This window comes from Gouania willdenowi, chromosome 6, assembly GCF_900634775.1.
Source record: "Gouania willdenowi chromosome 6, fGouWil2.1, whole genome shotgun sequence".
Lineage (NCBI taxonomy): Eukaryota > Metazoa > Chordata > Actinopteri > Blenniiformes > Gobiesocidae > Gouania > Gouania willdenowi.
In genome coordinates this window covers 9,507,117-9,651,295 of record NC_041049.1, presented here as the reverse complement: position 1 = coordinate 9,651,295, position 144,179 = coordinate 9,507,117, and the positions used below count along the sequence as shown (strand labels likewise).

At 38.2% G+C, this 144,179-nt stretch overlaps 1 protein-coding gene and 1 pseudogene across 1 annotated transcript in view; both read left to right on the top strand.

Annotated features, from left to right (window-relative positions):
* The first annotated feature begins 32,362 nt into the window (after positions 1–32,362).
* Positions 32,363–92,459, top strand: LOC114464875 (semaphorin-3ab-like; annotated as a pseudogene).
* A 23,160-nt stretch (positions 92,460–115,619) lies between these two features.
* Positions 115,620–144,179, top strand: part of LOC114465432 (protein piccolo-like) — a 48,252-nt gene continuing 19,692 nt past the window's right edge. Inside the window, 6 exon segments of the mRNA XM_028450438.1 lie at positions 115,620–115,768; positions 115,770–115,793; positions 115,795–115,937; positions 122,530–123,718; positions 125,099–126,085; positions 143,321–143,509. Of these exon segments, the coding sequence (XP_028306239.1) occupies positions 115,736–115,768; positions 115,770–115,793; positions 115,795–115,937; positions 122,530–123,718; positions 125,099–126,085; positions 143,321–143,509 (2,565 nt within the window). The 5' untranslated portion in view covers positions 115,620–115,735.

Here is a 144,179-nt window from a genome sequence, read left to right as displayed (position 1 = left end):
TCTCAGTAAACATTAAAAATAACCAGATAAACGCTCAAAGCTGGTTAATATACCAGTGAGTCTGGATTTTACAGCTTTTTACCAGAGACTCACAAAAGGCTTCCATTGAGGTTACCCAAGCACAATTGTTTAGATTTCTGCTTTATTTCTTTGAATATAATACGCTCTGTATATAAAAAAAGTCTCTAAAAACAACAGCTTATCTAAAACAAGGATTCTCAATCTGGGTCCCACATTTTGCCACGGTCATTAAATCGCGACCCACTTGTTTTTCAGAATTCAACCAACCAAATTTAGTTTTTCAAAAATAGCTGTTGAAAACACATATATAATATTTTTAAAAAACATAAATCAATATATTTTCCTGTGCATGCCTGTCAAAAGAGAAGTTTCTTTCAAAATAAGACAACTCCAACATAAGACAGATTAAGTGTTTATTTATTTTTGACCAGCTGTCCGCGACCTACCAGGTACTGGTCCGCGGCCCACTTTTGGGTCCCGACCCACCAGTTGAGAATTGCTGATTTAAAGCTGTGGTTTTCAAACTTTTTTGGCTTATTTCTGAATCCAAGTACTCCCCTTTGTCCGACTACAACATTTTGCTCAGAATTCGATGAAAAAACAACTATAGAGCGTAAAGATGGAATGAATGAGTGATAATACACATTTTAAAGAATCTCATTTTGTAAATACGTGGAATGAAACAATATTTAGTGCCTCCTGAAGAGATTTATTGTGATAGTTTTTATCATTTCCTGTCACTCTCTCCTGACCCTTGTATTTTTAGTTCATGTTTAATCAAGATCATTTCTAACGTCATCTAGTGTGTTTTTGTGTTAAATTGTGTTTTTGGTTTTCATATTGTGTATTTTGTTGCTGTTTGTTCTTTTCATTATTCAGTATATTTTTCTCTTATTTTGTATGTCTTTGTTGTGGTTTTGTGTGTTGCACTTAATAGTATTTTTCTCTCTTAGTGCGTGTGTTTTTGTTGGCATTTTGTTACTGTTTCTCTGTTCTTTTTACTATTCAGTATATTTTTCTCTTATTTTGTGTTTTTGTTGTCATTTTGTGAGTTGCTGATAATAGTAATATTATCATTTTTAACAAAAATAAACATCACAGAACCCCATATTTTTAATGCTTTCATGTGTTAATTTTCCTCTCTTTCTCTCTTCAGTACCACCTGTTGTGCCATTGCGTACCCCTAGGGGTACACCTACCCCTGTTTGAGAAACACTGATCAGTCAGTTTAGCATTGATAAAGTGTTTTCAACTATCCTTTGTAAGAGCATTTTAAGAAGCTGTTAAGCTTCATGGATGGCCACAAGACAAAAACTCATGTTGACATGGTGATCAAATAGCGTCTTCCTCCCTGTCGTTCCTCACTGATAACATTCAGCTTCTTTATCTTTCCATCCATCTAATCATCCGTCTACCTGCCGGCCGCTGTCTGTCGCCACCCGGCTCTATTGTTATTCACTCCAGGCAGGGCAAACATGACACGATGACCTCTGGCCGACAGAAACCTTCCAAGCAAAACCCGTTTCTGTCTTTAGTGTTCAGGGTCAACGGCCGCCACTGTTACAATGCAACATGCCATTATATCACTGAAAAAGAGGATAATGACGATTTGTTGCTGCCAAGTTATATCGCCTCAGCCAAACTTGAACGGTTTAAGAAGACAAAAGCAAGATAACAAACTGAAACCCTTTCAGAGAGCTTTTCCTGCACTTGAAGGTTAATAATCACGTGTTCCAGAGTTTCTACCGAGATCTCAACGAGTTAGAGGAAGGCTTGACCTGGATTTTTTAAAAGCTTTAACTCTGGGCGCCAACTGAGGGATATCAGGTCTTATCATATATTTTTTTAAGTAGGATCACTTACTTTTTTACTTTCCAAAAAGCTTTGGCTTCGAACAATAGGCCTTATTCTTCTGCTGATTGAGGTGCGGCTTCGTGTTATAGCCCTGGATGCATAGAAGGGTAATTTCATGGCTTTTTTTCTGGAGACACAAATCAGACACAGCTTTTTATTATCAAGCTCTGGGTATTAGAGGTAGAGGATGGAGGTAGGGAGGGGGACGCTTTAAGCCGGAAAGTGTGTATATACAGTACGTACTGTATGTGACAGTCGGTGGTCAAGCCGAGGAGAATGTGAGTATATTAGGGTTCTTGCCAGCGCTGTTGAGCGTAGGGGCCCCCGATGTTGTAATTTTGAACTCCTAGGGCAGGGATGGGCAATTCTATCAAAGCAGGGGCCACAAAAATGTGACTGTATCTGCTCCGAGTGCCACATTATGATGTCAGCATTAGAATAATGATTGACCTGAGTATTTATAAAGGGGGGGGAAATAGTTTTGTCTTTGTTTGTGGTTTTGTTGTTTTGTCAGTTTTTAGTCATTTTGTGTGTTTTTGTTATTTTTTTGTGTTCTTGTTGTAATTCTGTGTATTTTTCTGTAATTTTCTACATTTATGTTGTGGATTTGTGCGTTTTTGGGGTCACTTTGTTATTTTTCTTGTTTCTGTATTTTCCTATCCTTTTGTGTAATCAAAAGCTCAGTTTGTGTGTCTTTGGAGCTATGCTGTAATGTGTTGTTGTTTTTTGTGTTTTCGTAGTAATTTTACTGTTTAAGTGTTGTTGTTTTATGAGTCATTTTGTGTATTTTTAGTAAATTGTTTGTGTGTTTTTGTGTACTTTGTGCAATTTGCTGTTGATTTGTGTGTTTTGGGAGTTATTTTGTGTATTATGTTGGGCTTTATATTCCTTCCAACTTCTTGAAATAAAATTTTTGGGTATTTGTTTTGGGGGCCGCACAAATATAGATGTAGCCCCCGGGCTGCCGGTTGCCTATGTCTGCCCTATGGGAGTGATGTTGCTGTTTTGAGCAGCGTGGGGGGGGTCTCTGTTGTTGTTTTTTTTTCTTTTTTTAATTGGTACCGTCTTCATAATTGTTGCACACTTGGATAAAAACTCTTAACTCTCTTTTTAATCTGCATAACCGAGAAACACATGCATCAGACGCACCATCTATTTGATACAGGCGCTTTGCTCGGATGCTCCCGTCTTCACCTGAGGACCCCGAGGACCCCTGCAGCCACTTAGCTGCCCCCGATGCTGCCTGTGTGCGTCCTTCACTTGGTAACCGTAATCATTATCCAATATAAACAGTGCTTCAACCAGACGTAGCGTTTAACATCACGTGAAGCTGCTCGTCGTGTTTATAGTAACACGTAACGGATCATTCTACATGCGCGCGCACAGATGTGAATACCGTCATGTTGAAACATGTCTTTTTTCAGTTTGATCAAAGCTCTACTGTGTGCATCTTCCACTTTGTAACCCATAATCACCATCCAGTATAAACAGTGTGTGTGTGTGTGTGTATGTGTCTCCTTAACAGTCCCAATATTACTGCGGGTTCCACAAAATACCTCATTTTTGTTTGAAAAGCACATATTGGATGAAATAAAATGTTATTTCTTGTCTATACAGTGTCTGTGAGTATTTATTAGTGGAGGACCTATATTAAGCATGAGTAACTAACATTCATCATGACCTTTCACCAATTCAACAAATAACTTTTGGTTTGGCTGTAAAGTAATGTAGTAACAAAGATTAAAACAAAAAAAAACCAACAACTTTAGCTTTACTTTACTGAATTTGGCCCTTAGCGAGTTATACATTTCAAAATTTTCCGCGCCACACAATCCCCCGTTGCTGTGAAAAATGCCTGGTGAGAACCCTGTATATGATCTTTTTGGGGTGGGATGTGCGGCTGCTCCTGAGAAGTGTACATTTCACACTGGCCACGGTTACATGATGTTTTTTTTGTATTTTGGAATTAGTTATTCCGAATTAAATTATTTGGAATGAAAGTGTTCTGCTACGTGTTCACATGGAAATAGTCATTCTGAACTGAGGTTTACATGGAAAACAGGTTTATTCGGTTTTATTTAATTCTGCTTTTGGTCTGGGTGTTGGGAAGGCTTCTGATTGGACGGGGCGGACGTAACATATCACATCCTTTGGGGAAAAACACACAACAAACCTTTTTTTTTTGGCTATAGACATAGACCACATGAGAACTGTTTTTGATTTTATTTTGATTGTATTTTTGGAGCAGCAGCTTGACGATAGCATACAGTTTCGCTTGATTTGCGGAGCAGAGGAGAGATTGAAGTTTGTACTTTGTTCAATCAAGGCCAGTAGTTAATGCAACGACTGTTCTACCTCCACTATGCAGGAGGTTGAGTGAAAAATGAACTTTATAATGATCCGCGCATCATTAGTGAAGCTCTGGTGTTTGATGCCCTGATGAAGCCTCTCCGTTTGCCGACATCCGTGTGAATGTCTGCATGTTTATGCTTCTGTCCATCCACTCTTTTCATTATATTCATATCTTTTAAGGCTCTTATTTAAAACATAGTCTCAGCTTTAGTTCGGGCGATTTTGGACTATGTCATCACCATGGTGTCATCGCGGCAAGTCGCGCATGCATCATAACGACCGGAATTAACTGTAACGAAAATAAGTGTTTTACAAGAAATTGTAGCAAACCAGCCACCTAATTTGTATTTAAGTTTAATTCAGAATTAAATTTGCATTAGGAATTAAGTGTTTGCAATGTCAGTTTAAAGAGGATTTTACTTTTATTCTGAATTATTTAAAGCTTCCATGTAAACGTGGCCACTGTGTAGCTACTGCTGTCTCCTCCCAGAACAAAGGGGTGTTTATGTCAAGCCTGACTGATTTGGTTTTTATTAATGTTCTACCTCTCTCTCCCCCATTACCATCAGCTTTCCCCCCTTCCCCTATTATATTAACTCCAAACAGGGCTGTGCACACCACACTGATTTCTTTCACATTCGTCTCCCGCCCCTCAACACCAATAAAAACACACACACGGGCTGGGTTCTTGTCTCAGCTGGGGCCTCCCTGAAATGTGCCATGGAGTGGATGAAGCGCGCAGGCAGACATTCAGTCCCACTTGACTTCCTCTTTGTCCCCCCGAGCCATTTACACAGTAGAGAAGGTTAATTGCTTGAAATACCAGCGGTGTTATTCCAGCTGATTCCAGAAAGGATTGTGTTTGATATTAAACAGACCAGATCAGTGCGATAACAAACCGTGCACCTGCAGATTATTTACACGTGCAAATGGGGGTGTGGTTTAATTCATAGGATGTTGCTGAAATAACACAAATAATGAAGCCAATCCCTTTGTTTGTAGTTGCAATACAGTAAGCGTGCCTGTAGGGAGAGATGAGTCAAAACCTTATTTAAAACCCTTCAGTGGTTTTCAGTTGAAACCACTGGTTCTCTCAGCTGTCCTCATCCATGAGTGATGGTCCAGGGGCGGCACGCCACTCTAATCCCCTGTGACTGCTGCATGAGCAGCATCGTCACCCCATGAAGACCATTAGCATCATAGCTGAGGATGATTGCTTTCTTTGCCCTGTGGTAGCAGGAGGAGAAGAATTATTAAGTATAGATAATATTTAGTTGGTATGCTTTCATACATTTTTTTTCCCCACATTTTCCATTCCCGTGATAACGGTATAATTATCTTGAGATCTTGAGATAACGAAACAATAGTGTAGTGTAATAAATCATTGCAGGAAACATCATTCAGTGTAACAGTGTCAGAGGAGCAGGAGCATATAGATGACCACATCAGGACTTCAGTAAAGTTAGAAAGACCCAAATAAGGTCTCATTCTAACCGTTATGAGATAGCCAATGAGCTACAAGCTGTAACAAGCTGATCTTCAATACAATTATTGGTCATTTCAGCAGAAAATATCCCATTGTTTCCTATGAGCAGCTGATGCTGAGACGTTGCGCAGGGACCGTCAACAAAGTGCAACCACCGACACAATAAATATTGAATAATAATAAGTCTCTGATCATGCATAGCAACGTGACCAAATTTACTGTGAACGTTGGTGGTCTTTATTTGGTCATACTACAACTCTTATTTAGCTAAAATACCCTTTTCTACATTTTTGATTATATGTATATTATATTTAATCGTTAAATATATATTTAATTAAAAATCATTAGTGTTTTTCCTCTCATTTTGTAAATGTATTTTTGAAAAAGTTGTTGAAAATTAAAAAAAGATTAAAAAAAAATAATCAATACAAGTCGTGATCACGGGAAAACAGAGAGGGAAAAAATGTATGAAAGCATGGCCCTTTAGGGCCCCCGTAAGATACAGCAGTACTTCTGTCATTTTTAAGCTAGCAGTAATTTTTATTGTCATTATACACAAGGTACAACAAAAATGTCTTGAAAGTTTATTTTTATCGGGCAGTATGTTTGTCCGGTAAGGATGTCTTCTTACCTTGTTGCCTAGCAATACCTCGCACTAATGTTGTGTTTACATCAGTGGTTCTCAAAGCGTTTGTGGCTCAAGTACCCTCTTTGTCCGACTACAACATTTTACTTAGAGAACTATAGTAATAATAATTTTAAAGAATCTCATTTTGGAAACAAGTGGACTGAAACAGTATTTAGTGGTTACCAACCTTTTTTGGATTATGACCATATTTTAATATCAAGAATTTCTCACGACCCCAAAGACATTTTTTTTTTTTTTTAATCATATTTCAGACATGTATTTATTTTTACTACATTTTATTTAAACTAGAGTCACAAAGTGAAATACAGTTGTTTAAGATTTTGTGTTTTCATTTTAAAAAAAGAATGATAATTAAAAAATTTAAAAAATCTATTTGAATTTTTCAGACATTTCAGGTGACCCCACATGGGGTCCAAACCTCATGGTTGAAAACACTGATTTAGTAGCTCCTGAATATTTGTTTCTATAGTTTTTATAATTTTTGGTCATCTCACGCCAGTTGTTAATTCCCCACTGTCTCTCTCTCCAGTACCCCCTATAGTTACATTGCGTACCCCCATTTGAGAAACACTGCTTTAAATTATCCATTATTCTACATGATTTGTAGTCAAAATCTCAGCTATTGAAAACGTTACTTACTAAATGTTAGCATTGCTGAAGTCAATGCCTTAAGATCATTTTCACCTAACCAGACCATCTTACAGTGTAAAAACCATCTGAAGCTTGTTTTTTAGTTATTAATTTTCGTAAATGCGTCTGCTGGTACAAAAATGGCGCTAGTTGATGGTACAGTCCGCACAGGGCGCAAGTCCATCGCTGGTTGAACAAAAACAGACAACTCACACTTCCAATCTGGAGACTCCACTAAACCCAGCACATGTTTTTGGACTGTTGATGGAGTACCTGGAGAAAACTCTCACAGGCAAAAGGAGAAAACATAAACTCCACAGAGAAAGAACCAAACAAACCCAGTAACATCTTGTTGTGAGGCAGACCTGCCAGCTTTAGACCTTTAGCTGCTAGTGGTGTGATGATACACTCAGCTCAGGAGACGAGAAAACCACAATGACAAAATATATGACTGGACCAACAGACTTTCATTTAACTGAGTTGCACATGCATTTTGAAATGTCTTTAATGTAATTAAAAGTCTTTACATGTATGATGTAAGCATGAGCTTCTTCCACAAATTGAAACTAGAACTTAAATGTACTCCTCTTTTTCTTTTCTTCTCATGCTTTAGGTCCTGGCAGGCTAGAGGTAGCGAAGGCGCATTACTGCCCCCACAGGTCACAAATAGAAGTTTAGACATAAAAAACATTAAAAAAATAATAAAAAATCTTGCGAGATATTTTTCTTTTAATCTTGCGGAATCTCATGGCACGAGATCTCGTCACAGCCCTACTAGCTGCCCTTCTGTAACTTGAAATGACTCAATTCACAAATGTATTGTGCCAAAACATCTGGTTTCAAACGGGCTTAGGCTAGCACAAAAACATTAGCTTGCTAAATTTACTTTATTTCATTAAAATGCATTATTTTCCTATGAAACTTTACACTGTAGGATGTGATGCCAAAGAGCTCACCGTTTCTGCCTCTCTACCAATAACAGTGTAGCTCAATACTTTTCTGTACTAATGTAATGCTTTTCTTGCCTAGTTAGCCCCTTTTTGAAGGGGCTAACTAGGCAAAATTGATGAGTTGTGCCACATTTGGACGGTTGGAGGTTTATGCTTCACTTTCCTTGTTTGGAAAGGGGTTTCTTTGGTTTCCTTCCATAGTTCACATTATGGGATATCTTAGATATATGAATAGACTGTTGATAACACTTGTGGTGACTTGTTTAAGGTGCAACCTGTATAATACACTGCACATAATAAGTCCTCTGCACCCTATAACTAGTAATAGAGACATAAACAGATGGAGTATAGTTATCTGTTATTCTACTTTACTTTACTGCCAAAGGCTTTCGTGTTGAAATCTGAGACAAATCTTTGCCTTTGCTATTTACAGTTGCATTAACTGTGTGTGTCCTGGAACACAAGCTGCATCCATTAACATTGGAGGATCATAAAATGGAAATTAGGAAACTGGCTTGGCTGGAGGTTATTTTTATATGCCAAATTGTTTTGTTTTTTTATTATTTTGAATATGCTTATCCTTAGAAGACTCTTGTTTTGAAATGACATTGTTAAATTTAAATTTTAATGACTCCCTGCAGAAACCGCTTGCAGCTTGCACTATTATCAATGTTGGTATTTATTTGCACTATTATCTATGTTGGTATTTATTTGCACTATTATCAATGTTGGTATTTATTTGCACTATTATCTATATTGGTATTTATTTGCACTATTATCTATATTGGTATTTATTTGCACTATTATCTATATTGGTATTTATTTGCACTATTATCTATATTGATATTTATTTGCGCTATTATCTATGTTGGTATTCATTTTAGTTTGTTACTTGTCTACTATTTTTTTATCGTGTTGCTGCAACCACTGAATTTCCCCACTGGGGAGCAATAAGGGTATATTCTATTCTTCTTATCTTCCCATTATCTTTACTAATTTTTTTGCTTTGTGATTTGAAATAAATAAAATCACTAAAGTGTGTGTGCAGATGTGTGAGCACTGAGACACATTAGGTGTAAGTGGGGTCAAAGAGGCCAGCCCTGTCAAACAAATTACAAAGATAGAGGTAGCCGGCTCTCTCAAACAAGTTACAGTGATTGAACTTGAGAGTCAGAGTGTGGCTTTCTTTAAACAGCCTGTGTTTGGGGAGCGATGGCGTATTCAAACACATTATGGATAAGAGAGATGGGGGTCATGTAGCAGAAAGCGTTACAGAGTCGCAGAGGCTGAGTGAGTGCAACATTTCTAAACACATTATAGTGAAGCAGTCGTGGCGTGCTTAAACAGAGCGTTTATGGAGAGTAGAAAGAGAGAGAGGAGGTCAAGAGAGTGTCTGTTTTATTTTGGCGAGGTGTGCGCTTTGTCTGCCCGTGAGTGCTGACTGAGTTTTGACATCGGCTGAGCCTGGGTACACAAACCGACCAGAGCAATTCATTTCCCCTCCGTGCAGACCTCCAAGCTCTTTGGCAGGCACGTACAGTCATGAACTGAACAAGACAAACATACAAGCACATGAGAAAGAATGCAAATGTGAAGAGAACTAGAAAAAAAGGATGAGCACACCTAGTTATCCTGGTTTTTTCTAAAACGTGAAATGAAGAGTCTGTGTACCCTTAATTTATTGGTTATTCCGTTTTAAAATCAAATCAAAATAACAAATAAACAATGTGGTTATTTTTGTTTGTGTGATATTTGGATATTTACGGGAAAACTATGAACGAGAGCTTTATGTTTTAAGCTCACCTCACAGAGGGGACCCACAGACGGGGGCAAACTTTTACTCTGCTGCGTTTGATAAAAATGATCTTGTAGCATGTTGTCCACCTCACACTGATGGCAAAGAGGCATAATTTGTGTTAATGACATTTTGTTAAAAATTTATTGTTGCTGGAAGTCCGAATTTGTGAATATTTGCCAACTTTACCAAACAATGTTACAGTCCAAATAGTATCCAGATAAACTGGTGACTGACTATTGACTCTGAGGCTGGTGTAAGGAATAGATGTTACCCCCAATTTCCACTGGATGCGAGTCCGCTGCGTTTACTTATCTCTGTGTTCATTTCCATCGGGTCCAGTGCGCTGCATATCTGCTCCGTCCCAGCTCCGACAGTCCGGAGCCCTCCAGCACGACGCATCGACTCAGCACAGAGCAAATACAGTGAAACAAGAAGTTAAGCACATGCTAAACATTAAAACATCCGGTTACTTTTCAAAATGAAACACTGCCGATCATATTTTGATTAACTATATCACCAAAACATCATAATTCTTTTTGTACTCTTTTGCTAGGAACACTGACCTGTTTATCTGTTTCTTGTTGGTTTTATAACACTTCCTTTAACTGCGTTCTTGCGCGATTATGTAAATATTGTGAGAACTCCTCTGTCTTGTGACCTCAATCGGACTGCAGCGTGGTGCTCTCAAAACGCAACCGGTGGGGATTGCTGGACAGCGGAGCAAAAGCGTATTTGAGCCTTAACACAGCGAAGACGTATCCAGTAGAAATCCCGGGTTGGAAGTGTTTTGACACATTTGACACTTTTGCAAAAACATTTTTTTATTGACGGCAGTAAAAAAATATATTTTTTGCATGTTATAATACTGTGAGTCACTGACGGCAGCCGTCAACACAGACGGAAGTTGATCACAAGAAACGAGAAGCACAGTAAATTCATTACACCAGCTCTGGTTCCTTTAATCACCTATGTGCGTTTTATGTAACATTTTTTTTTTTTTTTTTTTTTTTTTAATTTAGTTATGTATGAATAACGTTTCAATTCACCAGTTCATCAGTTGTGTGACTTATGCGTTCCTCCTGTGTGGTGAGCTTAAAACATGAAGTTCTCGTCCATTGATTCCCCGTGAATATCTTTAAATATCCAACAAATATCCAAAAACTCTGTTTGTATTGTTTTTGCCTTTTCTGTATTTCTGTTTTGGTTTTAAGTCAGTAAAACAAAATAACCACACTGTTTATTTGTTATTTTGATTTGGTTGTAAAACAGACTAACCACACAACGAAGGGTACACGGATTTTGAAGGCAGTTTGTGAAGTCAGTGCCTGAACTCTACCTTTTACCTCGCAATATTGAGTTGATCACAAAAGATCAGAATCAAATCCAGTCAAACACTTCATGACATGTCCCAACATACTTCATCTTGGCACTGTGTGCAGCCCAATTAACCTTACAAGTAGTCGTTTTATGTAGCCAACTGTACAGCAGTACGGGTACTTCATCCTTGGCATGCTCTGCACCTGGCAATGAAACAACTTCAACAACACGGAAATCAGAAAAACACCATTTTGCTTGTTTTGTAGCGCCACTTTGGTCAAAATCTTTTCAATTAGCCAGGTTGACTTTGCATGGTTAATTAAGTCCTCATCCTTGACGAGCTGTCTGACTTCTCCTCCAAGCCTCTTACTGAAGGCTTAGAGCCCTACAGGGGCCACCGGCCAGACGGATTGTTGTCCAGCTGGAATGGGATTAGCAGCGCGCCAGGGGCCTGAGGCCCTTAAATTCTGAGCCTTTGTTTGAGTCTGAAGTGTCGAGTTGGAAGGGGTGAAGTTGGGAGAGAAGATTGAGGTAATCCCCTGTTCATCAGGACTGCTCCCCAGAGGGCCAAAGCCTCAGAAAACCGTTCAACGCTCGAGACCACCAACTACTATCAGAGCCACCATTGACTCATCACACCCCAGCAGGTAGAGGGCCAAATAAACCTGCCCCCACCTCTTTTCCAAATTAGAATTATGTTCTGGGTTTAATGCTCAATGGCTGTTATGAAAACATGTTGTTACTCAGCCAAGCATAAAATATAGGAGTTGTCGGGCAGGATTAAAGGCTTTAGTTGCTAGCAGCAGGTTGGAAATCCTCCAGCTACACGTTTTACATACTTTATGTTTGTTGCGTTCATAAAAATACTTTCATATCGTAAATGCTTAAGTAATCCATCTATTGCTACTGCTAAATATGCAATGATTATTCTTTGTTTCCTGTCCCACATTGTTGGTTTTTCCACCTGTCTAAAGTTAATGCAGTGTTTTAGCACAGGAACATTCTATGCATTATAAGATATCAAATAATTGTGCTGCCTACTCTCACCTAGTTAAAGGGACGAATGCTCTATTAAACTCTCCCCCTTTAAATGTTGAAGATACTGATGTCAATTTAAACTTGCAATGTCCCTGCTATAACAAATAGGGGGTCCCATTTTCCGTTTTAAAATTTCCCTAATTCCGTTTCTTGTTTTCACACTTTTCCATTATGTTTTTGTTTCGTCTTTCGCTGTTTAGATGACTTTACTGGCTATTGAACTTCCCAAATTTGTACCAAACATATTACATTGGGTTATTAGAGTCAAGGGGTGGTATTGATTTTATATTGATATGCTTTAATTGACATACAAAAACTGGAGGGTTATGCTGAAATCACACAAGATTACATCGTGAGAGCTTAAAATGTCTGTTAACCACACTGATAGACTCTGAGTTACATAGAAGAAATACCATTGAAATGTGCTATATGGTCCCAAAACATTATTTGTGAGATCTTTAATTACGACCAACCAGCAAATCGCTTAGTTATTTTGCCTCAAAATCCCTCACAGCTGTGATTGACGGTGCAACGCTTTGAGATTTTGAACAGGGTTCTGGAAGGAATTAGACATTTGTCCATTTTTCAAACTTTGTAGACATTCAGTGACCCATTTTCTTGTGAAAAATAGTATATACATGCATGATATTAAAACATGGCATGTGAGGCATCTCCAAGTCACACTGGGGCCTTTTTTTAAATTGTGGGGGGGGTCAAATAGCTTCTATCATTCCAAAACTTGAATTCTGTGTTTTCCGTCCATTTTCCGCGATCACGACAAAGGCCCTAAACACATCTTTGTGTACATACTTGATGTAAAGGCATGTGTATTGACAAAGGGCATGTCTCGCTCCGTGTTGTGGGTTCGGTCTACATATTTGCTCCTACAGCTGTTTTTTTAAAGTAATCCTGCACATAGAAGATGAGGTTGTGATGATCACATATGGCTCCACAGCAGAGGCTAAGCTTGTCAAGTTCAAAAAAGCCAACAACAAAGAAGTCGTTGACAGGTTTGTTTTACAGAACCTCCTTCCTTTTAAAGGATTACAGGGTGGGAACTACTAAATTTCGATAAGATGACGAGTCGGTTCCTGCCAAATCAGGCTGTTTGTTGGTTTAGAATGTTGCCTGATATAGAATGGAAATCAAATGTTTTTGTATGACTTGCGCTCAGCAAATATTAATGCATTTGCACTGTAAGGCTCCAAATCCTGTGGTGAGAATTCTCTTCTGTCGTGGTGCACCTGTGCCTGTGACTCAGCCTCAGTGTTGAGCCAATACCAACAGACTGTCTTTCATCCCACAGTGACAGAAGCACATGAGATTAGAGCAGAATCCACCCAAAACAACCACACTGAGCTCGGGGATAATCCATAGTCCAAACATCAGTGGGAATCAGGAGGACACTGCTTCGTTTAGAATCCGCCCTGGAGAGAAAAATGCATGGATGCAATGCAATGCTATTGTCCAACCTTTAGCAGCCTCAAAACAACAAGAGGTGATCAGTTTTCTCGCCTATGGGTGACGACCAGCCTAGAAACCTGGAATAATATAGAACAAACTGTTTTGTATGGTTGGAGACAAGAGAGTAGGAACAAGTTGGACATATGTGTGCATCTTCAATGGATCTATCATCAGTATGAAGCTCTGAGTAGATATTTGGCTTGGAGGCATCTTTATAAAGCAGACTGCAGCTGGAGTAGAAAGCTGTGCTAATTTGAACAGTGCACCATTATGGTCCTTTCACTGCTCAGGTGACAGATGTGGTTTTTATGCTGTCAGTAGTACATCTTATTTTACAGTCATGACAAAAGCATTCAGTTCAAAGGCGAGGCTCAATGCCAGAACATATGCCATACAGCTGTTTGTGATATTTAATACATCAGTATCATCTCCAGAACTTCTTTTTAACATCAAGCAACACCTCACCACACACACAAAGCCCCTTTACTGCACATGTACAGTATCATGTTGGCCATCTTTATTGAAACACAAGTTGAGCACAATACTGTTAGCTTGTATATAGTGTGTATGACCTTACGTGCTATTGTCATGTTTGGTTTGAAGATGCGTCTAACAAGCTTTGACGGAACCTTCAATTAAAGGAGAACGGGACCAATCCCTTGCCCCAGCTTAAATCTTTGGACATTCACCCACTGTCCAAACAAATTCCACTGCCTTTGCTTCATGTTTTATATAGACTTTGACTGAGTTTAGTTAAGTATTGACTGCCTCTGTATTGTCAGCACTTTAACAAGGAAAAAAAAAGTTCCTATTTGTGAACATGAATAGTGGAACAAACCACAGCTCAATAGTGGTGTATATCAATATCATTCCCATCGCACCCCTTTGTTTACACAGTACAAAGCTGTTGATGATGCAAAGACAACTTTGTGAAAGTTGTATGTCAACTACTTCCACCTTCCCTCAACCAAAGCTTATTTTCCCATTATCTTTATTCGACTTTTCTGATTTTGCAACAATTTTTGGGTTTGCCTTTGTATCTCACGTGAACTGTGTTGCAAAACACAACAAGAGCACTCAGAAAGTGCAAACCTCCACCAAGCGCCAAATATCCACTTTGCCAGATAGTTATCTGGATCAGTGATCCTGATCTTTTATTCTTCAAAAACTTGTAAGAAATCTCATAAATCACGATACAGTAAGTCAAAGTGTATGGCCAATCAAATGTTTTGAAAAATCGCAATGAAATGCGCAATCTATATCCGATCAAAATAGAACTTGGGGGTATAATTGAGGAACCAACCTTACACAACTGGGTCAAATTTCATAACGATTGGTCAATTACAAACCGAGATATGGATTTTGGAAATTTTGCCAGTGATGAGAAACAAGGATTTTCAATTTTTGGGACTGATCCAGAATCAATACATTGATCCTTCCGTGGTATAAGGTATATCTTAGATCAAGTAATTTTAATGTAATCCTGTTAACAGACAAATAAACAAATAAATAAACACAGACACTCGCTGCTGTTCGTCGTCTTGCAGAACTGAAGAATTCTCAGATGTTTTCTTGGAACCGTTAATTAGAGAAGCTGTAAGGGGAGGGTGGAAAGTCATCAAACAGCCTGATAGTGTAGCACACTGTTACTCAGGATTAGGTTAAATGGATATTTGGAAAAATCACATAGATGTTAAATGTAAAAGAAGAAGATAGGACATTTGTTTGGCGATATATTGCAGTTTGACATCAGTGCAAGTACGTACGATGCATTTCCTAGATGTATATCCATGAAAGGTGCTCACGACCAGCAAGTGATTGGCAGACTTGTGGCACTAATTTTCCATTTATTTTCCATTTTTGTTTCATACTGGAAGCAAACAACTTTCACAAGCTCTGTTTCTGATTGTGTCCTAAATGTCCCTAATTTGCCAAAAAGACTGAGATTAAACCAGGCTGTGCAAATTCAAACTTTCATCTTTTAAAGGCAATTTGCGGACTTGAAAAATGATTTGATTTGCAGAAATAAGATTTAAAAGGCAGTGAAACTGAACAATGTCTCTTCAATTTACAATTGAGGTTTCCCCAACTCACAAAAGAAACCTGAAAGAAGAGGACTTTTTTTAATGAATCCCAAACTGCTGACCTCTTTTTCCTCTGATCTCTAATAAAGCTTGCATCACAGTCCCTACTCCAATTTTATTTATTCTTTTCCATTCCAGAGACATTACTTTGGGAGACAGTAAATATTAATGGGGTGTTTCATTGGCAATAATGAAATCTAAATAGCTTGTGGACAGCGCTTTTAATTAGTCAGACCATTGGTTTAATATTGCAAGACAGAGTTGCCACAAAATCTGAATTTATATGTTCTTAAAGGATGTAATGTGTAAATGTAGTCTGGCCTAAAACTGTAAAATAATTTCATTGGATTGATCCAATGAAAAGAAGAGAGAAGAGATGTACCTAGAATAATAGCATTTCCTGAAGAAAATGCAAGTGGGGATGCAGGTGCTAGCCTGCGTCGCTTAGCATTAGCATTAGCTAGCATCAACATTAGCATTGGCTAGCCTTAGCCTAGCATTAACATTAACCTAGCAATAACATTAACCTAACATTAGCACTAACCTAGCATTAGGATTAACCTAGCATGAGCATAAGTATAATAATAGCATTAGCACGAACCTAGCATTAGCCCAGCAATAACAGTAACCTAGCAAGAGCATAAGAATAATAATAGCATTAGCACTAACCTAGCATTAGCCCAGCAATAACAGTAACCTAGCAAGAGCATAAGAATAATAATAGCATTAGCATTAGCACTAACCAAGCATTAGCCTACCAATAGCATTAACCTAGCATTATTAAAGCAGACGGAAGAAAAAAACAGATAACAATAGTGAAGATGTCTTCTGCATCCTCACAAATGAAAGATGTATCTTAGGATAGTCTTTTCGCACCAATGGTTCAAACTAAAATGTTTACTGTTTAACGTGTGATGCTTTCAAGGGCGACAACACTTTTAAGAGAAAATGACGAGTATTACAACGCAGTGAATTGGCTGGATCTCAAAACCTCCCTTTCCATTGTTGCTGCTCAATTATCTCCTTTTTAAACCTTTTTTTATCCGTGTATAAAACTTGCCGGTCATAAAACTCTGCAGCTAAGAGTTTCCTGTTTAGACTCCATCAGTGTTTTATTTGCCTGCAAAGTGTGAGGGGTAATTGGTCACCTAGGAGGGTTTTTAACGGCGCCGCTTTGATGGAGTCATTTAGTTGCACCACTTTGCATTTCATCACTTCTGTCCGTCAATTATACTTGATTTACAAGCTGTCTAAAGGACAGCGAAAGTGAAGCATCAATTTGTAAGGGGGTGATTGTGCAGGAGAGAGAAGGGAAGGCAAAGCTATATCCTTCATTACCGCCGCAGCTCGTCCTTCAATCATTCACTTCAGTCATTACTCCTGTGAGCGATGGCCGCCCCCAGGTATAAAGCCAGTCTGCAAGTGCGCATGTGTGACTTTAAAAAAAACGTGCATGACCACTTTAGAAGACTTTTCCAGTGGTATTGTGCTATTGTACAGGTGAAAGTCATCGCTCAGAATAAACAGGCCTGACAGAAGTCTGTGTTTGCATAGATGATTTATCTTCACCCTGGGCCAGATATGAAAGCTAGAGCTACAGTATAATAATAGTAATGATTGGTGAGTATATGACAGGTTTGTTCTCTGGTTTACAAGACACACAGAGTAGAGTAAAGAAAGCTAAAGGTGACATGGACATAGCCCACTTCCAGATATACTGCTGTGTATTATATGGTTTAAGCGAGAGCCGTCGAGGAGGAAAAAGAAAAGCTAAGTGCATTTTAAGTTCGATCGGGGAACACAAAGATAATTGGGCTGTTGTCTTAATTTTCTTCCTTACCCAACCCTAAAGATTGACACCAGCAGACCCCCACGACCCAAACAGGAACAAGTGGGTCAGGTGATATATGAACAAATGATGATATATGACAAAATCAGGGGTGTCAAACTCATTTTAGTTCAGGAGCCAAATACGGACCACTTAACAATAACAATTTTAACATCATTGTGCCGTAGTTTTCAATATCGGTTCAATTCACTTAAAAATTATTGATTTTGTTACCAATTTTTTGTGTAATTTAGAGGAGTTTTGTGGAATTGTTTGTGAGATGTGTGGAACAAATGATTTCTTTCAACAATTTGCAATTAAAAATCACAATCATGTGATATAAACAAAGGGAAAATGCAAGCACCAAAAAATATTGTAGAGTTTCAATAAATTGGTGAATTTGAGATATCTACAACAGATTTGGTAATTTACACAATAATTCCTGTTTTCTCTGTCATTTTTACTTTCTCCTGCGGACCAAATTGGATGCTCTTAAGGACCAGATTTAGCCCCCGGGCCATACATGAACCGATTCAATTTATTATTCAGTTCAATTCAACATTATTTATATAGCGCAAATTACAACAAAGTATTCTCAAAGCGCTATCAAAATATAAAATTCATAATAAGAAGGAAAAAACCCAACTAGATCCACATGAACAAGGTTTTTCTACTATATAATCTTAGTTTTTAGTTCCTATTTTTAGGTTCAGGACTTTTTTCCTAGTGGTTTGCTTAACGCTATTATACAGTATACACTTTAGCAAATAAGTAGGTTTTGAGTAAATTTTTATAAGTTTAAGAGAGTAGCAGCCTCCAGTACTAAGACTGGGAGCTGGTTCCAAAGGCGAGGAGCCTGGTAGCGGAATGCTCTGCCTCCTGTTCTACTTATAAACACTTTAAGAACCAGCAAACTGAGAGAGCAGAGTGTTCTGCCTGGACGATGTAGAGTTTTGTAGGCTAACAGGAGGATTTCAAACTCTATTCTAGATTTTACAGGAAGCCAACATAGGTTTGTTCCAGTTAGCATTCTGGCTGCAGCAAAATTAACTGGAGACTTTTTAGTGAGTTATTGGGACATCCTGAAAGTAAGGAGTTACAATAATCTAGTCTAGATGTAACAAATGCATGGATTAGTTTTTCAGCATCACTCTGGGCCAAGATATTCCTGCTTATAGATATATTACGAAGGTGGAAGAAATCTGTCCTTGAGATTTGTTTAATATGAGAGTTAAAGGATAAGTCAGTATCAAAGATAACACCTAAGTTTATTACTGTTGTGCTGGGTGACAGAGTAATGCCATCCAGAGATACTATTTGCTATGATAATTTCTCTCTGTGGTGTTTTAGACCAATTAAAATCACTTCAGTTTTTTCCTGGTTAAAAAGGAGAAAATTACAGCTCATCCAGGATGTGATGTCTTTAAGACAAACCTGGAGTTTTAATAACTGATGAGTTTCATCTGTTTTCATTGACAAATAGAGCTGTGTGTCATCTGCATAACAATGGAAATGTATAGCATGTTCTCTGTTAATGTTACCTAGTAGAAGCATATACTGTATAATGTAAAGAGTATTGGTCCTAAAACTGAACCTTGTGGAACTCCATGATTAACTCAAGCGTGTGCTGAGATTATTAACATGAACAAAGTGGGTTCTGTCTGATAGGTAGGATTTAAACCAACCTAGTGCAGTTTCTTTAATTCCAAAAACACTTTCCAGTCTCTGCAGCAATAAATGATGATTCACTGTATCAAAGGCTGCACTGAGATCTAAGAGCCCTAAAACTGAAACCAACCCTCTGTCTGAGGCTAAAAGGAGATGATTGGTTACTTTTACTAAAGCAGTCTCTGTGCTGTGATGGGCTCTAAAGCCAGACTGAAAGCTCTGGTATAAATTGTCCCTATGTAGGTGATCACATAGTTGACCTGCAATGACTTTTTTCAAGAATTTTGGAAGAAGTCACTTGGATCAAGGGTAGTTTTTTTAAGGAGATGTTAATATACATGTGTTTATGAGAAAAAAAATAAAAATAAAATATCGTACACAAATCCTTCATTATCGCAATATCAAATGACACAAGATAAATATCGTCAAGGGTATGAGTGATATTGCAAGTGCATATATGCTCATATTCATCCTTTATATGTATATATATTATTTTTATAATTATACTGTTTCTGTCAAATCACTTTGTATTGTTTAAACTCTACTTGGTAAGTGAACTTTTCTGATTCTGACGAGGAGTGGGTGGGTGGTTGAATTAAAAATCAATTCAAATAAAAGCACAGTTTTTTTTTTACAACTGAATTTATTTGTCTTCTTCAAAACATAGAAGATATAGTATCATTACTGCAAGCCCTTCTATCGTATCGTATTGAGTGTATCGTCCCGCCTCTAGTATTCATTTGTTTTGTTTATTTAGCTTAGCATTAGCTTCCAAAAATTGTCATTTTCAATAGTTTGATAAAATGCACCACCTAACACTTGTATTATGAACAAAAGTAAAAGTATAAATTATAAAATAAGTTTAATGGTATTACATTTAAATTTAAAGCTTAGAATTGCCTAGCCCTAACTCCCAGTGAACAGAATTGTTTCTCATCTGTGTGTTGTGCGAGGCTGGGCTGCTAATGATTATCTTGCACATGTAGAAACATGTTGCATAATTCATTTTACAGTACTTTCATATATCTGAAGGGGGTTGGGCGGCAATTTATGCTTTCTTTGTGGCTGCGGTGGAAAGGAAGTATTAAATAATCTGCTCCAGACTGAAAGGTATTGAAATGAATGACAGCCACCAACAGACAAATTGATCTAATCTGGATTGAACCAAAGGACAATCCTGGCATGTTGAATTATTGGTGCAGTCATTGTCTTCAGTTAAAAGCTCTGTTTGTGTTGTTCAGACAGATGCTTTAATTATGTAAAGCTACCTGAATTCTTACCCGTCAGTGTGACTTAAAGAAAAATGAGCTCCCAATGGACCTGTTTGGTGTTTTTATCTGTCAGTCATTCTGTGTCTGTCTCTCTGCACAGTTCCTCATTTGGAAGTGAATATGAGCCACATTCAATGTGACTCCTCAGCTTCACAGTAATGTGAGTGGTGGTGGTTAGTTTTATGTGTTTCACAAGCATGTAAATATTTCATTGACGAGTGGGATGGAATGCTGTGTCACTGTTCTCTTCCTGTCAGACTCTTGCCGAGAGAGAAAAATCCTTTGGAGAATAACGTCTTGACAAGGGAAATGCATTTTGTAGCTTCAGGAGTTAGACGACTTATTCTTGGCTGTTGTTATTCTTTGGTCGTTTGTCACTGACAAACTAAAGGAGTCGGCGGCTGGTACACATTTCCAGTTCCATACGTAACAAACTGGATGAAGGATCAACAGCCTTCCCCATTATGGCAGCTATTGTTTAGGTTTGTATTTGCTTTTGTTTTTGTTTTAAAATCCAAGGCTTACACTGCAATTTCTGCATTTTTTTAAGGTCTACTGCATTTTTCAAGTCACACACTGATGTTGACAATATTCCATCATTCTATTCAGGTCTAATACAATTAAATTAAATAATGTGTAAATGCTTCAACTACGCAATTTAATTATGCCATAGACCAGTAGTAAGTACCCCCTTTCTCTTATTTCTGAATCTAATTACCCCCTTTTTATGACTATATTTTGCTCAAAATACTGTGGGGGAAAAAAAATCCAAGAGCATGATGATGTAATTAGTGATAACACACATTTTAAAGAATGTCTTTTTGTAAATAAGTGGAATTTCCGGTCATCTGCCGCCTGGTATTTTTCGTTCTAATCAAGATAATTTCCATCATCATTATGATTATCATTTTTAACTAAAAAATAAACCTCACAAACCCTCATATTTTTAATGCTTTTATTTGTGAATTTTTCACTCTCTTCCTTTGTCAAGTACGCCCTGTAGTGCCATCGCGTTCCCCCCATTTCAGAAACACTGCTATTGTACAACAACTCTGGGACGTGTTCATGCTGTTTGTTTGTTGATTTCAGTAAAATCAGGTTATTGTGTTGTGTTGTTTCTTTCAGCAGTTAGGTTTATTCCTGACATCTGCTCTTCCAAATGTTTGAAACGAAGTAAATCAGATGTTGAAGAACAATAGTAGCCTTAAGTGTTTTGAATATCAACGGTGGACAAGGTGAATAAACTATTTTAAAGAGTAACTCAACCCCAAGGTTTTGGCTGACCTGTTTCTTGGCTAGAAATTCAAAATATGCCTTGATTATGGGCGGGACTCCTGGTGCAGTTAAGACACGCCCAGTCTAGACTAAAATTTTCTAAAGAACAATTTATGCTATGCTAACTAGCAACTCAATAGCCACTATAGCTCTCTTTTCACAATTCTCACAATCAAGAGCACAATCGAGAGTGTGAAGAGCGTTGGCCGTGTGAGTGCGCTCCAGATTTTTCTTAATATTCGCACATTCGCAAGAGTTGAAAATATTGAACTCCTGCGACTGTTTAGTATGACGAAAGCCAATCAGAGTCTTTGTCGACGATAACATCAGGCGGTCAACAAGGACACCGGTCTGTTCACCCATTCAACCATGGAGTAGAAGCTGTGTGTGACCGCCTGGAGCTGTATGACACGACCTTTATAACCGAGACCGGACTAGGAAGGATTTGGCGTGGAGGAGAATCAGCGAGGAGGTGGTAGTAGCAGGTAAAAGTTCTCTCTGTAGTTTTCATCTTTGAAAGTCGGCGCTGAGCTAGGATAGCATTAGCGGCTAATCACACCAGCTTTTTTCACTGGTGGTTTATGTTTATGCAGGCTGTGAAACTCATCGAATTGGATGTGTTGCTGGTGGGCGGTGCTTCGCTTCAAACGCGCTGCGGAACGTTTCGTGTGGTAGATGCGTCAGGTGTCGCAGAAGATGCATTCAGTGTGAATGCAGCATTACATTTTCACAACAAAAATATGTCAAATTGAAATACTTTGACTAAGATGTCAAAATATAGACTAGGATCAATGAAAAACAATTCTTCATACCCAAATACATTCGTTTTCAGCAGAAATATGTGGTTTTGGGGTTTAGTTACTCTTTAAGTAGTCTTAAATTATGAGCTTCTTTCCTGACATAAAAGCCATCATAAATGCAGAGCCTATTGTGTTGCTGTGTCTCTCCATTGCTCCTGTCTGTCTTACAATCACCACAAGATGATAGATTACACTGCACTTTTATGCATGTGATAGTTCAGTAATGTCATAAACGTCAGTCTCGGAGTCGGGTACATAGGGATGTTTTTACTTCTTTCTGATATCACGGGGAATATCTGGAAGAAACCAGAACAAAATTGGTGTCAAACAAATTACTCTCCTCCTTGTCTGACAAAAAACCCCAAACAAACAATAAATCACAATGGGAATGAAGTAAGAACACTTCTCTGCATCTGATTATTGATTCCTCATCCCATAATGCAATGCAAAAAAATCTCAATAAATGGAAGGTTTACAGTGGAAATGAAAACAAACTTCCAAGCCCCAATTTCGACTTTTTTCCTTTGTTTTTGGAGTAAATGATGTTCAAGTCATTGATCCATGATGCATACACTATGATTTTATCTAATTTTTAAAAAAATATTGGGTGTAGCAGCTTTAAATATTCTGTCTTTAATTAGGCGACACTTTAATTTCAGCCATCGAGCAGAGCAGATAATGCTCTTAGAGGCCTGTTAAAGTTCCTATTCATTTAGCCTGTGGGTGTGGATGTGAGGAAGAGGTGAGCAGATTTCTGAGAGCCATATAAGCTCCTTGGTTTAGCTACGTGGAGAATAATGAGCTTTTTTCCTGTTGTTTCTCCCCAACTCTGGACTTAAATCCTCCCCCAACAAGTCCTTCTTCTTCACAAATAGTGTTTTGAAATTTACATACATACAATTTAAGGTCTTGGATTAGTCCAATCCCCTGTTCTCTTAACGACGTCTATTGGTCCTTTCCGCATCAGTGATGCTGTGTGATGAGCTTCTTTTTGGACTTTAACAAGTTGGAAGACTTTCATCTCAAAGCTGAAAGTTCACCATTCATTTGTGGAATTGTTCACTGCTCTCATTATTAAAAAGCCAGTGGTTTCCGCTTTGTGTGGAAGATGTTTATCCCCCATGTGGACATTCTTCAACTGTTGCACAACCAGCACGTGTTGGCCAACATCACCTCCTCCATCCTCCTCCTCCTCCACTTCAGCGTCAGCGAGTGAGTAAATGAGATTTGATGAATCAGTGTAACATTTCAGTCAGATTTCCTGGCTTCCTGTAACTGGTTTCCTGATCCGCCTCCTTCCAACGTCATGGTGAATAGAGAGGACACATCTGTGAGAGGCACAGCTCCACAGGAGGCTTTCGTCACCCGATGATGAATGAAAAGCGTATTAGAAACAAATAAATACATCCCAACAACTTCCTTTTATTCATGCTCGGCTCTGTGAAACAGATGTTAAAGCTCGGTGGTGCGTTCTTTCCCATGATGCAGTGTGGTCCCCCCCCCTTTTGTTTGTTTATGCCCCGATGTCCGTACTTGTCCTGAGTGGATGCGGAAACTGGATGTGTGCAGTGTATATGTATGTGTGTGTAGGTGGAAAGCCTCACTCAAAGAGATTACCCAAGCTCCATCATGCACACGATGGGGTTGCATGACCCCATTGTAAACCCGGAGGTCGACCTCTGACCTTTTGAGGAGTGATGAAATGGAGGGAAACCTCCCATTTCCCCGCACTGTGGTTGGAGGTCCTTCTCATGTGGAGGAAGCTTTGTTAATGAGCTCTAGAGTGGATTTTTTTTATTTTTTTTGTGAAACCTCCTCTTCGTTTGAAGGCAGCGTGAAAAGAGCATGCGAGACCAGAAACAGGTGTCGTCACTTGACTGGACGGACGATAAGATGATTTCAAGGGTTTATTTTTTATTTTTTTATGAGGGACTGAGAATGAGGTCAATGTATATCACATAACTGTCAGACCACGTTTCCGACACACTCCAGATGTCTTCTTAGTTAAAATGGTGTTATTTGTCTGGACTGTTAATAGATCGCTAATCCAGCAGTGACACTTTACAAAGATACTCTTTTATTGTGTAACTCAGTCCTTCAGGACGCTTTTCTTTCACTCCGATTGTTTCTTTCGTTCTTGTGATATTTTTCTGTAGTTTTTTGGGGGGGCAGGCCTCTATAGTGTGCACTTGATTAATCAAATCAGACCTTTTAACTAAGAATCGTGGGATTAAACCATTGATCTGGGACACAGAAAGGCTCCAGACAGATAGTAGGTAAATATATAATCTATAAACTACTTTACATGTCAAGGGTCATGTATTTTAACCAAACAAAATCTGAATCATATTTTCCAGACTATAAATCGCACTGGTATAGCTGTGCTACTACTACTTTTCTAAGGAAATCACTGATAAGTCACTACGGCCAACTAAGTACATGTCCAGATGTTTGCTAAGTGCAATGCTGATTAGCATCTTTGCTAGCTAATAGCGTCTCTTTTGTTAAGAGGTACGTTAAATATCTGTCGTCTCCTGTTTTACCCCTCTTTCCCTCCATCCTCCAGTATTAGTATTATCCCATAAATGTCCCGTATTATAATGTAATAATAATTCAAATATAAATGAATAAAAACATTCCTCTACCTCTCTAAACTGAACGCTGTCACTACCCTCGCGAGAACTGCCACTTGAAGTGGCCTGGGTGGCAGTGCCCGCAATATTAGTGGTGACAACGGGAACAAACCCGAAAACCACTAAGAGGAGAGATGGTTGGATGTTAGAAGGCATTTCTGTGACAAAATTAAGAAGTTGTGTAAATACCTTGAAAAACGGAACACACAGTTACTCATTCGGTAAGATTTGTTATTGCGATTTCGGCGATTTTACCAGGCAAAGGACGACGTAAGTCCGCATAAAAAATCCATGAAGCAAAAGCGCTACAAATACACTGCTTTTAAGTGTTAAAGGATGTAAAGTCTGCAACAAATGTCTAATAAGTCATTAGTGAGAGAACCACATTAGTGAGCATGAGAAATTAAAAGAAAATATGTAATAAAATTAAATGTAAATGTCTAACTTACAGACAAGCAACGTGAAATGAACAGTAAATATGCAAAGTGTTGACTTGTAAATGAACTGTAATTATATTAAATGAAATAATGTGCTTCATATACTCTTTTTTTTTTATAACATAGGAGTGTTCACAGCATTTCAATGTCAACAAAGGTAGGCCTACCACATTCTAAACACCTATGTATTTAGTAAGTTGCTATTTTAGATTTCTTACACACCTGTCTTAAAATATAAGGGATTCTAGAGCTTTGTTGGGGTGGTGGGACGGCTTGTACCGGAGCGCCAGAAAATTTTCCATTATTTCCCAAAACTTAACAGGTATGCAGAAAAATATACCAATCATCATCAACTCAGCCAATCAGAGCATGCTTGCTAGCCTGCTATGCTAAATGCTAACTTTGTGTCAGCTCTGCTTTACACATACAGCAAGTAACATTGCCCATATCTAGTTTTAAATACATAAAATACTCATCTATACAAATATACTGGACTAAAGTTAGGTAAATAGTACATGTTGGCAAAGATTAAATTGTTATAATAACCCATGCTTGGGTCAAATTACTAATTAATAATACTACAGTAGATAAACACATTGCTTTAATGTTCTTTTTTTTTTTGTAAAGTAGTAAAAATATTTTACAAATGAAGGATCTCACCTGGAACCCTCAAAAGTGTAACATTTGTATTTCTCCTAAAACCAACTGACAAACTCATGCAAAGCTTTCTTAACATCCTGAAATACATTTTCTCCTATTTCCTGTAATTACATTTTGCTGAGTAAGTTGCTGCTGTTTGACCTCTGTTGACCTTTGTTGGGTGGGTTCGGAAACAGGAAGTGTGTCATACGTTAACGTCCTGCATCATCGAGGAAACTATGGCTGCATTTGCCTTGAACTCGCTTTGTGATTCATTAAAGCAGGAGCTCATTACCTCGCCGTAGCTTCAGCGACAATGACCTCAGGAAGCCCGGGTGGGGGGTGGGTGGGGGTGTGTCTCTGGGACGTTAGTGGGCTGGTGCTGATGAAGGAATAGGGTCAAAGTACAGGGTGGGACATTTCCCATGTTCTCTGTAGAGTTGAACTAAGGGTTCACGTTACTGTAATGATTTTCTCTAACGCACATGTGGGACATTAACAACACCTCCCAAACCACCAGATGAAGACACACTGTCATGACACATTGACACGCGGCACACACACACACACCTTTCTGACGCCTGTCGGACATTCCCTCTGTCCTCATAAGCGAGGTGTCTCGTGTCCTTCTCTATTTTTACCAACAGGCGCTGAAAGCCTCTGGAAGCTCCTTGTCAATGGGCATCTCATTCCACCGCCAACGGCGTGTCACCATTTATTAAGTCGTCATTACTCAGGGACGCTCCAGCTGCCGAGCTGCCAGGGGATGTCGCAAATAGATGGCAGACGATAGGTTGAACTGTTGCTGCACTCCCTAAAGGGCAACGCATCCAGGCGTGTTCCAGCACATCCCGCTCCACCAGTGGAGGGTGGATGCAGGTAGCTGGGCCGCTATTAGCTTTTGAAATGGAAACAAATGGACCAATGTGCAGCAGGAGAGAAAAACAAAGGTCAACGGAGACAGACTGAGATTGGGAGGGAACTTTCTGTGTCCATAAACAACTAAAAAAAGCTGTTAAAACAAAGGCGGTGATGAGAAATGAGGCAGGGTACGCCATGGCTGTGCAAGTGAATAAACAATGGAATCAAAACTCAATAAATGATACTTAACCAAGGTTATGTTTTTAAAAGAAATGGGCGAATTAACATTTTCTTTTTCACATTCTTCACCTGATCTTTTTCAGTTATAAAATGACTCAATGGATTATGGTAAAGTGACATTTTTATTAGTGGTGGGACTCAATGGAAAGAAAATATCAAATTAATTAGAGACTTTGTAATTAATTCATCTTGAGTAATCTAAATGAATCGCTAAACAATGTTTGACACGAGAAGCGTTTTTTTTCCAGATTAAATGGATTTTGGCATATGACTGAATCAATGAAAACTAGATGAAAATTAGCTTAAACGACAAAATTGTGTTCATTATTTTTCTCACTAACAATGTGCAATATGATTATATGAACACAGAATAAATTGCATTGTTCACAAAGTCCAAACTCAAATTTAAGTAAGCTATATTCATGCTTTTATGGATTTTTGTAAACTTTCTAAAACAAATTTTGTTTTTGTGTATTAAAAAATAAATAGCAACTTCAGAAAAAACAGCTATTAACTGCGTTTAGTACGTTATTTTTCTGTAATTAATTCATTGTAATTAACGCTTTAAAGTCCCAGCCCTAATTTTCATTAATAATAATATAGTATTTCATATAAATGATGATCATTGAAATTATTATTACTTAAAAACGTAACTACCTAAATTTTGAGTAGGAGTAGTCATAGTAATATGTATTTATGCATTAATGACAAACAGGAGGCTAGATATTCTTTATTTATTTTTTTTTAGAATAAAATGATAGATTCAAGGTGTTTGTATTGTGCACAAAAAAAAAAAAAAAAATCTAGAATGATAAAGACAAGATAAAGCCGAGAAACACATGCAAGTAATTTTCTTACAATGGTAAGACTTTAGTGACTCCATAAAGTCCTCCAGAATTTAATTAGTAATGTGGTAGAGGTGGGATGATACACTGAGTTCATGATACGATAGACGATAATGGACTTGCGATAATTACACAATATTTTTGGGCAGGAAAACAGACAAAATTAATTTACATTTGGAAAATTAACCATGCTTTTGTTTGACTTTACCTTGACATACATACTTTGGGCGTGACCTTTTCAACTCAATAGGAATAATAAATAACTATACACAAATATATTTTAACATCATGATATGTTGTCACATGACTTTGATATTTAGTTTACAAAGCCATTTAGATTTGACTCAAAAACAACCTTTTGTTTGTTTAACCCTGTTTTTCCACCAAGGGTTAAGATAATAAAAGTCTAATCTCTGATGTGTGAATTTATCTGCTTATTCAGCAATGGTTCATTTCACTACTGGCTAAAAAAAAAAAGTCCATAGATGATCATCATCACCAACTACTGTACTTTATTTATTCTTCACAGAAAAATGTAACATCCGATTTGCTTCATGATGTGGGTACAAAGCTTTCCAGATGCTGGTGGAAGTGCAGCAATGTAAAGGCGACCCTCATATCTCAGACAAACACTCCTCACTTTAACCACACAGCCCCACAACGCAGTGTTTTCCTCCTGAGTCCTGAGGTGTGTGAGTTGACACATCAGCACTCCTGTTTATCAAAGCTTTTATCACCTCAACACCGCCTGCTCCGTCACGCCCAGAGGAAGCAGGGGGTGCCCTCACACACACACACACACACACACACACACACACACACACACACCAGCACCTGCAGAGGCCTGGCGGGGGTTAAGATGAGGGGAGTTGAGGTTTGTTGATGACCTGCCGTTCCCTGATGTGAACGACTTTAGCAGAGACAGGATCCAGCTCAGACTATGCAGGTTAACTACCAGCATGTGTTCATCTGGAGAAGTCACAAACACATGGAGGAGCTCTGCTCCCCGTGGGAAAACCAGGAGTCATCATTTCTACGGAAAATTTAAACTGTTATTTACTATTAAAGCGATACGCAACCCTATGGTTGATCACCTTCAAGCTGAATAAAAAAACTTTGTTACTAATTAGTGTAAGAAATCTCTTTGGAGTCATTTATAAACTTTTAACCTTCAAACTCACGTAATATCCCTTTATTTGTGGGCGTCGCCATTTTGGAGATTTCAGCCAATCTGCAATCGTATATCATGTTGTTGTCACATCAGGATTATTTCTTTATTGTTTGCTTGTGTATTTGACAGGGACAAAATGCATGTTACATTGATTCATTGGACGTACAAAGTATAAATGTCATACATACAGGTTTTTATCTTTGGCTAATTTGCAACGTTTGTCCCTGTTTAGGCTTTCAGATGAAAACAGAAGTATTTCTATGGTGAAAGAGCATTTTAATGTAACTTTTTAGTGCTTAGTTACATGTTATCCAGTTCCTTTGCCCTGACCAGGAAAGTAGAAATGGGACTTTGGAAATGCATGTGGGCTCAACTTTTGTTTGCCACTATCAGCCATCTTATTACAGATTCACACATATCTTTTCGGTAAGGGAAAAGTCTACACTATCATGCGAACCGTCGGATGCTTTGACCTCATCAAACCAGTACGTGAATGAAGCACTTCTTGAGTAATCACTACGTTGCAATTTGTCAAACATATCAACCTCCACAAGTATGAGTTTAAAGGGCTTTTTTAGGCCGGGCTACTCTTCTTCTTCTTGTTCTTCTTCTTGTTCTTGTTCTTGTTCTTGTTCTTGTTCTTGTTCTTGTTCTTGTTCTTCTTGTTCTTGTTCTTCTTGTTCTTGTTCTTGTTCTTCTTGTTCTTGTTCTTGTTCTTCTTGTTCTTCTTGTTCTTCTTGTTCTTCTTGTTCTTCTTGTTCTTGTTCTTCTTCTTCTTCTTGTTCTTCTTCTTGTTCTTCTTGTTCTTGTTCTTCTTGTTCTTGTTCATGTTGTTGTGTACACTAGTTAAAATCACTACTCCTCTGTTATTCGGATCGAATCGGGTTGAAATTTGGTAAATGTAATCTGTGGATGTGTACGCATCGAAGCTAGGAGCTTCGATTTCTCATTTATTTGCGAATCAAATATTAAGACGGTTAGTGGTACCGAATCATTGGCACATACCAATATATACGTGCATGTCACGGGGCGCCAGGCGGCCTCCGGGGGCCCCATTTTTCAAATGACTACTCCTCCGTTAGTTCTCGTTAGATCAGAATGCAGTTTGGTATGAATACTCTATGAATGAATATGATGAGACGCTCTGAGCCCTTTTTTGAAATGGGAATCATGCAAAGGCAGCTCTCTACGCTGCCTTTGCATGTAAATGGTTGTCATCATGGGGACCTGACTGCGCATGTGCAAACACGTACAACCACGCAATGGGAACGGAGGCAGAGGAGCAACGTGCCTTTGGGAGGGGGCGTGGCCTCCCTCTGCTTTACAGTGGAGTGAAACAAAAAAAAAAGACTGCAGCTGTTCCAGGAGATAGCGCTGTTTAGTAATTTGGGCTATGAAAAGCACAAAATGCGGACACTTTCAAACTTATAGGCACTGTAGGCTATTGGAAATGGAAAAATAAATAATTTATAATTATATTATAATTAAAACTAATAATCAACATATCAATTCACTCTTGGGTAGGAACTGCCTACCTTGCCTACCCTGACGGCATGTCACTGCTTTGAAGACAAACCATAAAAAATTTGCTTTATTGTCATCTGCTTTAGTTAATTCATCTTAACTACTACATAATAAAACTCTTTTTAAAAAGGACACTTCATTAGTGACACCTATTGAACTACTTTTAAACGCAAACTTGATGAAATGTGTAGTGAAGAAGAGCTTCTAAAGTTCAAACTGTTCATGTACTTAAAGTCCAGAAGTAAAAGGTGAAACTGTTCCGAAAATGTATATTTCTATTTTCTATTTGTACAATTCTAGTTTACCTCCACATTATGACTGTGGTGTGAATGTTGTTTCTCAGGATGCATTCACACCAACAGACCCACGAGCGATTAAAACACGCTAAGATTCATTTGCTTGGATAGTCCACCTTGTTTAGGTAGTGTGAACACGCAAACAATGTCTAAAGCGGATCAAACTGGCAAATTCTCTTGAAATTGTTTCTGTCGGTCTCGGAGTGTTTCTAATCGAAGTTTAGAGCGATTAGATGCACCGTGGACACAACTGCTCTTGGAGCGGATCAAATACACAATGATGTAGAGGGTGCAGTATTGTGGGTAATCAGGAGGGCCTTCGACGGCGCAAAACAGGGCTTTAAATCCACCAACAGAGCAGCTACTTGTTGCTGCTCCGTTGTTAAATGCTATGAAAAAACAAACGGAGGCAGAAGTTCCTGCACACTTTTAAGCGCTCGCTTTGACCCATGGATGAGAGCTTCTTCTTCAGGTTTTTGTTTTTCTGCCTAGAGAAGTCTCTACTCCAGTAACAGCCCCCTCAAGCTGTTAACTCATGTAACTGCACCTGAAGCTGTTTGGTGTGGATCAGAAGTTGCTCTCTGAATGCAAACCAAGCCAAACCAAGGTGATAAAATGATCACATGTCCTCCGCGCCTTCGGATTGAATACACCCTAAATGAGAGCTTTGGATGTCTAGGACAGCTGTCGGAAAATCTTTTTTATTTATTTATTTTTTTGCAAAGTTTTCCTTTTTAATTACAAATAATTAAAAGTTTCCATGTATGTTTATTTTGACAACAAAATCAAGTTACACTTCACTTTGGTAGAGTTCTTGAAAGGTTAGAATAGAAATCACCTTCCTCCTGAAAACGTTCCCAATAATCTTTAACAGGGAAATAATGGGAGGAAACTCCAGTAACAGCGCAGGAGTCTTCTAGTAAAAAAATAGTGCAGACTCAGTTTCAGTTAGACCTTTAAAGTGTGTTAAGTTTATTGAGAGCTATCACTTGAAGAAGGGGATTTGAACTTCTGACTGTCTGGATTCACTCTCCCACTCTTTACTTTGATAAGTGACCAGATAGGACTGGGTTTGGTGGTGAAAAGAAGAATTAAGGAAACAGGTGTGTAATAAGGGAAGTGAAGGAAGGGATGAGTAACAATGAAGGAAATTAATGAGAAATAGAGTAAACTTGATTAAAGTCTTCACTGGGCTTCATCACAGCTCTCGCTCTCTTTCTCTCCTGCTCTCTGTCACACTCGCTCTCCCAGCTGCTCTCCCTCCCTCTCCTCCTCCTCCTCCTCCTCCTCTGATGGTGAAGCTCTCCCTCACTTCCTCTCTCACCCTCACAGTCTGTTGAAGCTGCACACAAGGATTAGAGGGTTGCCGAGAGTGTCTGCTCAAAGGGAGGAAGACATAGAGATAGAGATGAACCTGGTTCTCTGTTAAAGAACATATCTACAGCTGTGGATAAGTGCTTTTTATTTATAATTTCCTCTCTACTGAAGAACCTTTATTTACCTGTGGAGAGGGGCTGTCTATGCTGGACCTCACCACCCAGAGCCATGTGAGCAGCACCTCAAAAAGGCCCCCTACGAAGTGCACTCAGACCTGGGGAGCCAGGATTTCCTCCACCTTGGAACCTCTTCTTCTTCTTCTTCTTCCAGGACTCAAGTGGAGGGACCCTCAGGCTGTAAGGAAGCCCCTGATCTTGGGGGTAGTGGTCCGGCTGTAAGTGGCCCTTGGTCTGGAGGCCGGCCAGCAGCAACACTCCAGCACCATGGATTACCTGTTTGGGATTGTAGTGCTGTTGTGTGGGACGGTGCAGCCGGGACGAGGAGCGGAACCCAAACACAACGTACCCAGGCTAAGGCTGTCATACAAGGGTAAGCCCACCAACCAGCGTATATATCTGCTGCATGGGGGGTTTTAACTGGGCGTCCAGCTTGGGCAGTTTATTTTCCCTTGCCCTCGGTTGCTCTTTTTCTCCTTTTCTTTCCATCTGATGCCTAGGCGTTTTTTCTTCTCCTTCTCTTTCTGTGACTATTTCTGACAGTCTCTTTCACTCTTTCTCCCTCATGGTCAGCACACAGGATCTATCTCTCTAGTTTAACCTTCCCTCTCATTAACTCACTCCTCCTCCCTCCCCCCCACACTCACATCGTGTGTCTATTCTCTTTACAAATAAGGCCGATTGCTTCCATATGCTTGCCTGAAGTTAAATGTATATATTGGCCCCAATGCTGATTTTCCCCCCCTCTTGCTGTCCCCTTCTTCTTCTTGTAATGTAAAGCTTTGTTAAGTGCAATGAACAGCCTGTATAGTAGATCCTCTGGTTTAATGGCTTGTGTCCCAAAAACTGCTTTAAAAAATATGGCTCTGCAGGTTTTTTAGCTTCTCATTACTCTTGTTCCACAGTTGGAATTCTTTCTTGAAAAACCAATATTGAATAACTCAAACATATTAAGCAGGATAATCTCTTGGCTGAGAGTAAAAAAAAAGAGCCTCATCTGACTTGATGTTGCACACGTCCGGTCTTTTTTCTCATACACAGCAAACATGTTATTCTCTCTCCTTCTGTGTTATTTTGAGGGGAGACTGCGGAGCGCCGGTTCTTCCTCTCCTCCTCCTCGCTCACCCGCTCTTGCTCCCCGTGTCTGGTCTCCTCTCGCACACCCCACACTAAATCAAGCTCTTTGTAATCGCAGACTTTTCATCTCAGCTATGTTTATTTTAGGAAAGATTTCTTGATTTTTTTTTTTTTTTTTTTTTCTTGGATTTGCCTTATTTTTAGTGTTTGCTTTTCTTGTAAAACGTCTCCTGTGAGGTTTTAGGATTTGGCTGCTCTGTGATCAATTTTGGAGCTGACAGAATGTAAAAGTAGACGTCCCGGCGAGTAGATGTGATGACGGTCACTAATTCATTTTTAATACCAGAAACAATTGTGTCTCGGGGTCTGCTTCATGATATGTTCTTTACATTAGTGTTTGTCATTTGGAATGTGTTTGGAAAGCGGTTGGGAGGTGTGTTAAATGTGAATCAACTCACTACGACGTTGAGGTATAGTTACGCTGGTATAGTCCCGGACTTGGGCCGAAGAACAGCTGATGGTTTATTCACCTTGATTTGGCTCAGTTTGTGTTGACAGCGCACTTATTGATCTGCTCCAAACAGCCTGTGTTGCAGTTGAATGAGCTAGTCTCTTGGGGGCGCAGTTACTGGAGTAGAGACTTCTGTCGGTAGACGAACAGAAATGAGAAGAAGAGGCTCTCATTGGTCAAAACACGGAAGAATGTGCTAGTGTTTCCGCCTTCTTCGCTTGTTCTTTCCCGACATTCAACAATGCAGCAGCAACAAATTGCCATGTTCTTGGTGGTTTTGATGTTTGTTTCATGCCGTAGCCAGTTCTCCTTCAACGCCATGTGCTCTACGTCATTTCCGATACTTCCTGTGTTTGGTCCTGAATCTTTCTAGACTTCAATTGGAAATGCTCCAAATCTGACAAAGTAATCACTCTAGAATCCACCTGCCTGATCCGCTCTGGACGTTTGTGTGTTCTAGTATTCTTCTGTGTGGACATACCCTGAAACAACCATAATCAAGTCCCACAGACTCGTATTTCTAGTCACAGGGAGAATGGGAAGATGAGGAAAGCATCCAATCTCAACACAAAATGGTGCGTCAGTTCGTAATCAGTTTGTAATCATGTGACGTTTATGTGGGCTCTAGCCGCACTAGAATTTTGACTAGATTTGCACCACCAAGAGGTGCAAGTTATCCTTCTCCGGGAGTCCAACACTAAGGCTGATGCTGCATTCAATATGACTCGGAAACCGGCATTTCCATATCAAAAACTGTGATTTCCATGTTGCGTTTGAAATACTTCCAAAACATGGCTAACCAGATGGAAACTAGCTGTTTAGCTATACTCTGGTGTAGAACATCTTTGTTTTTTATGATCTTAATGTCTCTATGCATTTGTCCCTTAAAATAAAGACTAAACTAAACTAGAGTATTTACAATAAAAACATTCATTTTTGTGTGATTCGAGGTTTTCTAATGCGCTTTTTCAAGTAGAAGGTCGAAAAATCTAGCTAGAGTTCCAAGTTGTCTAGAACGCAGGATACAGTGCCTCTTTAATACTGCAGTTGATTTGCTATTCATGGGTAAATTACCCTTTAGTATTTAAAATCAGATGCTCTTCCATGCCAGTAGGTGGCAGTATGGAGCTCAATTAGGCTGCAATATGGTATGAGTGTTTTTCTTCATTTTTTTTCTTTGTTTGCTGTAGGACTTCTCTGAAGTTATACTGTACCGTGACTTAATATTAACACATTAACCTCAGGTTATAATGAAGAAGCAGCGTTTATTTCCTCAACTTCATGTTTAAAATGAAAATCTGCAAATCAACAGTTTCAGTTTCTGTACAAAATTTTCCAAAGTGTGATGAACATAGATATATCCTACTGGAATTTTTTATTTAGTTTGCCCCTTCATCTGATTTACTTTATTGTATGTTGGAGCATTTTTGTCATGTTTGTTATATGTTCATAAAAAAAATCTAATACTAATATATTTTATCCTTGTTGAAGTAATTCTGCCTTATTTTGAATTCAGCTATAAGCTCCTTTAACATTTACATTTCTGTTTAAATGTACCTGCTACAGTACATATAGTAGAACATCTACTGAGCTCTATCATGTCAGCTCACATCCTAACCAAGCCTTTAGGCCTGATGAGAAGATGTCATCTCCTCTTTGCTCAGCTATCTGTTTAAAGAATGTGAACATGGTTTCCCTCCCATCTGCTCCCCTTATGTGATCCTCTTCACTGGCGTTCAGTCTGACAAGTGAACACGTTACTGACAACAGCACTAGACACTGGAGGATGTGTCATCGGGCGTCGATTGGGTGAACGAGTGATAGATGCGTGTTGTCAAACTGTCTGTCATGACGTACTTTGGTGGATCTTTGTTGTGTTGCCTGTGTGTGAATGTTCCTACCACATCTCAGTGTGAGAACTCAACACCTTCTCTTGTAATTTCCTCCTGTTCGACTTGCAAGCGATGTCTCTGTGTGCGTGTTTGTGTCAGGTGTTGAATGTCCTTGTGCACCGTAATTAGACACCTGGTTTTTGGTGCCGGTGCACACACTCACAATTCAGTGTTTCCATAATCATGGCCGACTGCAGTGTTTGTCTGCATGAGGCTGCGTCGTGTGCTCTTTTCTTTGTGTGTCAACGTTGGCCAGCATCTCAGGATCACAGGTGTGATCACTTTGTGGAGGATGGATGGATGGATGGTTGAAAGAGGAGGAGGAGGATGGTGGAAAGGATGGTGGCGCATGTATGGGATTTGCTTTTAATGAAGGAAGAGCTGGCAGATGTACAGTAGGTGACGCAAAAGGGAGGGAGGCTGTTTGTGAAGTGAAGCGTCACTCCTCTATGTCTACTGTTGTAATTAGAAGGAACAACATGGAGGAATCCTCCTGGGATTGTCGGTCAAACAGGCACAGAGTCAAGGGCTGTGTTTGAAAAGGCATACTCCGTACTATGCACTACAAACTCAGAGTGTATACTGTCTACTATATAGTATAAGTATGGTTAGGAGGATTAGGATGAGGACCACTCCCACTGAAGTTTACTTCCAAATTTCAACGTCAAAAACCTGAAGCACACTGAGGCTAAATATCTCTGTTGATTCTCCACCGTTGAAAGTTCTGAAAACATTTTATGCGAGAAAGTGAGGAAGTAGAATATCAACATGTGGTCATTTCAACCATAAAACCTGCATGTACACATTTCATGCCAACATTTCAGAGATTTTCAGAGACCTGCCATTGTGGTACTGACAAATCTTCCATTTAACTTCAAAGCAAGAACCCTATGCAAGGCACCCAATGCATTATGGGGCGGTTGAGTATGACGATATAGTATACAACAGCGTATTTCTCGCATACTCAAATTTTTCATACTATCTAATGTAAACGCACGACATACTCAATTTGACATCAGACTTAGTATGAGTAGCACAGTAGTATGAGTAGTATGTTAGTATGCATTTTCAAACACAGTCAAGGTGCAACTCCGACTCATAAAAGGACTGGGTAACATCATGAACAGACACTGTAGCAAACAGGCTTTGAGTGAAAGTCCTCAGTGCCCACAGACTATGTGATCATGTAATCGTTCCCAAATGAGCGCTGATGACGTGCCGCCCGCGACCAATCAGCACAAAATATGTCTGTGATTTTTGTGAAAGGACGAACGAACAACTGCAGAGTGAGCAGGTTTTGAGGACTGAGTGAGTAATGGAGACAGGTAGATAAAATGACCTCTCCAGGGACGGCTGGTGGTGCGAGTGCAGAGTAAATGATTTCCCAGTGTGATCAGTTAGACATTCAGCAAAAAGGATCGGGCTTCATGGGAACATGAGCGTGATCACAAGCGTTAATGATTTTCTCTTCTCCTTCAGACCAAAATAGCTCTTACCTTTTTTTTTTTTGTTGTTGCTTGGATCGGCCAGGAGTGCAGTCTCACTAAATACATCCTCATCAGCCAGTTTGTGCTAAACTTAGATAAATATAGGAGAATTTACGTCCTCATTTGAGTAATCTTCTTGTAAAGTGTCAAACCTCATACACGTCTTCATTTTGTTAACTAAGAATCTTTGTTATAGTTTTTGTCAACACAAATACCTGAACCAGAATGAAGAATGAAAACCTCTCAGCCCACCCCATCACGTTGTTGAGAAACATAAAAATGGAGGCTATTCTTCAAATAACACACAATTTACAATCACATATTTTAGAATATTAATAAAGCACAAAGGAAAATAAATGCTTTTGCAGGGGGCGTGCCCCCAAACTGGGGGCACCGAACTGGACTATGACTAATTAAAAAAAAAAAAAACACTGGTGACGAAAACTATGAAGATAATTTCAGCAAGTTCATTTTGGTTTAATTTATTCAGACAATTTTTTAAGTAAATTTCCTAAAAAAAAAAGTTGTCTGAATAAATAAAACCTTAATATATCATATCAAAATGTATTGATATTGTTGTTAACTAATAAAAATGTTTCTATAATTTGGCCACATGGGACAAAATCATACTAGAATTCATGTGATCATGTGGTTTTATGCATTGATCGCATCAAATATGTGTATTAACAAACCTTAATACCTTCCATATCAGGTTTATAAGTGGTAATTGAATCTTAAAAATACAAAAAAAAACTCTTACGGTGTAGTCGACTATATCTATAACAGATTTAGACTAAAATCCTAATGTCATTCAGTTGTGACTAAATTTTGACTAAAACTAAGATGCATTTTAGTAAAAAGACTATGACTAAAACTAAATAAAGATGAACTCTGCTGACACAGTTAAAGTCAGACTAAATCCATGGCTGCACTTCTGGTTTGGATCAATAACAGTTTACCATTAGAGGGAACACTGACCCCTAAAGTTCAATCAGCAGACAGCGTCCCACAGGTGTGAGGTCGGCAGTTTGATCAAAACGACCCTTTCATTTTGCCTTTAAATGAACTTTTATGACTTAAAAGCTGTCGTTAAACAGCTCGATAATTACTTTCAGAGTTGGTAAACATGGCGTCTTCTGGCTTGTGACCTCCGGATGCCACGGTCGCCGCCCCACGTGGGCTCCACGGGTGGAGCTGCGGAGGGAAGATGATGGGTGACTGAGAAAAAGAGATGAGGAATCTGGAATTTTGGCAAGCGAGCCTTTAAAATAGACTCCTGGTGTGGAACCGCACTCATGCAGTCTGGACTGGGCACCATAATAAGCCTGTGTGTGTCCATGTCAGTGTTACTGGTTTCTGACTCTAGTGGAAAATAAAGAAAAATGAAGTATATTTGTATGTTTTCTAGGAGTTCTTCAAGTTCTTTTTTTTTTTTTTTGAGTTCAGCTTTGATATGTGATGGGACACTAGTGTTTCCTAGCAGCCGTATGTGACCACGTTGTGGACTGAGCGGATGCTGATAATTATAAGGTGTTCTCACAAAGTGTCAACTTTAGAGATCTCGCACTCGCTCTTATTCTTTCTCATTTGTCATCTGTTCTTGCCCCTCCTCCCTCTCCTGTTTCTTCTCAGAGAACCACACCACTAACCCCAACTACAATCTGTATGCATTTTCTATGTATGTGTGTCTTTCCATTTCTTTTTTTCCCTCTCCTTATCCGCTTTTTCCTGTCATCTTTGAATACAGCTCAGTTGATGCATATCTTTTGCTCGCCTCCCTTTGGAAACACACCCACAGCGAGTTGCCCTCATCCAGCAATCCCACGGCTACATTCCAACAGTGTAAAACCCATGTTTTAGACTAGAGCACTGGCTCTTTTTAACTAAACCCCTCTCTATTAAATCTGAATACATTTCCTTTGTGATCTTAGCCCACAGTGTTGAATATGATCCCACAGCAGAGATGCTCTAATGCTCTAATACGGCCCTTTAGAGCAGGGGTGCCAAACTCATTTTAGTTCAGGGGCCAAATACAGACCAGCTCAAGTGGGCCACAGATTTTAGGTCAAGGAAAAAGAACAATTTTAACATCACCCTAGTTTTCAATATCAGTTCAATTAAAATAATTATTGATTTTGTTACAATTGTTTGTGTAATTTAGACCAAATTTGTGGAATTATTTGTGAGAAATTGCAAGATTGGTGTAAATATTGAGAATTCTTTCCACAATTTGCAGTCATGTGATATAAACACGTCTCTAAAAATATTGTGGAGTTCCATTAAATTGGTGAATTTGAGATATCTACAACTGGATTATTTGGTAATTTACTCAATATTTCATGTTTTCTTTGTTATTTTTACTTTCTCCTGTTGGCTGAATTGGATGCTCGGTCTAAAGGGCCGGATTTGGCCCTCGAGCCTTGAGTTTGACACGTGCTTTAGAGCAGTGGGTCCCAAACGTTGTGCCGTGAGGCATGTCCGGGTGTGCCGTGGGATTTTGTGACAACCATACATATTGCAATATACAACTACACAAAAATAATTATTTTCTAATATACTACTTTGTATGCACTCATTTCATAATAATAATATTTTGTTAATAAATATTTCACGAGTAATATAGTTGTCTTTGTCACATTTAATTTGGCATTAGTAAATAATGAAGCACATTTACCGATATTGTACATGCTATGAGTGATAACACGTGTTATAAAGACTATTTTGCACAATAGGTGTGCCTCACGATTTTGACTTGTCCTTTGGTGTACCATGGGTACAAAAAGTTTGGGAACCACTGCTTTAGAGTATCCAATTTGGCCCGCAGGAGAAAAAAATGACAGAAAGACATGAATAAATTAACAAATAATCCAGTTGTAGATATCTGAAATTCACCAATTTAATGAAACTCTGCAATATTTGTATTAGCTTGCAGTTTTCCTTTGTTTATATCACATGAATGCGCTCATTTTTTATCCACAAATCTTGACATTTTGTACAAACAATCCACAATGTTCCTCAAAAATACACAAAAATCGCTTACAAAATCAAGAATTTTTTAAAGTGAAGATCCGACAGGGAGTGATGTTAAAAACTAGGACACAATTGATGTCAAAATGGTCATTTTTCTCACCTAAAATCTAATCTGCAGCACATTTGAGATCAAACTGGCCCCTGAAATAAAAGAGTTTGAGACCCCTGCTGTAATGAATCTTGATTACAGACACAAGTGAAACTTTGAAAACAAGAAAGCATTCGTGAAATAATTGAAAAATCCCAGACTTCATGTCGTCACACTTGTTTATAATTTAAAGCGAGTGCAGGAGAAACATTGAGAGTATTTTCTCATTACTCAGTGACGCTGACTGACCCTCTGTCTGTGCTTTTTGGCTCACATTTTATTTTTCTGTATGTGTTGGGGGGGTTTTTTGTTCACTTCACTGATATTATTTGTTGTTGAAACAATGACGAACAATCTGACGGTCAGTGCGGGGAAGAGTTTGCTCAGAGATATAAACCCATTGTGCACAGGGTGATTGTAGATGTTCAGCGTGCGTTTCTTTGTGTACACAGGCAGTGTTTGGGGCATGCTGCATGGGAAAATAAATATCCCTGTGTCTTTGCATCTGCGTTGGGGATGTGGGCTTGGGTTACAGCGCGGTGCAGATTGCTGGAGCATGCATGGGTATGAATGGAGAGCCGCCACCTGCTAAGTCTTGTCAGTCAGATGGAGGAAAAAAGGGTGCACCATTCAATCTGAGCAGAGTCGTGTTACAAATGAGAGGGACATCTTTGCAGAAAGACGGAGTGAAAGACTGATGGACAACAGACGTGGAATGAAGGTGGAGCCACTTGTGGATCCAGAAGACGTCCAGTGCAGGGAAAACATTTTCCACCATATGAAAGGCACAATATGAATATTTTTAAAAGCCAAACCACCAAAGGTTTTTTTTTTTATATATGTTTCAGCTTTTTATGTCCAGGGGGGGAAAAAAGGTGCATTACAAAGGTACAATGAAAGAAAGGGAAAGATGTAAAACATTTTCTCCACCCACCCCACCCCACCCCACCCAAACCCAGTCAGTCCTCTTCTTTTCATAGAGACAATAACAGCAAAAGACAAAAAACAAACCCTGTACAAACATGTGTACACAAGTGTACAGTTATATAATATACCAGCAAAAATAGTGAACATAGTATTGAGAAAATAAAAAATGATAAATATAGAACAAAACCCCCCAAAAAAACTACTAGAGTACATTGTACATACATTTTTTTTACAGAATTGTTGCACAAGAATACATTTAATTCATATAACTACAGTCATCTTTGTGTTTATTAGTGGAAACGATATAATACGAGTGAAAAAGAAAAGACAATAAGGAAAAGAAAACTCCACCAGGACTTGTTATGAAAAGTTATGAAATTACAAGTTATTAATATCATTAAAAACATCACAACATCAGTTGAACTATGAGCTTTAATCTGAATTATTTCCTAATATGTTATGGTTTCATTTGAAATTGACTTTGATCAGCTGACACGTTTCAACTGTCAACTGCCAGTCTTAATCAGAGGCGTCTGCTGATTGCTTTGACGTGCTCCTTGACTTCCACGTAAAACAATATATTAAGGTTTCATTTATTCAGACAACTTTTTTTATCAGGTATTATTCAGAAAGAAGACAAAATGAATTTTGCCGGAATTATTACCTGGAAGTCAAGGAAACAACAAACGGATCAGCAGACGCCTCTGAAGAAGACTGGCAGTTGAAAGTCGAAACATGTCGATTTCCGGGGAAAAAAAGTTGTCTGAATAAATGAAACCTTAATATATTATTCAAAAAGAAGACAAAATGAACTTGTTGGAATTATGAAATATGTCCACACTTTTTTAATAAGCGCTACAGAGAAAACTGTACAACTATAGCTGCCCTTGCCAACAATAAATAAACTTACAGATAATTAATATACATGTAACAGCGAGAGGCGTACGCATACATATACTAAAGACACATGCAATAAAGGATTAAAATACAATTTAACAATAAATAAACAAATAAATACATAAATAAATAAATGAATAACTAATAAAGTAAGCTAAGCTAGGATAAAACCAGACAAATAGAAGCCAAATTATTGCACGCTACCCAGAATACACCGCTCAATACCTATTTATTATGTTTAAATACACGATACACACTACAATAATATTAATTTCAACTTCAAATGCATGTATTATGTCTATTCAAAACACAAAGCTCTTATAATTGAAGGTGTAAAAAGTGGTGAATAATTCAGCATCAGGCTGAGTTCCACGTTTCGATGGCATAATTGTGTTTTTCTATCACAGTTTTTCCTGGGAAACATTCGGAATAGTCGGTCCTGCCTCATTAATTTGTAATAAAACCGGGGAGCAGACATTGAGCTCCGTGCAGCGTTGGGCTGACAGGCTGCACTAACAGGCAGCGGCTCCAGACATGACCACCATAACCACAGCCTGGGTCCATTCATCAAAACCGCCTCAGGATACGTAGCACTGATTTCCTCTATCCACACAGCACACAAACACTCATATACTACACATTTACCCAAATAATGGATTTACGAGTATAAATAAGTGTATTGTTCTGTCTGTGTGTGTTTTTCCTTGTGAGGAGCCAGAGAATAAGCAGTTAGTGGTGTGTGAGTGGGCTTAGTGTGGTCACCATGGCTGGGCCTCCGGTCCGTCTGTGGTCTCAGTCGGTCTGTGTCGCCAATGACAGGAGGAGGCGCACGCTAATGAAACGGTTCCATATTCAACGTGGGAGCTTTCTGCCCATGTTTGGACCTCAGCTCGCCGTCATTATTTCTGATTGAGAGTTATTTTTTGGTCCGTCCAAGCTTTTCCCCTCCTGTCAAATCTTGTAGTTTACAGTGCTTGTCTTCTTTCTTGTTCTTTCGCTTTCTTTCCTTTTCTCTCCTTCTCTCGGGTGAAGCGGAATGTCGTGGTGACGAGGAAGTCAAGCATTTGGGTTAAAAGATGAATGGTGCTGTATGGTGAAATCCAACACCCACTTAGTGGACTTATATAGATCTAGTGTGGGTTAAATGTGGTTTTCTGTATCAGGCCTCGTGATCCACGTTCTTTATTCAACCCGTTTAACCTTTTCGGAGCCCCAGCAGTTTTATTTTCCGACTTTTAAACGTCTGTTAGAGTTGTTACGTCTACATATGAAACAATAATCCTGTACCATAGGTTTTCTTCAACTTTCGTAGAAAGAAAAACAAACCCTTGTTTCCTCCTGTAACCAAGGTCACCTTTTTATGAACATTTTGGACTTTATATTTTCACGTTGTGGAACAACTTTACAGATGCTGATTTTTTACTAGGACTTCCTGTCGTTTACAATGACACACCATGAGACGGCACGATATGGGAACTTTTCTTGTGATTTTTTTTACTTTAGTAGTAATTATTTATACATTGAATTAGTAGCATTCAAGTATTATCAATTTGTTTCAGAATGATGTTAAACATTTTAATATTAGAGAAATAATAGCCTTTTTTAATGAATATCATTTGTAATGAACTGGAGGACGTCAGAAATGGGTCAACAAATGAAAAACTGCCTATTTGTTTGACCAAATTCTTCCCCCAAAATTATTTTTTGTTGATTATTAAAGATATTTAATGTATTTCTTTTAAAATCAAAGTTCATTTATTGAACAAATACATTATTCTTCATTATTGCAGGAGGCAGAAGCAAAAGCAGGGAAGACCAAAAGTGAAATGGTGAAAAGTTCTCATTTCATTCAATTCAACTTTATTTATATAGGAATAATTACAACAATAATAATCTCATAATCTCAGGAAAACTGGAGATGTTGTTTTTAATCGCTAAATAAGACAAGACTCACCCAAATAAACCCTAAGGCTAGTTTTTAATATACATGTTATACATTAATGTGAACAAGAGTTTTTGGTTTTTTTTAATGCTTGTCATAGTAGGAGTTATTCAGCTGTTTATGTTTAAATAATACACTCTACACCCCAATGTGAATAATTCTGTACGTTTCTTATCATATCTTTCATTTTTCTAAATTAATACATACTATATTTGACTTGTTACCTGTTGCACGGTGCAATGTGTCTGTGTTGGGCAGTCTGAATGTGACACACTAAGAAATGAAGTAGCTTTATTTTTATCAAATAACTGATATCTGCAGGATAGAATTTCTCAAATGAAAAGAGTAAATAACTCGACAAACTTATTTTACAGAGTACAGTATTACAATAAAATGTAACTAAATTAAATCATTATAATTATTAAAAAATAATATAACAAAATTTTATTAAATACATTAAGGTTGAATGTAACAAAATGCATTAATATTAAAATAAATGTAACAAAATGCATTCATATTAAAATAAATGTAACAAAATGCATTAATATTAAAATAAATGTAACAAAATGCATTCATATTAAAATAAATGTAACAAAATGCATTCATATTAAAAATAAATGTAACAAAATGCATTCATATTAAAATAAATGTAACAAAATGCATTCATATTAAAATAAATGTAACAAAATCAAATAAATCCAAATAAAATCAAATAAAGTATTTTTAAAAATGCATGAGCCCACTTCCTAATCCAGGGCTGAAAATATGTGTCAAAAATCAAAAATAATCAATAAGAAAATGTTAATAGAATAAATAACGGTGTGACGTGTGTGCATGTGTTAGCAGCCAGAGGGGATCAGAGAGGAGGTGATTCAGGGAAAGACTGTGATTTAATGCATTGTTCACGTGAAAAATCTTACCTGTTTCACATTTACAGGAAGCAGCTGTAATGGGAGCGATACCTGTATGGATATATTATTATTATACATCAGACCATACATGTTTACTAGGTCTGTTTTTCCTAAAAATCGGTCCATTTCTGACCAAATTGGTTTGAATATTTTCAAACTGTTTGGTTTGTCAGTGAGATTAAACTTTTTAAAAAATGTGTCAAACACCTGGGTAAAAAACAAATATGGACGCTATTCAGCATTTTCAGACAAATCAAACTCTTAATATCAAACTAACGTCACCACGGGTCAGTTTCTGCGTCTGTGCATTTCTTTCAGTTAAAAACTCTTCAAAGTTGATATACATATATAGACTGTATATACTGTATATACAGGGGCCACAAACAGACTCGTCACTTTCTCCCTCCCATCCGTCAAGAAGATTAAGGCTGTTATAAAACATTTTAAAATGTATTTATATTTAACAGCTGACATCTCATCAGATTGCCTCAGCTGCAAAAACAAGCTAATGGTCCTAAAGGTCGCACTGTAGTTTTTTATGAAATCTTTCTTCTCCCATAATTTTTTGCTTAATTGACACCAAACTTGCTACAGCACATTTTCAGACAGTCCTATACAAACAAGCCACACCAAATTTAAAAAAAAAAATTGAATCTAAAGTCCATCAAAATGTTTGACTGTAAACAATAATATAAATAAATATGTGCAAACTCTTGCTAAAAAAGGTAGATAATGTTTGGGAAAATGTCAGAATTATATCTCAAAAATTGAATTTTTTTTATACAGGATATAGAATTTCACCCTTGTGGAAAATGGGACTTTCACTAATGGAGCCAATAAATCATTACTGTCTAGATGCAATATGTGCATTCTGACAGCGTTACACGCTAACAGCTGCTGTCTTATTTAGCCTAAAAATGTCTTGCTCGGACCATCGCTGTGCATCATCTACTGTAATTATCTTTTTAATTCATGCACTTTCTAGTGCTTGAATTCACCATTAGTTCATATTTCTATCATCACGTCTTCTTATTACTATAGACTTATTTTGGTTCTTTTTTCAGACATTAAATTTAAGAGTAGATGTTGCTACTGTTTACCTTTTTTAGATAAAGAGAAACAACTACACTTAAATTTAATGTTTGAAAAAAGAACCAAAAAAGTCTATAGTTCATATTTCTCCGGTCTTTGCCTTTTACCATACTTGTATTTTGGTTATCGTGACCTTTGACCTAATCCCACAATGCAACGCACTGATGGGATTTCAAATCCTTCCATTGTCAGAACGTTTTACAGTTTTAATGAATTATAGGTATTCTTCCAAGTTTGTAACCAGATAAATTATTATGAACTAAAATGTAAAATTTGTAAAAGAAATAATGTCCTGCATAGTCATTTTTGTTGGAAAATTTGTCAAAAAGTAGTGATATACGAATAAATTGGCCGGCTGATATTATCGGCCCAATTTTTGCGTTTTTCGGCATCGGCCGATGCGGGCTGCTGCGTTTGCCGATCCGCATTATTTACAGAGAGCAGAAATAATTATTACTTGTTCTTGTTCTACATCACCTGTTTTTAATATTTGTTAAATATTTTTTTACTTGTTGTCGTTCTACCTCACCTTTGTTAATTTCAATAAATGTTCCTTTTAAAAATTCAGTCTCGTACCATTTGTTATCATCATTGTGTCATTTTTAAAATGTAAATTGAGCAAAAGTAGTATCGGCTCCAAATATTGGCTCAAGAAAGTCAGCAGTCCGTATCGGTCATCGGCTATGGATGATGGAAAAAATATTGGTATTGGCATCTGCCCTAAAAAATCCATATCGGTCAATCCCTTGTAAAACGTGTATATATTATTATTATTAGTGACAGGTTTCTAATGAAGTGCTGGAAAATAGTCCATGACCTCACACTGCATTCATTGTGCAGGGGGAACATCATCAGAGTGTGATTTAATTGCAGAGTCGAAGGTGCACCGCGTGTTGAGGCCACACATTTCTTGTCAGGAATGTCACTCTGAAAACGCATTCGGCCCCTGGGTTGTGCCACGCAGACAGTCGTCATGGCAACCAGCCCACAACCGCCACTGTGGAGGTAGAGAAGAAAGAAGGCGAGGACGGTGAACTTTGGAGGCATGTGTGTGGATATCCTTGAGCTTGGGATAACATTTGAGCACTTTGTTAAGTAAAGCTCTCAGCACATTTCCATGGGGCGCCCGTCTCTCTCTCTCTCTCTCTCTTTTGCTTTTTTTTATTCTTTTTTTTCCTTTTCTTTAACCGACACCTGTGTTTTGTGGCCGAGGTCGTCCTGAGAGCGGCGAAAAGTGCCACACACGTAGAAGAAAAAAGGACGCCTTCGTAGGCAGATGTTGACATGCATGATGCCTAAACCACTGCACATATTACAGTGCTGGGATTTTTTTTGGCTTTGTAGTTGAAAATCAAACATGCAATTTACCACTTTTCTCTGCAACCCAGTAAAGAAACATCCCTACCTTTGATTAAAAACAAAACAGAAACACAGACGACTACACACCAAGAGTCTTTATAGAAATTGTAGCAAACAGAGAATGAAAGCGTGAAAAACCTTCCTCTTGTTTTTGCTCAGCTTGGCTGAATACGTGTAAAGGAAAAACCACTTGAAAAAAGAGCCACATTATGTTAATGGAATATCATCTGTCCTTTTCAATCCCAAACAAGTGTTTTTTTTCCTTTTTTTCTGCAATGCCATTCAAACACACACTCCAGCTACCGCGTAAACATAATTTAATGCCCTCTCGCCTTTTCTTTCATACGGTTTCATTATTCCGCAATCGCGTGGCATGCATGTAGGCGTCCAAAAAATAAAGAATACTGCCGCCCGCCTGCTCGCGGAATGGAGGAGTGAAGAGGGCTTCACACACAATTGCACTTGTGTGTGTTTTTTTTTAAATCAAGCTTCTTTTGTGGAAGAGATGAGCCAGGTTGTTGATTTTTTTTTTTTTTTTCCATTTCAGACAATGACAGAGAATCTAATCGGGATTTATTTGAATGAACAGCCTTTGTTGGACTGAAAATGTGCAAAGAAAATACAAGCATTGGTAAATCTATGGAACAATGGCATGTGTTCATGAGTCAAGAGTAAAAACCTCTCGTGCTCTTGGAATAATAAACACAAATACCAGTGGTAATTTCATCAAATATTAATTAAATGGAGAAAAAGTGTTGGTCTTTTATTTTGTGACATAAATTTAAGAAGTACTGATGACAAAAAATGATTCAAACCTAATCTGTGTTGAATATCAACTGACGAGTAAAAATGTGACGTAGAAGATGATGCTGGATTATAAGCCTTAATGCTTTGATTTTTTAAAACAATTAAATATCTGAATTTAAATTTTAACTTGGAGCTTTATTCTTCCATGTTACACGTAATTTGTTCAATTATAGAGAAAATTAACAAGAACTTATGAAGAACATCTGAATCAGAATGTTTTATTGCCATTGTTGATTAACAGAATTCACAACTCGGAATTTGCTTTGACTTAAAAAAAAAAGGTGCAATAGCAAATAATAGAATAGATTAAAATAAAATAAGATAAAATAAAAAATAAGAAAAAATAATAAGAAAATATAAAATAAAAAATAAATGCAATTAAAAATATAAAAAAAATTAAAATATAAAAATTAAGTTAAATTTAAAATAAATAAATAAATAAATTACAAAAAATAAAAATAAATAAATAAAAAGGCATGCAATAATACGTTCTCGATAACAATATAATATATACACTAAATAAATATGATATGATAATATATACAATAAACATGTCATCAGTGCAGGTTATTAAGGACATGATTTATAAAGTGACCCAAATTATAGCAGACTATAAAGTGTTTGAAGCAGCGAGTTATATGGTTGCATAGTGTTCATAAGTCAGAGGGGAAGAAACTGTTCTTATGGCGAGAGGTTCTGGTCCAGAATGACTGTAATCTCCTGCCTGAGGGGAGAGATTTGAATAGTCCATGTGCAGAGTGAGAAGGTTCCACTGTGATCCGACCTGCACGCATGATTACGTAGCACTTTTAGGCACTTAGACATTTTTCATTATACAAGAGTAATAGGGTACATTCTCACTTTAAATGACTAAAAATGTAGTTTTAGAACACGAATGCCTTTATTGTCATTATACAATTATACAGTTGTAGATTATTTGTCTTCACCTTAAAGTGCACACAGCTAAAAAGAAAAACAACAGAAGAAAAATATAATAAAGTAACTCTAGGTTTGATAGGTTAAGTATTTAGAGGTAGCAGCGTAGTAAATTCTGAATAAATATTGCAGAAAATAAAAATAAACCAAACATAGTTAAATGTATGCCTGGCCAATATTATCTATTTTTTTTCCCCTATTTTTTTTTTGTTTTCTTGGTGACTCTTTGTGTCTTTGGCTCCTGTAATGTGTGAATTTTCCCACTGTGGGATTAAATAAAGTATAATCTGATCTAATCTAATGCTTACGATGGAGTTTTTACGAGCACGAGAAACATCATTTTTCAACAAAACTGTGAAATTACTTGAAAAAACAAAAAATGAGACTAGTCCACGGAAATCAGTTTTAGTTTTAAAGTCTAACTAAAACATTTAAAAAATATGTGACTGTATATGTATCCATAATCTCTGTCAATTTCTATGTGCTGCTTGCCCTCTTTTTTTTTAATTTATGATTGTGGTTTTTTATGGTTTTCACTGTGTGCTTTAAATTTTCACCATTCTTGCATCTTTCATGTGAAAATTAAATAGAATACCATGAAATGAATAAAACAAAACTCAACATTTAAGTTAAAGTCACATTTCACCAGGGTTGTGAACAGGTTTTTGTACGTGGTGGATGTTTTTCACCTTGTAAAAGCACTTTCAGCTGCTTTTTATGTATGAAAAGTGCCTTTTTATTACAAAAATGAACATTTAAATTCCTGTCAAAATAAACACTGATGAATACAAACATCTTTATAATTTTGTATGCATAATGGCAGACTGACTATACACTCATACGTGGATGTGTGTTTGCGTTGGGGGCTGAGTTTGGGGGTCCAGGACATGGGAGTGTGTTGGACGTATAGAAGGTGCTGAGTGCGCTCCACTTCACCGCTGGTTAACGCTGGCTAAGCACAAATTCTGATTGCATTCCAACTTTGAGTGGAAGGGCGTGTGCATGTGCGTGTGTGTGTGTGTGTGTGTGTGTGTGTGTAAGTGTGTTCAGGGAAGCTTATGTGGACATAGACGAAGCCGATTGGTGAATGCTTACAAGTGTAAAATACGACTGTTATTAATTCAGTTGGTCGTCGAAGCTTCAAATCTGTTTGGAATAAATGTGATTCAAGTTTAATTAAGTTCACAAATATATTTGTTTTAGCTTCTACTTTCTCCATCTAAAGCACATGTGTCAAACTCAAGGCCTGGGGGCCAAATCCGGACCTTTTAAACATCCAATCTGGCCCGCAGGGTAAAGTACAAATGAAAAAAACATGAATTATTGTGTAAATTACCAAATAATTTAGCTGTGTATGTCTCAGTAGGGTTGCAAAAGGGTGTAAAATATTGATATAATAATGTGTAATATATTTGAAAGAAACAATGCACATTGATGAACATGTGTAAATGCGCCAGAGTTACCAAAAATGCTAATTTGGGCGGGTCACAAAACAAACATTATTCCCAAGGCTTAAAATACATAAATACAATACAATCTGTCAATCATCAATACAAAATGCATAAATAAGTTATTTGGAAAGTGCACAAAAGTCAAAAAACACTCACCATTTACATTTACAAAATCAACAAATGCTCTGGAATTTTGAAAATATTACAAAATAGAAACTTTTCATGGGAATTTTTTACTGAAATTAAGCAGAAATTGGGAGTAATTTTACAGCACTGTATCATATCCAAACATAAATATTAGCATTAATGCAAAATAAAACAACATTTTAATAGATTTATTTGGAAGTAGAACTTAATAATAATTAGATTATTTAAATGTGTGTTATTCATTCCATCATTATGCTCTATAGTTGTTTTTAAATAGTTTTTTAAGGGGGTGCTCAGATTCCGAAATAAGAGAAAGGGGTACTTGAGCCAAAAAACTTTTAGAACCACTGCTCTAAAGCATGTATTATATGTGTTTGCAGAGTGTGTGTCCATACCCTTTCCTTGGTCCCTGCGCTGCGTGCCCTCAGTCATCATACGCTCCCCTTTCCAAATGAGCGTGTCTGTGTTTAACTTGTAGATCCTGGGGTGCTCACGCCCCAGTTCCTCTGATTTTCCAAACCGCAGTAGATCCTGGCCTGGATAAAGGCCGCTCTGTGTGTGTTTTTGTGTACACAGGCCACCTTGTCTTTGTCAGGGATCACTACGTGTTGAAATATGTGTGTCTGTTATTTTTTCTCTGGGCCCATCTGTGGGAAACTGTTCCTGACTTGGACCACAGTCGTCGCTTCTGCTTTCAGATCTTTTAGCAGACGTAGAATGGATCAGTAGTAGCTGAAGGAGCAGTGGATGGAAGTTAGGAAATGTGGACACGTTTTTTAGGGCCGGTATACGAAGTATCTGCTGATAACCATCGGTCAATAGCCCATAGATGAAATAAGAACGTTGATATACACAGAAAATACGCTAATAATAACCAAAATATGATTCAAGACAAAGAGCAGAAGACTATATTAAAATAAGGAGCTTTAACTGTAGATCCACTGATAAATAAAACACAAACCTCCACCAAGAACCAAATATTATCTTATCCAGATATTGGCAGTTATCTGGATCATTGATCCTGATCATGGTACTATGATCATTCACATTTCAAAGGCTTGGAAGAATTGTATATCCTCAATAATAACAATACAGTAAGGTCTAAATGTATGGGCGCCGCCCTTTTTTCAAAAAGATGTGATGAAATGCACTAAACCCATGTCACGGTCTGAGTTTACCTCCGTACTGAGATTGTAAAATAATCTCAGAATGGTGACTGCTACGTACTGAGATGTACCCGTGCTGGATTAGCCATGCACAGAGATTGTTGTGCGGATTTTTAAAAAAATGCTTAAAACATCACATCAGTCGACCATCGATAAAAAATCGTCCATTGATAAAAAAAAAAAAATATGATTGTCATGATCAGATTTATATGAATACAACAGCTTATTATTGTAAAGTTACATTAGGTTAACTACAATGTATATTATAATCATGTTTTTTTTCTGTGTTTTCTTTGTGGCGTTGGAACCTCTCCAGCCTCGTATATTGAGCAGTTGTACATTTTTCACCAAGAAAAGGAGCCGTTCAGCACTCGTCAAATAACATTAGCTTTGAAATTGAATTTTCAATCTCAGCACGGCGGAAGTAGCAAAACTCACAGCGGAACTAGCAAATAATCATTTTCCGGTAGTGCGCATGCTCATAATCGACCTCAGTACGAGGTAAACTCAGACCGTGACACCAGAACCAATCTGGATGAAACTCGATTGAGTAATTTAAAACCAACCTGATCAAACTGAGTGCAATTTCATAAAGATCCATCAATTACGAACTAAGATAGGAATTTTTGAAACAATGAGAGATTTTTTTTAATTTAAATTTATCCGGATTCATTATATTGATCTGGATGTCTTCCAAAAGTGAATGGAATCGTCTATGGCATAAGGCTGGGTTGTCAAACTCATTTTAGTTCCAGGGGCCAAATATGGACCAGTTTGATCTTAAGTGGGCCACAGATTTTATTTGGGGGAAAAACAACAAAATTGTGCCCCAGTTTTCAATATCAGTCCCTGCACGATCTTCACTTCACAACTTCTTGATTTTGTTACCAAATTTTGTGTAATTTAGAGGAAATGTTCAGAATTCTTTGAGAGAAATAGCAAGATTTAGGGAGAAAAAAAAAGTCAGTTCTTTCCACAATTTGTAATTAAAAAGTTAGTAAGCATGAGAAAACTGCAAGTCCCTAAAATATTGTGGAGTTTCACTAAAATTGTGCATTTTGAGATATTATTTGGTAACTTACGCAATTATTAATGCTTTCTCATTTCTACCGTCACCTGCAGGCCAAATTGGATGCTCTTAAGGGCCAGATTTGGCCCTCGAGCCTCGAGTTTGACACAAGTGGCATAAGGTCTATCTTTGATTAAAATGGGATCAATCTCCGTCAAGTACTTTTGATGTAATCCTGACAATCAAACAACCAAGTAATCAATAGATGCAGCTAAAATATTGGTGGAAAGAATGGGACAAGGCATACTGGTGTAAACTGTATTTTTGGAATACAATGTAAAAAAAAATATTAAATAAACAAAAAGGCAAAATGTAGCTGTAAATAATAACTAGTGCACTCCTCCCATTTTAATCATTACTGCTAATTCAAAAGTGTCCATTCAAAATACAGAAAACAGAGCAACAGAATTCATATATCTTAGCTACACCGATTAATCGACCGGGGTATTGACAAGTGTCGATTAATCGGCTAAAAACGGATCAATGAATTGATCAGGCTCTGTTTTTACATTTAATCTGTAAATCTTTGCATCTTTTCTTGTGGTTTTTACACATTCTTTTTTAGATTTTCCATCATTTTCACCTCACTGTCTGACTTGGCTCACTGTGCCGTCCTTTGGTTGTTCACCAAACTGAAACATAAGATCTAGTGTTGACTGGAAATCACATTTCCTTTCTTTTCTTCTCGCACACATTCCCTTACGCTGCTGTGTCATATATTATTGGTGAATGTTGAATAGGAAGGTTATCCGCTGTGCCGCTCAGTGAACACCTCTTACTGTACGTCTAGCTGTGAGTGTTGTGAGAAAGGGGGGGGTTTTGTTAGGGTTGCGTTGTGCACAAATGTGTAGAACAGAGGTGGGCAACTTCTAACACAGCAAGGGCCACAAAATGTGTTTGCTTGATCAAAGGGCCACATTATCAACAATCATTTCAGCATTTAGAATAATGACCAATCTGAGCATGAACACAATAATTAACAGAGTTTTTATAGCATTTTTTGTCATTCTGTGTATGATAGCATTTTGTACATTTCTGTTGTCCTTTTGTATATTTTTCCTGTAGTGTAGCTTTATAGAGTTATATTGTGTATTTATGTTGTCTTTTTGCATTTTTTGTAATAATAGTGTATTTATGTTGTGGTTTTGCTTGTACTGCGGGTTTGCAGAGTAATTTTTTGTGTTTTTTGTCTTCTTGTGAACTTTTTTTTTTAATTTTCTGTAATTTTGTATATTTTTCTTGTTTTGTGTTATTTGAAGTAATTTTGTGTATTTCTGTTGTTTTTTTTGCTTGTTTGTCAGTACTGCGGGTTTGCAGAGAAAATGTTTGTGTTTTTCTTGTCTTTTTACATACTTTTGTTGCAGTTTTGTATATTTTTTGAGTAAATTTGTATATTTTTGTTGTTGTTTTGTGTTATGTGGAGTAATTCTGTGTGTTGCTGTTGTCAGTTTGTTAATTTTGCAGTAGTTTTGTGTGTTTTTGGAATGTTTTCTGTTTTTCTTGACTTTTACTGAATTTTTCTGCAATGTTGTAGATTTTTTTAATGTATTTTTGCTTTATTTTCTGTCATTTTTTGTCTTACTTGTTATGGTTGCATTTTGTGTATTTTTCCTGTAAAGTGTATGCTTTTTGGAGTCATATTGTATTCCTGTTGTGGTTTGGCTTGTTTGTTTGTACTGCGGGTTTGCAGAGTAATTTATTTTTTTGGTGTTTTTTTTACTTTTTGCGGACTTTTATTGTTATTTTGTGTATTTTTTGAGTGAATTTGTGTATTTTTGTTGTCGTTTTGTGTTATGTGGAGTAATTCTGTGTTCATTTTGTAGTAGTTTTGTGTGTTTTTGGAGTATTTTCTGTGTTTTTCTTGTGTTTTACTGTATTTGCCTGTAATGTTGTAATTCTTTGTATTTTTGTTTTTGTTTGTGTGTATTCTTGCTTTTGTTTTGTGTCTTTTTCTGTCATTTTGTCATTTTCTTCTCTTGTTTGTTATGATTGCATTTTGTACATTTCTGTTGTCCTTTTGTGTATTTTTCCTGTAGTGTATGCTTTTTGGAGTCATATTGTGTGTTTATGTCATCATTTTGCCTTTTTTGTAGTAATTTTTGTGTATTTATGTTGTGGTTTTGCTTGTTTGTTAGTGCTGTAATTTTTGTATTTTTCTTGTCTTCTTGTGAACTTTTGTTTTAATTTTCGGAAAATTTGTATATTTTTTTGTCATGTTGTGTATTTTTCTTGTCATTTTTTGTTATTTGGAGGAATTTTGTGTATTTATGTTGTCATTTTGTATTTTTGTGTCCTAGTCTTTGTGTATTTATGGTGTAGTTTTGCTTGCTTGTCAGTACTGCGCGTTTGCGGACTCATTTTCTTTTGTGTTTTTCTTGTCTTTTTGTGTACTTTAGCTGTAACTTTGTATATTTTGTGAGTGAATTTGTGTATTTTTGTTGTCGTTTTGTAATATTTGGAGTCATTTTGTGTGTTGCTGTTTGTTCATTTTGTAGCAGTTTACGGCACTGTGATTGATGGGTCTGTTTTATGCATTTTATATTATCTGAAGGAGAGTTCGTGTTCATTAATTGTGTTGCTCAGAAAACTGTTCTTACTGTTTATGATGTGTTAACTTACAGCTCTTATATTGGTCGGGATTCAACGGAAACTGAATTTCCCCTCGTGGGATTAATAAAGTAGAATCAATCAATCAATCAAACTACATATGAACCTGATGTTTTATTTCACTTCTATTTTCTATTAATTGGAGATTGACGGAAGTCTAAACTAAAGGTGTCATTAGCCCTTTATAGTCTCTCATACAGAGGAATTGAAATGTTTCAAGCCTGTTAAAAACAATAAATAATATTATTAAAGCCACTTTGTTATACATCATTCTTATGATCTGCCACAATAATGTAATTTAAAGAAAAATACCTCAAGTTGAGGGTATTTTTCAGCATTTTTTAGGTGAGATTAAAAAAGAGATTAATTAGAATAATTAATCACAAAGCATAATGAATTAATCACACAATATTTTTAATCTGTTGACAGCACTAATTTGTCTTGTCTTTTACTGTATTTTTCTGCAATGTTATATTTCTTTGTATTTTCTTTTTAATGTATTCTTGCTTTTGTGTGATTCTGTTTTCCTTTTGTGTGTTTTTCCTGTAAAGTGCTAAAAAGATTTTTGGAGTCATATGGTGTATTTTTGTTGTAATTTTGCATTTTTTTCTTGTCATATTTGTTGTGTTTTTATGTTGTGGTTTTGCTTGTTTGTTAGTACTGTGGGTTTGTAGTCAATTTTTTTTTGTTTTTCCTGTCTTTTTGCCTACTTTTTGAGTGAATTTGTGTGTTTATGTTGTTGTTTGTGTTACGTGGAGTAATTTTGTGTGTTGTTGCTGTCAGTTTGTTCATTTTGTAGTCGTTTTGTGTGTTTTTGGAGTATTTTCTGTGTTTTTCTTGTCTTTTACTGTATTTTTCTGCATTGCTGTAATTCTTTGTATTTTTTTTTTAATGTGTAATTGCTTTTGTTTTGTGTCTTTTTCTGTCATTTTGTACATTTACTTCGGGGGCCACATAAAATTGTGACCCCCGGGCCGCCGGTTTCCCACGTCTTGGTGCAGAATAAAGACCCACACACGCTGAAACCCACACACATGCTCAATCCATCTGTGATACGCTACAAACACTCATCCACAGGCCTCCATTCATACCCACCCACGACCCGTTTCTGGAGCCTCAAACCGACGCAGATGAGCTGCAAGCGTCTTTATTAGGTGACAACCCCTCCCTCATCCACGACACCGGTACACGCCACTTCCTACGTCTCCCCTTCCATCAGTTCCTTTCTTTTATGTAGACACAGATGTCCAAGATCTTAGGCAGTGTGAGTGGGCACAGATGGCTCCTATAGCAGTCCGTCAATCAGAGCTCCGTGGGGGGAGATCACAAAGCCACTGGACGCCATGCTTGTAGATACATTTAACGTATACACATGCTTTTGCTTGGACCGGGTCGATATTATGTACCCGTGTGTGTGTCCACGTTACGAAGTGACGATGATGATGATGGATGACGTCTGATCCCAGGCTGACGTATCACAGGACTTTTCCTCTGGATGATTGAACAACACGGCATATGTTTTTAGAAAGACAAACCAGAAGCAGATTGAAGCAAACTGGATTTTATTTTACTTTTTGTAGCAAAAATATTGATTTTTTTTCACCTTTTTATTTCATAAAGTCAACTATAATTTGGTAATGACATTCTGCCAACTGTGGAATAAACCAGCATTGGTTTGTAGACTTCATTATTATTATTTGTATTATTTAACTTCCTACACGAAATTGCATTTTTTAATTTAAAAGATCTAAAAAAGCATTTACTTTTGAAAAAAAAATAAAAAATATGTTTGATTAAACACAATTATGTTATTGACGATTATGAGTTGATTATTCATTCTTGAAAAATAGTAATTATAATTTGGAAATGTGTATTAAAATATACAATATTCAAGGTGCTCTTAGGTGTTACTCAAAAGAGAAGTAATAATAATAATAATAATAATAATAATAATAATGCAATTTATTTGTAGTACAACATTTGATGCCAAACCTCAAAATGCTACAGGATTAAAACAATACAATACAACATATATTAAAAGACAGGACTAAAAAGAGGCATTAGTTTCTGTAAAAAGGTGATATTTAAGTTTTTTCTTAAAAAAATAATAATTCAGCAGCTATCTGATATTAAATATAAGATCAATAATAATCAGTAATCGAAAATCAAATTCATAATTGTTAATCAAAAATTGCGACTTCAATAATCCAATTTGAATTGGAAATTGGGCTGGTTAACCACTTTTAACATTTATAGTTTTTTATATTAACATATTTAGCCACACTTTATTGCATGTAAACTACATTATTGAGGTATATTTACGTTTAATCTACTTTTACAATGTAATATGCATTCAAATGACAATTAATCCCCCAGTTAATGTTATATACAATATAAAATTACCATATATCATATGTATTATATCATAAACACTAGTAAGGATCTACAAATGTACATTACTTTGCAATTGGATCCACTGGACTGAATGTAGGCCTTGAAAGGGCCACTTTTGGCACTCGGCCCACATGTTTGACACTAGGTCTAGAAGCGTATAATGAATATAAAAAGAAATGTCTTGTAAACAGTTTAAGGAATGTTGTTTAGCACAGGAAAAAAGATCTAGAAGACATCAAATATTTACAAAATGTAAAACTATATAAATGTGTACCCCCGCCTAACGTCCAATGAGAGGTGGAGAAAAAGGATGGATCGAATATTATGTAACTGTAATTTATATTTCTGCAGATGATTTCCTGATGATTTTTTTTTTTTTTTTTTTACCTTCGCCAGGTAATTTCACCGTCATTTATTACTTTTTTGTCTGTTAGCAGAATTACTTACAAAGTACTTTGGACAACATTTTAACCTAAGAAAGATCTTACACCATGGAAGAGATCTGGACCAATAATCTAATTATTGATCAGTCAAAAAAAAAAAAAATCCACAAATCTCCATCAATCATCATTTGCATAATTCGATAATTCAATATCTCGGGTCATATTTGGCCAATCTTTATGAAATCTGACTCCGTTTTGTCGGATTGCTTTCTGAATAACTCCACCAAATTTCATCCAGATCAGATCTAGATTGCACATTTTGTTGCAATTTTTTGAGAAAATGGGGGTGCTCATACATTTGGACCTATTGTTTCTTTATTAATGGGAATAGAAATTTCTTCCAATTAAACTCAACTCAACTTTATATATATATATATATATATATATATAGATAGCGCCAATTACAACAAAAGTCATATCACTGATCTCGATTAGGGCTGACTGATTAATTGCATTTGCGATATTATCACGATATCATAAAACAAGATTTTCTAATCGCAAAGGCTGCAATTTTTATTTATTTTTTCTTGTCCTGTAAAGTTCAGAGTGTTTAAGAAGTGCAGTCCATTCATGAAACATGAAGTTAGTCAGATATGTTGAAGAGGTAAAGCCACAGATTTGTTTGCTTTATTGTTGTAATCTGTGCTTTAAAATGTATATTTTATGTTTATTTAAACTTGCAATAAATCTGAAATTGTTTATTATTAAACAGACTGATTTATTGCTCGTGTTGAAAAATACATGACAAGAGGCCCTTGAAAAAATAATCGCATATTAAATTGCAATATTGAGGAAAAAAAAATCATTATTAGATTATTTTCCAAAATGGTTCAGAACTAATCCACATAACTGCCAATATGTGGCAGAGAGGAGCTTTGGAGCTCTTCTTCCTGAACCCAAACATCTTTGTGTCCAACGTCTCCATCAAACACGTTGCTGTAATAGAAGTTTTAACCACTGTGAATTTATGCATTGCTTGGCCTGTGTTATAATACCTCCTGTGTGTTGTTTTTATAATATTTATGAGGAAAAACAGTTCAAACCACATTTAGGCACTGATCCGTTCTCTGTTGGCTCACAATGAAGCAGCTCCAAGTCCTGAAGAAGCCTTTGAATACTGAACAAATTGTGCAACAGCCTCGATGCAATGTGAGCGTGCTGTGCACAAAAGCATTGTGCATGAAAATAATGCTGTTCAGCTGTTTTGTCTCGCATCTGTTTTAGTTTCATACGTAACATGTTTCAATCTGTGTGATTTACAGCTGTCCCTGTTTTTGTTTTTGTACTACAGTCACTCAGATACACACAGCTAACCCAACACTGGTACACAAACTCCTTTTAGGGGATTACATTTTAACCGTCTGCTATTTCTAAGGTTCGACTTTACCCTTTTCTCTTTATACGACATGCTGTTAGTTTTTCTCTTCAGCTGAGTGGAGCACGGAGCATGAAGTGTATGTGCGGTCAAAAACTCATTAAGGTTAATCTGCATAATAATCCATTCCCAGGTACAGGCCTGCACCCACACATGCTCACTGACACAAAGTGGCTCCCCTGGCCTCGGAGCCGTATGAATTATTTAACCAATCACACGGCTGAACAGTCTGAACTGTGTCCCCTGATTGGGACACGCTGCGTTCGCTTCCACGCTGCACTTGACTGGCATGTGTCTGTCGTGAGTGTGTGCAAATGTGAAGTGATTTTTTTTTTTTATATTACAGTTTATTATAATCAGCAACCAAAAGGATAGGAATCATTTATTCATTCTGTTTAGAAAAAAAATAGAAAAATAAGCAAGCAGGAAATGACTAGTCCTTGTCTATTCTATATATACTGTAAATGTGATTAGCATTTTTATGCTAGTACTGTTTTTCCCCACTTTTTAAAAGGAAATTAGTAGAGATGGGCGATATTATTATGATGGCACATCGATATTATCGGGTGGTTTTAGCAATAAAATGTGATATTATTTGGTGACATCTGTAACCTTTTTTTTTTTTTTTTTTTTTTTTTTAACAAATATTGAAAAACGAATATGTGCTCTTACTGAGACAACATATTAAATATTAACAAAAATGACACTTTTTTATTTATGTTTTTTTAAATGTATTTAATCATGCTGTTTAAAAAAAAATAATAATAATGATAATAATAAGCATGCAGGAAATGACTAGTCCTTGTCTGTATATAGTAAATGTGATTAACATTTTTATGCCAGTACCATTATAGTTTTCAATTTTTAAAAAAGTATTTAGTAGAGATGGATGGGTATTATTGGCACACCAATATTATTGGCCGATTTTAGCAATAAAAACATCATATTGGCTGACGTTTGTATCATTTTTTTCCACCTATATTGGAAAAACTAATACCTGCTTTTACTTGAAACAACATATCAAAAACCATTTTTTCCATAAATAAAGTAGAATTAGTTGTCCTTTTCTGCATCAATAATGTTTGTTTGTAGAATACGTTAGTGAGGCATCACATTAAAATAGGCTGAACCTGTTATTTCTATAATATAATAGCCCCGCCTCGTGGGTCAGAAAATGGATGGATAGACCATTGTAATACACAAACTAGTCAAATGAAAGACTTGTTTGTGTATTATGATGTCCATCCAATAATTATTAGTATTAAAGCTTACATATTACATATTTCTGTGCTATGTGTTTTGTCCCATGTAGCTTTCGTGTTTGCCGGTTTTGTCTCTGCCCTATAACTGACTGTATTTAACTTTAAATATTGCTTTTTTCTTTTTGTTGTGTTATTGTTTTGTGCAGTGCATTTTTTTTTCTTCTTTACTTTCTTTTACACCCTTTGATTTTTTGTAAACATTGTGACGCATTTTGTTGGGCGGGGCTTAGCCTGGAGGCAAACCACCATAGATGACTTACCCGCTCTGTTAGACAATGGGGTGCGACGTAGCAAAGTGGTGGCCATCTTACCGCGGGCAGCTGGCCCCGCTCATTACATTGATGTCAGTGGTGCCTGTACTATTTAAGTAACACTCACTTGGTCAATTATCAACCAGTTTTCAAAAGGCAAGCGGCAATTTCAACATGTATAAGCATCCTATGTCTTAGCTATGTATAATAAGGCAAATTGTTTGTAAATCTGTCAAGATTTCATTGAGTTAAGGGTATTTTTGGTTAAGCTGATCACTCACCTTCCAACATCTACCGTAGAGCGCGTCAGAATATCAGTTGTCTGAGGTAAGATGGCCATCGTTGAGCTACGCTTGTGAATCCAGCATCATCTAGGGTTTATACATATCTATGCTTTAGCCAGCGGCGTTTCCTGTTTTTGCCTCAAGCGTCATCACTCGTGACATGGGCCATTGAGGGGTCTATTATTTATTTTCCTATAAACCCTTTAAATGCCTCCAGAGGAGATGTAAATTAGCACATGTGCTAACACATTGAAGACAATACATCTGGGTAACTAATACAATTGTGATCAAATAAACAAATACAAAATAAAATAAATACATGAATAGATAAATAAAATAGCTTTTTTTTCTGTCAACTCACGAGTACCCCTTAGTTCATGTTATGCATCGTTTATTTGTGTAAGCGTATGAACCCATTCTTGCATCTGGTCCAACAATAACCTCAGATTTAAGCCTTTTATTTGTCTGTTTTGTCTATGTTTTTATTTTTTAAATGCACTAGTTTTAGTTATCCTGACTGATTGAAACAATATTTATTCCTTTTAGATCTTCCTATAATTTGAGACATACCTCTCAAACATTCTTTATTGTTCCTCGGACCAGATCAGCAAACTTTCATTTGATTATAAAGCCCCCTCTGATTGGATGGATCTTCCTACCTCTATCTCCTCTCTAACCTCCCTTAATATAATTAAAATGCTCTTGTGCAATACCATCAAAATGTATGTAACTGTTTTTGAGTCTTCTTGCTCATACTTTACATTTGTTAGTTTATTTCTTAATTTACATGTACAGCTGCTTCTGTCTTGTTCATTTTTTTTTGTTTGAACACTACCGAGGACCCCCTTGAAAACGAGATGGTTAATTTCTAGGGGTTTATCCTGTACATAAATAAATGTAATGTAAAGCGCTTTGAGACACCAAAATAAGGCGCTCTTTAAATCCAATGCATTATTATTATTTTAGATTTTGAACTTCACCTTTTAATGGATTTCAAGAAATGCCACAATTTATTATTAATGGATGAAGAAATTTCAATTCAATTGAATTCAACTTTATTTATATAGCACAAAGTCATCTCAAAGCACTTAGTCCATAGTAAGAAAGAAAGAACCCAACAAGATCCACATTAACAAGCATTTACTGTTCCAGACTAGTTGAGCCGCTAACCGATGATCAGTCCATCCCTAGTGTTCCAGACTAGTTGAGCCGCGAACCATTGATCAGTCCATCCGAGTGTTCCAGACTAGTTGAGCCGCGAACCATTGATCAGTCCATCTGAGTGTTCCAGACTAGTTGAGCCGTGAACCATTGATCAGTCCATCCCTAGTGTTCCAGACTAGTTGAGCCGCGAACCATTGATCAGTCCATCCGAGTGTTCCAGACTAGTTGAGCCGTGAACCATTGATCAGTCCATCCAAGTGTTCCAGACTAGTTGAGCCGCGAACCATTGATCAGTCCATCCGAGTGTTCCAGACTAGTTGAGCCGCGAACCATTGATCAGTCCATCCGAGTGTTCCAGACTAGTTGAGCCGTGAACCATTGATCAGTCCATCCAAGTGTTCCAGACTAGTTGAGCCACGAACCATTGATCAGGAACCGTGAGCTCCAGCATCAAGATACGAGAAACAGAAAAGAGAGCCCTCGGAGGGCGAGGAGAAGGCACAGACTGCAGGGAAAAACATGATACACTATGATACACTCGTTCCTCGTGGTTCGGTTTATATTGAACGTCTTGCGGCATCCTCCATGCTCTGAAATGCTACCACTACAGACGAGGTTTTGTCTTGTACTGGTCGCATGTAATTATATATTGGGTAGACATCAGTGTAAATGTGTCCTATTTTGTTGGAAATTAAATTGAGTCATACCCCTGGTTGTGAACCACTGCATTAAAAAAAAACCAACCCATGTTTTTTCCTCTTGTGTTACAGAGAGGTTAGAGTCAAGTAACCTCCTCACCTTTAACGGCTTGGCAAAACAGTTCCAGCTATGACACATTTCTAATGGATGAGGAGCGAGGGAGACTACTGGTGGGAGCAGAGGACCACATCTTCTCATTTGACCTCGTCAACATCAACAGAGACCACAGACAGGTAAAAAACAAAAAACTCAACATTTTCAGTGCAAAACAACAGAAAAATCCCTCTGGTGTTCATTATTCAGTACATTCTCCACCTCCCTCTGTCTGCCTCCTTCCAGACGAGGCCCTCCATAAGTCCATTACTCCACCTGGACTAGGTTAAAAGTCTTTTTATCTGATTCTGGCTGCTATCATAGAAACAGAAGACTGACACACACTTGCCTTCAGGCTGCGAGTCGCTGAGCAGGGGAATGAAAAGTGCTGAAAAATACATAGTCAGTGCAGAGAGTTCTTTTTGCCCTTGGCACGGATGTGTGTGTTTTCTCCTTCCCTTTGTTCTCAACTTTGCATCATTATCAGACGGAGGCTAAAAAGCAGTGATTAAGCAAATCGAATGTAATTACCCCCCGAAATGTGCTATGCTACGATTCCTTTGAGCGGAGAACTCAGCTGTTATGGAGAGGCGATAAAATGTAGTAACTGACAGAGGACTCACATTCTAAAGAAATAATGCACGGGACATGCATCTGCATACATTTATATTGACATTTAACATCTGCGTAGCTCGCAGCAAAAATCCAGAGCCTCCATCACGCCCAATTTATGAGGATACAATGGTTCCCTGACTTATTGCAGCTCACACATGCACGCTCCTACGCTCCATGTGCACTTATAATTCATGCGACACTAGGGGCAACAGATGGATCCCCATGTAACCCATCCTTTTCTCCAAAATAGCAAAAGAAGCCTTAGTTTTTTTCCTTCATATTTGAAGTGCAAAGTGCAACCTTATGTTGAGGATTTGAACCGTACCGAGGACTCTGACACTGTAATGTGAACCAGAACCCCTGGTAGGACGCTCAATAAGCTCTGCAGAAACAACAAGTGCAGCACTTGCTCATAAACAAATGTGATCTTGTTTTATTCAACCTTGCATTATCAACAAAGGAAAGCTTTAACACAGTGGTTCCCATTCGCATTTTTGTCAAATCATATTGACCCCCTCTTCACATCATTAGTACCCTCTCCATAATTAGTGAGGATGCAGGAGGCATCCTTCTTTTTTCTTTCGTCTGTCGTTAACTCCTCCTACAGCGTTTGTCCGATTTTGACAAATAAGCTCTCAAAAAAGTTCCCAAGTTTTATGTTTGTACTTTTATAATTTGTAACTTTTTGAGTTATTAATTTTTTTGTGAAACTGCATTGACTTTTCAGCTCTGATCCCATTTGTATAGTGAACAGCTGGTTAAACTAGTGGAGCTGCTCCAGTTTTACCTTAAAATCTTTGCAAACCAATTATAAACCATTCAACCTTCAACATGTTCAGCTAATACGTTCAACCCATTTCAACCTTATTGCTAATGTTAAGCTATTGCTGGGTTAATGTTTAGCTAATGCTAGGTTGATGTTATTGCTTGAATAATGCTAAAGCTAGGCTAATGCTAGGTTAGTGCTAATGTTAGATTGATGCTATTGCTAGATTAATGCTAATGCTAGGCTAGTGCTAATGTTAGATTACTGTTAATGCTAGGCTAATGCTATTGCAAGGCTAATCTTAATGCTAGGTTAATGTTGTTCCTAGAATGATCTTAATGTTAGGTTAATGCTAATGCTAGGTTAGTGCTAATATTAAGATAATGCTATTGCTAGGCTAATGTTAATGTTAGATTAATGCTAATGCTAGGCTAATGCTACTGCGAGGCTAATCTTAATGCTAGGTTAATGCTATAGCTAGGTAAATGCTAATGCTAGGTTAGTGCTAACGCTATAAAAATGATAATACTAGGTTAGTGTTATTGCTAGGCTACTGATGATGCTAGGTTAGTGTTAATGATACGCTAATGTTAATGATAGGTTACTGCTAATGTTAGGCTAATGTTAGGTTAATGCTAATGCTAGCTAATGCTAGGTTAATGCTAATGCTAGGCTAATGTTAATGCTAGCTAATGTTAATAATAGATAACGTTAACGCTAGCTAGTACTATGTTAATGCTGGGCTTATTGCTTCCTTATTGTTAAAAGTGTGATAAATTGGCCTCTACAGCACAAAATAATCCTGTTTCAATAAATTACAGGAAAATATAGTATTTTATTGAGCAATATTACTGTTACTACTCCAGATTATTTTTCAATTAACTGTTAAATCTTTCCAAGTACCGCCTGCAATTTGCTCCTGTACCCTTAGGGATACACGTACCCCTATTTGGGAACCACTGATTTAGCATACAAATTGTCCAATCCAGTCCTTTTCTAGTTGTATAAATTATGCATTAATCGGCCGCTGCTTTCACATGTTTCAGTGTAATGACCCTGCATTAACATATTTCTATAGCCACTGTTCTTCATCTACAGGATAATGTGACTAATGTGTCTTTTTTCATATTCGCACAGATTGCATGGCCCGCCACCCCCTCTAAGAGGGATGAATGCAAATGGGCAGGCAAGGACCTCGGGGTAAGTCTATATATCTTTAAATGAGCTTTTCCATTTATTGGCTTCTCTTTAGTGGGAGTTAAAACATCTTTTATGGACTGTCTTTGTTTCGGTCACCCACGCCTTATAAATGTCCATTAAACAGGGTCGTGTGAATGCAGCTACAGTGGTTCGAAAACTAGAAGAAATATTGTCTGTCAAAAGAGAATCATCTCTACCGTCCAACACAAACAGAAACCTGTGTGTGAAAAGCATACGTTTCATTTTATCGGTTTATTCAAAAGAGACAGTGTACATTAAAATGAATACTGAAAATATACCAGAAATTAGCCAAAAGACTATTTTTCATCTGCAGTCCCTGGACAGACGGTTCAATTGTCACCTTAAAAGAATACAAATTACACTAAATTTCAGGAAATATATGATAAAATATATTGTGATAACATGCAACTACATAATAACTTTCATTTAAATATAAAAAAAACAACAGTGTTTGAGAGGAGCCAATCATCAGATATTAAAACATACAAGTTAATCTATACAAATACACATTATACTGTACGTCTACTTTTGACAACAAGTTTTGATTTAGTTTTGATCAAATTATAGTCATCAGGACGTTTTCGTGAATTCCAGTTTTAGTCAACAAAATGAATTTTGATCAGATTTTGATTTGTTTATTTATTCAAGGGACAATGAAAATTAAAAACAATAATATTCAAAGAAACATGTACCTACTGTGAATATGCACAACTGTTACCCAGGCTAAGATTAATATTTTAGTCTAATTAATCTGTTACAGATATAGTCGACTAAATATAAAGTGAAAGAGGTTTAACCATTTGTTTTTTTTTAAAGATTCCATTAAAATTGATCAACCTGATATGGGATAGTATTAACGTTTGTAAATAAACACAGACTTGATTTGATCAATGCACAAGAACACATGATCACTGAACAATTCTGATTAGATTTCATCACGTGTGAGAAATTTCATTTTCATTTTTTCATTTATATGTTTAGCACACATAAAAACAAACATTTAAGGTGCAAGGAGGGAGTGAAACCCAATGGGCTTGTTACAGGAGCTCCTCCCCCTTTCAATAAACACAAACAATAAAGGCTAATAGACACTTAGAACAGGGGTTCACAACTGGTTGAACTTTGGGACCCACATTTTTCCAAGGCCATTAAATCGTGACGCACCATTTTTCAACCAACTAAAGTTAGTATTTAAAAAATAGCTCATATATAAAGTTTTTTTAAAAAACATAAATCCATATATTTTTCTGTGCAACATGTGCCTGTCAAAAGAAAAGTGTCTTTCAAATAAAAGACAAGACCATTATGAGAGGCATTAAGTATTTATTTAATTTTGACCAGCTGTTTCCGACCCACCCAGTACAGGTCCGAGACCCACTTTTGAGTCCCAACTTCACACACATTTATATCAAAAGACAAATGAAATTATTGAACACATTATTAATCATAGTTTAGTTTTTATTAGTTGTTGAAAATATCAACATATTTTGATACAGGTTTTTTTCAAATGTGTGTTTTTTTGTTTTTTTTGTTTTTTTTTAATATAGTTATAGTTGGAGTTATTGTCACTTTAAAAACAATGTTGTTTTTGTCAACCAAAATAACACGCCTGCTAGGCCTGATGCACGGTTTTATTTTGACGGTGCATTTACAGTATGTGTGGCCCTCAGTGTGTATGGTGTTAGTTCTGTTATCTCTGACTGTGTATTATCTCACATGTTCAATTCTGTCCCAGTCTGCCTGAACGCCTCTCGCTCTCTGACTGTGGTCGTGTATTCCATCCCTGCTTGGTGTTATATCTGATATCAATTTCATGGCTGGATGATTCTACAGTGCAGGGCTGCAGGGATTTAGGATTATCTAGAATTACATAGTTTTTCTAAATCCCAGTGAGTCCCTTGGTGGCGTTTGAGACCAACAGACAGGAAGTTACTGGCACAAAAGTGACACTGCAGCTCTGATGCGTCACATATAGAGATAAACAGTCAAATGTAACATAATAATACAAGGACGTGTACTTAAGAACTGAGGAAATGTTCAGGGTTGGGGTCAATTATAATTGTATTTGTGTAATTGATAATAATTAAAATTATGACGTATTTATATGTGAAATTGTAATTGAAAAAATGTGTTTCTGTTGTAATCATAATTTCAATGTAATTGGGTTTAGATCATTGTAATTGCAATTCTATGGAAACTTCTTTTGACAAAAACATCACGTGGTTCAATTACAATTTGATTAAAACGCAAACCTGGCGTACACATACGTAGTTAATAATAACTGCTCAAAAACATTCATCATGTCTTCTTATTACTACAGAATTTAATGTAAAAAAATGTACATAGTTAATAATCATCATTAAAATATGTTTCATATCAACTTTTCCGACTCAGGATAATTTTACCATTAAAAAATTAAAAATTAAAAATTAAATCTAGGGTTATACTGACAGAATAAAAAGGCTAAAACGCCGCCACACCAAAAATATGAATACCAATATTTTCATTGATAAGGAAGCCTAACAATGTAACCAAGAGATAACAAAAAAAACAAATTAAATGGTATTTTACAATTGATTTAAGACATGGGTCCAAATTGACCCGTTATCATAAGGTATATAGGTAGATAGGTTTCATTTTATGGACTTATTTATTAAAACCTCAGTAATTGTGATTAATTGGTAATTGAACTTTAGTAATTGAAAAGGTAATGTACTTTACTTTCAGGGGGAAAATAATATATTCTTTTAATTGTAATTGGAAAACATGCCAGTCACCGTAACAAGGTCGGGGTCAATACTTTCTTCATTACAATTACGTAATTACGCATGTTCAATTACGCTTACAGTGACCACCCATTTTTTCCAATTACACTTAAATTACTATTATTTTTTTTTTTATCATATTACAATTACATTCTCAATTACTAAAGTACAATTACAATTGATCACAATTACTGAGCCTGAAAATAAATAACTAATACAAGTTAACCTTCCTCTTGTGTTAGCTTTCTGTTAGCATCTCTCATGATAACTGGTCCTAAATCAGCTCTAAAGACACTAAAAACAAATATCTATCGTCTAATTCCATCCTATTTATTGGTTATCTTATTAGGCTTCCTAATCAATAAAAATATAGGTTTTAATGTTTTTGGTTTGGGCATCTGAGCCGTTTCTGTGTCAGTATAGCCTTTGATTTATATTTTTTTAAATGCTAAAATGTGGGAAAGCTTGATATGAAACATATTTTTTTAAATAATTCTTAACTACATATGTGTAGAACTGTACATAGAACTGTATCATGGTTCCCCAGTTTTGCGTTAAATTATAATTGACAATTTTTATACGATTTTCATGGCAATTAAAATTGCAAAGTCAATTATCTGAGCTCAATTACAATTTAATTACAATTACGGCAGCTACTGATTTTTTATAATTATGCCCTGATTGTAATTAATTATCAATTACGCAATTACAATTATAATTGACCCAACACTGCATTGTAATCATAACTGAGTTGTAATTAAACATGGATAATTAAAGACGTAAGCGTAATTGAAAATTGTAATTGACCCCAACCCTGAGTTGAGTAAGGCACTGCAGCAGATACACATAGCCGTGTGGAACAAATGTAACAGCTGTGCCCCTTAAAAACGCCAGAATGTGGCCTCACTGTCCATTGTAAAAAAGATAATCTCTGTGTAACATTACACATTTTGTTGGATTTGATTTATTATTTGTCCCGTGTGGGTTCAAATTGAAGCGTCATTAAAGAGTGCATGGATGTACATTTTGGCGTGCTGTGATTTGGCTTTTAAAAAGGTCATTTGCATTGATTTAAAAACAAGTGTTTTAACTTTAGTTAACCCAATATAAACAAATCAAACTGTAGGTTTTTATTTGTATATTCTATGGACTGTCTTTGCCAAAACCCAGTCCAGTGAGAGTCATTTATTTCATTCACAAATTCTTAGTGGATTTTGTGGTTTTTCACATAATCACACAGTTTATGATCAGAATAGCCATTTGTCAAAGAGCGGCAAATTAGAATGACCATAACTAACGCCTGTGTGTGTGATTACTTCACTCTACCTACCGCACGGGCTAATGAGTCTAACAAAGACAGCCGTGTATAAGCCCTAAACGGAGCCGACCCTGGAGGGGCCGTAATAGGGCTTGATGAAATGCTTATAATAAGGCTAAGGGAATGATGTGTGTGGGGACATGCGCTCCCGCTGTTGGACAGAAGGAAACACAGAGGGTAAAGTCATTAAGTTACACAGTCACATACAAGCACGGGCTGAGGTCAGCTGTGAGACATCACTCACGCTGGTTGTTCTGTGTCGGCTCAACAGGAGCTCACGCACTAATCAGTTAATGGTGGAAATTTAAAAAACACCCAAACCTGTTAGAAGCGTTTTTATGCCTCTATGGTGAATTCAGGCAGTGAACCAACCGCATTGGAAGGTAAAGTTTACTGTCACCATGGAAAATGTACTCGCTAGCATCATCAGGTAACTAACACTGTTATTGGTAAAGTGGCTCATGAACACACTTTAAAACCTCATTTTTAGATTATTTGTACGGTTGCCGTACGGACAACCCCCGGTGCTATTGGTACGGTTACCGAAGTACAAGTACGTAGCGTCTTAGGTTTAAGGTTAGGATTAGGTTTAGGTTCTAACCCAATATCGTAACAATTTTTAGGGTTAGGGTTAGAGTTGGGTTTAGGGTAAGGTTTAGTTTCTAATCTCTATTCGCACAGGATTAGTTTTACCGAGGGACCACATGTAATAATAAATGACCCCCAAAGTCTGCTTTTATGTGGCGCATGTTTATTTTTGTTGTCAAAGTAAACGGACACATTTTTTATTAGTTTACTGGATTAGATTAGGGTTAAGGTTAGGGTTGCATTCGCACATATACAATATGCTCATAATTGATCTCCGTACGAGGTAAACTCAGACTGTGACACCGGAAACAAAACAACGCGTAGTCACGTATCAGATCCCGCCCATTTCTGTCTAAATCACAGAGATGCCTATTTGCTTTGGATTATTATCATCACAGGACCTTGGAGTTCAGCACAATATAGTAGGTCATTTGCGGGGGAAACTAACTACATATATGTCAAAATCATTGAGTATTTATTTAGAGTTCTTTAAAGTAGTTATTTTAATTACAAATAGTTTATATTAATCCAAATAAAAGGGTAGTGCATTCAAATTGCTCAACATTGCACAAACAATACTGTATTTACAGAAACAAACAGTAAATACAGTATATGTACAGATTGCCATATCGGTAAAAAGCTTATGTCTATAGTGCAGCCAGATAATAAAGTGCAGCTCTATAACAACAAAATGGCCTGTTCTTCCTACGCGGTACCATCTTTAACAAGCGTGAGGTGTACGGGAGTGATCCCTAGAGGAGAAGCAGCCTCCGGATCTCCGCTGTGTACCCCCAGCCACGGTGGGGAGACGAAACGGGAAAGGTTTTAACAAGTTCTTAAAACTGTGAATTCATTCATCCCTAATATATTAACTCAAGGTCTGAAAATGCCATCCGTCAGTTGTCTTTCCTCTCCCCTGCCTCGTCTCCTCACAAATATCACTGCTGCCATCACTGCGTTAAAAGCTTTGACAGTTACCACCTGGTTGTGGGCCGTGTGGAAGGGTTCCGGTTAAGGTTACACGGAAAAACAGAGGCAGCAATAAAGTCCAGCTTTGATGAATTGCATTGCTTCCTCTGCATTAATTTATTTGCATTTCCTCCTCCCATTTTTGCTCCCCTTGTGAGCTCCGCCTCCTATACATATTCATTAGAGGGAAACGATTGCAACGGGCGACAGGCAGCAGCCGCACACTCCTGATTACCTGGGGTTTGTACAGCTTATTAGCGCATGGAATGACGTTTGCACACCTTTTAACACCCCTAAACCTTTAATGAATCCGCCCCTCAATTCTCTAGGGTTCAATGGTGCTTTGAAAAAGTTAATGTAGCATAAATTGGAAAAAATAGACTTGTCTGACGTTCGATGGACTGGAACTCAGTACCACTGCAGTATAGCAAGATCAAGTTTTTCCATTGAAGGATCTGGGAACATGAACATTCCGATGTCTTTTTTTATAAACCAAATAAAGCAGTGTTATTGTCTGTATTTGTGATACTAATTAAATACTCCCTAGGTATGAGCTCTTCAGATTAGATCTTCAATAAAGTTGTTTGTTCTGGGTGTACGACAAGATCAAGTATATAGTCATTTGATTCTTGTAGTTAAGTAGTTGGACCTCTGATTTTCCGTGATCGCGGAAATCCGTTACATCACGCATTTACATGCTAATTTTGACTGGAAAATTGATGACTTCATGTTTAGAAAGTTTGACATAAATGGACCAGTATGTCCAATTCCACCCATAATTCCATCTGTCTCATTCCCTTTGTGTTAAACCTGTGATTGAAAACACATGCAGAGCTTCATCTGAAATGTTTTTTTAATGGGTGTGATGAACAAGTAGACCAGATTAATATGACCGCACTGAAATCTGAAAAAGCTCTGGTATAAAGACTGGTTTAGTTGATGGTGTAATGACTGAACTGGTGATCATTTTACATGGTGACAATTCACGGCAGAAGCATCTACAATTACATGGCTGCGTGGGGTTTTGTGCAAAACGTGAGGGTGATTTGCCAGTTGGCGGTACTTAAAGCTTTAAAAAACAATGTTTTGGAACCATATCACACATTTTCCTAATATTATTCTTGTTAAACAGGTGTCTGAGGGTTTAGCATTGTGGCTAACGTAATCCCACGTGATTTCAGCCTAACCGTACCAATTTTGTAGATCATATGAAGCATATAAAATGCGTTTGGTACGATTTGGGGAAGTTTAATAGTCAGTAAAGTAATTTAAACATAGAAAGATGATGAAACAGAAACAAAACAGAAAAGTGTAACGTGACATTGGCGTGTCACAGCATTGGGTCAACCCTGAAATGGAATTTAGGTAATTTTGACACAATTAGACGCCCTAGTTAAGCTGTTAGCTTGGTTCTGTTAGCTGATATTCTGTTAGCTTAGCTAAACTGGTAGCTTAATTAACTGGGTGAGTTTAGTGTAATTAGCTCAGATTTTAGCTAGCCAAACTAGAATCTTAGCTTGTCTAGATTCTAGCTTGGTTGGCTCCATCTTAAGAGACAACTGTGGTTTGAACAAAACATAAAAATCCTAAAAGATGTGCATCAGTGCTTTGAGCATTCACTATTGTGAATAACACTAACTTCAAGTGTGTGGTATTGGTTAACTTAAGAATGTTACACTTGAGTATCTTGAGATTTGTTTTCTGTGCAACTTTTCTTTGTCCCAGCACATAAAGTGTGTCATGGCTCACCAGATTAGAATCATTCTGTTCCAGTACAACCAGCTGTTACCATTGCCAATAAACAGTAATAGATATTGAGTTTAATACCCAAATCTCTACCGAGAAATTTAAAAAGGCTACTTTCAGTGCATCAGGGATTTATGAAAAGTTGTAAAAAGTTGATAGTGTAATGACAAAAGGCTGTTTTCTGCTTGTAAATTTATTTCAATGTTGCCCTGGAAAATGTCACTGCCCCCAAATCTATTTATTTCTTGCAGGAGGGCCAATATCAAACCAAGATGTCTGTAAACAGATACATGTGTTAAAAAAGAGGGCTGCTAATTCCTGCATTTTAGTGTTCTGTGGCTCCAAATCCCCGAGCAAATGTTCTTTTATTTGTTAGGTGCAAATACAACATGCACACCATTTATAATCAGGCAACTCCCTGGCTAATTTCTTTAGCACATGTACCCAAATCAAGTTCTAACGGCTGGTACGCTCTTATATGAAGTGATCCTGCTGATTAGCATTTCTAATTAACAGTTTCTCACTGTTGGGATTTACTCTGAAGGCAAACCAAATACCTTTGCTAAACTCTAACATATGTGTCATGAAGGATCCATGGTAGATTTTGCTTATAGGTGGGATTTAGAAGAAGCAGACCAGCTTTTAAGGTGCTGTATCATTACCAAATGGAAAGTCCCTACTTTTAAAATGTTTCTTCGGCCCCTGCCTTCTCCAAGTCACTATTTCTCAAAACTTGTATCATTATTTTAAAATGTCACCTCTGCTCCAAAGGGTACGACTTAATTTATGAAGTGTCGGCGGCAATTGGCTTCATGAGAATTCTGCTCTTGCCAGCTCTTTCATTAAATCCTCATAACTTTCTCATGCTTAAAAAAACATCAAAAAATAAATAAAAAACATGCTCAAGTCTTTATCGATCGTTCAGTGATTGATGATGCTTCTTTTGGTTTTTTGTTTTTTTTTTTTTTAGAAAGAATGTTCGAACTTCATCCGAGTCCTCCAACCATACAACCAGACACATCTGTACATCTGTGGCACAGGAGCGTTTCACCCAATCTGCGCCTATCTGGAAATGGGCAAGAGGGCAGAGGTAATGTACAAAGTATTTTAAAGCAAGTCTTTGTTGAATTTGATTAGCAACACTTGGTAACAAATGGTAAAATATCCTCCTTAGATAGATTCAGGGGTGGACTAGGACAAAAATTCAGCCCTGTCCAGACCAGCCACTACATTATTAGCGGACACCATGTAGAAGCCGTTATTAAGTCAGTGATGCTCAATGTGGCTCTTTATGTCTTCATTTTAATTATTATTCCCTCAGAAAACCTTAAAAGGGGAAAACTTTTAAACCCCTTTTGCTAATAAGTATTCCTTTTTTTCCTATTTTTTAGTTCTTTTTGACACTTTTCTCCAATTCTTAACAAAAAAGTTTCCACTTTTCATCCAAATAAGCTACCTTTTGCCCAATAAATACCACTTGTTTCTCTTTTCTTCTACAATTTGCCTCTTTTTGTTCCACATTTTTGCCCTTTTTTTTACTATTTTCTCCATTTAAGCTACACTTTGCCATTACATACCACCTGTTTCTTCTTTATTTGTCCATTTTGGTCACTTTTAACTCTTTCTTGCCACATTTGGACAATTTTTGCCACCTGTTACCATATCTGCCACCACTTCGTCCACCTCGTCAAAAAAGGGACCAGACCGGCCCACTTCGGGTCGACGGCCCACCGGGACGATCCATGGTTTGCCAGATGGCCAGTCCACCCCTGGATAGATTTGAGCTTTAAAAGAAGTGAAGAATCCTTTGTAATCTGAAACACAGGCTATAAATGTCTCTATATCATTGGCCTCGGCCTGAACTTTGACCTTCTCCCCGCAGGACAACATCTTTCGACTGGCTCTGCATTTTGAGAACGGCCGCGGGAAAAGTCCCTATGACCCCAAAATGCTCTCTGCCTCGCTTCTGCTTGGTGAGTGTAATCCCTTTATTTATATGCTTGTGTGGAAAATATACAGTGTTTGCTTTCTTTTTTTGCTTCTAACTGTAGTTTCTCGCTGGCAGATGGAGAGCTGTACTCTGGTACATCTGCTGACTTCATGGGAAGAGACTTTGCTATCTTTCGTACTCTCGGGGATCAACATCCAATAAGAACAGAGCAGCATGATTCAAGATGGCTAAATGGTAAATAATAATTCAAAGGTAGTTTAATTTAAACTCATAATCAATGGCACTGAGTGCTTAAAGTGTTTAAAGTTTAGCAGTTTTGGGTGCTCTTGGTAAAACGGGGAAGGAATGTGTCAAAAAATGGGGAAACCAGGCACTCCAAAATTGAAAAAATCAGAATGAAGAAAGAGACACTAAAAAGCCTTTATTACAATGGCCAGATCATTAAAAATCCAACATGTTTTGACCACGCATGGTCTTCGTCTAGATAATCATAATCAATGAGTTTGAGCATCGTAGAACTTTGTTGTCAATCCAACAAACTCTGGGTTTTTTTTTTGTTTTTTTTATAAATTGCTATGTCTGAATTGTTCAATTGGATAATTTTAAATTGATTTATTGTGTTCTAGTATTTATTAGTTCAACTTCAAAAACTGTAAAGCCTACCTTTTAAAGACAAAATGACCTCTGAGCTTTTCAGCAGATTTGAATTCTCCAAAGACATCCATTGACATAGAGACATCAGATATCAGAGCTCATTTACAAACTCACAGAATCTTCTTTTAACTGGAAAGATTACTGCACTGCTGCGAGGGTTACATTCTCTTTCGTCCGTCCAGCTATCTTTCACCACCACTGTGGACTAAAAAGGCACGAAAGGTCGTATCAGACCTTTCCCTCAAGCTGAGCCATCCCTCTTCTGTCTCCCTTTTTCTCTCAGAACTAATCCACTCTCAGCTGTTTTCCTGTGGTGGAGTCAAATTCCTACCAGTCCCCCCCTAAACCACAAACCTCCTCCACCCAGTTCGGGATTACAAAACACGGTTTTCTATAGCGCTGATTACCATGACGTATTAATAAAGAACGATGTAAGAAGGAGAAGTCATTGTGGCGTTAATCCCCATCGATCTTTCACCTTGTTCAAACAAACACGCTGAGGATCGTTTCCCTTCGGCTTGGTGAAATCCATTTGCTTTTCCACAAAGAGGGGATTGTAATTGCATGGATTACTGCAATGGGGATATTCTATTGAGCCTTTATCAACAATGCAACATGGTACTCGGATGTGTCAAGAGGGAAACCTGGGAAATGTATCTTTAATAGAGGGGGATTGTTAAAGGCTTTTGGTTTTCAAGGACCTGAATCATCACCTCCGTTACCTGTAAAGGCCATTTTATAATAAAGCTTCCTTTTGTTGGGAATATTTAGACTGAGATCCATTTTATTACCCCAGTGTTCGACAGCAGCTTGTTTTGGCATGTGATCACGCATGGATACATTTTACAAAGGTGTAGATTTAATTGCATTTTTATCACAACAAGATCATGAAGCCTGTGTGGGGTATATGTGATCCGTAGCAAAGGCCTTGCCCCACACACACACACAGCTCATATAAATCTGCTTCCCACTTTGGCCGCACTCTCTTTTTTCACAGCCACTCTATATCCTAAACAGCCATGAAGGTGTAACATGGCACTGCTTGTTTCTTTCCATTTAATTCTGAAGCTTTCAGACCCCAGGCTCGTTTTACGCGTGACGACGCCTCAACAACTGTGGCCACATTTCCTCAGCCTTTATGCCTCCAACACATCAAGAAATATCTCGGCCCCCTGACCAAGCCTGTCTGCCTGCCTTTGATTTTACCCAATGGTTTAGGCTGTGATGAATTTATTCAAGTGTTACCCAGTACAATCAGAGCCATGTGTGTTTGTAAGGATGTGGTTGGGGAAAAGGGGTTATGTTGTTGGATTTGGATTTATGGCACTCACTCGAGGTAAAGTCAGATACTGTAATATCATAGTGAATGACTTCTATTACAAAGCTGTGACTGGAGAATCGTACAGGGGGATTGGTTCCAGTGGTGCGAGATATAAGTTAGAGGATAGTCATGATATGAGTGGTGTTAAAAAAAAAAATTCTCTTTGTTTCTTGTAGATCCCAGGTTCATCGGTGTCAACTTAATCCCTGAAAGTGATAACCCAGAAGACGACAAGATCTTCCTGTTTTTTAAGGAGAACGCAATGGATGGAGAGCACACTGGAAAGGCAACCATTGCCAGAATAGGACAACTGTGTAAGGTAACAACACGCCCAAAAAACACACAATGTGAAGTCAAAGTCAAATTAAAAGTATTCAGTGTTTAGATTTTGTTTTGTTGAGCCCACAGTGATGTGTCGTCTTGTTTCAGAATGACATGGGAGGGCACCGGAGCCTTGTAAACAAGTGGACCACTTTCCTCAAGGCTCGGCTCATGTGTTCAGTCCCAGGGCTCAACGGCATTGACACACACTTTGACGAATTACGTACGTTTCTACTCTTTGGTTTTTTTGCTCGTTTTTTGCAGATAACGCCCCCGTTTCTCTTTAAGTTCCAGCTTCAGACTCTAACCTTGAGCTCCTCTTGTGCTTGATTTTCAGAGGATGTTTTTCTCATGAGCTCAAAGGATCCAAAGAATCCAGTGATATACGGGGTATTCACCACATCCAGGTACGTTTCTTACTGATGACCTCGAAAATATGCCATGCGTGTCTTCTGGGTACTTTGGTGTCTTCCACCTTTAAAAGATGCATGCTAGGTACAGTGGTGGACAATAACAGAGTATATTTACTCATCTTACTTTGTGCATTCGGTGGTTTATAACGGTTTTGTAACATAAACACTAAATGCTATGGTTGTTAATGGAAGGTCACATAGTGTTATTCAGTTGTGCTACTATTGGGTAATCGTTGCATTGTTGATAATATATATATATATATATATATATATATATATATATATATATATATATTCTATGTAAACATATTTCTATATTTCTATCCAATAAACTTGTTTCTTTTTTATTAATTATGATGATGAACAGTATGTTCAAGATTTTTAATTACTTTGAATACATTAGGGTTTTTTTTCAATTACTTCAGCACTTTCACTTAAGTAATATTTGATTAGACTTCTTTGACTTTTATTTGAGTAGTTTTAGACAAGAAGTATTTGTACTTTCACTCAAGTAATGAAATTGAGTGCTTTGACCTTGTCTGGCTAGGGTCGAGTTTAACTATATGGCTAACCTTGACCGATATGTGTTTTCCGATCTTTGTTGATTAAAAGTACCTTTACCTTTAAGTTTACTGTTATATTTTATGTGGCTAAATTACTTTTCCCCAATATCTTTTATATCCCTGCCCTACCTTAAGCCCTCATCCATTTACAATGACGTGCCATTATACAGGCGGCAGATTGTGCAGCCATCAAATTCCCAGACGGAGCTCCCATAATCCACTTACGAGTGTCTTACGGTTGCTTTCCCTTGCAATGCCAACCTTCCACACGTTTCACATTGGAAATTGCTTTTATCTGAACCCTTCATTCTTCAATACCTGCCCCCCTTTTCATTGAAACTCTGGCAGGCTTGTAGTTAAATGAGATTATGGAGCATGGGGGAGCAAGAGAAACATGATAGTCGCTTACTAGGAACATAGGCTTCTCCTCTGGCCAGCGCCCCAGTCATGAATGGGGTTTTCAGAAGCCGGGTGTGGCTCTATTGAAGCATGTGAAGAGGTAAAGGCATGGGGGCAAAGCGTATTAGTGAGCGGAAATGGCACAGATGGTGGCACTTATCATGATGATGGCGATTCATTTGCATTTATAAAGAAGGAGTTATTTTGTGTCCAGTGACGTCTCCGAAGCGTTTTCAAAGGAGGACAAACACTTCACCATCAATCACAGCTAATGATAAGACAAGCTGAATAGAACAGCAGTACAAGCTATCGCATGCTGACAGCCGCTTTGCTTCACCGGTTGGCATTTTTTCCTTTTCTGCACACTCACACATACACACTTGTACTCTTTAAAATTCAATTAAGGAGCATTGAGGAATTAGAGTGCTTTAATTGGTTTTCTAAGTGGCCGGTTCTCCGAGATAAATAGAGCAAATGTTCTGAGGGACATGCTTTTAATACCAATGCTTAATGAAGCACGACGACGCTTCCACTGCGTTTGCGCATTTTTCAGATGCTGACTTTTCCCCTCCATGTTTGCGTGTTCTTTTCTTTAACAACAAATATCTGAGTGTCTTTTTTGGACTCCCCAGAGTTAATTAAATTTCCCTGCTATTAACATTTTCAAATGCTAATCCATTCATCTTCCATGCTTTAGTGAGTACTGTTGACTGTGTGCGTTCCAGCCACGTCGCTAATTAGCCCGATACAGCTTCCCCTTTGCAGTCAGCCAAACAAAGGATGCCTTGAATCTTTTGAGGCATTTAGTTCCTGTGGTAGCGGGAGATTTTTGGTCAAAAAAAAATAATCAGTGCTAAAAAAATAGAATTAGGAATGTCAGTGGATAAACTTTTGGGCTTATTTTGAACTACTCCACTTAGCAAAGCCAATTTGTAAGCAGATCTTTACAAAGTGTGTGGTTAATGGTTTTGAGGTGTTTATGTACAGCAAGTAGCCAGTGTGCTTACTCACAGTCTCTAACGGGATTGTATGTCTTAGGATATTTATATGGAACTCCTTGATTGAAATGAGTCACGGTGGAATATTCTGGATGACCCCCCGATTGAGTATCAGTTGTCACTAAAGCCCCATCAATGTGCTTTATAAACCACATTGCTCGACCTTCCATGGGACCTTCCCAAAGCCAAATCCACCCATTGTGATTCAAGTATAAAGGTGCTCAAAAGCAGGGTGTGTGTTGTTTTCCATTTGTTGGTGATGAGCCCAAATTCCTGTCTGTTCTCAAGAGGCTGGAAGCAATCAAAGAGAAGTTTCAATCTGTCATTCCTATGCTTAGCTAATGACAGCCTTGCCCTCCTTGGTTTTTGCAGGATGAACGGTCATTTAGTTGTCTGTCTTCAGTATCATACAAACTCTAATCCTGTCCAGTGACTGTTCATTCATCAATCCTGTTTATCTTCTGACATCCATGTTCGTTTCACCACTACACCCTTATTTTTTTATCCTTTGACTCATTTTCTCCATCAAGGAGGTAATATTTTCATCAACACGTGTTTTTTTGTTTGTTTGTTTTTTGCTAGTATAACGTCAAAAGTGCTTAATAGATTTTGACAAAATTTTAACCAAAGATAGACCTTATGCCATGGAAGATTCCATTACATTTTGGAGGGTATCTGGATTAATAATCAGAATCGGAAACCAGTTTCAAAAATGGAAAAATACTATTTCTCATATGCAGAAATTTCCAAAATTCCTATCTTGGTGGAGGAGGTAATGTTTTCACGGGCGTTTGTCCATCCGTCTGTTTAATGTGGATGTTTGCTAGCAGGATATTTCAAAAAGTTCTGAACGGATTTAAAACAAATTTGGTAAGCTGATAGGACAACTTCAAAGGAAAAACTACTTTGATTTTGGAGATGATCCGGAAGGTAGTGTAGATACAGTACCTCTAAATGTTTGCGCTCTCTGAGTGACTCAGTTATGTCAGGTTGGCTCCTTAAATACCCCAGCGGGTTTCATCCAGATCCGATGCAGGATGCGGCATTTTATCACAATTTTTTGAAGAAATGGCGGTTGTCCATACATTTTAACTTACTGCATCGTTAATATTGAGGTAGTAACTTCTTCCAAGCCCTCCTCAAGTGTGAATGATCATGGATCCATGATTCAGGATCACTGATCCAGATAACTATCGATATCGGGCAGAGATTACATTTTGGTGCTTGGCGGAGGTTTGACTTAGTTACGTCAGGTTGGTTCCTTAAATACCCCAGTGGGTTTTATCTGGATTGGACTTGGGTTGCCCATTTAATCACAAATTTTTGAGAAACTGGGGGTGCCCATAGATTTGGACTTAGTGTATCGTTATTAATGGGGATAGAAATGTATTCCAAGCAGATCAGGATCACTGATAACTGCCAATATCTGGAAATAAGGATGTTTTGCGCTTGGCTAAGGTTTGTGCATTCATGCTCTTGTTTCTCTTGTTTTCTCCACAGTAACATATTCAAAGGATCAGCAGTGTGCATGTATAACATGGCAGACATTCGAAGAGTTTTTTCTTGGCCCATACGCCCACAGAGATGGGCCCACCTACCAGTGGGTGCCCTTCCAAGGGAGAGTTCCTTACCTCGTCCCGGCACCGTAAGTGCTAATATTGGAGTTCCGCAACAACTGACTGAAATTACATATGTTGTACTTTAACAACTGAGCTTGTGCTGTTTCTCAATCTTAGTGTCCCAGTAAAACATTTGGAGGCTTTGACTCTACCAAGGACCTTCCAGACGATGTGATCACCTTTGCCAGGGGCCACCCTGCCATGTACAACCCAGTGTTACCGATTAGGAGGCCGTCCCATTATGGTGCGAACCGATGTAGACTACCAGTTCTCTCAGCTAGTGGTGGGACAGAGTGGAGGCGGAGGACGGCCAGTACGATGTTTATGTTCATTGGCACAGGTAAGCGACTCCATGCAGATGTTAGATGTTGTCATCGGTTTGCTTTTGCTGTTAATTGTTTTTTCATGTTTGTCTTTTCCACTAAAAGCTTTTTGGTATTTTGTGAAGAAATAGCTCTGACGTAAGAACACGGTGCTTGGCAAGTTAAAAAAAAAAAAAAAAAGAATTCCTGGAAGCTGCTTTCAGAGTTTCACAAAATATTTTACAGCCTTGAATTTGTGTAAACCGTGAAAAGATCCAGCGATAAAATGTGGAGGGAAACTGTGTTTTATCTTCTCTGGTTGGATAAACTTTAATGTTTTTTTTCTAGATATGGGAACCGTGCTGAAGGTAGTGACAATCCCCAGAGAAAGCTGGCACGACCTGGAGGAGGTGGTGCTTGAGGAGATGACTGTCTTTAGGGTACGATGTTGAAAATGGAGTGTTAAAATCCAATCTGTGAAAACCCACCTCTTGAAAACTAAACAAAGTCGTCTGCAGATGTGGTGGACGATCGGTTTATTTGTTGTTTTTTAAGGAGCCTACGACCATTACTGCCATGGAGCTGTCCACCAAACAGGTAAAATCCTGTTCTCACACCTCATGATTAATCCTCAAGTTATAGACGCAGCTTTGAGTCCAGTATAAATAACATTGCAGCAGGACAATCAGGGTTTTAATCAAGCCCAGATTGAACGATGAATGAATGTTTTTAATGTTCCTGCTGAGAGAAAAACCCACAGCCACCCATGTCATCCACACAGAAACATTTAACCTATTTTATTTAACGTTCTTGTTGTTTTGGTTCCTACAGCAACAGCTGTACCTTGGCTCAGCCCTGGGTGTATCACAGATGTCTTTGCACCGTTGCGAGGTGTACGGGAAAGCGTGCGCAGAGTGTTGCCTGGCCCGAGACCCGTACTGTGCCTGGGACGGCGCAGAGTGCTCCAGATACTTTCCTACAGCCAAGAGGTAGGAGCATGATAGTCTTCTCTTTAACCTTTAGATTTCCTCAGCATTCGCGATACTTTTTAGCAGCATTGTATTAAAGTTATTTCATGTCATGAAGCCAGGCAGTCTACTACGGAACTGATTGTTATCCTGCATATTCTGCACAAAGGTTCAGTCCCATGCCTGCAAAAACAAGCCAAAAGTGTTAAAGATGGTGCCACAGTAAGCCTCTAAGGTTTAGAATTTTGAATATTCACAAAAAAGCAACAATATGTGCCACAAAAGTGCAACTTTCAAAAATGTTTTATCATCTTATTTTACAATTTTTGCTGAGTTGACACCAAAGTTGCTACAGCAAATCTTCAGACTGTCCTACACAAACCATCTACACAGATTTTTTGAATTTATCAAAAATTGAGCCTACAGTGAATACAATTTCTGACTGTAAACAGTATTGTAAACATATACTTGCAAACTCTGCTAAATATATTTTCAATGTTCATTTGAAAAAAGTACAAAATTTTAGAGTCACTGGGTGTCAAACTCATTTTAGTTCAATACAGATCAGTTTGATCAAAAAAGGAAAAACAAACATTGTCAACATTAATGCCCAAGTTTGCACTTCCAGTTATAGATTAGACCTGAAGCATGGAAGGCATCAACAATATCTTAGCAGTAAGTGCCAATTTTTTGGGGAGATTTTGTAGAATCATTTGAGAAAAAAATGCATGATCCAAAACGGATGCTCTAAAGGGCCGGATTTGGCCCCCAGTCCTTGAGTTTGGCACATATGTTGTAGAGGATTTGGAAAACTTCCACATTTTATGTCATACCAACACATCCATGCTGCCTAGATGCAATATGTATAGTTTCTGATTTTATTCATGATGAGTCAGACTTCTTCCTATTCCTTTTTTGAACGTGTAAATGTTTTATTAAATCTCATTACTTTTGACTTGTTTTGGAAACTAACTGGTTTTGTGACATTCCTTTTAAGTTATATGTATTGTTTTTGTTTTTACTAAATTAAAGTACATTTTTGACAGCCGTTTAAAATTTGCATGTACACGTTAACAGCTGCTGTCTTGTTTTGCCTACAATTGCCTGGCCCCGACCCTTGCTGCGCAGCAGCTATAAATACACCTCAGTATTTGGTAGAGCACCTGCTACATACCGTTGCAGTTTAAAAAGCATATGCTTCAAGGTATTATGATACACAGCCTTGTTTATTTTAACTGAGAACTCCACTAGAGTGCAAAATTTAACACAGAAGCAGAACTTGCTCCAAAACTTCTAAACAAGGAAGCAATTTAAATGTGACACACGTCCAAAACAGTCATTAGATTTAGAAAACTTTCAAAGTTTGCATTCCGAAGAGTGTGATTCACCACCACTGGTTGAGTCCTGAGCCAGCGACAGTTGTTCTGGGCTGTGGTTCCATCACCCTGCAGCCCAGATTCTTACACACACAGACAAAAAAAACCAAAAAACACTAGTGACTATATACGTAAAAGCACACACCCCAACACACACACACACACATACGGCAAGCACGCACGCTAAATTATAGCCAACAGGAGCTGTCTGACCGCTTCACCCTAAAGCCAAGTGGTATGAACATACACACCCTCAAATTACCCTCTGCTGTATCCAGGGATTAGGCTGACCACTGCGCATACACACACACTCATACACACACACAGGACAGTTCTGACTCTCATTCATCCCAAACTTCTCACACTGGCAGAAGTAGGCTAGTGGGTATCCTCCAGTTTGGCAGCGTTGCGTACGAGGTGGCACAGTCCATGTTTTAAGGCCAGGACTGACTGCAAATATTTTCCTCTTCCAGAATGAAAAGCAGACGCCCGTCCGTGCACGTGCTCAGACGGCCAGAAAGAAAGACAGGAATGTTAGCTCAGGAAATGTACTGAAGGATGTGTGTGAGAAAGAAAGAGGGAGAAAACTATAGGACCTAAATGCAGAGGTACTGAGTATATCAGAAATACTTTATGTATCCCAGGGGAAATGACTTGCATTACAGACTCAAGAAAGAAACAAATAAGATTGATAAAAAAAACACTAAACAAAGAAAGAGAGAAAAACGTACATAATTAAGTAAAAGAATAAGGAATAAATACAAGTGCACACATTACAGTAGAAAATAATAAAATAAGATAAATAATAATAATACAAATGTACAAATATGATACAGATATACACAACAATCAAAGCTGTCAGGTTACAGTGATGAATTGATATTTATACATATCAGTAATTTTACTTGTACTTAAGTATGTTTCAAAAGAAGTAAAGTAATTATTTACATTTCTACAAACATTACAGACTAAATGATTATTTTCTGTTTCAAAATGATCAACGGACATATTTGTTTAGGAAAGCTTTTAAGTGTTTAATCTTGTGTAGTTTTATTGTGTTTTTAAATGTAGCACTTTGAGATTCCTTTGAACGAAAAGTGCATTATAAATTAAATCTATTATTATTTATTATTATTATTATTGTTATTACGACAATCAACAAGCACTATGTAACCCATGGTGACAAAGCATCTGTTATTGGTGTTATTTAGGGACGACCGTGGCTCATTCGTAGAGTGGATAAATAACTGAAGGGTTGGGGGTTCAAATCCCCACTTTATCCGAGTCATTGTTGTCCTTGGGCAAGGCACTTTACCCTGAATGGATATGAATTGAGGTCAGAGGGGCCGTAGGCGCGAAATGGCAGCCACGCTTCTATCAGTATGCCTCAGGGCAGCTGTGGCTGGCTACAGTGTAGCTTACCACCACCGGTATGACTGATATGAGTGACTGGTGTGAATGAATAATGATTCCTGTAACTCGCTTTGAGTCTCCTCGAAAAAAGCACTCTATAAATCTAAGCCATTATTATTTTATTTTTCAAAGAATTGTACATTTTGACAAACTTTTAATTTTATACAGATGCCTTTGAAAAAAATAATTTAACTTCCAATTGTGCAAGAATTTCTCTTCCTTTTCCCCCATTTTTTCCTTTTTTCTTTGTTTTTTCCTTTTCTATTTTTTCCTATATTCTTCCTTTTTAAGTTTATACATGATATGTTTACTGTATGCAAAGGGAACTGTGGCAAGATTTATGACCAAAAAGTAATAGTAATATTTACTTTGAATACTATTTCATTGAGATACTTTTTACTTATATTTCAGTATTTTATTAATGACTTACATGTACTTAAGTACATTTTCAGTTACAGTACTTTTACTTGAGTAGGATATATCAGTTTTATTTACACCTCTGCCTAAATGTTTGGGACATACAGACGTTAGAAAAAAAAAAATGCACATGCTGAAATAGCTCATGTACACACACACACACACACACACACACACACACACACACACAACTGGATTGTATTATTTTTTTAACTACATATTCCTGTGTTTTATCTGAACATTTCCTTCCATCCTGGCCTTGCACTTGACTCATGCTATCTGAATTTTTACTGTGCACTCCAACTTTTTTAAAATGCTGAACAAAAAAACAAACAAAGCAAAACAAAAAAAAACATTTAGTCAGAAAAGCAAGTATCTCAAAGATCCTTACAAATCCTTGTAAATATCTAGATGACAAAATGCAGGGCTGCTTTTTACGAGCTGTTTCAAGGGCAAAACAATCCTGTTTGCGTTCCATTATGAGCACACATCACAACAAGTGTAGCAGGCTGTGTCTCATACCTCTGCCATTCTCTTTAAAAACAAACACACTTTAACCAGGGAATAAATGTTTTACTTTTTAAATCTGCAAGCTAATCTAATTCACTGGGTAACACTGCCCCCTGGTGGTTGAAGCCACAAATCACATAGTACCAGCTCATGTGATGCATTCATTCACTTAAAGCAGGTGTTCAGGGGCCAAGCATGAGGTCTAAAGGGCCACAGATTTTAGACTGAAAAACCAGCAATTTTATTATTTAATGTGCCCTAGTTTGCACTTATCCATGTAAAAATGAAATGTAAAGTATGTAAGACACCAACAATATTCAGGTAATAAGCGACTGATATCTCCAGGATGTTCACTGTAATTTCCTTTATTTTGTGACCAATTTTTATTCACTTCAGGGACATTTTCTGGGGTAATTTAAGGACAATTGCAGGATTTTAAAAGAAATCAAGAGTTCTTGTAACAATTTAGGATTGAAATTGACTTCCATCATGTGATATAAGCATAAGAAAACTGTGGTCCATGAAAAAAAAAAAAAAGAAAAGCGAACCAGGTTGTGGAACAGTTTGTGTGTGGAAAAAAATAAATAAAAATGTCTGTATTTAAAGCAATTTAAACATAAATACATAAAATGTATCTTCTTGAAGCATAAGTGTTATTATATGTTGAATTTTAAATAGATGTGTATATATTTATGTATGTGTACGTTTGGACAGGTGAATGTATAGTGGATTACGTGAATTGTAATTATAATGATGTATCCTTTTATAGTGTAAATAGGTGTACATTATAAGAAGATTAATGTATAGAAATAAAGTACAGTACTCAGGGTATTTTATTATTATTATTATTATTATTTTCTCATTGTGGTAAATTTACTGCTGTTTGTGTTCATGTTAAAAATAAAATGTAAATCAAATCAAATATTTTAGTGAATTTTTGGTATTTGGATGGGCTGAGATATCTACAACTTAATCAGCTTGTGATTTACACAATGAATCATGTTTTTTTCTGTCATTTGCTTGACGGGTCAGATTTGGCCCCCAGACCTTGAGTTTCACACACGTGACTTTGAGTTTAATTTATTCACAGACGAACCAGACGTCAAGACATCAGAAATGGAGATCCTCTCTCACAGTGCTCTGACCTCCAGCATCATGGTACCGTACTACATCACACAGGCCTACACACACACACACACACACACCTGACCCCACTGCCTGTGTATCCCTGGGTGTGATCAGATGATGTGGATGGAGAGGGAGGAGCCAGTGTGGAGGACAGGAGTGTGTTTGGTGTGGAGAACAGCAGCATGTTCCTGGAGTGTAGCCCCAAGTCCCAGAGAGCTCTGATCTACTGGCAGCTGCAGAAACCCAACGACGATCGCAAGATTGAGGTGTGTGCTTCACACTCACACACACACACCACACACACACACACACAAACACACACACTATACCTTTAAATACTGTCGTCCTCAAAGACACTCACGACATCTATGGAGAGCAGAGATTTGTAGCTTTTATCACATCAGGGGCCACAAACGTGTTTGTCTGATCTAAGGGCCACATTGTCAACATTCATGATGACATTAGAATAATAACCAACCTTAGCATTAATACAGGGAACAACAATGAGTTTCTGTGAGTTCTTAGATTGATTTTGCGTTTTTCTGTCATTCTGTATATGTTTGTTGTTGTTTTGTATATTATTATTTGTCATCATTTTGTTTATTTATTATAGTAGTTTGTGCTTTTGGGGCCTATGTTACGAAGCGAGATTACCTCTTATCGTGCTAACTTCCAGGATTTAATCAGTGTGTGCTAGAATATGAAGCTCACTAATGTTTTACGGAGCTAAATCACCATGGTAACTTAGGCTGAACGACTAGCCTGGTCAGGAGAAGTTTTTGCTCTGGCTAGGTTCTGAGCGAGTGCTAAAGTCCCGCCTCCTGACCAATCAGTTCTCTTGGAAAGCGAGCTGTCCAATAAAAGGTGATGTGTGAACACTCTAATTTTAAACTTAAGCTGAACACCTAACCTGGTCGTGACCAGATTATGAAGTGGATCAGATCTGAGCAAGTATTAAAGCTCCGCCTCCTGGTCCGCTGCACTGTTGCTCTTTGCTGTCATCATGGATTTAAATTCATTTGTTTACAATGATAAGCTGTCCTCCATTGTAAATACGGTCGCTCTGCCAGGTTCTGCATTGATTGGTCAGACTCTGCAATCTCCACCCCTTTTATGTGTTTTATCGTGTTGTTATCGACCGTTGTAAGACAGCTCCTCTCTGACGGAGAATGTTTGGTTAGTTGAAGCCCACTAATGGAGATTAATCCAGGATATAATTATCTAGATTCATAGCATAGGCCCTTGGAATCATTTTTGTGTATTTGTTTATTTTTGTAGTGGTTTTGTGTGTTATTGGAGTAATTTTCGGGGGTGGGGGGGTTCTTATCCTTTTGAGTATTTTGTTGTTCTTTTGTTTATTTTTTTTGCAATTTTGTGTTTTTAGAGTAATTTTTAGTTTTATGTATTTTTCGTGTCATTTTGTGCTTTTGGAGTCATTTTTGTTTATTTCTGTTTTTGCTTTTATTCATTTTTAGAGTCCGTATGTGTATATTTGCTTTTATTTTGTGGCCCCCTGGCCACCAGTTACCCATGTCTAGAATAGAGGTTCCTTCAGACATAACGCATTTCTATCCATTAGTGACCTCTGACTTATAATCTTTTACCCCTCATCGAAACCCGTCAAAAGCCCAGGGTGTGGATGTTTGGATTAACTTGTGACCTTTGGAAGTAACCGATGACTTTGCAAGTTTCATCCTGCCTGTTTTTGTAGCAAGGCGCTCAGGGAATATCGTTTCTAGATCAGCAAGAAAGAGAAATATGAGCCAAGGAAAGAATCTGATTGAAGTTAGAGATTGAAGACTCCGAGAGTTTATCAAATGGAGAAAAAAGGGTTTCATAGTTGTTGTTTTTTTTTTTTTGGAAGATCTCCTGGTAAAACAATAGTTTCCAGCTTCAGTTGGGTGGAGTCACCTCTACATTGGGTTTGACAGTTGCATTATTTTGAAGCTATTGGTCAATCTTTTAACCCTCCTATTATCCTTGGGGTCAATTTGACCCCATTCAATGTTTATCATTCGAAAAATAATAGTTGACTTAATTTAAAAAAACATTTTTGCATGAAAGACTGATCTCAGTATTTTCCCATGAGACATACCATTTGTTGGGTAATTAAGCGTTTTCTATGTATTGGGATCAGATTGGTATCGGCCAGTAAGAAACACCAGAAATCGGTATTGGAGGTGAGAAAAGCAGATTGGTTCATCATTACTTTCTATAAGTCTTCACTGTCATCAGTTTTAAAGGTCCAGTATTATTCTGTTTTTCACCCATTTCCATCATGTTTATTTTCACAAACTTGGCTGTTTTCTGGAGTTTTAGCCCTCTGAAAAGTCAATTTCATGCACTTCTAAAAAAACAGGCTATTTTGGGGCCTTCATGCATATGCACGAGTGGGCGTGCCTATAGACGCACACTTCATTCCTTGCACTTGCGAGGGTCAGCTATCACCAAAGCCATTTTCTTTTGCTATCCACACACTTGTTTTCAGGCAAAAAAAACTGCACATTAGAGTAAACACATGGCTATTTAAGCGGCTATTGTGATTGTGAGTCTCAGCGCTTCAGGGTTTGTGTTAATCACAGCAGCAGCGGCAGCAGAGTAAACTGTTCGCTGAGTCATCTGCTTCAAACATTCAGTGGAGTGTTAAGCTGCTAAGATACTTTCTCCTAACCACAGAACTTGTCCATTTAAGGTGATAATCTTTTTTTTTGTCCAACCGCTGCATCGTATTGTGTCACAAACCTGTCAGATCATGTCAAAGGCTATACGAGGCGGCATAACGGCTACTAAAAGTGGAACTGCTCTGGGTACTACTCCGTGGCTGTCCACTGCTGTTCAGGGAGGGGTTAGATGCAGAGAACACATTTTGTGTATGTAGCTTTACATATGTGACAATAAAGATAATGTATATTCTCTATTTAACCGCAGTGTTGTTTTACCTGTGGGGTAGTTAGAGAGAGAGGAGCTCACATTCTTATATAGGGTAGGAAGAGCCAGATTAGTCAGGAGGAGGAGTTTACACGATGTGATGTCACAACTTGAGAAAAATCCAACTCGCCCATTTGAGTGAGTTTTTTACAAAATGTGGAAAACCAACGGAGGGAGGAAACAAAACTTTTTCAACTGTGGCCCTCTGAATGAGGCTAAAGGGATGTACATTACTGTAGCAAAACCATTATAAAGTAGTTTTTCATAATACTGCCCCTTTAATGACATTTCCCTCATCTCTTTGTGTTTTTTAGATCAAACTAGACGACAGAGTGGTTCATACAGACCAGGGTTTGCTGATTCGCAGCCTGTCCCAATCGGACACTGGTATCTACCACTGCCAGGCTGTGGAACACGGCTTCATCCAGCCTCTGCTGCGCCTCAACATCCAAGTCATTCCCACCCAGAGACTTGGCGACATCCTTCCTGGAATTCCTGGTGTGGGCGGCGGCACGGGTCACTCAGCCAAGCACAGGGTGTGGTACCGGGATTTTCTGTCTCTCTTGGATCACCCTGAGCTCAACAGCGTGGAGGAGTTCTGTGATCGAGTTTGGAAGAAAGAGCGTACAACAGAAGAGGGTGAAGACCCCCAGTGGGAAGAACCAGGACAAAACCGACAGCACCAGTGGGTCCATCGCTGCATTGCGACCCAAAGCTTTGGCACCGAATGCTCAAAAGCAGCAAGCAAGTCCCCCCCAAAGCAAACCATGGCCTCAGTCTGGTTCTCCAACAGTAGAGGGACCCACGCGGGGCCAGGGGCCTCAGAAAGCTCAACCAAACCTGGGTATGCTGAGCAACCCAGCAGCTAGGAGTAACCAGAAATCACAAAACAGCCAGAAGGGGCCGATAGGGGGTTCTCCGGTGGTGGGGGGACCTCGAGCGAACAGCCAGCATGCGACAAAATGGAGACGGATGCAGGAAAACAAGAAGGGACGCAACAGGAGGACCCATGAGCTCCAAAGACCTCCGCGAAGTGTTTGAGGGGGAAGCACAAAAAAGTAGGAGATAGACAAGCACAAACCCATGCACAACACCGTCTATTCATTGTGTTCCCAAAAGTCCGACGACATCCTCATAACAGCCGCCTGAACTATAGGGTCTCTCATCCCAACAACAACAACAACAGTAAAATGTTTTCTTTCTAAAGACAGATCCAGAAATGCACATACCCTGTGAGAAAAGATGAGAGGACTGGAAAAACTGGAACACGTCCCGTTCAAGTGTGAGGACATGCCGGTTGCCTGGGATACCGCCTGGCAGACGCTGCAGCCCCCTGTACATAAGCTACAAAAAAATAGACTTGGAGAAACAATGTGGAGGCGTCTGTTTGAAAGGAAATGAACGTATTAATATGTGGAGAGTCCAGGTGTGGGGACTTTGTCAGGAAGCTGCTGCCCTCTTTCCTCCGAGCATTTGAACTCTGGCCGAGTGTTTGGAAAAAGACTTTCAAAGCAGACGAACTTGGAGCTTTCTGTGGAAAACAAGCCTGGAAAGTGAGAACCGGATGAATGACAGCTAATGGCACTCGTAATGGAGTAAATACGTGTTGTTTAGGATCAAATTGAAACATTCATTCACAAAAAAAAAAGAATATTACTTACAAATTGTACAAACTGTGCTTGGCCTGCTCCAACGTGGCCGGCTAAGCATCGTGCATGTTGTTGTCAGTCAATGTTTTAATAAGCTAGCTATTTTATGGAATACTAAAGGATTTTTATGGGGTGTTTTTTGTTTTTGTTGGGTTTTTTTTACACTCAATTTAGGAAAGAAATGTTACATTTTTTCTTTTATTTTGGCTTTCCTTTCCAAACCAGCGCTTCTGTTACTGTTTTCGGGGACATAACTTGCAGACAACAGAGACATTATTGTGCACAATCGGTCAGTGTTTGTTTTGTTCAATGGATTTTCCGTTCAGAAAAGGATATTTGAAAAAAAAGAAAAGAAAAGTGGTTATTTGATTTTCATTTTAAATTTGTTTTTGTTTCTAAAAACAAAAACAAATAAAAAAAATTATGCAAAAAAACAAAAAAATGGATCGAGGGGAAGTTACTGTTTTCAAAGTAAGAGCACTTTTGGGGACGTTGCTGTTTAATAGTGTTACAGAGGTTCGTGGACAAGGATCGTATATTGTTTTTGAAACAATAAAACAGTGTATCTTGGGGAAGAGGACACGATTGCAGAAAAAGCTGAAAAACAAGGAGGTTTCTGCAGATGACGAGCTGTTTAGGAATGTCAAACATCATGATAAAGTAAGATTCCAAAGTCGATTTAGCCTGGGGAGGGGAACCACAGGTCTTCTAACACACCTGTTCCCAATCAGGGGTAAGTGTACTTTTGGGGTACTGAACACATCTTAAAGGAACATATAAACATTTGTCAATTGCAATTTTACATTTTATGACACATTTTTACATGCACACAGACATTTTCCTCATCCATCGATATTACATTATGGCACAACTCTTTAAAATATATCAAACATCTAAAATGGACAAAACATCAGAAATAAATGGATAAAAGGCTTAAAGCTTGGACACAATAAAGTGTTTAGACACAAACCAAAACTAAAGGGGGCTCACAATAAGACAGTAGGGATAAGGGGTACGTGTCACAAAAAAGGTTGGAAAACGCTCGTCATTTTGTTTTTAGAATCAGAAAATGAAAATCAACTTGGTTTTTGAAATATGTTTTTATCCATTCTTGACCTTGATAAAGAAAAATGCTTTTAATTTCCATCTAATTTTGGAATTTTGAAATGAAAATTAAAAAGCAAGTCTTTTTTAAATATATATATTCTTTTTTTTTAAGATAAATCCTTTGACCAAAACATCCACTGACCAACCCATGTGCTCCCATGAATTCAGTGTAAGTTATTCTGTTCTGTCACGTTCTCTGGGGTTAAAGTATGGAAAACAAATCCCCTTTTAAGTTCTATACTGAAAACCCAGTGTGAAATGAGACTGTTTGTTATTTTTGTGTACATATATACAACAATCTTAACCCTCTCTGTATATACAGTACATATAGAGTACAAAAAACACCACTTGATTATTATTTATTGCTCATTTTTTTTGTGAAAGGGTTGCATTTATTTTTGATATTATGTCTATTGTTTTTTTTTTTTGTTTTTTTTTTTTTGGCTCATCAGTATATTGGAGAAAACAATGACAACAAGAACAACTTTGATGGACCAACTGGGTGAAATCAATCATCTCCCTTTGTTTTAGTGGGAGATGTATGAGTTGTACACAAAGTCGATCTAAGAGGGGGTCACGCATTCGTCTACCTTTTTATTTCAGGGCTGAAATAAGCACAATTTTGTCTTCTTTGTCTTTCGAGAAACCGTTTTTATTTGTCCAGATCCAACCATGTCATCTATAGCTAATGTGTGTAAGATAAGTCCCCAAACTAAAAAAATAAATAAAAAATAAACCTTAGCTGTGAATCTCTGTAAGAAATAGTGGAGAAAATGTTAAATCTAGTCTGAGGAGAAGACACATTGTACTGCATGTGAATGCTACCTACAGTAAGTGCATCTTTTTTATTGTCTTTTTACTTGTTCTGTGTGAAAGCAGATTTTTATTTACTTTCTCCCTCCCGCGAGCAAGGTGTGAATCACGTTATTCATTTTGCCAAAACAGTGATGATAACTATTCACTTTGACCTCGGCCAAAATTATCCAGAATCCAAGCTGCTTAATCTTGAAAAGATGCCTCCTTCTGTCACCCTTGCCTCTAAACACTTCTCAAAGGGTAACGAGTCGATGCAATAAATTAGAGCAGACAGTGTTTGGAGCCAAACACGGTGTTGTGGGCTCTCCCTCTGAAATGTGAGAGAGCTGAAAGTTACTGGTGCTGTAACACAGTTCTTCCTGGCATGCATTCAGTTGTCTAAATAAACATCTCCTTTAAAAGAAAGATTTGTTTGTTCTCATTCTCACTGTCGCCGTTCAGATGATACAGAGTATGGTTGGGTTCGAAATCGCATTCTATACTCGTACTAAGTTAAAATCAGTATGTAGTGCATTGATGTTAAATAGTATGAAAAGATTGAGTGTTAGAATCCGAATCAGAAAGGAAGTTTATTTGCCAAGTGCAATTTAAAAACAGTACAAGGAATTTAACTTGGTAGTTGGAGTGAAAGAGCACATATCAACACACCAGAGGGCGGCCATTTGCGGCGCCCTCATATTTAGATGAACAAGTGGGATAAAACAATGGGAGAGATTAAGTGGAAAAGGCCATTTTTATACTGAGTTCCCTATTGGAGAAAATAGTACAAATATAGGAAAAAAAACACTCAGCAGACATGTATTAGCAGGGAGACGAAGACATAACACTTGGGGGGGGTTAGGTGGTTCGTTGAGGGTAGGGGTAAGGGCGAAGACGGGGTAGGGTATCTAGCCACTGGATGACGCAAGCGTGCCGGCACGGGCATGTAGCGTCTGGCTGCACCACAGGCTCATCCCAGGCACAAAGGGGGGGGGGGCGGGACGTTGGCTGATGAAGGTGTGGGAAAGTAAAACCTCATTCCTGAAACAGTCAGATGTGTGTGGCGACCTTGGTGGGCCTAGTTCACGAGATAAGAGTTCAGGTGGAAGGGGAGGGGGGAGGGGGAGGTGTAGGACAGAGAATCCTGTCTGAAACTTCCAACGGTGAAAATGAGGCATTGCATAATACATGTGGCGGGAATCCAATGGGTGATGAAAAAAATATTTTCTTGGCAGGTCAGCACATTATAACCTTGAGTCTTTACTGGTCTCCGTGATAATTTTCTGGCTCAAACATCAGGTGGCCGGGCATTAGACCTTTCCAATCTCTCCAAGATCGATTCCATTCCCCGCAAACGTTCCAGAGTGGCATCAAGCTTGCCTGTGAGTTCGTTCAGCGTGACAGTCTGAGAGGTCGTAGCCCGGCCCCATCCTTCAGAAATGACTGGCAACCTTCCCAAGACGGCCGCCAACAAAGCACAGACTTGCCTATAAATCAGGAAGCCGTTGGACCCAATGAGCAGCAATCCTGTTACCATGATTTTGATCATGTATAAATCTTCGACGTCCTCCACAGAAAGCATAGTCAGGCATACGATCTTCCACTGATCAATAGCATTAAAAGACCAATTCCATAGTTAGCTTAGTCTTTGAAGTCTGCAGAGAGACTCTCCTGAGACAGAGCAGACAGCATGGTCAGATGGGAAAGAGAGTGAGGAGGAGACAATGTGACCACCTTGTCAAGTAGCAATAGGACCAGGATGTATACTATGTCGAGAATTTTTCTAAGTATGCACGGTGTGCACGCTAATCACACTCAACTGCCCTACGATGTATTGCTTTGACGTCATTTGGAGCCAGAGTCTGCGCAGTATTGTCCGATGGGAGGGGCCCTGGTAACACGCCCCGCCCATTTAGCGTACTGCCCTGATGACTTGCGCAGCCCCGGCTAGGCCACGAACTTAAGTATCTCTCCCACTGGAAATTCTACCAACGGCTTTAAACAGTTTACTGCAGAACAACTCATTTTGACAGCTCAAAAAAGATGAAAAAAACTGAAGCTAAAAATTAAATAGCGTCTCTGCTTTTCTTCACAACGTAACTGCTATTCACAAAGAGAGCTACACTAGACCTGAGGCTGTCAATCATCGTCATATAGTGATGTAAAATCCTGTTTTTCAACCTCAAATAACTTGTTTAAAACAAACTTCACATAAAAATGAGCACCTGAACACAACATAGGGTGATAATAACTAATGATCGCAGCAGAGTTTAGGTTTGGAAAAACATTATGTGATGAATATTTTAACATTACAGTTTGACCCACATCCCATATGTTATCACTGAGGAGGCGGGGTTTATGACCTATACTGCAGCCAGTCAGCAGGGGGAGCTCTAAAAATAAAAGCTTCACTCCACCAGGGAGCTTGTCCGTTCTCAGCATGTCTGCTGTAAATCCCCGGATTAGATCTTGCTCCGTCCGTTTTACTGAGCATGCAATCAGAGGAAACTTGTGCGTACTCTACCAGCTATATTTCCCAGCATGCACTTCGAACATGCGCATGATTTCTTTATTATTATTACCATTTTGTAAAAGAGTTTTTACCTTTTCTTCTTCACTTATTATTATTATTTTTCAATTGTTATCATTAATCATTGAATTAATAAATGTATTTATCTACTTCATCCTTGCACCATTAGTAGCCAACTATTAAAACAAAGTAAATGGCCAATAATATAGACCATGATAGCATACTCCGACACAGTAGGTGGCAGAAAACTAAAAGAAGAAGATACTGAATAATCCAGCAGAGGGCAGTGTTTTCCACTCTGGGCCTTTGCTTTAACTGAGCTGTGTGTAGTTGTGTGTCTCACTCTGACAAACTCTCAGTTATTACAGCTCAGCTCGGATGGTAAGTGCTGCTGTTGCTGTGAGTGTGTCAGCAATCACACTCCTGCCCTCATGCTTCACACGTGCTATGTTGCCATGACAACTGTCTGTCTGATGGCTGGGAACACTGGGTTTTAGATGGAGGAAAGATGGTGTTTAGATGTTAGAGGGTTTTATAATAATCCTGCCTTTTAGTCTCTCAAGTGTTTTCCACCTCTCTACTCACTGTTGTGTTTCAAATTCTTTTGTTAACCTTTGCACAACCAGCATTTTATAAACATCATCAAACAAGGTAAACCATAAAGTGTTATCATTGTTGCACCTGCTGACATGGAGGCTTGTCACCCTCGTGTACGTCAATAATATTATTATTTGCCATTTTGAGATTTCATGCATGTTATGTTATACTTTTGTCAGTAGGATGATGCAAGAATCTTGTTTTTCAAAACACTACAAAATCAAAAGTGCAAAAATCCTCTTTTCTAACTACAATTTCTCCATTTTACTGTTAAAATAAGGTCAGATTTAGGATTGAAATGATAAACTGCCACGCGTAGGGTTTCAACAAGTCTGATTTTTGAATTTTAAGTTCTCAACACCAGTTTTAAGTCTTTTGTAATTGTGAACCACTTATTTATGCATGCCTGTCAAGAAGCACAAATGATAGCACACATGCATCTCGCCGACGTCGGCACGACGAATGAAGTTGCATCGGTGAAACGTATTATGGAGAGTGTTTGCTCATTGGGCAGATGTCGCGGAGACATCGGCGTTTGGACGATGGATTAAAGATGCTCAGTGCGGCCTCTCTACAGATTATTTTACCCTTTATTTAGCTCGGATCATTCAATTAGTATAATATCTTCATATCTATAGTCTAGTATTTACTTGAATCTGATAGGAATATGGCAATATCACACAACAACAACAACAACAAACAATATACTACCACTAAATAGCTTATTATGTGTGGAAAATAAAGAGAGACAAAGTTCATGATCATAAATGTATTTTCAGCAGCATAACCAAAACAGCCCCAGCACAAAAACAGCTTCATGGAAGTGACATTTCACAGTTCTACAGTGGTGTCACTGATTTGGGGGGAAAAAAAACACAAAATGACGCATTAGGAGTAGAATGCCGACATCGGCGAGACGTATGCATGCTTTCTGGGGAAGTATTGATTTATGTCTTATTTATTGGTTTACAACACTGGTCCCCAACCAGCAGGCTGCAGACCAGTAGGCCTACTGGTCCATGTACCACTTGGTAGAGAGGCGCAAAGAAAAAAACAAAATAAAGTGTATTTTATTTCAGTTAGTGTTCAGGATTTTTATTCTTGAAGAACACTTCCACTTTTGTGCTTTAGATGTCTTGATTCTCAAACAAACCTGCTTTAATAAAAGTGTGATTATCGGCTTTGCAGAAAACTTGTTAACATGCGAGTCATGACAACAACATTCAGCAACTGATAAAAAATAAAGTTTTATGTTAATTTAGGCCACTTTTTAGTTCAGGGTCCAAATACTGAGCAGTTTTAGATTAAAAGAGACATATCATAGGTGGGTAAAACAAGCAATTTCAACATTAATGTGCCTTCGTTTATACAGTACTCCTATGTATCGGTTCCTGCAGAATTTTTACTTAAGTTTTTTCATTTTTTGACAAATTTTATTTATTTATTTATTTTTCTTTCATTCATTATGATTGCCAGAATTTGAGGAAGAAAAACAAAATAAATGAATTTGTGTATTTGGAAAAGCTGAAAGATCTACAACTTATTTAGTTGTTAATCTATGCAATGGTTCATGTTTTCTCTGTCATTTTTACTTTCTCCTGCTTGCCAAATTTGATGCTCTAAAGGGCCAGATTTGGCCCCCGGGCCTTGAGTTTGACACATGCTGGTCTGGCTAAATAAAAAAGGTTTTATTTTAGTTTGCACGAGTCGGATGTGTTGCATGTGCCTGGTATTTATGCATGCACGTTGGAGGCTAGTCACGACTCGTGAAAGCAGCCTCAGCATCAGCAGCTCTGACTCATTCCTCCCTACGTCGGAGCAAGCCCAAGGGATTGTGGGAAATCACGTCTATAGGCAAAAAGAGGGGGAGGAGATTAAGGTCAAAGGCAGGACACGACAGCAGTACAATGACTTTAGATCACTATAGTTTACTATTATCTGCACATTAGTGGGTTTATTATACCTGTTCTTTTTGCTTGATAGTGCACTAATTTGCTGGCTGTAAAACTGTATGTTTTAAATGTGTACATTTAGTGGTTGTGTAACTAAACATGATAAATTAAGTCTAATACAGGTGTGCTTTCCTTTAATCTAGTAAAAAGTTTTATTCCAACAACTAGAATCTCTGCAGGTGAATGGCAGCTGTCACAGTAACCATGGTAATTAGGGTGGGATCTGTTGCTCAGCAGCACTTCTTGATGTTTGATGGCATTTCCTATTAAGACTCATACCTGCTGTGAAATCTACCTGCTGCTTTCTATTCTTACCCACTCACTCATTGTATTGACTTTTGATCATAAAAGGTTTCGTTGGCATTAAGACTCTCATATAATTGATTATAGGTTATGTTTCATTATAACAAAAACAAAATAGAGGATAATACTGTATATCTATGGTTGAATAAACAAATAGTGTTGAGCTAAGCTTTTATTGTGATAGCCTCAAAGTTGGTGTTCCTTGTGTACTTGACTTTATGCACCCTTCATTAGTAAAAAGTCAGATTGGGAAAATACACTGATGATAAACTAGTACAACTAAGTAATTCACTTTTCTCGTGTGCATCCATGCATAGTTTATATCCAGGAATATGGAAAAAGATGGATGGATATTTCTACATATTAATGTGGTATTATATTGCCTAAATATTTGGTAACCTTCAACATAATGGGAAGAATTTTGTTCAAAATAAGGCCATTTAATGTCAGTAGATGAAGACATATAGTGTCTGAAATAGGATATGAAATTAATCATTATGTTAAAAATCTGGGTCTTTCGGAACCAGGGAGGGACATGAACAGAATGCTTGAAGCTGATTGGGTGAAGCGCCTGTCCACCATGATTTCTTTGAGCCAATCACACGGTAACAAATGATGACGTCGTCATCGGCATGCGCCGCAGAGACGCTGCTACAACGGCAACAAGGCTCTGCTGCTGAAAACTTTCTATTAGGATAGTAATGCTGCGGTCATTATGTCGTTGAGTGAGCTAAGGGCACGTTAACCATCCTCCTGCCTCAACATCTTTCTTTTTTGATTCGGAGCTATGCTAATAGCGGTATGCCAGCTAGTTCTCTTCCCACAACTGCGCATGCGCAAGTTTTGCTTCAGCGCTTGCGCCTTCTTCACACCCAGATATCAGAATCAGAATCAGAATCAGAATCAGAATCTTTTATTGACCAGGTACAGTTTAGAACAATACGAGGAATTTGACTAGGTAGTTGCAGTGAAAGGAGACACATCAACACACCGGAGCAGCCATTTGCGGCGCCCACATATTTAGGTGAAAAAGGGATCAATAACAGGAGGAGAGGAGGGGTGAGGGGAAAAAAAAACTGCCAGTTTGAAACTGATTTCCCTAAACAGAGAAAGCAGTGTGAAACCAGGAAAAAAAAACGCCTCTGCAAACATAAATGTAAGCATGACACAGTCAAACAACTCGAGACAAGGCATGTAGGAAGGGTTGGGTGGGAGGTTGGCTGGGGGGGGGGTCAGGGGGGAAGAACAACAGGAGTCCAGCCGTTTGGGGACATGGGCGTGCTGCCAGTCGGCGCTGCAACCACGCCTCCATGCAGCTGCGGTTGGGAGGTGGGGAAAGATGGCCGACGAGGCATTTGAAGTTGAAGACCTGTAGCTGCGTTACTGACAACCAGATGACGTGTGGAAAAGTTCAGCATCAACAGTTCCAGGAGGAATGTAGGGAAGGAGCGGGGGGAGGGAGTGGGGGTAAGAGCCGCCGTCTGCAGAAACTTCCTGGTGATAAGAGTTGAGACAACCTTGGCTTTAGCCTTGGCTAGCTGGGGAGCTGAAAGGGAGATAAGCAATGTGATTTGATACAGGCTATGTTAATTTCCAATAGCCTTCTGTCCTGGGTCTCTCTGCTGTAACCCAATGAATGGCCTAGTTTCCACTTCCAAGCCGGGCCTCAAACTTCTCCCAGTTGTTATCCATAACGCGTAGACGATCCAAAAGCAGCTCTTGCTTGCTTTTGATATCGATCAACACATGAGTCTGAGTGTTCAGAGCCCTGCTACATCCTTCAGAAATCACTGGCAGCTTTTCCAAAACAGTCGCCAGCGTAGTACGGACTTTTCGATAGATTAGGAAGCCACCAGCTCCGATCAGCAGCATGCCTACTATCATTATTCCAATCATGTAGATGTCCTCCACGTCTTCCACGGAAAGGATGGACAGACACACAACTCGCCACTTGTTCCAAGGGTCAAGTGTGTATCCAGCCGCAAACGTCCCGCTTGGACATGCGGGGTCACCACCCCTGGTTCTTTGCGTCGAAAAAATCTGATCGATAGCACTGAGAGACCAACTAATTAATTCCATTATTCCGGTTTTGGATGAGTTGCAGAGAGAGGCTCTTGTTAGTTTCACAAGACCTGACAAAGCAGCAGCTGGGAGAGAGATAAGACGGAAGGGAGGGAGAAACAGAGAGTGCGACTGACCTCCCTAAACCACAACACTGCCTTATGATTGGTTCGAATCGGTTCGGTTCGGTTTCGAAAGGCAAAGGCGGGAAGGGGGGAACAACACGAGATGGATTCTGGTGTTTGTGAACACCAGGATAATCCATCTTGCAGGCAAGGTTAGCCTGAAAGCGCCTGACTTCAGTCGAGCAGCCAATAGAAATGCCCAAAACAGCTCATGGAGCACACGTGTTTGAAGAAAGATCTCTGATTGGCTGACATCCAGATTCCAGAAGCGTGCATTTCAGAGCCAGGAGAAGGAGATGAGAATGAGATGAAACTTTGGATTTCAATATGCTCAAAGATGGTTATGGATTTTGACCAAATTATGCCCAAAAAAAAAGTTACAAATTGCAGCTTTAATCATTATTTTCACTCTCAGTCAGATTTTGCTGTGCTGTACTACAAATTCACCATCTGGATTTGCGTACACAAGGTGAGATCTGAAAAGTGTCAAAGAGTAAACAAAGTTAATGCTTTTTAGGACAAAATGCAACACCTACGTTAATCAAACCCAGTCCATTTGAATTTTATTTTGAAATACCCTTGAGGGAGTGTTAGAGTTTGCCCAGTGTCCTCTGGGATTGGTGTTTCTCCATCTGTCATTAGGAAGACATAGACATGATTTACTGCTGTGATCAACACCATAAACATGAACAGCTCACACACGTCCACTAGAGTAGCGTCCTGGACCGATGCTGTGATCACTGACCTATTCCTCATCGTATAGTAGTGTTGTACACCAGGATGAATAGGATTTCTTTCTGTGCTGGCATTGTGAGAAGTGCCTGAAGCCATATGGAGCCCACCAGCTGTGGAGCGTTCAATATATCCCATTCGTTCCAAATATGTGTTTCCAAGCACATTTGTATCTGCTCTGTGTGACTCATGTGTTTATCTGAGGGACGTAAAGCACTGACGCTGCAGCCTCTGACGCACCACCTCCACAACAGGTGTGTTCATTAATGATTCATGAACCAGGTGAGGACGTAGCACTTGATTAGCATTCAAGGCACATTATGTTATCATTGATCTTGTCTCAGTAAATCAGCCCATTACGCCCCCTGTGTAACCTCAGTGGAAATGGACTGGACTTTATTCACAGTGAGAGGAAAGAAAGGAGAAAGTTTGTTTAAAGTTCACTATACTGTACATAATAGCTCCTCAATGACGTAACATGGCTGTGAGACTTTCGTCGCTTTTTTCATTTCTTTATGATTCGCAAGTTGTAGCCCTGTTCTAAGAGCGGCAAGGCAGAGCTGAACACATTTTGTTATTTCCTCCACCAAGGACTGGCCGAGGAAAGGGAAGTCTGGGCCTCCCTGCTAAGGATGCTGCCCCCGCGACCTGGCAACAGATAAGCGGGAAGAAAATGGATGGATGGAATTTCTGGGTTTGTAATTAACCAATCTTTATGAAAATTTGACTCAGTTATGTCAGTTTGGTTGCTCAATTACTCCACCTTGTTTCGTCCGGATTCAATCTGGATTGCACATTTCATCGCAATTTTTCCAAAAAAAAAAAAAATGAATGGGTGCATCCATACATCGGACCTAATGTATCGTTATTGGAGATACACTTTCTTACAAGCCTTTAAAGTGTGAATGATCATGATTCATGCTACCAAGATCATTCACACAAAAAGCACTTTTTTTGTGGCTGCGGTTGAAGAAACCTGATTTCATTTTGTAACATTTAGTGGGAGAAAATTCGTACGGTTGCTGTACGGACAACCCCAGATGCTTTTGGTACGTTTACTGAACTACACGTAGTAGCGTCTTAGGGTTAGGGTTAGGTTTTAGGGTTAGGTTATAACCTATATTGCAACAATTTTAGGTTTAGGGTTAGGTTTACGGTTAGGTTTAGTCTCAGTCACGTGACCTAAACTGGCCAATGAGGTATGCTGCGTGATGACATCATCATTCGAGTCAGGTTTGCTGGGCAGGAAAACATCTAAAACATGCTGGATTTTGGGACTGTCCGAGGACCAGACGTAAGAAGTTGATTTACAGTAAGTGCTATGGCTGTACAAAATAGTCAACTCATGATATGATATGAAATAGAATATAGGGCCTCATGATAACAAAATACTTACAATACGATATAAAAAAATCACAAAAATTCCCATGAAGAGTACCCAATGTGAAACAAATCGTTGTTGATGAAAAACAATTTGACTGCAAAAGATGGAGACAGTGGGTGGGAGTGTTTGGCTTCACAAATAGATAATAATAAACAAATGTACCAATCTAACTGTTTTTTTATTGTTATCATTATTTCTCATTTCTGTATGATAAACGTTTTGAAAGCTTTTGTCTTAGGGCCTTTATACTTTGAACTTTCCATTCATTAGCTCCTCTTTCACTACTGCGCCAGTGTTTTTGCCTGTGTGTGATTCAAATATTACTAAGTAGCTAAACTACTACAGGAAGCAAGAGAGTCAAATGTCATTGCATCCTGAAAAGTTTTTTTTACTTGATTTTGTGCACTTTTGAATCTTCTATCGCTGTTTTTTTTTTTCTATTTCGCAGACTTCCGTTCCACTTTGCTGCTGGTACATCTCTGGGACTCTGGACTAGTTTGGATGTTGGCTTTTCTACAATGACCCAGAAATCCTATTAGGAATCCTTTCACCAACTAACAATCTCTTTCCTTGCCCTTCACCACAGCACAACAATCTGTAGTCATTTCTATTCAAGGAAGTAGGAGGAAACTACAGTAAGTAACAAGGGACATTTTAGCTCCAAGACTCCTTACAAAGTGCAAGAAGTTACAAGTTTGTGTGTTGTTTTACTCGAAATAGCCCATTAGAGATGATAAAAACACGAACACATGTTCTAGTGTTTGTTTTAGTGAAATAATTTTGCGTTACGGAGCATTTTGTTCGTCTTGAGGGAAAAGTTAATCTTTTGTTGGAGAATTCAGCTCCTGCTGCAAGCTCATGTTTTCTGTTCCAGTGCAGTTACTTTAGTTCAGACTAAAAAATACATTAGCAGGAGATGAATAATAGACTACGTTGTTTTATCTAGTTGTTGTTTGTTTGTTTTTGGTGCGTTGACATGACCTTCAGCAATGGTGGAATCTGTGCACACATGCATTCTGTTCCGCGTGTACGAGAAAACAGCTTATAGTGCTGAGCAGTGCGTGATTGGTCCATCCCTCAGAGGAAAAGAAGATTAGAATGGGCTACTTACGTCTGTGCACGAGTGTCTTTGTCTGTCCTATTGAGTGTGTGTGCGTGTGCAGCAGGTATAGCCTACCCACATGCACTCTGTTGTGCACGAGGAGAGGGAGACAGGTTGAGGGAAAGAGAAGAGAAGTGAAGAGCAACACCTCTGCGACTTTAGGAATATTTTTAGTCCACTGTATGTGCAGATATTGGCGTAGAGGCTGGACTTAGGCGCGTTCAGGGATGTTAATAGGGATAAGTGAGGCTCAGTCCGAATAAAGCAGAAAGTAAACGTCACTTGGAAGTACTCAGTCACCTGGGAAACTGCTTCACCTCATCACACAGTGACTTGGAGGACGTTCATTCTCACAGGTATGGAACTGTTTTTTCTAAAATGATGTGTTCCACAAGGAAGACACTCAGGGTTCATTAAAGTATTTTGACTGAAATGACATAGTCAACAGGTTGTGTGAAGGTGTGTGTGTGTGTGTGTGTGTGTGTGTGTGTGTGTGTGCATCTGTCACACTAAATTTCAGGTTTTTGCACAGCCACCAGTTCTCAGTTTTATTCTTCTCCTGGGTATTTAAATTTAATGAATGCGGTGCTATGAGTTATCTGGTTACCAGATCAAGTTACATCAGAGACGCTGAACACACAGCGAACAAACACACAGGGTTGTATCACTGCATTGAATATAGATTAAATATACCTCAGCATTTCTACTCTGCATACTTTGATGCCCCTCAGAAAGCATGAATACATTCTCAGTAGGTATTAAAAACAAATCATTAGACATTAGGCATGAATTATTAACAAAATGCTACAGCATTAGCTACATTTAAAAAAGGAAGCCATGAAAAGAAATATACACAGGAAACAAAGTGTCAGTAGACAGTAGAAACTGTTGTAAAATATGTTTATCAATCTTTATCATTCGTACACATACTTTTTAGCAGCTCAATGACCAACACTGTGACTAAAAATATGCATTTTTATTACAAAGCACAAAGGTGCCTTCATATGAAATAGAAAACCTCAGTGCCATATTATTATTTTTTTTTTTTATGTAAACAGAACACAGGGCTATGTACATCCGTCCTATATTTGTCTAGTTTTCTGTGGAATAAGTTTTTTTTATTAATGTAAACAGGTCATAACTTAATGTATTGTTGTTGTAATAATGTTGACGCAATAACTTACTTTTCAGTTTTTTGTTTTTTTTTAACAGTTTTGTCATTTTAAAATTGCTTTTTCATGTTATTGTAGCCTATTTCCTGATCATTGTATAAGCATGGCCTGCAGGAAAAAGTAAAAATGACAGAGAAAACATAAAATATTGTGTAAATATTTAAATTCATTAAGATGTAGTTATATTCCAGTGCTTCTAAATTCCCAAATTAAATAACTCCACAGTATTTGCAGGGCTCGCAATTTTCCCATGCCTATAACACATGATGGCAGCCATTTTTAATCGCACATTGTTCAAAAGAGCTCTCAATTTTTCTAAAATCTCACAATCTATTGTTTTGATATTGTCAGTGTTTTACATAATTTACATCATTTATACTTGGAAGTGCAAACTGAGCATAAAAGAATGATGTGTTTGCCCCAAAAACTCTGCCAAAGTGACTTCCCAACATATTTCTGGTGTCTTCACGCACTAAAAGTTCTGACAAAACATTAGCAGATGTTTATTCTGGGGCTTACACCTAAAAGTTAACTTCTTACGCAGTATCGAAAACAAACTAGAACAAAAATAGTGTTTTGTCTGATGGAAAAAACACAAGAAATCCATGTAAGAATGAAGTAAAACAACTTCTATGCATTTGTCTACAGGATTCCACAGTCTTATAATGCACCAAACGTTTCTGACAATGTCAACAATTTATTTTCATTTTTTATTTTTTGAGCAAATGATCTTAAATGTGATCTATGAGTGCCTACACTGTGTTTTTATTTAACCAAGAGCAGTTTTAAGTGAATGCATGTGGTTAGCATTGATTCTAATTAGCTCACTTAATTTCAGCTCTAGCTCCTTCCAACATGTGCCTTCCTTTGAAACTATGTGTGTATATATGTATATTCTGAAATATTTAAGTCTTAAATAATTTTTCTTGTTTAGTGTTTTTCTGTCATGATTTCGGTCTCCCTGCTTTTGTTTGTATTTAGTTTTTTTTTTTTTTTTTTTTTTTTTTTTTTTAATCTACGTACAGTATACTGTATTAGGAGAAAAATAAATAAATCTATAACAAACTCTATGAAGAAAGTGACCCCATAAAAGAGTTCGAGCTGCTTTGCTACTTGTCAACAGTTGTGGTAAACATTCCATATTTAAATGTTGTGTAATCTAATTCAAGCCATTTCCACCATTTCCCTCTTTCTATGCAAAGGTAAGTGTTTAAATGTTTTTTTTTTAAGTAAGTCATTTTTATTTAGAAAGCGCTTTTCTCAGATAAAAATCACAAAGTGCTGTACAGAACAGAGGAGAAATTAAAACAAAAAGAGCAACATCATAAAAGGAAAGTAAAACAGAGGTGAATTTACAACAACAGCATCATAAAAGGATGATAAAAGTTAAAAATCCATTTAACCAAAGGTTTTTCTGAACAGCGCAGTCGTCGAATGATTCTTAGAGTCCACACAGTCAATATATCAGGAACATACTCTACAAAAGTACAGTATGTGTCCATACTATATATATATATTTTTTTTTTATGATTCTAAATAGTTTCTTGTATCAATCCTTAACCAAAATAGTTAATGTATAATTAATGAAGTGTATTTGTTTATGTATGATGTCACATGTGAAAAGGCCCTGACTGCCGTGTACTAAAGTGCATCCTGGTGACTGAGCATATGTTCGTTCCCAGGCTCGTGTTGTTTGATGATGAACTCCTCCACCTGTGTATGTGTGTGTCAGTGTGTGTTACTACCCTGTTTGTCCATCTGCCTGTCTAGGCCAGTGCGTTTACCCCGCATGGCTGAGCACTTGGGTCAGTGTGTTTATAGGAATATGTGGGTGAGATACACACAAAGGAAAAGAAATGAAAGTGTATGTGGGCTGCTTCTGCTCCATGGCCTAGAGACCATCAGGTCACGCCTCAGTGGTCAGGAGGAGGAAGGGGCGGGACTAAGAGATCATCACACTCTGTTTCATCATTTGTGTGAACGAACCTATTTCTAAACACACTCTCACCAACGTGAGGAAGAGGAATACAATCTAAAATTCTAACAGTTAAGTCCCTCAAAATAGATGTATATAATGTAGATCTGAATGTAGACAGGAAATCATTGCCTGGTTCATCATCTACTATCTATCCAAACCAGATAATCTTAAATTTTATGATGACAAATGGCAACTTTAGACAAATTACAACTTGTTCACTTCTGATACAATACATGTATTGTAACCTTGAATATTGGCTGATGGCAATATCGAACAGATACAATATCAGCACGTACCATAAATACTTTTATTACTTATTATACAACAGTTAGTTCCGACCAAGTGATTTTATTGGATGCCAGACATTCCAAGAGTGCTGTTATAGAGTAACAACAGCACCGGGACTTCTCACGGATCATATCACTCCGCTGTACAGCTGATCTAAAATACCGTTAATTTAATACATCTTGGGCTACACACTGTAGAACACTGTCACTACCTTCACACTGCAGGTCTTATTGCACAATTCAGATTTTTAAAAAAAAAATCTGATTTTTTTTGTGTGATTGTTTATATTACATATGTAAATGCATCTTCAATCAGTTTGGAGCATAGGATGGAATGTGACACTGAAGTGACCCACATGCTCAAATCAGGTACTAAGGTGACCCATGACCCCACAAGCTACGCTGTTTACAGAAGTATGTATGAAGGCATCCAGTGTAAGACTGTGTGTCGCACCGAGAAAGTTTTTTCCAACGGAAGTCAGCACTACATACTGTACCTTTAAGGAGAGTGAAAGAGTCGAGGGCCACGTTTATTGCTCTAGTCATGTGCAGTGTGATGGATACTACATCTTTACAGCAAACTGTTTGGATGCAATGACGTAGGAGTCATAGACTGTAAAAAAAAAAAAAAAAAGTGTCTATTTGTACGGTTGCCGTACGGACAACCCCGGGTGCTATTGGTACGGATACCAATGTACAAGTATGTAGCGTCTTAGGGTTAGGGTTAGATTATAACCCTATATCGCAACAATTTTTAGGGTTAGGTTTAGGGTAAGGATTAGTCTTAGTCACATGGCCTAAACTGGCCAAATAGGGGTGCTGCGTACGTATAGAATGACGGTATATTGATATGCCAACTGTACAGGCTAGCCACTGCCTTGATTATTTGCTAAATTTGGCATATAGTGTCAGTGTCCAACATCCATTGGTACACAGAGGACCAGCGTCACCGGTTGAATGGACTGAACAAGCTCCACCGCAAGGAAGCTTAGATTTTTAGAGCTCCCCCTGCTGACTAGCAGCAGCATAGGTCATAAACCCCACCTCCTCAATGATAACAGGTGAGATGTGGGTCAAAGTGTAAAGTTAAAATACTCGTCACACAATTTTTTTCCAAACCTAAACTCTGCTGTGATCATTAGTTATTATCACCCTACATTGTGTTCAAGTGCTCATTTTTCTGTGAAGTTTGTTTTAAATAAGTTATTTGAGGTTGACAAACTGGATATTACATCATATATGATTGACAGCCGCGGGTCTTGCGTAGCTCTCTTTGTGAGTGTGTGTTAGCAGTTATGTTGTGAAGGAAAGCCGAGACGCGTGATTTTCTTGATTTTTAAATAAAGTACGTTTAGATATTTGAGATGAAATATACTGTAATGTGGTTTTGTACTAACCTCTATGATCTGAACAAGCCGTTGGAAGAATTTGCAACGGGAAAGATACTTAAGTTCTTGGCGTAGCTGAAGTCATCAGGGCAGTACGCTAAATGGGCGAGGCGTGTTAGCAGAGCGCCTCCCACCGGACCTTACTGCGCAGACTCGATGGAAGATGGAAACGCCCCTAAGCGCCGTATTTTGGCTTCAAGAATATTAAATGGAAACACATGCAGTCACATTGATATGAGTCACATCAGATATGTATTGGATTTAGGACTGCACATGATGTTTGGTTAGATTTGAAAAAAATAGAATTCTGCTGTTCAGACTGTTGCATTTGGGCAAAAAGATCGGATACAGGTCGCAATTGCCTGCATTGTGAAAGTTGCTGCTGTTGTTACTTATTACAAATAAAATGCAGTTGTAGAACTGTTGTATAAAAGCAATATCACACTCAAGGTCATGCTGTTGTGTTGAAATATCAGCACTGGTTGGATTTGGCCGTAGCCTTAAATAACAGATAACTAATATAGGTTACTCTTCCTTGTCTTAGTAGTTCTAAAGTTTTAAGTTCCTTCTTTTTCCTGAACATTTGTTGGATATTCAGCCTTGTGAATGATAATTGCTCTTTTTTGATGAATAAATAATGGCTGTAATGTAGCCTTGTAAATATTTCCCCAGATGTCAGGACAGTAATTGAGATTGCTGTGAGACCAGTGAACAGTACAGAAGTGTCTTGTTTCAGTCAGTGTGATGATGACGAGCTGTCTGAGACTCAACATTCACCTTAGTAAACTGTACATATTGAGGTGATGTATCTGCTGTTTGGAGGTTTGTTTAGCTTGTTTATCTTTATTTGTTTACGTCAAAATGACTATGTAGTACGTTCACATTAGATAGTATGGACAGATTGAGTACGCGAGAAATACCCAGATATATATTACATCGGGACATTTTCTAAGTATGCATGGTGGGGATAACAGTCATACTCAATCGCTCCATGATGCATTGCGAGCGGAATGTAAAATCGTCCTGGGACCAGCTTCAAGCTAAAGGTCAAATATCCCCTTTTCAAAACAAAAGCATCACTTCTTGTCTTCCATTAGTTTTCAACGCTTTTGTAAATATGGCTCTTGTTTTGAAGTTAAAGGGAAGTTTAGTCGGTAGAACAATGGAGGGTCTCCGAAAATCTCTGCAATGTCGGAATGAAATGTGTATACGTGAGTTTTATGGATCAAATGTTCAGATGTTGATGTTTTACTTAGTCACTTTCTCACTTAAAATGCTTTCAGAGCTTTCAAAGGTGGAGAATCAACAGAGATATTTAGCCTCAGTGTGCTTCAGGTTTTTGTCCTTGTAGGTTCGAATTGCATGTTGGGTTAGAAGTATACTTCAGGGGGGATTTGGTCATCATCCTAATCCTCTGAACCCTACTTATAATATAATAGACAGTATATACTTGTTGAGTTTGTAGTGCATAGGTCGGAATATGCAATTTCGAACACAGCCTTTGACACAGTCATTTAGATACAGAAGTGTCTTGTTTCAGTCAGTGTGACAATGTCTGAGACTCAACATTCACCTAATAAACTGTACATATTGAAGTGATCTCTATAACTTGTAGATATTGAGGTGATCTCTATAAACTTGTAGATATTGAGGTGATCTCTATAACTTGTAGATATTGAGGTTATCTTTCTGCTGTTTAGTGAAACCAGCACAACGAGTGTTGCTCAGGGCTGAGCGTTGGGTCCACTGAGGACACATCTGCCCTGAGCTCCACAGGGAGCACCAAATGAGCACTGGCTGTCATATCACAACACATCTCCTTGATATGCAGCAAAGCAGAGCTGATGTACATTAATATCCTTCTCCATGGATCTGCACATTTCCATGTCTGTGGCGCTAAATATAACTTGTAGCTGATTTGCAGTCATTTTGGTATGTCAGCGGCTGATGAAGGACCACTTTAACCTGTGCTGTGTGTTCACGTCTGTGACTCCCAAGTTGGATTTTGATTATTTTTCTGTCAGATTACAGCCATTTAAATGCAGGCGGTGTCTTTGTGATAACACAATCAATCAAATCTCTACAAGAAGAGAGTAGATAAGGAATTTATTACCATTTGTCTGATGACAAGTCGACAAAAGCCTGTTTTCCCATCCTCCGCTCTGTAGCTGCCAGCCGCATTTTCATATCTGATAATGGAACGGGTGTACGTTGAACGTGAGGAACGCTATAAACGCCCCAAGCACCAGAGATAATAATCATCATCATCACATGATCTGTGGTGCTTCTGCTCTGTGTGGACGGGAGAAAAAAAAAGGAAGTGTCATGCAGTATACATGAACCTGTGTGCGTTAACCCAGGAGCCCCAGATACTTGACCTACTAACTGTGTTTACCACAGCCTGTGTGTGTTTGGTGTCACCTACTTCTAACGCATCACTGACGTCACCTGTCCTCCATTTTCCTTTCCCCCCCCATAGCAGGAAGTTTGTTAGGCAGAAAGACTGGAGTTTAGCCCCCTTTAAATAGCTTTTTTTCCCCCGACCCACACTGATGTCTTTCAGATCACCTATCAGAGAGAGGACATGCGCACTAGGCAGGAAAACGAATGAGTCTGTGCTAAGTTACCACAAAAATAAGAGGAAAGGGGTGACGGCTTCCTTTCAGTGTAATGCGTAAAAAGTTTTATTTCTTTATTTGTTTTCTGAAGTTAACAGGATATTTTCCCATGAAACAGATTAATCTAATCATTGATACTTATTTATTTATTTATTTGTCTATTTATTTAATTATGTCATACATTGGAGTGGCCAAACATTGTCTGCTCGTTTTAATCCCTATTTTTTCTTTTGATTTAACTGTAACTAGTGCAGTGCCCGGAAGAAGTATGTCTTGCTATAGAAAAGTGGGAGTTTAGGTAGCTTTTCATGGATGGTTTACATGGGAGATTTAATTCAGAATTAAAGTTAAATCCTCTTTAACTTGACCTTGTAAACACTCAATTCCTAATGCACATTTAATTCAGAATTACCACACACACACACACACACACAAACGCTCAATTTTTTTTTTTATTATTAGGGCACGAGCGCCACAAGCTGGTGAAGGGCCTCTTGCTCTCGTACTGGGCCACACTATGAAGGAAGGGGCGGAGCCTATGCGAACACCACGTGCCCGTCAGTGACCAGGGACCCTTGTCAAGTTGGAGGCATGCCCCCCGCGCTTTCCGAAAATGTATAGTTCATGGTACTCAAAAGGGGGAAACATTGGGTTGGATTATTAGTTTCTTTCTTTCTTTCTTTCTTTTTTCTTTCTTTGACGCGCCAGCGCCCCCAAGTACGCCAAAAATGCATTACAAGATTGGAATTGCCAAAAAAAAGAAAAGTAAAGTAAAAAACATTATTGAGATCACGGCAAAAAATACACAGGAAGTCCAGAATCTTGAATTGAAAGTAGAAATTGCAAAATTGCTATTTTGACTCACGTTGTATTTTAACGCATTTCTCCTAGGAGAGGGCGTTTTCACTGACGTTGCAAATGAGGGCATTTTGGGAAATGCTCCCATTTGCACATACAAACTCCAATTTCCATCAAATGTGAATCAGTTGTTAAACCTCCGGCCCTAAACCAGCTCAATGTGAGAAAAATGGACATTGGCGCGTTAGCACCCCCTACAGAGTGAAGAGAATTTAATACGGGGCAAACGTATTTTAAAACGCACTCCTCCTAGGGTGTTTCACTGACGGGCTTAAAATTGCTGGAGATGATCTAGAGAAGTGGGACATCATCAGGATGGCCAAATGGTCTAAGGCTCCAGACGCAAGCATTCTTCTTTCTGCTGCTGTGGGTTCAAATCCCACTTTTGACATAAACATTTTTCATTTAACATTTTAACATGGCACAGTCCACCTTTAAAAATACATATACGACAAAAATAAACATTTTAGGGTATTTTCCTGGGTTTGGGTTAGGGTTAGGGCTAAAATAAAAGGGTTAGGGGGGTAGCTAAAAATAAATAGCTAAAATACAACTGACGGAACTTTAAGTCACATGGTGCACCTATCACGTGACCTAAACTGGCCAATGAGGGGTGCTGCGTATGCATAGACTGACAGTCTATTGATACATTTCCGTATCACGAGCCAACGGCCTAACAATTATTGATTCACTTATTGCTGATTATTGAGATTTCATTTAACACCTCACAGCACCTTCAGCATTCTACAGTGGAATTAATGCTTCTAAATGAAAAGGAATATAATTAATTAAATAATCGAATCATCAATAATTAAATCGGGATTAATAGATTATCAAATTTTTCACACCTCTAGTAAATACATCAAACATCTGCTTTTTTTTGGGTGAAAAAAAACAAATCGATCAAATGCTTTATTTAACCAGGATAGTCTTTTCCACTGCAGGAGACATTATCGCGCTGAAACCTGGGCATGTTGACCAGCTTGTGTTTTTTCAATCAAATCTAAAAAGAAAGTACTAACATTTCTGCATTTATTTGTTGTTCTAGCTTATACCTCAGTTAAGTTGCACTAAAGTCAAAGTTTGGTTTAAAAGACAGGCAGATTGTATGTTATTTATTATTATTTTAAGTTTCGGCACATGGCATGTTAAAGCCAATTTTTTGAGTGTAAAATATGCCAATAAAATATATTTCATACATAATGTTACCATGAAGGTGTACAAATTTACACATGAGTTGTTTCTTAAATCATTTATTAAAATCAAAAACGTAATAATCGCTTTATACTTTAATATAAGGATATATTGTATCGTATCGTATCGTGACATATGTATTGGGATACGAATTGCATCGCCAGATGCCAGGCAGTACACACCCTAGTATATACCATGTATCATATAAATTCCAAATCGGTCAAGAGTTTTATTGTGAAATACTTTAGTTTAGGGAAATATTGCTGAGGTTTAAATCAAGCTTTTACTTTTATAAGCTAATCCGGGAAAGGCTGTAGTTTTATTTTGTAACAGCCTACCGGAAGCCCGCCGTGGGAAGGTGAGCAGTGGTGGAACAGTGATGACTGTGGAGGGAAACCGTAGTGTATGAAGAGCTGCTGCTGGAGGATGTTAGCCTGAGAAAAACAAGGAGAGGCGTTGAGATGGAACAAGCACTGACTAGTGCTAGTGCTAGTTGCTTGCTAGTGCTGAGCTTTAACCGGCGGAGATGCTCCAGACGCAGAAAAGCTCCGCGTTTTGTGGAGCTAAAACAGCCAGAGAAGGAAGGAGATAACACGGTGGTGGTGGTGGTGGTGGTGGTTCAGGGAGACGGAGACGGGAGGGGCTCGTCATGGGGAACGAAGCGAGCCTGGAAGGAGCCGAGGGGCCCACCGTCTGAGCTACCGGAGGGGCCTGGCCCCGGACGGGAAGGGCGGCTTCGTGCGGGTATCGGACGGGTCTGCGGTCAGACTCCAGGACCTGAGCCTGGAGGACCGGAGGATGATAGCAGCGGCGATGTCAAGGACGCAGGGAACCGCGACTACTACACGAAGGCAGGGCTTTAAAACTGCATTTATTCTGACGCATTTATCACCTTTACACATGAGACACAAACAGGTGCAACATCCAGTCTAATGATGCTCACAGTCTGATTCTCATCACAGCAAAATGCACCAAGAAATGCTGTAGTCTAGTGTTTGAATAATGTGAATAATACACCTCTGGATGTGTGCATGAGTGAGGATGGATGGTGCCTTTAAATGCTGTGGGAACATCCAGTGTTCCTTAGAAATAGAATGAAACCACTAGTGTTTATTGGTACCACTCTGTGCTCTTTGTGGTTGTGAGTGACATCACTGAGACACACCTCCATCCACTATTTGAGCACATATGCAAAAATAACTGCCTTTCAGTGTGTTTTCTATCATATCTTACCAGAGATGAAATAATGGATTACACGTATTCACGTTACTGTAATTGAGTAGCTTCTGTGTGTATTTCTAAATCAGTATTTTTACTTATACTTAAGTACGTTTTAAAGTAAGTAATTTGTTACATTTCTACACCCAACCGTTACTGAGTAAATTATTATATTTTGTTAGGGCTGGGTATCACCAGATACGTCACAATACGATACATCACAATATGTTTCACACGATAACGAAATTTCATCCCCGATACGTCGCGGTATCTGTGTCACTGAAGAAATTCAGAATTTATTGACGGCGCTGAATCAATTTCACAGGAATTACAAAACATTGTCAATGAATGACAGCCAAGTAAAATAAAGTGTACAGTATACTACACGCGCACACACATACACAGTGTAAATTTGTAAATATCCACTCCTCACCTATTGTTTCATTGTACTGTGTATGTACTGCATTATCTCTGTGTATCGTGTGTGTGTATATATATATATATATATATATATATTGTTTTCGTCATGTCTTGTATGTTGCAAAAAAATCAAAAATCGAAAAAAAAAAATCGATATTTGGCGCCGGCGAATCGATAACGTATTGCGAGATGCAACCTTGCGATATATCATCGTATCGATATTTTGGCACACCCCTATATTTAGTGATTTTTATTTATTTTTGTTCTGTTTCAAGACACATTGAACATAATCCATATGTTCTTTGTCGTGCCATTTCTGATCAACACCCAGCCATGGCACTGGTTTAAAGGTAACACATTTAGCTTTACTTAGAGCACATATGTCAAACTCGAGGGCCCGGGGCCAAATCCGGCTCTTTAGAGCATCCGATTTGGCCCGCAGGAGGAAGTGAAAATAACAGAGAAATCAAGAATCATTGTGTAAATTACCATATAATTCACTTGTAAATTGTTTTTGAAAGAACTCCAAAAGCTTACAATTTTTCTCAAATTATTCCACAAAATCTCACCAAATGAAATAAAAATTGATGATAGTAACTAGTCATTTTTACTTTGAATGCTATTTAATTGACTACTTTTTAACTGTACTTGAACTTAAGTGCAATTTCAATCAAGTTACATTACTTCTTTTGGAGTAGAATATATCAGTACTCTTTACACCTGCAGCTCACTCATGAAAACAGTAAACCCCCTCCAATCATGGCGTTTTTCTTTGATTCCACAGATTAAACATTTATTTTAAATAATGAAAATGATCTGCCTTGGTTGAATGTATGTTGACACAATTTTTTTTCTCTCCATTGGCTTTACATAAAATGCCACCATGTGTCTCACAGCTAATTGGCTTGGACTGAGAGGGAAATTGTTATTTATAGCCAGGCTGAAGATGGGGGGCAGGGATAATATTAATATTAATCAGACTAGAAATAGAACATAGACCCTAATTACTGTTTTTGTATAATGTTTTGTGTGACTAATAACGCCTCTGGAAATCTTCCAAATACTAAATCTAGAGATGGGCAACTTCTTATCACGGAGGGTTCCTTAAAAATATGATTGTCTGACCTGAGAGCCACATTATTAACATTAGTGTCAGCATTTAGAAAAATAACTTTAATTACAGGAATTAACAACATATTTTGTGTATTTCACTTGTTGTTTTGTCATTATGTGTGTTTTACAGTCTTTTGTGTGTATTTGTGTTGTTTTGTATATTCTTTTGTATTATTGTAATGGTCTTCTTGTGTGTTTTTGAGTAATTTTGTCTGTTATTGTTTTTATTTTTATTATTTTTTTATTTTTACATTTGGTGTTTTTGTCATCCTTTTGTGTGTTTTTCTGTAATTCTTTTGTGAAATCCTGCTGTTTAATCTATTTTTCGATAATTTTGTTTGTTTTTTGTAATAATTTGTGTGTAATCCTGCTGTTGTTTAGTCCATTTTCCTATACTATATTTGTATTTTTTGTTTTGTAATCATTTTTGTGTAAATCTGCTGTTTTGTTTATTTATGCCGTAATTTTTGGTATTTGGATATTTTATTTTTGTTATCCTTTTGTGTGTTTTTCTGTAATAACATTTTGTAATTTTAGTGTTGTTTTGTGTATTTTTCTATAAATTTGTTTGGTTTTTGTAATAATTTTTGTGTAATCCTTCTGTTATTTTGTCTATTTATGCTCTAATTTTTGGTATTTTTGTTGTATTTTTGTGTTTTTCTGTACTTTTATTTTCTGCAATCATTTTTGTGCAATTTTGCTGGGGCTTTTTTTTGCGTGTTTTTCTGTAACTTTGTATGGTTTTTTTTGTAATGATTTTTGTGTAATTCTGCTCTTATTTTGTGTATTTCTCTGTAATTCTTGGTTATTACTATGAATACTGCTCAAAATTAAACGCCCGTTCAGTTGCCCATGTCTGCTCCAATGTATACTGAGTCCGGTTGCTGTCCAAAGTGCTAGAACCACATCAGCCTCTGTCCATGGTTCTGAAACCCTCTGCAGAGTCTGCCAGCAGTCGTTACTACACCTCCACTCACAGTGATTACTCACACTCTGCCATTTACAATCTTCTGTTACTCACATTAAACATTACCAGCAGCTCGGTTCATTGTAATATTTAATGGTCGAACAAGTGCCTCTTTCCATGTATACATGGGAGACCTGGAAGCCATCAATGGTCTGTTGGCGAGAAGGACTGTGACCTGTTTTGAGTTGGTGTTGGGGGGTTTATATACTGTAGCTGTTCACATGATCTAACCTCCAGACAGCTAGAGCAGGGATGGGACACTTTTATCACAGTGGGGGCCAAAAAAAGTGACTGTGTATGATTTGAGGGCCACTTTATCAACATTTATGACAGCATTGAGAATAATGACAAATCTGAGCATCAATTCAGGAAATAAAAATAAGGGTTTTTGTATGTGTTATTGTTGTCATTTTGTATGTTTTTCTCTCATTTTGTGTGCACGTGATGTTTTGCATTTTTGGATTCATTTTGTGATTTTCTGTCTTGTAATTTTCTGTTTATGGAGTCATTTTACCTATTTGTATTGTCGTTTTGTAATTTTTTCTGTCATTTTGTGTATTTTTATTGCCATCTTGTATATTTTTCTAATTATTTTCTGTTTGTTGTTGTTGTTTTGTATTATTTCTGGGGTCATTTAGTGTGTTTTTGGAGTCTTTTTGTATATTTTCACAGTGGTTTAGTATATTTTTCTGTTGCTTTCTGTAATTTTTTGTCATTGTGTGTTTTTGGACTAATTTTGTGTATTTGTTGTTTCTGTTTATTTTTCTGTCATTTTGTGTATTTTTGTTTTCATCTTGTATATTTTTCTCTTATTTTCTCTTTGTTTTTTTGTATTATTTCTGGGGTAATTTAGTGTGTTTTTGGAGTCATTTTGTATATTTGTATTGTCATTTGGTATATTTTTCTCTCATTTTGTGTATTTTGTTGTCTTTTTGTTTATTTTCATAGTAGTTTTGTATGTTTTTCTGTTGCTTTATCTTTTTTGTCATATTGTGGGTTTTTGGAGTAATTTTGTGTGTTCTTGCAGTTTTTATGTGTTTATTTTGTCATTTTGTGTGTTTTTGGAGTAACTTTGTGCATTTGCTTTGGGTGTTGGACATACTCTGAGACAGTTTTCCTCTTATAGAATGATTTCCATACTTTGTTTTCATTTCAGTCTGCACTTTGTACATTTCTGTATAGATATGTATATTACATTCATACATTTCACATCTGCCATCTCTTCCTACTTTTGTGCCTTCCTCTAAATGGTTCGTTAGCGCTGACGCTCTGTGTGTGATGTGAACTGTGCCTTTTAGCCTGAGCTAACAAAGATGTGTCAGCTTACCCACACAGAGTGGAGCATCTCTTTCTTCTCATTCTACACTCCACACATCCTGTCAGCTCTACCCCAGGGCGGCCTACTGTACGTTGGGCATTCACTGATGTGTTGAATAGGGCTGAGAGCTAACTAAGCCATAGTTGTGACATATTAGCACAACGATGCCACCTCAGGCACATTTTAGACCCAATGTGGCTGTTTTAAAATGGCAACCACAAAATATTAATATTGCAGGGGTTTTAACTTTCCAGTAGAGCTGCAACTTTTCATAATCGATTAATCGGTCAATAAATGAATCGATGAACAATATTTTTAGAAAAACATACAGTTTATTTATAAAGCACATTAAAACCCTGCTTAAGCTGATTAAAATGAAATGAAAGTGTCTCTCACACACAAACACTCGTACAGGCACACACACAAACACTCGTGGTGCGCCCACACAAAGACTTGTTGTGCACCCACACACAAACACTCGTTGTGCACCCACACACAAACACTTGTGGTGCACACGCACACACACAAACACTCGTGGTGCGCTCACACACAAACTCTACTGGTGCGCGCACACACACACTTATGGTGCACTCACACACACACTTTGCGCGCGCACACACACACTTGTGGTGTGCGCACACAAACATTCATGCGCGCACACACACAAACACTGTGCAAACTCAAACACTCATGCGCGGCCACACACAAACTCTCGTGGTGCGCGCACACACAAACACTAATGCATGCCCACACACAAACGCTCTGTGCACACACACAAACACTCGTGGTGCGCCCACACCCAAACACTCGTGGTGCGCCCACACCCAAACACTCGTGGTGCGCCCACACACAAACACTCGTGGTGCGCCCACACACAAACACTCTGTGAGCGTGTACAAAGCTGATTAAACTGAACTGAAAGTGTCTCTCACGCACAAACACGCACGCACGCACACAAACACTCATTCGGGCACACACCCAAACACTCGTGGTGCGCGCACACACAAACACTCTACGCACGTGCACAAAGCTGATTAAACTGAAATGAAAGTGTCTCTCACACACAAACATGCACGCACACACACAAACACCCGTTCGGGCACACACCCAAACACTCGTGGTGCATACAAACACATACAAACACTTTGCGCGCGCACACAAACACTCATGCGCGGCCACACACAAACTCTTGTGGTGCGCCCGCACACAACCACTCATTTGGGCACACACACAAACACTTGTGGTTCGCCCACACCCAAACACTGCGTGCGTACACAAAGCTGATTAAACTGAAATGAAAGTGTCTCACACGCTCGCACACACACAAACACTCTTGGTGCATGCACACACAAACACTTTGCGCGCACACACAAACACTTGTGCGCGGCCTGACACAAACTCTCGTGGTGCGCGCACACAAACACTCGTGTGTGCACACAAATCTCTGCAGGTGAAACGACTCTGCGTCACAGTCAGTGACATAAATCGCACGAAGCAAAGAATCAGCAACTAAATTCGTTGCCAACGCTTTTAATAGTCGATTTTAATTCGTTGTTGCAGCCTTACTTACCAGGTTTAAAAACTAGGGAACAATCATCTCTTCCTCTCATTTACATGTCTATATATTTCTTTTATCTAGAATAGTTTTTGTTTACTGAAAATCTGACGGAGAACAAAGAAAGTATCCGTGGATTCTTACAATAAAAATCCTATATGATGATGACACTGTTTTATTCCAAACAATTGGAATATAACAAGAAATAATATTACAATTAACTAAAGATTTAATGCATATGGCTTCCCTCCAGAAAAAAAATAAAAATAAAACAATAATTGCGTATATTACTGCACACACATACTTTTTGTGTTTGAAAGGGAGTACGTGGAAGTATAAACGGAATGGTCCCACCTCTTTTCCTACATTACAGTAGCAAATAATCAATTTTCAGCATCATGTTTTCCAATCATTGCTGCTGTTAACACATTTATTTTGTCTCATCTTTATATGATTTTGATTAAATATATACAAAAAACATATTACACACTTTCAAAATTGTCATTCAACGTAAATACATTTTCTTTATATATTTTTTTAATTTCTTGATATTTGTACACTTTTTTTAATTTCTATTGACAAACTGTTCCAGAATCTTATTCCACATACCTTGTTGTCCGCACACTCAGAGCAAAAAAAATGTTACTTTTAAGTTTGTAAGCCCCTTCCCTCTCAATAAAGAGCTTTTGAACGTTTTCTGCTAATAATTTATTCTTGGCCTTAAATACAACTTGAATAGTTTGAAAAACAACTAAATCTACAAATTTGAGTAACTTTGACTTGACTTAACTCATTTAAAACAACAAAATAACAATAAATAATCATTGCTATCACATCTTGTCTCTTTTCCAGACCCTCAGAATCTGATGCCCAGCGGTCCCAGCAGGTAGGGGCCTCCAGGGGCCCTGCAGGTCTCAGCAAAAGTCGAACTGTTGACGCCTTTAACCAGGGGCCCCCCAGCAGGGGCACACCAGGGCGCAGCCCCTCATCGCTCAGCCTTTTTGAGAACAGATTCCGGCAGGAGCCAAAAGACCCAGAGACCAAGTCCTCAGGCATGTTTGGCTCCAGTTTCCTCAGCGGGGCCAACCCCCTCAGTGCAGTGTCCTCCATGACGTCATCCGTCTCGTCTTCTATAACCTCAATGGGAGATGCTGTCAATATTCCTAAGTTTGGACTGTTTGGAGATGAGGAGGAGGGAGATGCATCTGCACCACAAGAGGGCGGGAGACCTCAGGGAAAGGGCCCCCAAAAACAGGCTCAAGGCCCTCCTGCAAAGGGGCCAGGGCAAGGTCCCAGGCAAGGTCAGGCCCCACCAGGTCAAGGCCCAACCAATCAGGGACCTGCTGGGCAGGCCCCAAGACAAGGGCAAGGCCCTTCTGGTCAACAGGGACCCAAACCAGGCCAAGGCCCTCCTGGTCAACAGGGACCCAAACCAGGCCAAGGCCCTCCTGGTCAACAGGGACCCAAACCAGGTCAAGGTCCCCCTGGTCAACAGGGACCTAAACAAGGCCAAGGCACTCCTGGTCAGCAGGGACCCAAACCTGGTCAAGGCCCCTCTGGGCAACAGGGACCCAAACCAGGCCAAGGCCCCTCTGGTCAACAGGGACCCAAACCAGGTCAAGGTACCCCTGGTCAACAGGGACCCAAACCCGGTCAAGGACCCCCTGGTCAACAGGGACCCAAACCCGGTCAAGGACCTCCTGGTCAACAGGGACCCAAACCAGGCCAAGGACCCCCTGGTCATCAGGGACCCAAACCCGGTCAAGGACCCCCTGGCCAAGGCGTAATGCAAGGATGCCCACCACAGCAAGCACCAGGAAAACAAGGTTCCCAAGGACCTGGGGTCCCTCCTGGAGAACCAGTGAAGAGTGCAGGACCTCCTGGTCAGCAGGGAGGGGGACCAGCTGGAGGTTGTCTTTGTCCTCTGTGTAAAACCACACAGTTAAACATTGGATCCAAGGAACCACCAAACTATAATAACTGCACTGAGTGTAAGAAGCAGGTCTGCAGCCTCTGTGGTTTCAGCCCGCCGGACTCAGCCGTAAGATCTCTTTCTTTACCTTAATACATCTGATTTATGAAGTAATCTTTAACTTGTATATGTTTACAACACTCTTTCTGAATCTCATTCAATCAAAACAAGTTCCAGCCTTCCACACCAAACCTGTGTCATTGTTGCACTTGGATAAGGTCACTTAATTTTTCTCAGCAGAAATGATAACCAAACAGTAAACATGTTGCTCATATGCAGAATTATAATTCAAGTTGAGTCTTGCATTAGCCTTTTGTGCTAACCTCTCTTGGGTAGAGGAAGCATTTTTTTTTTTTCATTAGTGGCACATGAGCTGAGAAACAGAGGGACCAGATGGACGCTGGGAATGTTGATCAAGGTGACTCATGCTATGGCCACAGGAAGATACAAGGCCAGGCTCTGCTGCAGAGAGAGTCAGTCACACATAACACATGAGTGTAGCACAGCAGAGGAAAGGGTTTAGTCAGGCTCACTGGTTATCCCAGGATTAGTTGCTTGTCAATGCTTGGGTTGTTTTGTGAAGCAGAACCATCAAAAATGGCAAAATGTCAGCCTAATATTTCACCACAGGCCTTTGACTGATCTGAAGTCACCCCACTGCAGCCTTATGTAATCAGCAACACACCGAAACATAGTGTCACATGGCTTCTTATTGGAAGGTGTTGAACCAATGAAAAATTATAATTTATCAAGGTTTCAATTAAACTCTTTATTATTTGTAAATACATATTAGCCCTTACCCTTGTTAACTGCAGCATTGAATGACGGATGGAAATTAGAGTTTAGCTAAATCTGGTGTATTTACAACTTACTACAAAAAACACAATGATATGCGCAATCCTGATCTGATCCAGATGAAACTTGGTTTGGTAAATGAGGAACCAACCCAACACAATTGAGTCCAGTTTCATAAAGATCAGTAAATTACAAACTGATTTTTGAAATTTTGCCAATAATGAGATCTAGGGATTTTTATTTCTTTTCAAACTGATCCAGAATCAGTATATTGATCTGGATCCTCTCCAAAATTAACTGAAATCTTCCATTTTGTAAGGTCTATCTTTGGTTAAAGTTTTGTCAAAATGTGTAAAGTAGTTTTGACATAATCCTGCCAGACAAATAAATGTTGGTGAAAATATTTCCTCCTTGGTGGAGTTAAAAATTCAATTTTAGTTTATTTCATAGAGGTTTTCTGAAGAATATCTTTCCTTAAAATAAAATAACTTTGTGCATTTCTTTTCAGTTAAGATATTACCTGGTATTTAGGTGTTGAGTCCAGTCCAGTGCATACATCACATAATGAAACATATAAACATATACAGAACTGTTGGCGGTTTAATGTGAGTGAACTGTTTGAATAGAATTAAACCCTTCTTCTTTTACCCACAGGGAAAAGAGTGGCTGTGTCTGAACTGTCAGATGCAGCGGGCCATGGGAGGAATGGATCCCCCGGGCATCACCAAACCCAAGCAAGGTTCGGCCCCACCGTCCCCACAGAAGCAGGGCTCTGGCAAACCTGGCAAGCTTTTGATCAAGCAGCAGAGCACCACCGACCAGGGTCTGACACCTCCAACCACGCCTCGGCAAAAATCCCCAGGCCCCACGTCTCCGGGACCGCTTTCACCAGGCTCTTCAATCGGAGGATCCCCCAAAATCGACCCCAAGACAGGTCGGCCGATGCAGCAGAAGTCCAGTCCTCAACCATCTCCTGCCAAAGCCAAGCAGGAGTCCAGTTTCTTCGGGGGGTTTGGAGGTATCAGTCTAGGTGGCCTGACAGATGCAGCTAAGCCTCCTGCAGCTGCAGAGTCTGTTACCGGTAAACTGTTTGGTGGGTTTGGGGGTTTGATGGACTCGTCAAAGCCTCAAGCTTCAAAACAGGAAGAGTCCGTCAGTGGGAAACTGTTTGGAGGGTTTGGAGGTTTAACTGAATCAGCCAAACCTCCTGCAGCTGCATCTCAAATGTTCAGCTTTGGATCTTCTCTTTTAAGTTCTGCCTCCAACCTTGTCACTGGAGAAGAAGGAAAGGCTCCTCCGCCTGGATCACCTCCTGACTCAGGACCGGATTCTCCTGCAGATTCTGGACCCGGATCACCTCCAGATTCACCGTTTTCTGCTCCTGGGTCACCCCCAGACTCAGACTCAGCTCCTGATACGCCACCTGCTAGATCCAAAAAACCTCCCAGAGCCATTTCTGTGGACAAGGATGAGAAGGTCTCTGAAGCTAAAACTGCTCCTGTAACCCCGGCAAACTGCCCTCTTTGTAATATAGGACTGAATATTGGTTCATCAGATGCCCCAAACTACAGTATTTGCACCGAGTGCAAGAAGGAAGTTTGCAATCTGTGTGGATTCAATCCCACTCCTCACCTAGGAGAGGTAGGAGTCCTTTTTTGTTTTACCTTTCTTTGCTTGTATTGTTTTGCACCTTTTACATCCATTTTGTTGTAAATAAGTAACGCATCAACATCCTTCATTTTAATGGATCTCAAACTAATTCGTTGGTAAGACTCCTGGGAAATTGTGATTTTTCTTCAATGATTTTCAATGTGGTGGAGATTTAGGCCACTTCCTCCGTGTGAAAAACATTCAAACCCAGCTCGATTCTTTTGGATGTTATACCTAGACAAGGTTATATTTATAGGCCAGAGATAGGCAATTTTAATCACAGAGGGGGCCACATAAATGTCATTGTCTGATCCAAGGGCTACGTTATCAACATTATCATGTCAGCATTTAGAATAAAAACCAATCTGAGCATTAATACAGGAAAGAATAAAGGGTGTATTTTTGTTGTTGTTTTGTGTGTTTTTATATTAGTTTTCTTTATTTTCTAGATTATTATTATTTATTTTCATTTTGTGTGTGACTGTTGTTGTTTTGTATATTTTTTGGTAATTTTTGTATATTTTTGTGTGTGGTGTGTTTTTGGAGTCATTTTGTGTAAATTTGTTGAGGTTTGTAAATTTAAAAAGTTATTTTGTGTATAATTGTTTGTTTAGGGTATTTTTGTTGTTCTTTGGTGTATTTTTGTGTATATTTTTTAGTTTTTTGATGTCCTTTTGTGTATTTTTGCTGTTTCTGAGTTTTTGGGGTCATCATTTTGTGCATAATTTTGCACATAAAATTAGAGCGATTCTGGTTCCAGAATTTCTATATTTACACTCAAGTCCAAAGATTTCTGAGGCACTCGGAGCGAATCTTAAAAAGCCTTAATTAAAGTGTGTGCTGTAGGATTATTGAAAAGTAGTCTTACGTGTTTCAGTCGTCAGGGCAGGTATACTAGAACCTGTTCCTAATGTTCTATGTTTATATTTGTGTTTATATGCACGCAAACGTGCTGGAAACTGAAAAATTTGGCCTCCATGTTCCATGATGTTCTAGGGACCAGATTGATGGCTTTTCTGCAGCATGGTCACAAAACTGTGAAACAGTGAAAAAAGTGCACAGTGCAGATGGTGTTCTGTGGTGAATAAGCAGTGTGCTATAGTTTGCCAAATACTGTTTCCAGTTGAGCGGTTTCTCTGTGTGCAGGATAAGAATATCCGATGATAACTTAAATATAATGCTTCTCAATTAGCACTTATTTGTTAATGTGACTCATTGAGATGTTTTTATAGTGACAGGTTGTGCGAGTCAGGTGTTAGTCAGTTTGCAGTGTTGCATTCACATGTTTAATTCAATTCAATTCAACTTTATTTTTATTGCACAAATTACAACAAAGTCATCTCAATGTGCTTAACAAAATATAAAGTTCATAGTAAGAATAAACAACTCAACAAGATCCACAATAACAAGCATTTAGCAACAGTGAGAAGAAACAACTTCATTTTAACAGAAAGAAATTTACAGCAGAACCAGGTTCAGAGGTGGCAGCCATCTGCTTCGACTGGTTGGGGTTAGTGGACAGAAGGACAAACAGAGCAGGATGGGATATAGACCATCAGAGTGTCCCAGACTAGTTGAGCCGTGAACCATTGATCAGGAGCTGCCAGCTCCAGCATCAAGACACCTGAAACAGAAAAGAGAGAGAAGGGCGAGGAGAAGCTTTGTTCCAAGTGGTTAGGTAACTTCCAACGTCTTGCGGCGTTTGCCATGGTCTGAAATGCTACCACTACAGACGAGACTTCATCTTGTACTGGGCACACATAATGGTCTGTGATTGTGACGATTATAGACGAGACCCTGTCCGCTTTAAGTTAACGCTATTATACGGTATACGCTTTAGTAAATAAGTACGTTTTGAGTTTAGTGGTTGTATGTAATGGTCTGAGGTGTTGACCATTACGTGTAATGGTCTGTGATTGTGACCATCACAGAGGAGACCATGTCCATTTGAGGTTTTTGATATTTTACGTGAGGAAAAGGTAGTAGGTTTTGAGTTTAGCCTTAAAGGTGGAGAGAGTAGCAGCCTCCCGTACTAAGATTGGGAGCTGGTTCCAAAAGCGATTAGCCTGCCTCCTACTTCCTGTTCTACTTCTAGACACTTTAGGAACTTCCAGAAGTAAACTGAAAGTGGAGTGTTCTGATTTTTAAGGAGAGGTTTGATTACAGTGGTTTTAATGCTAATTAGTGGAAAATCATCTTTAAATAGTGGAGTTGGGATTGGATCTAAAAGACAGGTTGTTGGTTTAGAAACACTAACTATTGAGGTCAACTCAGATAGACCAATTGGAGTGAAACTGTGCAATGTTGAGGATATTTTAGGAGCTGCTTTGTTTAGGAAATTATTGAGCACTCCTGCAAGGGGGACTTTTCTTTCTAATTGTTTGAATTTTATCAGTAAAGAAGTTGATGAAGTCATCACTGCTCTGGTTGACAGGAATAGAGGGTTCAACACTGTAGCCTGGCTACAGTGTTGAATTCTTGTTTTCTTCTGTTAAAGTTGAGTAAAGTCGAGATTTTATAAGCTATCAAACTCTTTCTCCAGGCTAAATGAACCTCTACCATGTTTGAAGAGAGCCACTTCCTTTCCAGTTTTTGCGGTGCCAGTTTTATGAGACGCAATTCAGAATAATACCAGGGAGCGACCTTTTTATGGCATATCGTCTTCTTTTTAAGCGTCCAGCATCCAGAGCTGACAAAATTGCACTGTTGACAAGATCATCTATTTTCTCTGTCATAGGACATTGATAGCTACTCTCTGTTGATATATCATATGGATCAGAGGTAAGCAGTGATGGAACTAAATCTTTAAATCTAGCTACAGCTTTTTCAGACAGTGATCTACTATTGTGTTCTCTTCTCTCAGAGTTTAAGCAGGCTGATGTTCAGAATTCAAAGGATAACAAGAAGTGATCGGAAATAATAGGATTTTGAGGATATATTGTCAGATGGTCAATATTGAAACCATATGTTAGAACAAGGTCAAGGGCATGATTAAGAAAATGAGTTGGTTTGTTTACATTTTGTGTAAAGCCGATTGAATCTAGGAGTGAGGTTATTTTGTTTAGGCTGTTGTTTTCATCATCAGCATGAATGTTAAAGTCACCTACTATTATGGCTTTATCAGTGCTCAGCAGTGAGAAAGTCAGGGAATTCAGAGAGAAACTCCGAATATGGACCAGGAGGACGGTAGACTATTGCCAGTAAGATGGGTTTTTCTATTTTAATTTTGGGATTACGAATTTCAAGGGAAAGGCTTTCAAATGAATTCTGGTTAAGTTTAAACACAATTATTTTTCTGGTTGTATACGTATATTTTACATTGCCATTTTGAGAAAAAATATTGACGTATTCATTTTGGTCCATGTCTCCCAGCCGTATATATTGGCATTGTTGCTTCATCGGAAAGCAACAATTTACTGTTGAACAATATGGGCATGTCAGATATCAACAAAAATCTAATATTGAACATTACCTATAAGTCATTTTTCAACTCCTTTTTCACACAAACACACATTTTCACTTCCTGGGTTGAGTCATCTGTATCCCCTCTGCAACATAGTGGGCCCTGATTCCTTGTCATCCTCTGTCATAATGTAGCTGTCAGCAAGCATCCCTTTGCTGACGCATATGAGTGGGTCACTGCGTGTGTGCGTGTGTGTGTGCGTGCGTGTAGGGGAAGGGTTGGTGAGCAGTGAACTGTTTTTGAAAGATTGTGCCTTTACTGAGACTGACAGCATCCTAGGCTGCCCCCAGTGAGCTGGTAGAGATGTGTTTGTTTGTTTGTTTGAGCGACTTTTCATCACATCAGAAATATCACAGTTACCACAAGATGTAAATGTTAAATTGTGTTGCTCGATGCCTGATCAGTGGAAGGTCTGGTGTTGAAGGGCACGAGGGCGTGCATACTCAGAGGTGTCAACATGTGTGCGTGTGTGTGTGTGCGTGTGTGTGTGTGTTTAGGAATAATCTGCTTCCTAAAAGGATTTAAAGGCCAGCAGGAAGCCTGTTATTTCTATCGAGGTTTAAGTGTTCCATTAAACCCTCATCGATGCAGGATGGAAAAGTCAGAGTTCTCTCCTAAAAGATTTATTTTAGTTCCTCTGTGTTCACAGTCTTTTTTTTTTTATTGTTCTATTATTAGAAATCTAGTATTGAGGATTTCTTCTTTTAATTTAGTATTTTTCCCATAGGAACCTTCCTTTGTGTTGCTTTCCCTCAGCTTTTCCTGCCTTGGCTTCTTTTGATGTAGGAAAAGCCTGAAAATGTGCTGCTCGGTGACGATACTGTTGCTCAGGCTCCGTGTCACACGTGTCCTTCTGAACAATGTGTGTGTTCACTGGAGAAGAGTTGAGTTATATAAAACGAGGGAAAGGTGCTATTTTGGTCACAAGCATTTTGCGAAAATCAAGCAACCTGACTTATGAGGAAGCTGTAAGTAAGAAATAAAATGTGAAATAAAAAGACTAAATAAATGTGAAATAAGGAGGCAATAATCACGCTATTAATCTGAACTACAATTTCTCATCTGTTTTCATCTTTTCTTTGGTCGACCCCTATAGGGACGTGCACTGGCTCTGTATTACTTCGTCTATCCAACCCACAGTATGCAAAAACAAATCAATCATTATATTAAGACAGTTTGTCCAGGAAAATTTTTGACAGATTTAGATGTTTACTACTTATTAGAAAAAAAAACTGTTGTTACATTTAGTCACTTGTATCTAAGAATCTTGGCATTCTTAGACAGCCAATGTACCAGCCTGAAGAGTAAATATTAGATTAGATAAAGAAACGTGTGGCTACAAGGTGGGTGGAAAATTTCCTAACTTGACTTTCAGGGTTTACACGGTTTACACATTTTCCGTTTTGTTTCTATATTATCGTCTTTCCCTGTTTCAATGACTTTATTGACTGTTAAACTTCCCGAATCGCACCAAACATGCTGAATAGGGTTAATAGAGTCAACTAATATTATTAATTTTACTGTAGGGAATTTACATAAACAGAAAATGAAATCACGCAAGGGTATGTAGCAGGAGCAACATTAGCTACGCTTCTAGACCTTCCTTCAGCCTCCCATTTAAGAGGAAAACATACCATGGAAAATTGTGACATTGTCCCAAAACCTTAAAGGTGCAGTCCGCAACTTTCAGATCCCTCTCTAGTAGCTAACAAGCTGTTAGTCAGACAGCAACATCCCAGTAATATAACATGCACTGTTAAAAGCATATTACTGCAGCGCTTCTCTCTCTCAATGTGCACACACCAATCTATAAGCAGCAGGAGCAAACAACACAGTGTCACTTACAGCAGCCACACGAAGGCTGCTGCGCGCACACAAACAACACATGCACTACAGAGTTCTAGTGTAACAATTACAAATCAAACATAATGTAAATCAAGCAGCAGTAATTACCTTTCAAGCAGAAAAGTCACCAATTCCATCTTCTACTCCTTCAGACCATACACTGTAAACAACAGCTGTCAGTCAGTCCATCAAACACAATTCTGGCTCTGATTGGTTCTTTTTGCTCGGTCGCGGTGCATTATGACAATATGCCAAAAACAGCAGGAGCAGCAGGCGGGACTCAATGAGCCTGTTTTTTTCACACAAACTACTAGCTTGATGTAAGGCTGTCTTTGCATAGTGACAGCTTTAGCAAATATGACAAAAAGTCACTTTTATAAGAGTTGCAGACTTCACCTTTAATGTGACATTTTTGATTACTGCTAACTGGCGAATTGGCCTCACATTTTTCACCAAATTTCACACAGCTGTGTGATTGTTGGTGCAATGCTTCTGCCATGGTATGTCACCAGGTAAACTCATCAAAACCACACTTTGATGAAGCTCTTCATTCATTTTTAATCACAGGGTTAACACGGTTGCTAGTCGAACCTTAACATGTAGAAGATGATTATGAACAGGATTATCAGCAGAATTGAACATATTTGTCTGTTTGTCACACAGAGCCCTATTTACAAAAGTGTTAATAACTAATGGAAGACCAGCAGAGATGCTTTTATTTTGAAAAGGGGATGTTTGACTTTTAGCTTGAAGCCAGTCCCAGGACAATTTTACATTGTGCTGGCAATGCATCATGGGGCTGTTGAGTGTGACTAGTGTACCCACTGTGCATACTTAAAAAATGTCCCGATATAGTATACATCCGTGTATTTCTCACGTGCATAATCTTTTCATGATGTGAATGCACTACGGACCCTTTTTGTCGTCAGACTTAATATGAGTAGTACGTTAGTATGACATTACAAACACAGCCTCAGTCACCTGTTTTCCAGTGAAAAATTTTCTGTAAATTCATGTTATTGTTCCAAAACATGCATTTGAGGCATTTACATGTGAAGTTGTCATTTTAAATAAAGAGAGGGAGAGAAATATTGCTTCTCTTTTTCAGATTGCTTTTACTGTTTTAACACGTAATCATGGAAAATCAGAGCTCCTCCATGAGCTTTGTTCAAATCAGACGTGAAATGTATTGATAAAGGGGAAAGTCTGTTGATTTTTGAGTCATGTCTGTGTGTCAATATTACCTATTTTACTTTATTGTTTATTTGGACAGTGCACATTAATGAACACCAGTACAATACTTTGTGTAAATGTGCCAGATTTAGCCATGAGCTACTTTCCATCCATAATCCTCATACATTTAAGACAATGACAATAAAAGATACAGACATGGACATAGTATACACACGGACATGGACATAATATATACATTATGTACAACTAAACTTACAATTTATTATTGCTATAAAAACTTGACTGATTACTATTTATATCAGCTTCTTTAGGCTTTAGGTTTTATCTTCTATATTGCATATTGCAGTCTAATTCTAGTAGCTTGTTGTTTTACAGAGCATGCTTGAACAAACTTTGTTTACTTCAAATAGTCTGAATTACCAAATTAGCTAAATGTCAGCACAAGAATTGAAGTGTTAAATTGTACCACTCCTTAAGTTACGATTATTTCTTCTTCTTGTTTTTTCTTAAACCTTAATGATTATTTTGCACTAATCGAGATTTGCTATACACAGACTTATTTTGGCTTATCTGTGGGAAGATTTTGTTTGTGTGTTTTGTTGTCATGTTGAGTCCTGATATGTTAACATACACCCACTGCGTGGTAATTTCTCCATCATCCTTCCTCATTGTTATTCTGCGATGGTGTCCACACCTACGGCCACAGTCTGAAGCCTCCTGAGGATGCACTGGTGGAGAAAAATAAAAAAACTCATTCACAAATGCAACCATTCACCCTTCACAATCTGGTGTCACTGGACTGTCCCCCGTAGAGATAACTGTATATGATTTCTATCATCTCTAACACTACATTTTAAATCCTGAAACACGGTTATTAGGACAATCTCTGCAGTGCACAGTGTCTGTACAGCTCAGTGGCTTCACAGCTCTCTCCCATCACTTGGCCAGGAGGCTGAAGTGTATAAAAATAGTCACAGCAACAAAAGCGAGTCATGAAGGGAGAACGCCAGCGTCTCCGGGGCAGTTTTCCCCTCCTCTCATGGAGTCAGTTGCCTTTTGTGTTCCCTCTTTCATTTTTTCCTCCTGAACTGGGCAGTTCTGACAAGGCAACCCACAGAGTCCCCACATGGCCATATGTGATGCTTCTGTATTATTATCGGATATTTGTTTGAGCTCCGTCCATCCGTCCGAGTTAAAAGGGACAGCTTTTTTCAGAAACCGTTTAAGATAGGATAACCAATTTCAGTGTGTGGCTTTGACGTATCAATACCTTGATGAGTTTGAAAATGAGAAGCGCGCATATATTTTTTCTGGAGTTATTGCCCTTGTTCTGGTTTTTTTACTCTGTTCGAGGTATCTTCAAAGGGGACAGCTTTTCTTAGAAACCCTTTAAGATAGATGTGTGGCTTCAGGGTGTCAATACCTTGATGGAGTTCAAAACTGAGAAGTGCACAATTATTTTTTCTGGAGTTATTGCCCTTGTTTCATTTTTCTTTACTCTGTTCGAGGTATCACCAAAGGGGACTGCTTTTCTTAGAAATTGTTTAAGATACGATAACCAAATGGAGTTCCAAAATGAGAAGCCCACAAGTATTTTTTCCGGAGTTATTGCCCTTGTTTCCTTTTTTACTCTGTTCGAAGTATCTTTAAAGGGAACTGCTTTTATTAGAAATCGTTTAAGATAGGATAACCACATTTGGTGTGTGGCTTCAGGGTATCAATACCTTGATGGAGTTCGAAAATGAGAAGCGCACAATTTTTTTCCGGAGTTATTGCCCTTGTTCCGTTTTTTTTTACTGTGTTTGAAGTATCTTCAAAGGGGACAGTTTTTCTTAGAAACCATTTAAGATTTTATATTGTGATGTGATTATATTTTTTTATGTATACATCTAAGTTCTTAGATTTAGGGCATTTAGGAAAATGTTGTGAGTTATAATGGCAACCAATCTGGCGGGGGATGTTGATGACTGTCTTCTTGTTATTATTATTATTAACATTGTAACCATTTGAAAGCAGGGTTGGGTTCAATTACATTTTTCAGGTAAAATCACGTTTTCAATTACCCATGTTCGGTTACAATTCAATTACGATTGCAGTGACCAGCATTTTCACCAATTACAATTACTTTACAATTACAGTTATGCTCTAAATTGCTAAAGTTCAATTAAAATGAATCACAATTGCTGAGCCTGAAATTAATGACCTAATAAAAGTTCACCTTACTCTTGTTCGTTTTCTGTTAGCATCTCTTATGATAACAAATTCTAAATCAGCTGTAAAATACACCAATAACAAATATCTGTCATCTAATTTACAGTATTTCCTATCTATTGGTTACCTTATTAGGCTTCCTAATCAATGAAAATATAGGTTTTAATATTTTTGGTGTGAGCATTTGAGCAGTATAGCCCTTGATAACATTTTTTTTTTAAATGGTATAATGTGGGAAGCTGGATATGAAACACATTTTAATAATTAACTGCATATGTGTAGAACTGTACATAGAACTGTAACATTGTTCCCCAGTTTTCCCTTAAATTATGATTGACAATTTTTATAGAATTTTCATGGCAATTACAATTACTAAGTCAATGACCTAAACTCAATTACATTTTAATTTACGATTACAACAGCAACAGATTTTTTTAAATTACAATTATAATTAACCCCAACCCTGTTGTTGGGTTTGTACTGAGATTTTTCAATTTTGTTTTTAATATTAGGAATACTCTCGTCGATGCGTTTTTATAGCCCCTTTAAAAATGATTAATCATCATTCCTTTTTTAAAGCGACAGGACTCTGCAGGTGTAGCAAAACCTGATGTTTAGTAACTGATCTTTCGAGACCAAGAAAAAAAAAAAAAGCCAAGACATCAAATGTGTCGGCAAAAGAAATGAAACGGCATAGATGCAAAGATGTTTGAAAACACACATTCTGATAGAGTTAGCTTAGCACTAGATGCTGAACTATTGCCCAGACTATTGTTGATGTCTTTAATTTGTGCTGATGTCCTTAAAAACTGTCTCTTTAAAAAGTGTATTCTATTTGCCAAGGGCACCAATTTAACTTGGAAACTGTTTCACCTCTAAAAATAATTTTCCCGCATTAAAGACAGATGAGAGTGAAGTGGATGGGCTTATTTCCTCTCATACTGGGCTTGGTTTTGTCCTCAATGTAGGAAATGAAAAACGAAGGCTAGAATTAAAGGCACGACTGACAGATTGCGAGAAACAAACACAGTCACAGGCGGAAAACTGTTGTTTTTCCATGGAAAAGCAGATTTAATTGCCTAAGAATAGAGATGAACTGAGTCATTGGGGGCAACAGTGGTAAGAGGTCAGAAATTGTTGTTTTTCCTTATTTCTCCATGCATGCATTAACTGTCCATTAGTACTTTGATTTGTTTAATGTAATATTATAGCACGTTCAGTTTTTTTCAGAATAGCTTGATTCAGTATCTTAATGTTTTTTTTTAATACATTTTTATACACAGAGCTGAAGCATTGAGTCTCACGACTTGCTGAGAATTTATATATTCCTCCTTTTTTCACATTTTCACCTAAAAATGATGGTTTACAAACTACAAATCACACTTTGTCATTTCTTTCTCTTTCTTTATTTCCACTCCCACATAATGTTAATTAGTTAAAATGGGAGATTTATTAGATTTGTATTTATTTTAGCTAGCAAACAAACTTATATCGACAGGCAGTGGTTGCAAAGATAATACTATGTAATGAGGGTCCTACAACAAAACGGTAAAATATCTCATGAACAATGTTGCTTTGGAAACAGAATTTTTTAATATAAAAATGGCAAAATGTAAGGCAAGGCAAGGCAAATTTATTTGTATAGCGCATTTCATACACAAGGCAACTCAATGTGCTTTACATGATAAAACATTCAATTGTTTAAAATCAATAAGAACATTTAAAATCATCAGTAAAATCAATTCAAATCATCAACAAACACATTACATCAACAACATGACCAAAAATCTCTCTCTCAATCATACAGTATGTAGCTAGCATTAGGCTGAAAGACCTCAAATCGAAAATGACAAAAATGTAACAATTCCCAGATCTAATGTAAATTTGGCAAATAAAAATATCTAAGTAAATTCAGCAAAGTTTAAAGGTTAGCATTTAAATACACGTTCATTATGAAACAACATTATGAATCGCCCAAAGCTAACGCAAATTTAATTATATAAGGTGAGAGTAAATGTGAGGTCCATTCATTTCCACTGTGTAGTTTTTAGGTTTATTTGCAACCATTCCAATGTTGACTTGGCATTTGATATGTAGATTTACATGTGTAATATCATGTTATGGTTGTTGGCAGGAGCGGATGTGTTGAGTCACTTCCAATGGTTTTAGAGGTTCTTAACTCTCACAGTCTGTTTGATATTCGTTATCCTCCCTTTTTCCCATTTATGAATTATTTGTTCTTCTTCACTTTGACGCCTTTATCAATCATTTCACTTCATTTGTTTGTCTCTGTTTAGGACATTAACTGTAGGGTGCACATCAATACTGTAGGTCACGTGTCAAACTGAAGGACCGGGGGCCAAATCTGGCCCTTTGGAGCATCAGAGAAAACAGGAGAAAGTAAAAATTACAGCAAAAAACGTGAATCATTGTGTAAATAAAACTCAACACACCTGGTGCTTGTTTTGCATGGTTGCAGTCATTTTTTGTGTTAAACTGTTGAGAAAACTCAAAATTCTTACATAGTATACGTTATTTTTTCTTTAATTAAATAGAAATTGGTCACAAAATCTAGGAAAGTAAAGATCCTGTTTGTAGCGCTATCTATCACTTATTTAATTTGATTAATTTCATCTTTTATTTGACAGGGACCATGCTCAGGAGCATTAATCAGCATATGAAAATACATGCTTTGTACCAGACTTTAGCTCTTGAAGCTATTTTCCATCTGCAGTCCCCATTGCTTGGATATTGTTGGTTTCTTACATATTTTGTATGGTATGTAAAGTATACATAGGAGTGCAAATTATGGCACAATAATGTTGAAATTACTCGTTTTCCCTCATAAAACCTGTGGTCACCTTGAGATCAAACTGGGCTGTATTTGGCCCCTGAACTAAAATGAGTTTGACGCCCCTGTGGATAGTGGAATTAATTGTATTGCAGTTAAAGAGAGAGTAGGGAAAAAAGGAATAGTGTGGGTTTTTTTTTTTTGTAAAGTTAGTGTTTAAAGCAAGTAATTTAATCCCACCTCTACGCAGGTTGTATCTAAATTTAGTTATATAAAGTCCCACTTTAGATCCCTGGCCTTAATATCACAATCCCTCAACATGTGAAAAGATTATCACGTCACAATATATCTAGTTACCATCTATGGTTGTTTTTTTTCCTCCAGTCTTTTAGCTCAAAGTGAGCTTGTAGAAAGACAATGATAGAGCTCACGATACGTTTGTGCTCATCAGTGGCGGATGCTTTAAGACTACAAGGGAACCTCAGCTTCCCCTAAAATCAGTGGTCAAATATGTAGTGTTGTGTGTACATTTCATTGACTAAATATATGACAGAACACATGTATGTTTAGTTCAGAATCAGCTTCTTATAACAGGAAACTGACAGTGACAGCGTGACGTTCTTCATTCATTACCGCAGCGTCACAGTGTTAATAAACAGTGGTGAAGTTCAGCTTCAATTGACTTCAATGGGACAGGATTTAGGGGTTGATCCACTGCAGTCAAACTAGACGCTCATTGGATAAATGCTCGGTTATGACGCACTTAGTCCCGCCCATCGGACGCCGGGCTTCACAGGAGGTCTATGGAGCAGTGGGCTGGATCTGTCTGTTCCGGACGCTGGAATAATGGATGATGATTGGATGATCTGTCTCAGGCTAATTCAATTTTGATTGACAGCGAAATGAGCCAATCAGAGAGTATGACGTTGTAAGCACACAGGCGGGTTTTTCAAATATTTCAGTCCGTTGCTCTGTGTTGACACGGAGACTTTGCTGATCCTCTCATAGCGAATTAACTTCTGACAAACCTAGTGTCTGTTTTTGGTGTTTGTGGAGACTGTTACTGCTTGTGTTGTGAGACTTTTGACCAAACACTCACACTCCAGCGAGCAGCAGCTAAGCGCGTGCGTGCGTGTGTGATAATCTACAAATAGTTGTTGACAACAAAATGTGAATTCTACTAGAATTCACATTTAAATAAACAGATACATTTTCTGAAGTAGGCAGAAAATGAGCTTCCCCTGCATGAAAGACCAGCAGCCGCCACTGGTGCTCATGTAGGTAACAGTTTTAGAACACGACAGATGAAGTGACAGAGTTGTCGTGACAAATTACGTAAATAATTTTTGAGTAGTGGAACTAAAGTTTTTAAGTTTGATTGAAATAAAAAAAAACTATGTTCTCAGTTTACTCAAATGTTACCTTGATTCTATCCAAATTTCTAAGTATAAGCAACTAATGCAGGGGTGCCCAATTTTTTTCAGCTTGCCAGCTACTTCTACCACAGACAACTCTTCACGATCTACTTTGTTGGGGGCTGCATAATATATTTTATGCAGCCCCCAACAAGTTTGACAGAACTTAAAAAATATACTTTCATTATACTCAAATGTCATCTTGATTCTATCCTAATTTTTAAGTATGACTAACACAAATGTATTTTCTAGTTTTGCTGTGAGAACTAGGCAGTCATTTCCTCCCCAAGGATTTTAATGCCTTTTCTCAATTTGTGTCTGTTGCTGACACCGTCATAGAATCATCTCTGTGGGTGTAAGAGTGTGTCAGTTCTTTGGCTCGTGTATGAATGTTAGAAGAAGTCCTTGAAGTGAGTGATTGAGTCTACTTTCATGAATCATCCAAGCAGCTGTTTCTGTGGGAAGACTGGATCTCACAGAGGCTGGTTACGTCCATTAAAGCTGCAGTAGGAGCAATAGCTCGGCCTGACCTGTCGTCATTCACATTCATTATAAGGCAAGTGGATGAATCAGATTCAATCATTGATATTCAGAAATCATTTCACAAAGTATCTGGGCCTTTCGTTGATCATCAAAGTAGGCTTTACATCATCAGGATTTTTGGGCCGAGCACCTATCACGATCAAAGAGTTTAAAAAAAACCATTACCGATCCGATCATATGAATTCAGGTTGGTTTTTTTAGGTACAGACCGAATTCCTTTGGTACTACCTGATACAGATTCACAGAAAATCAAACGGTACCTATACGCAGCCTTGTGACTGTGGGGGAGTGGAAGAGTTGAAGAATTTCCATGCAGGACCAGAACATAACATTTGTTGTCAGAGTGTGCGTGTGGGTGCGTGGCCCTTTAACTGCTCGACCAGTGTGCGGAGTGAGGGAGCGTGTTCGACCTGAGCAGATTGATTATAATGCCGTCTTTGAGTGGCAAAATAAACGTTGCAGCTGTTGAGCTCTGTGTCCACCATCACCCTGAAATGGACAGAAGTGTCCGGTATGAAAGCGAAGGTAAACGGGAGTGCATCTCATCGTTCTGCTAAGACGATAAAACAATACAATGGAAGCATCGACAGAAAGTTTAATCACAACAATGACGTCATTGATCGAATCAGCGAATTAAGACATTACAGCCGATCACATTAATTGCATAAAATGCAAAATATCGGCCAATCCGATGTAGCCGACCAAATCGGTGTAAAGCCTAGATCAAAGTGAATTTTTTCTTTTTGTCATAACAATATTAACAGTAATAGTTCCAGCAAGTTCATTTTGTCTTCTTTTTAGAAAAATATGTTAAGGTTTTGTTTATTCATGGAAGTTTTTTTCAGGAAATGTTTTGGATACATCAAAGTAGAGCTGCACAATTAATCAAATTTTAATCGTGATCACATTTTTGGTTGCCACGAATAAATTAATCTGATCGTTGGCGATATTTACATTTAAAATGTGGGCTCTGCTGCATATCTTTTTTTACCATTAGTTAGCGACAGCTCTGAGTGATTTGGTGGATTGACGAGAGCTGTGATTGTTTCCAATGAGTTGCATTTTGTGATAGAGCTCCATAATAGTGTATTTATTCAGTTTACTCTTGGTACATTTTAAATTATTGGGTTAATTTCTTTTTTTTTTTTTTTGCATACATTTTATTTAAAGCTTCATTTTGCACTGTAAACTGATCGTAAATAGCTTTTTTTTTAAGTAGTTCAAAAGATATACAGATTTTCCCCCAACATGATAAATAATTGTGATTGAAATATTGATCAAAATAATCATGATTATCATTTTGGTCTTAATCGTGCAGCCCTACATCACCTCTGAGGAAGACTGGCAGTTGACACTCAGAACATGTCAGGAGATCAAATTTCATGAAAAAAACTTGGTTGAATAACCTTAACATATAGATATTAACAGTAAGTTATCTGGAAATGATCATTTTCCCTTCACATGCCATTGTGTGAATCCTGAGTATTTTTTGTGTATTTTTAAAACATCAAAAGAGAAAACAGGTTGCCAGGTCTTGCAAAAGTCTTTGTTAAAACTATATAAGTGGGACATATTCATTTTAAAGGTAATATGCAATTCTTTTAGCATGTGCGAGTGAGTCAATAGTAGGTGCTATTTCTCTCAATGTTTTATTGTCCGTGATAGTGGCAGGAAGAGCTTTAAAGGGGCCTGTTATAAGATTTTGATTACTCTGATTTCGACGGGCCTATAAGTGGCTAAAGCCTCACTGTGACTAAGCATTTCCTGTTGACCATCGTCTTGCCAGCATTCTGTTCATGCTGTGAGGAGGTTATCTGATACCGCTGTCAGGCCAGAGAAACCCTCGTCTTAAGCCTTAATAGCCAGTAGGAGACGGAGGACTGAGGCAAACAACAACAAAATGCAGTAGATCTGGATTGTGTCTATCATCATGGTCACAGGATCAACTGGCTAACGTGATGCAATCTCTTGCATTGATTGAGTCCTTTTCCCGTTAGTTTTCTTCAGGGTTCAGCTTTATTTCTAAGTGTGACATTGTGCTACGAAGGCTGATAATAAGTGATAGTTTATAAGTGTAGGCTAACATCATCCTTTTACCATTGCTGTCCCAAACTTTTTATGGGGATGTTCTAGGGCTGGGCAATATGGACCAAAACTCATATTTCAATATACGATATAAATCTCAATAATTTTAATTCAAATAAAGTCGGACCAGAAAGACAATTCTGGGATAAATATGCTGATGCAAAATACCACACAGGCACATTTATTAGCAGCTGCACAATGTGTCACTTTTGGCTTTTTTTTCTATGGGACAGCATGTGTGAGTGAGTTCTGTAGTGTGGTTTGTCTAGGTGACGGTCTGGGTTAGGATGCACTCAGAAATCCATCTAATCTAACTCTGCTTATTATGCTGTTCTGAGAAGTAGCAAAAGCAAATAAATGGCAATAAAAAAAATAAGCGATTGAAAATATTTATATCGATATAGGCGATATTGTAACATTCTTTATCGTCAAATTGGAAAACTCGATATATCTTAAATATTGGTATATCGCCCAGCCCTAGGATGTTCATTAGAGTTATTAACCCTGGAACACTATCACGAAAGTTACTAACACCATCACTAACGCAAAGTGATTTATACTTATCTCATCTTCTTCAGCTTATCCGCTGCCGGGTCGCAGGGGCAGCATTCTTAGCAGGGAGGCCCAGACTTCTCTTTCCCTGGCCACTTCTTCCAGCTCCTCTGTGGGGATCTCGAGGCGTTCCCAGGCCAGCTGAGTGACATAGTCTCTCCAGCATGGCCTGGGTCTTCCTCAAGGTCTCCTTCCAGAGGGATGTGCTCTGAACGCCTCACGAGGGAGGTGTTCGGGGTCATCCTTCATATAATATACTCAATGAAAACTACTTGTCATCAAATTATGACAATACATGACAAATTGGAGTTGTACGTGATATAATATACCCAATAAAAAGAAAAATACACAAACCCAAAATAATGAAAATCATGTAAATAGTTACGCATTAGTGCGCTAGGCTTAATTCTTTTGATTCAGGTTCACCTCATATTGCTGTTCTTTATTTGCAGGCTTTTGGTAGTTTATTTGTGGATTTGATTATGTAAAAGAACAAATAGTCACACCAATCAAATCCAAATAATAAGGGATCTTATTATTTTTAAAAAAACAATTGAATTTAGGTTACACTTAGCAGTGAGTTGCTAGGCTATGCTTTGTGTGAACTTGAAGTGTGTTACAGAAACATACAGAGCATTTATACAAACATGAGTGGAGGTTTGGTGTATTTGCTTGTCAATGTGCTTTTTATGTAATATGTTCTGTTTTCCTCTGCCTACACTTAAATAGTGGGTACATGTATTTTGAGTTTTTTCAATCAGAAATCCAACATTTAGTCATCGACTTTAATCAATCAGCCTGGTACATTTTACACCTGTAATAAGAGCAGATGTTGAAATACGTTCCAGAATGTTTTTTTTACTCTAGCTTGCATTGGGCTTTATTACCTGAAAAGAGAGGTTTTTAAGCACCATGGTCACTATTATAAGTAACTATTATCCATGAGTACTAGACTGGGCATTTTTGTTTTTCTACTGGTTTTGTGAGCCTTGCAATATTTTCTTAAAATCATGAAATGAAAACAAGCAACTTCTTAAAACCTGCTATGTTTAATTTCCGTAGTACATTTTTTTGGGGTATTTAATGAGATAATTTTAATCATTCTTTTTCTTCTCTTTTGTTTATAGAAGGAATGGCTTTGCCTCACCTGTCAGACGCAAAGAGCAATGGCCGGCCAGTTGGGACACATGCCGCCTCCATCCGTTGCATCACCAAAGAAGGAACCACCTGCTCCCCTTCCCTCCTCCACCCCCATCCCTCCTGTTGTAGTTAGTAAACCTGTGGTAGAACCAGCAACCACTCCTTCAGACACCAAGGTAGAATCCTTACCCATTCCTCCAGAAACATCTTCTGGTGACCCAAATTCACCTGATCACAGCACACATTCCTCTGAGATCATCTCGCAGGAAACACTACATGCTGAAGAGCTAAAACAAACATCTCAGGATAAATTATTGGTAGAAAGTGTAGTTCCGCCGGTGCAAGTGCAAAACGCTACAGTCCACAGTGAAATATCAGCAAGTAGTGAAAAAGTGAAGGTTCAACCAGAGGTACATGGGTCGGATGTCGGTGAAATCCCAGTAGTCCAGCAACCACAGGTTAGCTCTGTCAATATGACAGATGACCTTTCCTTGCATGTGCAGGTAGAGTTACGAAATCAATCAAATAATGCAGGTCCGGACAAGGCACCCACCGAGGAAGAATTTGAATTTAAGACTGTTCAGAGTGAGGCCGCAGGTCTCCAGACAGATGCTGAGAATGTGGTGGTGTCTGTGGAAAATGATTTAGAATTGAAAACAAACACACAGGAGATGGAGCCTGTTCAGGAAGAATGCACAGATACAAATTTAAAAGAGGAGAACATTGCAGTGGGTCAAACAGGTGAAACCCAACTTACACAAGTTGATCAAACAGATACAGCAAATGCATCTTCTGTAGATGAATTAGACGTTTCTATAAAACCTGAGGGTGACAGTTTAACCCCAA